Source organism: Mirounga angustirostris, unplaced genomic scaffold (genome assembly GCF_029215605.1).
Source record: "Mirounga angustirostris isolate CCGP_5_RB_7025 unplaced genomic scaffold, mMirAng1.0.hap1 SCAF_6, whole genome shotgun sequence".
In the NCBI taxonomy this organism is placed as follows: domain Eukaryota; kingdom Metazoa; phylum Chordata; class Mammalia; order Carnivora; family Phocidae; genus Mirounga; species Mirounga angustirostris.
Window position 1 is genome coordinate 9,515,376 of NW_026991714.1, and position 143,125 is coordinate 9,658,500.

The 143,125-nt window shown below is 46.9% G+C and overlaps 1 protein-coding gene across 1 annotated transcript; it reads left to right on the forward strand.

Moving 5' to 3' along the window:
* The first annotated feature begins 19,284 nt into the window (after positions 1 to 19,284).
* UCK2 (uridine-cytidine kinase 2) lies at positions 19,285 to 93,181 on the forward strand. Its single transcript, XM_045876829.3, has 7 exons — positions 19,285 to 19,662; positions 73,454 to 73,613; positions 74,634 to 74,730; positions 79,592 to 79,734; positions 85,676 to 85,773; positions 87,851 to 87,899; positions 89,401 to 93,181. Exons 1-7 carry the CDS (start codon positions 19,564 to 19,566, stop codon positions 89,538 to 89,540), a joined length of 786 nt encoding a protein of 261 aa, XP_045732785.1. The 5' UTR covers positions 19,285 to 19,563; the 3' UTR covers positions 89,541 to 93,181.
* The last annotated feature ends 49,944 nt before the right edge of the window (positions 93,182 to 143,125 follow it).

A 143,125-nucleotide genomic window follows, 5' to 3' on the forward strand; every position in this document is an offset into this window, starting at 1 on the left:
GGGGGAGTGGGAGAGGGAGAAGCCGGCTCCCCGCTGAGCAGGAGCCCGATGCGAGGCTCTATCCCAGAAACCTGGGATCATGACCTAAGCTGGAGGCAGATGCTCAACGCCTGAGCCACCCAGGCGCCCCAGGATAGATACATTTTTGAGAGAGATTGCAGTCAGAGAAACCCAACTATCAGGCCATCACCATGATGCAGTTTTCAAGTAAAGGGAGACTTGAACTAAAGTATCAGCAGAAACTGGGAAAGAGCTAAACTAAGAACTTTTTGTAGGATGAAATAGTAATTCTTAGAATTAAATAAGATGAAGTAGGGGCACCTGGGTGGCTCAGTCAGTTAAGCGTCTACCTTTGGCTCAGGTCATGTTCTTGGGTCCTGGGATTGAGCCCTGTGTCGGGCTCCCTGCTTGGCGGGGAGTCTACTTCTCCCTCACCTTCTCCCTGTGTGTGCTCACTCGCTTGCTTGCTCTCTCAAATCTCCAAAAAAAAAAAAAAAAAAGATGAAGTAAATAAGAATACTTAAATAATTCTAAGGTTTCTACCAGAAGTATTTCTAAGTTTTATGTGACCCAAAGCTTATACAATTCTAGGGACTCCTTTAAGAAAAATGGTATGGCAAAATCAAAATAGGATCAAGATTAGATACAAAAGTGGGGCGCCTGGGTGGCTCAGTTGGTTAAGCAACTGCCTTCGGCTCAGGTCATGATCCTGGAGTCCCGGGATCGAGTCCCACATCGGGCTCCCTGCTTGGCGAGGAGCCTGCTTCTCCCTCTAACCCTGCCCCCTCTCATGTACTCTCTCATTCTCGCTCTCTCAAATGAATAAATAAATCTTTAAAAAAAAATTAGATACAAAAGTGAATACTTCTTTGAAAGGGCCTAGTGCAAGTGAGGATTCCAGAAACTTAATTTCATTAACGTCTTGGCAAATCTGTCTCTGGATTTTAACCTGTATGGGGACAAACCTGACACAGAGTGGCTGGAAGGGCAGCCTTTTAAGAGAGGAAAATATAAAAACTTCAGTCTTGGCAATAAACTTCTGTAATATTAGTTAGAAGGGGCATTTGAAAAAAAATACCAAAACAGATCCACATTCCTTTTCCCAAGTGCAAATCTGGCCCATCTTAATAGAAGCCTAAAATCTGAGGTGACTTTCCCCATTACAAATACACAACTGTCGTGCTTACTCAGTATTCCTCTATCATTGGCCAATAATTCACTTTTACTCACTGTTTAGACTCTTACCCTTCACCTTAGTGGTTCACTTTGCTGCCAAAAAGACGTTGATTTCATTCACAGAGAAACATAAATAGCATAAGTAATTCTGTTGACTGCCCATAGCTTCATTTCCCCAGCTTCAGTCCTTTTTAGGAGCTCAGTCTCCAATTGACCTATATATCTGGCACAGGGCTGCTTAGTGGATACTTTTTTTTTTTTTTAAGATTTTATTTATTTATTACAGACAGAACAAGAGGGAACACAAGCAGAGGGAGTGGGAGAGGGAGAAGCAGGCTTCCCGCTGAGCAGGGAGCCCGATTCAGGGCTCAATCCCAGGACCCTGGGATCATGACCTGAGCCAAAGGCAGACACTTAACGACTGAGCCACCCAGGCGCCCCGTGGATACCTTTTTTTAAAGAATTTATTTGTTGGAGAGAGAGGGAGCACAAGGAGGGGAAGAGGCAGGCAGAGGGAAAAGCAGTCTCCCCACTGAGCAAGGAGCCTGACGCGGGACTCAATCCCAGGACCCTGGGATCATGACCCAAGCTGAAGGCAGCCATTTAACCGACTGAGCCACCCAGGCATCCTGTATTAAAGTTATTTTAAAAATTTTCTTTAATTTTTTTTTTGACCATTGGTTCTTTAGTAGTATGTTGTTTAATCTCCACGTATTTGTGAATTTTCCAGTTTTCTTCTTGTAATTGATTGCTAGTTTCATACACTGTGGTCAGAAAAGATGCTAGACATAATATTAATTTCCTTAAATTTATTAAGGCTTATTTCATGGCCTAACATGATCTCTCCTAGACAATATTCCATGTGCACTTAAGAAGAATGTGCACTCTGCTGCTTTTGGATATAATGTGTTCTAAATGTCTTAATTCTACTTGGTGTAACATATCGTTTAAGTGCAGCACTTCCTTATGGATTTTCTGTCCCTATTATCTATCCATTGTTGAAAGTAGGTTATTGAAGTCCCCTACTATTACTATATTGCTGTTTCTCCCTTCAGGTCTGTTAATATTTGCTGTATATATTTAGATGCTTCTATGCTGGGTGCATAAATATTTACAAATGTTGACCCTCTTTTGGGTACATTATATAATGACCTTTTTTTGTTTCTTATTACAGTCTGTCTTAAAGTCTATTTTATCTGATTTTAAGTATAGCTACTCCTACTTTGTTTTGATTTCCATTTGCAAGGAATACCTTTTTCTATCCTTTCAGTCCACATATATTTTTTTAAGATTTTATTTATTTATTTGAGAGAGAGAGAACTAGGGCGAGAGAGCATGAGTGGGGTGAGGGGCAGAGGGAGAAGGAGAAGCAGACTCCCTGCTGAGCAGGGAGCCGGACACGGGGCTGGATACCTGGACTCCAGGATCATGACCTGAGCTGAAGACGATGCTTAATCGATTGAGCTACTCAGGTGCCCCAGTCCACATGTATTCTTAAAGCTCAGCTGAGTCTCTTGTAGGTAGCATATAGTTGTTGTTGTTGTTTTTAATCCATTTAGATACTTTATGTCTTTTCCTTGGAGAATTTAGTCCATTTACATTTAAAGTAATTATTGATAGGTATGAACTTATTATTGTCATTTTGTTCATTATTTTCTGGCTATTTCATGAGTCCTTTAATCCTTCTTCTCTTGTTCTCTTTGTGATTTGATGATTTTCTGTAGTGGTATGCTTAGAGTCCTTTGTCATTAACTTTTGTATATGTGCTTATAGATTTTTGATTACCATGAGGCTTATATAAAAGAGAAAGATATTTTGCTTTTGAATCCTTTTCCATCCAAATAATTTTCTTGTGAAATGTCTGTTTATACCACTCCCTCTGTTGGTTTTTCCTTTTCCTATTATTAACTCCTGTACTTCCACAACATCCTTATATTTGTCAGTAGCTTTGCTTATAATTATAGAGGTTCTCCACTATTATTTTCCATGACTTTATGAAAGTCCTACATCTTTTAAAAGAGATTTGCAATTTCACTTTGCAAACACTTTGGACTGAATTTGCAAATAAACTAATGGAGCAGAAAGATATGTTAAACGAGGAGGGATATTTGATGATTCATTTTTATAAATGATTGGTTCATTGGTAAATATATGATAGGGAAACTTTTGCTTCCTAGTGCAATCTATTAACTGTGAGGACCTAGGTAATGAAACCCTGACTATTAAGGATCCCCTGCAGGCATTTAGTGGGGTTCCAGTAAGTCTCCTAAGAGACAATGGATGTGAAGTGCTTAGCATTTGTTCCTGGCACAAGTAGAGTTGATTACTTAATTCTTTGTGTTGCCAAGGTATACTATAATATCCCATCACACAGTATTATCATTGCCTAATTGTTTATGTTTCTTGATAGTCTGTGACTCCTAGAAGGTAGAAATGGTTTCTAATTCATCTTTATGCTCTTGATACTCAATAAGTGCCTCATACATGGTGAACATTCAAAACATGTTGAATGAGTAAGTAAAGGAATGAATGAATAGATATCTTCCTTGTCTTTTCTTGTTATGATAACCTATCTCAGATTATCTATTAGTCTTCCACAAAAGTAATTCCTTTAGGCCATGAAGCTATTTTGTTTTTTGCCTTTAATTAAAAAATTTTTTAACAAGGCAAATCCCTTTGTACTGATACGGAATGTTCTCCAAGATACAATGATAAAAACAAAATGCAGAACGATTTGTAGCATATGCTACTTTTTTTTAATAAAGATTTTATTTATTTGACAGAGAGAGAGTGTGCGCACAATCAGGGGAAGCAGCAGCAGAGGGAGAGGGAGAAGCAGGCTCCCCACTGAGCAGGGAGCCCGATGTGGGGCTCCATCCCAGAACCCTGAGATCACGACCTGAGCCGAAGGCAGACGCTTAACCAACTGAGCCACCCAGGCACCCCTGTGCATAGCCCATCTTAAGCATATGTGAGAAACCAGTAAGAGTGACTGCTTTTGGGTAGTAACACTGGGAATACCCATGGTAAAGATTTACTTTATTACTGTATACTCTTTCAAATTGCTTATTTTTTTTTACCTTGTGCCTATATTACCTATTCTATATAGGTATAGATATATAAATTTTATTTTACAAAGTTTTTACCATTTGTGAAACCTAAAATAACTGGTGAAAAGAAAGACTGAGATGATGTTGGGATATTACTAATTCAGGTTAGAAAAGTACGTAAAAATGCATATATACAAGTATGTAAGATTTTTAAAATATTTTTCCTTTGTCTTCATCTACCTGAAGGCTTATATATTGCATATTTCAAGTTGGCCTAAAGGTCACAAATACATAAAAATTGGATGGAATTTAAGTTATTTTTTTTTTAAGATTTTATTTATTTATTAGAGAGAGAATGAGAGAGAGCACATGAGAGGAGGTAGGGTCAGAGGGAGAAGCAGACTCCCCGCCGAACAGGGAGCCCGACGCGGGACTCGATCCAGGGACTCCAGGATCATGACCTGAGCCGAAGGCAGTCGCTTAACCAACTGAGCCACCCAGGCGCCCGGAATTTAACAGTTATACTTAAATTGTTTTTCTAAGTGATTTCCACACTCTTTGTCGTATAATTTGGTTTTTCTGTGAGAACCTTTCACCTCTAGCCATACTAAGTTTTGTTTCTGTGACTTTCATTCAGTATGGGGGTTTTGTGTGTGTGTGTTTGAAGGTTTTATTTTTAAGTAATCTCTACATCCAACATGGGGCTCGAACTCATAACCCTGAGATAAAGAGTCCCACACGGCACTGACTAAACCAGCCAGGTGCCCTTCATTCATCGTGGGTTTTATGGTTACTCTTGCACATACAACCTAAAATATGCCCAAATATCCCAAATTAAATGATCTATATACAGTTTCTCCCTAAAGCATAATAGATTCTGCCAGTATTCTGCCCACCCTTGGGTCTAACCTGTTGTGTTCACTCCACCAACTTCCAGCTGCCTGATGTTTTCTGGCATCAGGAGCCTCTGCCTTTCAAGCCTAAATGGGTTTAAACTTTAATAGTAATTTATCAGTGTATCAAAAGCCTTAAAGGGGTGCGTGCTTTTTGATCCAACAATAGGAAAAAAATCAGAGGATGGGCCGATAAGCATTTTTAAGGATGTTCTCACAGCCTTCAATTTAAAAATTTTTAAAAAGCAGAATATCTAAATGCTAAAAAAGAGGATTGTTTAATACAGTACAACAAATGTATGCAATGGAATACTGCTCAGTATTTAAAATTATATAAATGTATATTGATTTCACTGCACGTTCACAATATATTATGTGACTATATCAGTTCATTGGTAAGTATGTATTAGGGCAAATTTAGCTTTTTAGTGCAATCTCCTAACTATGGGGACTTGGCTAATAAGATCTTAGCTAAGGGGCACCTTCACTAAGTACCATATGAAAGTTATTTAAATTAAATGGATTTACATACATACATGGCTCAGTCGGTTAAGCATCAGCCTTTGGTTCAGGTCACAATCCTAGTGTCCTGGGATTGAGCTTGTGTCGGGCTTCCTGCTCAGTGGGGAGCCTGCTTCTCCCTCTCCCTCTGCCCCTCCCCCTGCTCCTGCAGCAGTCTCTTCCTCTCTCTTGCTCTATCTCAAATAAGTAAAATCTTTAAAAAAATAAAAGTATTCAACAATAACAGCAAAAGTGAAGCCTTACTCTCTTAAATACACAAAACACTATTGTCTGTATTGGCCAATTAGGTTCCTTTGTAGCAAATGCAGTACACTGGTTTGTGGGGTATTCCATGTAGAATACAACTGAAACATTTCTGTGAACAATGGATAAGTTATATTGGATTTGATTCATTTTACCTGTGTCAGGCCACTTTTGCACAACACTTGGGGAAAATGCTTTATTGTTTACTCCTACCATATGAAAGGAAGGAAGCAGTTCCCAGCTGTTAGGAAATATAAAGCCATTTGGGAAATCTCCTGGGTTGTAAGGTATTACTGATACAGAGATGCTGAACCACAGCTACTTTTCTAGGGAAAGGAGAATTTGTAAATGTTATTACTTAGTTAAATTACTTTATCTTAAAGTAGAACTACAGATATAACTTATTTAAATTTTCCCAGTTTCAAATAGTGAAGCCAAAGATTATTTTCACAAATTAAAGTTGCTCTGGGACCTGGTTAGATGTCTCTGCTGTACATTTCCTTAGTACTTTCCTTAGCATCACATTTTTTGTCATGGCTTATTCGAGGATGTTTTTCTTTTCTTTCTGGATTGTAAGCTCAGTAGGAGTAGGAATGATATCTGTCTTACTAGCACATAATAGGAACTCAGCATTTAATGAAAGAATGTATAAAGAAGGGATGGATACAGTTCCAACTTAGAGCTAGGACATAAAGAGCATAGGCTTTAAATGCACAATGGAGACATTCCTTACACATTGATAGAGAAGTGCATGTTACATTTAAGGTACATTTGCATTTAAGGTGAAATATTTATGTTAGTAGTTGACACTCACCAATTCTAGTAAGTAAAATGCCAAGATAGGAATATTCTACTATGAGTCCCTGTGAGGAGTAAGAATATAGAGAAAGTGACAGATAGGCTACAATGTCACAATTATATAAATTCATCATTTAATAGATGAATAAGTTGAAATCCATACAATTTAAATAACTTACAAGGTTTCATAGTTCATTATTGATCATTCCAGGCTGTGAGCCAGGTCTCCTGATTTGCTGGTCTAGTTCTCTCTCCATCAAACTTAAAGGATTGACTATCACCTAAGTTCAGGAAAGGAAGAACAGAGATAATCTTCTTGTTCTTCAAACATGCTGGTCCAGGGGCGCCTGGGTGGCTCATTCTGTTAACCGTCTGTCTGCCTTCGGCTCAGGTCATGATCTCAGGGTCCTGGGATGGAGTCCTGAATCTGGCTCCTTGCTCAGTAGGGAGTCTGCTTCTCCCTCTTCTTCTGCCTGCCCTTCTGCCTGCTTGTGCTCTCTCTCTGTCTCTGTCAAATAAAGTCTTTAACCGCCCCCCCCAAAAACACACACACAAAAAAACAACAGAAAAAACCATGCTGGTCCAGATTTCTTCCTCAGCCACAAAGATCAGCAAAAAGGGAGGGAGGGTCATACATACCCCACAAACCAATGTACCAGTGTACAAAACAAGATTTCACATCTGGAATACTCTCTGTAACTCTGTGTCCATACCACAGGAAAAATACACTAGCCAGAGAAGAAGAACCGCAGGAGGTAGTGAAATTGACCTGACAGAAGGATTGAGAACAGGCTAAAGACATTGTGGTGTTTCAGACTGAGCTGTTACAAGAAAATACAACTCTTGGCACTACACCTGAAACTTTTAAGTTGTCAGCTAGAGGGACGTGAGATCCTTCCACAAAATAGCCATGGATGCTATTGTCAAGACGGTCTGTCGTGAATTAAATGATCCATGAGACTGATCCGGTGTGTTCATTCATATGGTTTTACTTAAAAAACTCTATTTCTTGTCATTTTAAACCCCACTTAATCCCTAAAAACACCACCAGTGGAGAGGGGAACACGAATGCCTAATTGTTTTCTTCTCTGGTGACAAACCGTGGGGCTTCAGGTAATAGAATGACACACTTGGAGGCCCCTCCTCTGTTGATCTTCATTTCATTTCAAGTCCTGTGTTGTTATGGATGAGAGATCCCTCCCCTGCAGTTATAACTATCAACTACCCATCTTTTCTATTCATTTCCTCTTTTGGGGCCTGTGAATATCTTCCTGTGTAAGCACGTCTTGATTTCTAATACCCATAGTGGAAACTGTTTTTTTGTGATACTGTCAGAGCACTCAAAAGATAAATATTTTGAGGATCCTAAAATAAACAAATTATCCGTTTGTTTCACATCTGTGTTGTGTCCTGTTTCCTTTTTTTTTTTTTTTAAGATTTTATTTATTTGCGAGAGAGAATGAGAGACAGCATGAGAGGGAGGAGGGTCAGAGGGAGAAGCAGACTCCCTGCTGAGCAGGGAGCCCGATGTGGGACTCGATCCAGGGACTCCAGGATCATGACCTGAGCCGAAGGCAGTCGCCCAACCAACTGAGCCACCCAGGCGCCCCTTGTGTCCTGTTTCTTGTTGGAAGTTATCAGATGTCAGTCTTCAGCCTTCTTCAGGGTTTGTTTCTTCTTTAATCTTCTCTTTTGTATTTAACTTTTAATATTCTCCTGTCCCACATATTTTTCAAAGTTCTAATATTTATTTCATATTTATTTGAAAGTTTAAGTGATTTTATAATATTAATGTATGCATTTTTCAGTAGATAGCGAAAACTGAGCAACTCTTCTGTAGGTGAGCAGTATTCTAAAAACTTCGCATATGTGAATATTCAAAACTGAATAATACTACTAAACTGCTGTTAATGATTAGCTCTTAGGGAGGGAATTAGAGAGGATGTTCACATTCTATAAAAAATTTCTGCATTGTGGGACGCCTGGGTGGCTCAGTTGGTTAAGCGTCTGCCTTTGGCTCAGGTCATGATCCCAGGGTCCTGGGATCGAGTCCTTCATCGGGCTCCCTGCTCCACGGGGAGCCTGCTTCTCCCTCTGCCCCTGTCTCTGTCTCTCATGAATAAATAAAAAAAATAAAATCTTTAAAAAAAAAATTTCTGCATTGTTTTGCATTTTTATACTAAGTACAACTTTTTAAGCCAGAAAACAATTATAATAAATTATTAACAACTGTATATTAAACATGAGACATTATCTAATATAAAGCTAAAGTCAATAAATATCCTTCTCCGTGTAAATAGGTCTCTTAGGACCTCCTCCAAGGTAGCAAAATACTGTTTATTTCCTTGTAAAAGATAATTTGTTGTTTTGACACTTGGTTACTATAGAGAAGCCTTTCCTAGGATGACTTCCACCATACACTGGTTCTGCTCCTTAGTAATAGGCAAATCAGAAAAAAAGGATTCTCTGGTTTGGTAACTTTGGTTAAAATACTGGTTTAAACAAACATAGGTAAGTTTCTTAACTGCAGTATTTCCCAGGGTGGTAAGTGTGCTGATGGACATTGGGACTCTCCAAGAAGTTAAGTGAGAACACAGTAGTGCACAGGTTTTTCTAAACTTACGTGTTCCTGGTATCTTTTTTCCCCAGAACCACTGTTTCAAGGCATATATTTTGCTAAACACTGCTTTAAGGTGTTCAAGAAAGAGTTATTTTCATAGTGAGGGATATGAAGGGCCCTATCCCTTCTTACTTATCCTAGGATTTATCCATATCTAAAGATACAGTGATCAGGGCACCTGGGTGGCTCAGTTGGTGAAGCTTCTGCCTTGGGCTCAGGTCATGATCTCAAGGTCCTGGGATCCAGCTCCGCATGGGGCTCCCTGCTCAGTGGGGAGTCTGCTTCTCCCTCTCCCTCTGCCCCTGCTCCTCCTCCTCCCCCACTCATGCTCTCTTCCTCCCTCCCTCTCTCTCTCAAATAAAATCTTAAAAAAAAAAAAGAATGATCATTGCACATTGTTTTTGAGCCAGACCCAGATTATTTTAAGTATAGATTTTTCAAATATTAAACTGACCTTACAGTTTTTTAAATAAATAAAACTGGGTTGTGATGTATTATTAGATTTGGTTTGTTAAAATTGTGTTCAGGATTTTTACATGTTCTCATAAGAGACTCTGGCCTTTAATTTTCCATTTTTGTAATATGTTGTCAGATGTTGGTGTTAAAGCTATGCTGGTCTCATAAAATGAGTTGTGAAGTGTACCATCGTTTTCTTCTCTCTGTGTAATCTTGGTATTAACTCTCCCATGAATGTTTACTGGTAGAGTTCACTGGTGAAGGTATCAGAGCCTGGAGTCTCATTTTGTTGTGTTTTATTTCACTGGGAAGTTTTCAGTTTTGCGAGAGGTGTCAGAGTCTGTTCGGTGTAGGGAGCAAAGTCCCAGAGCCTTGCCAGCAATGAGCAGCGGACTTACTTAGGCACAAATTAGGGGCAATCCTTCAAGCAGTTCCACCAGACTGAAGATGAGGGTCTGCTTCAGAACAAGAGATGAAGCCGGTAGTAGGGGGAATCCTGGAAGTGAGAGAGACACAGAATGGCTGAGATAAACTCACACGTTCTTGGCTGACTAGGATATTACACATGAGTGAGGAGACCCAGGAGAGCCCAGGGAAAAGCAAAAGACAGCCTTTCAACCAGAACTGCCACCTTCCAGCAATTTGCCCAAAAGACCAATACAAAGGGAAAGAGGAGAGGTACCTGCTACCTGTTCTCTTGGCCTTTTAGAAAACATGGAGTTGTTCCTTTGGCCACATACATGGGAATTTACAAGAAAGGTGATATTGTGGACGTCAAGGGAATGGGCACTGTTCAAAAAGGAACGCTCCACAAACGTTACCGAGGCAAAACTGGAAGGGTCCACAGTGTTACCCAGCATGCTGTTGGCATTGCTGTAAACAAACAAGTGAAGGGCAAGATTCTTGCCACGAGAATTAAGGTACGTATGGAGCATATTAAGCACTCAAAGAGCCGAGCTAGCTTCCTGAAGTGGGTGAAGGAAAATGATCAGAGGGGCTCTTGGATGGCTCAGTCGTTAAGCGTCTTGCCTTCGGCTCAGGTCATGATCCCAGGGTCCTGGGATCGAGTCCCACATCGGGCTCCCTGCTCCGAGGGAAGCCTGCTTCTCCCTCTCCCACTCCCCCTGCTTGTGTTCCCTATCTCGCTGTGTCTCTCTGTGTCAAAAAAAAAGAAAAAAAAAAATCAGAAAAAGAAGGAAGCCCAAGACAAAGGTACTTGGGTTCAACTGAAACACTAGCCTGCCCCACCCAGAGTACTTGTGAGAGCCAATGGGAAGGAGCCTGAGCTGCTGGAACCCAATCCCTATGAATTCATGGCATGATAAATGTAACAAACAAATGAGCGCCTGGGTGGCTTAGTGGGTTAAGCATCTGACTCTTGATCTTAGCTCAGGTCTTGATCTCAGGGTTGTGAGTTCAAGCCCGGAGCTGGCCTCCACCCTAGGCATGGAGCCTACTTTAAAAAAAAAAAAAGGAGGGGAGGAGACTTGAGAGCTGGCTGGATCTATGAATGCATTCTCCAAGAGATAAACAATTTTAGTTGGATATTTCAGTACTTCACCATCAGTTATGTGATGGCCAGAAGTACCTCAAAGACCTCTACCTACAAAGAACATCGACCAAGAGCCCCAGCTGATGTGCTCTGAAATACATAGCTGCATTTGCTCCCTGGCCATGCTTCCCCTAGGCTGGACACAGCCAAGGATGCTGTGTCGTTGGACTACTAAGGTGGGTCCATTCCTAGGAGATAGGAGGTTCTTCTGATTGCTAATGTGTCGTTGGACTACTAAGGCCCGTCCATTCCTAGGAGATAGGTTCTTCTGATTGCTAACAACTTTGACTTAAGGACTCACAACAGCTTGGCTGAACCTTCTTAGTCTTCATCTAGTCTAGAATGCTTCTGCCCACGCTTGTCGCTGTGCCTCTCCCATTCTCAGGGTCAAGCCCGTCCTGTGGTCTGAAGGACCTCTCTCCCAGGCTTTTCCGGCGCCTTCCTATTTCCTCTCCCAGCCACTTCTCCCCTGTCTTTAATCCTATTGCCATGGGCTTTTTAGGGGGCCCATATTAGCACAAGTGATATGAAGAGTGGTCCAAGAAAATGGGTGGTCAGATGGGGATTCGGGACTGGCTCATCTGCTACCCAGCAGGTAAGGACAGTGCTGTCGTGGTTGGGACATGGCACAAGGTGGTGACTCAGCTGGTAGATTCCCCTAGTGGTGAGCTGGGAAGATGTCCTGGTAGAGGAGAAAGCTTGTGGCAGGTGCAATGGTTCAGGCCTTTGAAATATATGGGGGACCTGAGGCGCCTGGGCGTCTCAGTCAGTGAAGCATCTGCCTTTGGCTCAGGTCATGATCCCAGGGTCCTGGGATTGAGCCCCGCATCGGGCTCGCTGCTCTGCGGGAAGCCTGCTTCTCCTTCTCCCTGCTGCTCCCCCTGCTTGTGCTCTCTCTCTGTCAAATAAATAAATAAAAATATATGGAGGACCAAAGCCTACAAAGACAGTGGAGTTGGCTTGTAGTTACCAAGTTGTCGTGGTACTCTACTGTTAGCAAGCAGTTCATGGTTAAGTGAGAGAACACTTCTGGTAGCTTCCAAAGAGGCCCTGATCTCTTGCAGTAGAAGGGTAGGCACATTTGAGGCTGAAAAACTAATTGTTAGAGCCTTAGAGCTCCATAGTTGTTTGCATTGGTCAGCCAAGGCAAGGAAGGTTAGGAGAATGTTAGAGCCTTCATGACAAAAATCGAGGCTCCTGAAATATGGGACATCCGGATGGATGCCTTTGAGCATATAGCCTGTGCAACAACCATGGCCCTGGACCCTCTGGGCTTACAGAGGTGGCCCATATTCCCTAAGAAGGGCTAACATTCCTGAGATGCTCTCCTCTGAAGCTGCCCTCACCCCTACTTCTTCTCCTGACTACCAGACTGATAACTGGGGTGATGTAGGGTCTGAGTAAGTTACACTCAAAATTCTACTTGTGTGCATGCATGGGCACGTGTTTTCCTGGGGAATCTGTTGCTTTTGTTAGTTTTTTTTAGTCTGCGACTAAAAATATTTCTGAAACACTAGCTTTCCTCCCTTAGGCCTCCTTCCCACCAGGAACAGCTGTAATTTCATTACAAAGCAGAATTGAACTAATTTTCCCTCCTAATGACCTGGGGGAGAGTTCACTTTGGCACACCCAAATAACTTTACAGAAAAATACCACTTAAAGAAAGAAAAAAAAAAAAGAAAGCAAGAAAAATACCAGTTGAACCCTAAGCACAGACTAGTCTGCTGGATCTGCTCATCTCCTTTGGCCTCCAACACCAGTTGGCGCTTCAGCACATCATCTTCAGGACAGTCAAACCTGCCATCCTGGGCCACCAGTCTAAATCCAAGCCACTAGATAAGATTTAACTACTCTTCTGAGGCAGTTGCCTTCAGCTGCACCATTCTCCGCTTCACTTGTGGACAATCACCACGGCTGGGACTGGGGTGAAGCAAGGAGGGTGCTTAGAGCCAACCCATTAAGAGGGGCTCGTTTTCAAGACTCCCCCTACGCTGGCCCCTTGCTCCATCTGAAAGAGCTTCCTTGCGTTTTGCACCCTTGGGGGTCTCCCTTGTCAGACCCTCGTCCCATGACCCTGTCCATCACCAATTCTAGTGCATCACTTACGGTACGATGGAAAGAGCATTAGTGCCACGGTCGTGGAGGAGGGGGGAGTAGGTCATATACAGAGAAGGTGACCTGGGAGCTCACTGGGGGAGGTAAAAGAAGTCAGTGCAGAAGAGTGGGAGAGCAAGGGTTTAGTCTGGAGACAGGAAAAGAAACGAAGGGTCAGATCCCTGTCTGGGAGAAGCCCCATGAACAGGCAGAGTGAACGCAATGGGGTTGCCAGGAGCTTGCTCTTACTGGGTGCTGGTAGTGTCTGGGTGAGACTACTACTAAACTCCTGATGATGTCCCGGTCTTACTTTCATAGCATCTTGTTAGAAAATACATCCTGGTATGGGGATGGGAGACAAAATCGGAAAATCTCCATGGAACGAAAATCTGTATGTTAACATTTTCTAAGTCTGGGAAGCCTTCTTAGGGCATATGGGATTTCTGAAGTTGGGCCAACTAAAATGTAAAGGCCCATGGGGTGCCTGGGTGACTCAGTCGGTTAAGGGTCTGACTCTTGATTTCGGCTCAGGTCATGATCTCAGGGTCATGATACTGAGCCCCACATCGGACTCCACCCTGGGCGTGGAGCCTGCTTAAGATTCTTTCTCCCTCTTCCTTTGCCCCTCCCCCCCTAAAAAAAATAAAGGCCCTCATATGACTATTATCTTTGCAGGGGAAAGCTGTATGCACAAAAATCAATGTGTTGAATTTAATGAAATTAACAAAACTTGCGTTTATGTAACATTCTATAGGTTATAAAGTCTTCTGACGCTGCCTTTTTAATTTTCAGTCTCTCTGTGCCTTTGCTTGTTTCTGCCCCAATTCCTAAAAATCTCTTTCCTCTTCTAGCCTGCTGGTTGCAACCTATTCTTTTTTTTTTTTTTTTTAAAGATTTTATTTATTTATTTGAGAGAGAGAATGAGAGACAGCACAAGAGGGAAGAGGGTCAGAGGGAGAAGCAGACCCCCTGCTGAGCAGGGAGCCAGATGTGGGACTCGATCCTGGGACTCCGGGATCATGACCTGAGCTGAAGGCAGTCGCTTAACCAACTGAGCCACCCAGGTGCCCTGCAACCTATTCTTTAAACAGCTTTATTGAGATATAATTCACATACCACATAATTCATCAATATAAATTGTACAATTCAGTGGTTCTTACGATAATCAAAGTCGTGCAACCATCAAGATAGTCAATTTTAGAACATTTACCTAAAAAGAGGGGGGTACTTGGGTGGCTCAGTCGGTTAAGCATCTGACTCTTGATTTTAGCTCAGGTCATGAGCTCAGGGTCGTGGGATCAAGCCCCACCCACATTGGGATCCGTGCTGAGCATGGAATCTGCTTAAGCTTCTCTCTCTCCCCCTCTCCCTCTGCCCCACCCCCCTGCTTGTGCTCTGTCTCTCTAAAAGAAATTTAAAAAAAATAAAAATAAAAAGAGGGGTGTCCGGGTAGCTCAGTGGGGTTGTATGCAGACTCTTGATTTCGGCTTGGGTCATGATCTCAGGGTTGCGAGATCGAGCACCACGTTGGGCTTTGCACTCAGCAGGGAGCTTGCTTGAGATTCTGCCCCCCCCCCCTTCATCTGCTCTTCCTCACTCTCTCTAAAATAATAAGTAAATAAATCTTAAAAAAATAAATTAAAAAATTAAAAGAAATCCTGGGGGCACCTGGCTGACTCAGTCAGTAGAACACTGTTGATCTCAAGGTCATGAGTTCAAGCCCCACTTTGGGCGTGGAGGCTATTTAAATAAATAAATAAAAAGAAATCCTGGACTCATTTAGCAGCCATGCCCCATTTCCTTCCTAACCTCCCTAGCTGTAGGCAACCACCAATCTACTTTCTATCTCTGTAGATTTGCATGTTCTGGATATAACCTTTTTTACCTTAAAGTGACCTTGGGGATTAGGAATTCCTATCTTTGAAGCTCCTAATCCCGAAATGGTGGGGCTTCTATGGGAAGAGCTGTGATCTGTGATCCAATAGAAGGGGAGAGAAATGGCATTTGACAACTGCTATGTACCAATATATAGTCTTTATTTTCACAACCACCTTACAAGGCACCTTATCATTTAACATTTGAAGAAACTGAATTCCATAGAAATTAAGTAACTTGCCAAAGGTTACAAAGTAGTAACAAAGCAAGGGTGTAAAACTTGCTTTCCCAACTAGAGCTCATTGTCTTCTTTCCACTAGATCAGTGATTCTCAAACTTGGCTGGGTGCTAAGAGGTACCTGGAGGGCTTATCAAACAGGTTGCTGGGCTCCACACACAGAGTTTTGGATTCTTTAGCTGTGTGGGGATGGGGTCCCAGCTTTTGTATTCCCAGCTGCTCCCACTGCTGGGGTTTGAGACAGCTCTATCATGCTGCCCACAGTATCTGAGAATGTACCTAAGATCACAGAGCCAGATGTAAGCAGCTCTTCAATATCATCTGGTCATCTCTTCAGAACAGTATTTATGATCTGTCCAAGCAATTACTGATTGATAAAAGGCAATACACCAACTACAATGTTTCGGAGAGAAACTAAAGTTTGATAACCTTTCTTTTTTCCGGTTTGTAAATGGGATAAGCAATTAGAGAATTAACCATGGTTTGTGAAGCACCCAGAGGTAGAACTTTTCCGATGGAGACAAAATGTAGTGTTCCTTGCCTCGTTCGGACCTACAGCCACTTAGAGGGAGGGCAGGCAGACGAGGACCATAGCAGAAATGTCTCTTGTTCTTTGGCTATAGCTGCACACTCATGCTGACTTCATCCCCGTATGTTAACTAGGCCAGAACTTGATCAGACGGAAATCTGTATATAAACGAAAATGATCACAGATACCGAGAAAATAGTATTTGCTTGAATCTGTTCTAACTCTGGATTTTATTGAACATGTTTGATTCTTTTTTTTCCTGGTGGCAGGGGAAGGAGGACAGGTAGAGATCCTTTAATTCAGAATCTGCAGTGTAATTGCTATAGGAGACTCAAACGTGATTTGAACATCCCCAGCTATGGGATTTGGTGACCAGGCTCCTGAGTGAGGATGACACAGCACAGGGAATAGCACAGACAGCCTGGCTGGCTTTATAGAGAACAGAGATACAAAAGTCCTTGTCGAGGTCACCAGTGCTCAGAATACTCTTAAACGGACTTGGGTAACTTCCTTACCTGTAGGTAAGGCAGCCCTAGGGACAGAAGAGAGTGAAAACAGGGAGTGCAGAGTGCAGCGGGATGTTCTTGCTAACTAGGCCTTACCTTTGTATAGACAGCTTTTTTTTTTTTTTTTTTTTCAGGACACTTTTATGTATATTAACTTACGCACAGAGGTCAAAATTATTAAACAAGGTACAGAAAGGGTGCCTGGCTGACTCAGTACAGAATGTGACTCTTTATCTTGGTTGGGGTTGTGAGTTCAAGCCCCACATTGGGGGTAGAGATTACAAAAAAAAAAAAAAAGATAAAATTTTAAACAAGGTACAGATAAGTTTAACGGGTTAGCTCAGTTAATGAGTTGGTCCAACTAGTTAATAGATGTACATACAAGACTAGCTGTACACAGTCACTTGGAACGCCAGGAACACAAAACATTTGGAAATAAGAGTAGTAACCATGTAAATACCATGTAGGGAATACCACCTTTCATTCCAAAATGGTGGCAGTGAAGTTTACTTGTTGGTACTTTTTGACCTTTTCCATATTCTTCATTTGTTCATTCAATACAGTGAACATGTATTGAATGTTTCCTACCTGCTGTCATTCTACTCAGTTGGCCCTGGGAATGTAAAATTGAGACATGGCGTTGCTTCATTTGTTCAACAAATATTTGTGAAGGCCCTACCAGTGCCAGAAACTGTTTTAGATGCTGGGAATATAGTAATTAAAAAAACAACAACAAACAAACACCAAGAAATGTATAAACCAGTTTGGAGTAAGCCACTTCAGACTAACCAGGTAAAGGCAAATAAATACTCCAATAAAAATGTTGGGCCGGATAGAGGGATGGGTCGATGACTAGTGTGATAAGTATGGTACAATGTTCATGGTAGAATCCAGATGGTTATATCAGTGTTTACTGTAAAATATTTCAATGTTTGAAAATTTTTATGATGAAATATCATGGAAAAAAAGCTATAGAAAGAAGGAAGGTGGGGATTTGGGAAAAGTTCATAGAGGATGTGGCATTCTCATATCCTCCTCTTCTTTCTCTAGCTACCTGATATCCCCTTAGGTCTGGGTCCATCGAATTGTCCAAGTTCCAACAGGCTTTATCTTGGGCTCTAAAGAGCTCTGCAAAAATCTTTGAAGACTTAGGGCGCCTGGGTGGCTCAGTTGGTTAAGCGACTGCCTTCGGCTCAGGTCATGATCCTGGAGTCCCTGGATCGAGTCCCGCATTGGGCTCCCTGCTGGGGGCCGGGGGGAGTCTGCTTCTCCCTCTGGCCCTCCCCCCTCTCATGTGTTCTCTCTCATTCTCTCTCTCTCAAATAAATAAAATCTTTAAAAAAAAAAAAGTCTTTGAAGACTTAGATCTCTTTAGTGGAGAAAAGACCTTGGGGAGAAGAGGCAGCCTCCTGAATCAGCTACAACCCACCCACCCAACAGCCCTGTGGTAAGGCACCCTCCTTCTAGCTGACCTCTCCCAACCAGGTAGCCACTCTCTCTATCTTAGCCTCCTGTCTGAGCTTCTGTGGAGTGATTTTCGATGGGGACACGAAATATGTCAGAAGTGAAAAGAACATTGTGCTTTCTAATATTCTTAATTTTCTTTAGCAATTTTTTTTTCAAAAGAATTCTGAATTTAAGATAACTAAGTTTGAAAAGAATGCTATTGACTTCAACTCTCTTTTAGCCTGTAGGAGCCAGTCAGCTCATCAGTTCCAGATTCACAGGGGCAGAGACTGGAAGCTACTGATCTAATCCTACCTCTCCCCCCCTGTACCCCAACAAAATTTCCCTTTGGGGTCCCAGCCTTGTAGGGGCCTCTTCCCTTCCAACTCTTACATAGGGCCTGGACTATGCCAGCAGCTATTCTAAGAACTTTAATATAACAATTCATTTAATGCAACAATCCTAGGATGGAGTGGCCATTATTCCCATGTAACAGATGAGAACACCGAGGCACAGGGAGATTATGTAACTTGCTCGTGGAACTGCGTGTGAATAGAGAAATCTGCCTTCAGAGGTGGGGGCTGCTGAGTCACCAGCGGATCCTGCCTTTCTAATCAAGTGACTAATTGCCCATCTCTGAATGAAAAACCAGTTCACTTAAAGGTCTTAATGGGTCAAAATGGCATTATTATTTTAATGTTTCCACAAATCCTAATTCAACAGGAACCTCAGTATTTGTGATTTCAAACTATGGTTTGAAACGGCCTTGCTTTTTGGAGAGCGTGTGCCCTTTAGATACCGCCCCCCCCCCCCCGCCCCCCCAGTACCCTTCTCTGGGGACAAGGACTCTAGGCAGTCGCCTGCTAAGGAGGATGGTGTTTCCAAGAGAGGAAATATTGAAAGCCAGCGTCTGACATATTTTGGCAAACGGAAGGGGGAAATTTTTTCATTTGGGGAAAACGCAAGTTTTTAGCCTGAATAATGGGCAAATGACATTAACTCTTTGCTTCGTCTTAACCTTCCCTGCTTGTTCGAATTTTGCTTCCCAAACCTGGGGCGCTGGCATTCTGCCCTGGTAGCTTCGTATCCCCTTTGAAAGAGGGGGTAGCACACCCAGTTAAAGCGCCGAGCGCGTGTTTGCCTTCCGTCGGGCCGCCGGAGGTCGCCGAGGAAAGGGTTAACCGGGCGGGTGACGGGGGAGGAGGGCCGGGCTCACACCTCTCCGGGAGACCTCGGGTGGCGGCGGCGGGGCCCGGGAGGGGCGGGGGCTGGGGCCGGCCGCCTCGCCGCCTCCGCCTCGGCGAATAGCAGCGCGCTGCCCGCCCGGATTGGAGCATTAGCATCACGCTGACCTCCGCCTGGGCTGTAAGCCGAGCCGGCCGCTGCGGGCAAGAGGCAGGCTCTCGGCGCCCCCGGGAAAGGCAGCCCCACGGCCGAGCTCCGGGCGGCTCGCAGGGACCCGGGCAGCGCCCTGCGGCGGCTGCGGGCAGCGGGGGAGCCCGACGCGGGCGCGGGCGGGGAACGTGCGTCCGCCGGCAGCAGCGGGAGGAGGGGCGGCGCCAGCCATGGCCGGGGACAGCGAGCAGACCCTGCAGAACCACCAGCAGCCCAACGGCGGCGAGCCCTTCCTGATCGGCGTCAGCGGGGGCACGGCCAGCGGCAAGGTACGGCGGGGGTCGCGGCGCCGCGCTCCCGGGCCCGGGGCCGGGCGGCGGCGCGTGTGGCGCGGCCGCGGGCCGTGTCAGTTGCTGCAGCCACCGCGTGGCCCGCGCGCCTCCGCCGCTGGCCGCGCTGCAGCGCCCAGTCTTCCCCGCGCTGACTGCGGGCCGGCCGGCCGGGCGGGGATTCCGGTCATCGGGGCCCCAGGGGGCCGCCGACCCCCGGTCGCGGGGCTGGCGCGCTCCCGCTCGCTCTTTTTCTCCGCTGCGGTAACTCGTGGCCCGGCTCCTGTGGGCGACCAGCTGGGAAAGCGGATGCTTATTGTTGTGCGGGTCCGACGGTGGGGGAGAGGGTTTCAGGCAGGGCCGCCGGCGAGCCCCTGATGCGCCCCAGCCCCGCTTGGAGGTCCCCGGTACCCAGGGCGGGGCAAGCCGGGGAGCGGGACCTGGAGGGCTGCGAGAACGCGCGAGGCGGCGTCCCGGGGACGGGAGTCCGTCTTGGGCTGGGGATTGCAGGGCTTTCCGGGGACAGTCCTGAGCGCCAACTAGGTGCGGTGACATCAACGAAATGTTAATAGCAGGGGCTTCTGATTTTTATGGTTATAAGCGGAAACGTGGCCGGCTTCAAGGAGAAAGTTGTACTGGCTGCGTGCTCCTCGGTGTCCGGGGCTTGCGCGTCTTGGGTCCACCGAAAGGGGTCATCGTCCGGGTGTCCGACCCTCCTACGTGCCTCTCTTTGTTTTATCAGCAAGGCAAGGAGAAACTAGGGAAATGCTCTCTTAGCTCCATCCCGGGCTTTTTCTGCAGGTGGGGAAGGGCGGAGTCCTGCCAGATGTTTCTTTCTCGGTCCCCCCTTGCTGCCTTTAAGGTGTGGGTACTTGTTCCTTGGGCGTTTAGCAGCCTCGGCTCGCGGTGGGAGCACGGGCTCCTTCCTGAGGGGAGCCTGCGAGCTGGGGCCGTGCGCGCCGCGTCTGGCGACGTGGGATGCTGCCTCCCAGGGCCCGGGAGCGCCGAGCAGGAAGGCTGCTTGGCGCCATGAGGAGCGAGCCACGAGGTTCTCGCGCCCGAGCCGACTCCTCCCGAGCCCCTCCTCCATCTTGGCCTCGCAGTTTCCCCTCCAGGTCCCGACTACCTGGGCGCGTGGGGCTCAGACCCGGCGGCTGGCGCTCTGAAACTTCTTTCTGGATCAAGTTAATCTCGTCTCTCTAGCTCCCGGGGCTAGGAATCTGGCAGCTTCAGGTCCCAGAAGCTGATGTGGCATTTGCTGAATGCAGTCCCCCCCCGCCCCCCCTTGTTCTGTGTTCTCTGCTCGTGCTGTTACTCGTAATTAAAAACAAACCCACGATGTCAGCTCTTAGGAAGTTTTCCCTGCTTTTAGGATTATCCTTGCCCCCCCTCTTTCCATTGCATATGAATGTTGCATGGGACGTTTTTGTTGTTCATGGCTGTATTCCCAACACTCCTAGCATGATGTGTGACACACAGTTGGTCCCAAATATTTACCTGAGGTTCGGTCCTCCTGGGGGGAGGGAGACTTAAACTGGCAGATGAGTGTGGCATTTAGAATGTCCTCGGCGATCACAAATGATAAAGTCACTGCGGAGGGGGAAACTGAGACCCTAAAAGGGGAAATGAGGCCATTCTCTTTATTTTTGTGGCCTTGAGTCATCACCTGGTCTCAACTGATACTCATTGTAAGTCCTAAGTGTTAACTTCTGTAATGTGTCACATGGGAGCTACTGGTGAGCCATGATGGGAGTGGTAAGCGTTGTCCCTGGGGTTCTCATCAAGGAGGAAGATTATAGAAACTCTCAAGACAGGGTCTGTCTTCAAAACCAGGTTCTTGTATTTCCTCCAAAAGGACTTGTAGCGAGAGCAAGAAGTCAGCTGGAAGAGAAGAAAAGCAACAGCATAAAGCATGTTGTACACTTTGGGCACTGATAAATACTAGGCATTGTTTAAGATTATTTTAATCTTTTTGTTGTTGTTATTAAAAAAGGTCCAAAGGAGCATTGGACTTCTGTAATTCCATATGGTAGTCCATTTGCTGCAATTCTATCTTGGTTCTCTTATTCCAGTCCTTAGTGCCTTAACTGCAAGGAATTCAAACATTCAAAATTGTTTTTTTTTTTTTTTAGAGGATGATCAGCATCAACAGGCTGGACCTCCTTTGGAAGTCTGAGCATAGTAGGGCAAGAGGATCTGGAAGCAAGATTGATCCTCTGCTCCCTGGGTTTTTATTATGCGCCTGTTAAAAGAGAATTTGGAAGAAACCAAAGGATCTAAGAACATCATCAAAAATGACAATTTTAAACCTAGAAGGCACCTCAGAGTCTCTGGAGTCCAACACTTAGGCTCATCACTTATAGATGAGAAAAATAATGTATCCAGGTCATATATTTAGTGGCGGAGCCAGTTTCTAGTTTTCTAGACTGGTGCTGTTCGTTCCCTGCTGTTGCCTTGTTGAGGAAGAATTGATTAATAAGGAAAAATAAGACTAAGGTGCCGAGGGGCAGGGAGGGACATATGTTTACAACCTTCACTTTGGAAAGGGGCTGCTTGGCAGTGGCTGTGGAATGATTTCAGAAGTACTTGATCCAAAGGGAAATGGAAATGCAGATTGCTTTGTACCCTGGGCCCAGCCCTGTAGATCTTGATTGTTCTCCCCCTCCCCCATCCCTCCTTTATAAGAAAAAACAACTCCCTGTTCAGCTTCTCTTGAGGGCTCTAATTTGTCTCAATGTTGTGGCTGCCCTAAGTACAAGTATTGTCTCAGACTAAATTATTTTGGTTGTGCAAGGCAAAAATAGTGATTGCAGCTCTGTAGATCACATTTTTAAAGTTTGTTTTATAAGTGAAGATGAATTAGAACTTGAGAGTAAGCTTTGCCAGGCTGACGTGGCAAGTCATGGTTAAAAACTCATCTCAAAACTGTAGTAGGTTGAGAAAGTTGTTCTGATCTGTGTTAAAAACCAGGTTCTCGTGTTTCCTCAGAAAGGACGGGTCTGGAGAGAGCAGGAAGTCACTGGAAGAGGGGAAAAAGTAAACTTTTCTGCCAGCGTCTATGTCCATGACAGTGGGGGCCGTTCCCTCTCCTTCTTGCTGTGACTTCTTCCCCAGACGAAGAAAATAGCTTCTCATTCTGCTTCTTCGCACTGCCGTCAGAGTGGGCTTCCTTAGCTGTAGTTCTGACTGTGTCACTCTCCTTTCTGGAAACCTTGGGCCACTCTCCAGCACCCAGACTGCTGGTCAAATGTTTCAGCACACAGTGCACATCCCCTTGACCCCCAAATGTGGTCCCAGACTGTTTATTCCCCGCCCCCCAACCCGAATGCACACAGACACATCTTTGGAACTGCTTTCACTTACTTTTGCTTTGGGTCTTCTCCAGAATGACCTATAATCCTTTTAAGCCTTCAGTTCTGCAAATACTTCCTCCAGGGAACTCTGTTATTCATTTCCTTAGTCAGAATTGTTTTGTGTGTCTAATGCTTCCCTAGTTTTACCGCAGTTTGCTGTGCAGTGTGGCTACCCCTTGACTACTTCCCGCAGCCTAATGGAAGTTCTATAGGAGCATCTCACGTATTTATTTGAGCCTTATTTGGGTGTTTGGTGTGCGTTGAACTGAGTTAGGCCAAAATTTGTAATTACTCTTCTATTATTTAATTCATAAGACTATTTGAATTAGGATTTGAGGCTACAGTGGAAACCCTGTTTAACTCTGTTACTCATGTTGCAATGACCCAAATATAAAAAGCTCCCCAAACGCTAATAATACATTGGTATTGCTTATTCAGAGCCTGGTATTTATTTAATATGTACTAAGCAGGTACTTGTTGAATGAATGTCATTGTGCAAAATACTGTATTAAGTGTTTAAAAAAAAAGATTTTATTTATTTGAGAGAGAGCCCACGTGCGTTGAGGGGGGGGTGGAGTGGCAGAGGGAGAAGCAGACTCTCCGCTGAGCCAGGGAGCCCAATGCGGGGCTCGATCCCAGGACCCTGGGACCATGACCTGAGCCGAGGGCAGATGCTTCACCGACTGAGTGATTCAGGCGCCCTGTATTAAGTGCTTTTGAGGAGAAGTCGGGATACGAGGATACCTGAGAGAAAGTTCTCTGTTAGTATTATAGTTAAAACTTGCTTAAACCACTTTCACCACCAAGCCAGTTTATCTTTTTTTTTTTTTAAAAGATTTTATTTATTTATTCATGAGAGACAGAGAGAGAGAGAGAGGCAGAGGGAGAAGCAGGCTCCCAAGGAGCAGGGAGCCCGATGTGGGACTCGATCCCAGGACCCTGGGATCATGACCTGAGCTGAAGGCAGACGCTTAACCATCTGAGCCACCCAGGCGCCCTCTTTTTTTTTTTTTTTTTTAAAGATTTTATTTATTTATTTGACAGAGAGAGAGACAGCGAGAGAGGGAACACAAGCAGGGGGAGTGGGAGAGGGGGAAGCAGGCTCCCCGCAGAGCAGGGAGCCAGATGCAGGGCTCGATCCCAGGACCCTGGGACCATGACCTGAGCCGAAGGCAGTCGCTTAACCAACTGAGCCACCCAGGCGCCCTTTTTTTTTTTTTTTAAAGATTTTCTCTTTCTCCTTTTTTTTTTTGAAGTAATCTCTACTCCCAACGTTGGGCTCGAACCTACAACCCTGAGATCAGCATGCTCCACTGACTGAGCCAGCCAGGTGCCCCTAAGCCAGTTTACCTAAATCGTTGGATTATCTCTTCCCTTGGAAGTCAGGCAGGTGTGTTCCGCATTGATGGATAGCAGTGGAAGATGAGGTTAGAGTTTTTGACTTGCCTGACCTCACGTGGCTGGTAAGTGATACGACTTGGATTCGAATCCAGATTTTTCCTTTCCTCAATCTGTGTCTGTTCTGAGCTGTCTTCGCAGGCAGCAACCAGTCCTCTGAGGTATTCTGGGGGAGGTCGGTCTGACTGTGTATCAGTAAGGCAGACCAAGAGAGGAAAGCTGCGGTCCCCTCAGAGGTGTGGGCTGTCACCTCAGCTCTGCTTGGCCGTGACTCAGCATCTGCTTTGGAGCAAGCACTCTGGAATATGCTGTGGGCCGTCGTCTCCTTGGCTCCATCACCCTGTTCCTGAGACCTCAGCAGCCATCCCCGTCTGGCCAGCTTGTTGACTCCACACCCTCCTTCTGTAGGTGCTTCCAGAACCGCGGGACTGGTTTGGTCCTGCTGTTTTTCTCAGAGACCACCCCGAACTTCTGCCATGGCCATCAAGGCCTTGTGTGATCTGGCCCTGCTGACCTCTTGCCCCTCTCCCCCTTGCTCTCTCTGCTGCAGCCATATTGGCTGCCCAGCATGCCTGGCTTTCCCTCTGCCCCAGGAATCCTGCTGGCTCTGCAGGAAATTCTCCTATTCCTTGTGCCAGTGCCTAGCACCGTGCCTGGGAGAGGGAAGTAGCAGCAGCCTGTCTTGAGGTATCCGGTTGGTTCCTCTTCTGCTGCTTGTCTTCCCCCAGTCGTGCCTGTGGTCAGCTGCCTTCTCTTTCATTCCTTGCTTGTGTGTCTTTGAAGTGTGGCTTCTGATCTCGCTCTCTGTGCTCACCTAACTCCAGCTCGCTCTGTAGCATTTGCTGAGATCTTCTGCCTGATGTCCTCACTTTGTTGAGTCTTGCTTTTATGAAGTTCTGGGCTGGGGACAGATTGTATTGGGGAGTTTCACTGTTGAGGGCCTGAGGTTTCTTGCTAGAGGGCTCTGAGATGGTGCTGTTGGACTATTCAATCTGTGAGGTCTTTCAGATGTGTGTCTTAGTGTTTGAAACAGTGAGAAAGCTTGGAGGATGTACTCCTGTGTCTGTGTGCGTGTGCACGCTTTCTTGTCCATCAAGCCTGTTTTTTTTTTTTTAAGATTTTATTTATTTATTTTTTAGAGAGCGAGCAAGAGAGAAACAGCATGAGAGGGGAGAGGGTCAGAGGGAGAAGCAGGCTCTCCGCTGAGCCGGGAGCCCGATGTGGGACTCGATCCCAGGACCCTGGGATCATGACCTGAGCCGAAGGCAGACGCTTAACCATCTGAGCCACCCAGGCGCCCCATGCCATTTTTATCATTAAGCCAACTTACTAAAGGATTTGATCATCTCTTTATCATATATCGTGTATAAGTAAGTATATATGAATTGCATAAGTATAGTCTCTATAACTGTAAAACACAATAGGAATTATAAAACTGAGGAAAAAGAAACGCTTAAATGGTGGTTTCTTTCATGGTATAAAGCCTTTTTTTTTTTTTTTTAAGATTTCATTTGTTTATTTGACAGAGAGAGAGAGAGAGAGAGAGAGGGAACACAAGCAGGGGGAGCGGGAGAGGGAGAAGCAGGCTTCCCGCGGAGCAGGGAGCCCGATGCAGGGCTCGATCCCAGGACCCTGGGATCATGACCTGAGCTGAAGGCAGATGCTTAATGACTGAGCCACCCAGGTGCCCCTAGTCCTTTGAATCCAGATTTAAAGATCATCATCTTTGAAAAAGTTAACTCCTTAAAAAATCCAGGAACAAGAAACTCCCCGTTTGCAGCGTTTACCAAATCACAATAGTTCCATCCCCCAAACCCAGAATTTCGTCCATCAGTTGTTTTTGCAAATCAAGGTGCTCCATTTAAAGGTTTTTAACTAGTGGACCGAGTCCTTATTTGGAATATTTTACAGGTTTTAACAAGTTTCTGTTTACAAGTTTTATAGGTGCACACATAGTTTTTGGCGACAGAGTTGCTTAACAATGGAAACGTTTTCAAATCTCTAACAGAAAATTTGGTCATCTAACTTTAATAAATGTATTTGTTTTCTTTCACTCCTGTGTAAAACCAGAAAGTCAAAACTTTACTTATTTTCTTTAAAGATTTTATTTATTTAAGAGAGAGAGAGCACAAGCCGGGGGAGTGGCAGAGGGAGAGGGAGAAGCAGACTCTCCGCTGAGCCAGGGAGCCCGTTGGGGGCTCGATCCCAGGACCCTGGGATCATGACCTGAGCCGAAGGCAGATGCTTAACCGACTGAGCCACCCAGGCACCCCTCAAACCTTTATTTTTAAAAGAGAAGTATTTCTAAATGAACAAATAACTGCAAAGTTTACATGAAAATAAAAAGGGAAAGACAGGAGTGTCTAGCTTTTTTCTTTTTTTTTTTTTGACAGAGAGAGAGAGAGCACAAGCAGGGGGAGCGGGAGAGGGAGAAGCGGGCTCTCCGCTGGGCAGGGAGCCTGATGCGGGGCTCAATCCCAGGACGCTGGGATCATGACTTGGGCTGAAGGCAGATGCTTAACCCTCTGAGCCACCGAGGTGCCCCAAAGACAGGAGTTTCTAAAAGACAAAATAAAAGGTGTAACAGTTGTTAGGTTTTTTTTTTTTTTTTGAGATTATTTATTTATTGGACACAGAGAGAGAGAGAGCACAAGTAGGCAGAGCGGCAGGCGGAGGGAGCAGGAGAAGTAGGCCCCCCGCTGAGCAGGGAGCAGGATGTGGGACTTGATCCCAGGACCCTCAGATCACGACCCTCGGATCACGACCGAAGGCAGAAGCCCAGCTGACTGAGCCACCCAGGTGCCCCAGTTGTCAGGTGTTGACAAAAAATACTAATCTGTGTTTAGGTCGCATGCTTACAGAAGTTCAGTGAACATGAAAGTTCACACAGAGAAAGCCAAAGTACTTACAATCATAAAATTGCCATCAGTAGACTACTTAACATAATAACGGAAAAGTCTAAAGAATCCTAGAAAGCACTGAACCTTCAGGCCTCTCCTGAGCAGTAATTTGATGACATATGGGGGCATTGGTTCTAAAGTGGATCACGTGTGCTTTGAGAATTTTGAATGATGATGGGAGAAAGTGATAATTTTTTAAAAATCAGGGTTGCTCTGTTATCTGGCTACTAAAAATGGTCTTTCCATAGTATAGGGAAAAAGCAGTTATTTCCATATGGTTACAAGCTCTGAAACTGCAGGAGAAGTAATTAGGAGTGTCTCTGAACCTCCCATACTTCCTGTAGTAACCTTGACTCCTCTACATGGTAACCTTGAGTACCTTATGGAGCAGGTGGTCAGCAGTTTCATTCCTGCCCTGTGTGGTCCCCCACATCATTTGTGGTAAGGTATTCCTTTTCACAGGAGTAGTGATGGAAGGTTCTGCCACATGCCCTTTGTGTGACTTGTGGAAACATGGGAGGACTTCTGTAGGACACGGTAGATCCGTAAGAGTTTTGTGTGTGCAGGTGAAGTGGGGTTGTGCTTCTTCATTGCTTTAATCAGTCCATAAGTGTGCTGTCTTTTCTGAAATTTTGACCTTTCTTTTCCCCTTAGCTGAAGGGCCATTCTGTCATATCCCGACACACATCTGCCGTTGGCCTGTCCTCTAGGAAGCCCCAAGTTTTGCAGATGTCTCTAGCATGGCCTCCTTCCCCATAGTGGAGGGTGAGTGCTGTCTCTGCCCTGTCCAGGTTGGTAAGTCTCAGGCTATGGAGAGAGAGCCTGTAGAAGAATGGCAGGCTAAGAGTCCTGACCTGTGATTTGCACTCTGGTCTTCAAACATGTTTGCATCCTCTAACAGCTAAAAGAAGTTTTGGAGAATTCTTTATTCCATTGCATACTTTCGCCATAAGTGTTTTTCACCCTGATTAAAGACTTGCAAAGGATATATTTCTGATATATTGTAAATACTGACACTCTGAAATAATAATTGTTTCATTCTTTTAAGTGTATCTAGTGGGCTCTGAATACTGTAATAATTTGGCCTATTGTTATCCATTAAAAAAATACACGAATAAGCTCTTATTTGAGCCAGAAACCTTCATTTTTTTCCCCTCCATGAAATCACACTTCCATTTTCCCTGCAAAATACTAACTTAATCTCATCTATTTTTATGCTTGAAAATCTTTTATTGATCATTCTATCATCCTTATGCTACAAAAATATATGTGTACATTGGAATGATTTTATTTCCTATTACAAGTCTTTTCAGTGTTAAGTTCTTTCAGATTATATTATTATGGTTTTTGCCGTAAGTTAATCAGAACATGTAGATAAACATTTTGATAAATTCTTAAAACATAAAAGGTAGACTTTGATTGGAAAGCAACTTGATGAGAGCGATGGAGCTCCCCCACCCAAGTATGTCATGTATAGGTGGGTTATTACCACTTAATGCTAGAAAAGATTTGTCTCTTCTATAGGTAGAAACTTCGAGAAGCCCTGTTGACGTAAGTAGGTGGGAATGGGAGGGCTTTCATTATATCACGGTCACTCAGTTTTTACCTTTCAAAGTATGTGTCAGAACCCAGTATATTTTGGCAACTAGCTTGCCACCCACCTCCTGTAATTTTGTCAAAAGCAGAAAGCTGGAGACCTTCAGATTTGTAAAAGGGTTTTGTTACGTCATTAGCCATTCACTTTTTAGTATCAGTGCTCATATTTCACATTGCCCCTTCGTATGGCCACTCATATAGGGAACATGCGTTCCAGCCTAGCTTTGCCAGGTACTTACTAGCTATCTGTATATTCATCTCCAGGAGAGGCTCCTGTCATCCCTTAACATTTCTCAATTCTGTAGCTAGCCTCAAGTGTTCTCTTTGTTTTCTCACCGTTGGTCACACATACCAAGTACTTCTCCCGTCCGCACCTGCACAATGCAGTTGGCGTTCGTGATCTTGTGGTGGGGTCCTAAAAGGCTCTTACCCACTGCCACGTGCCAACATTCACTTCCGCTGGATATTAACTGGGTTTCTCGTAGATCTGGGGACCCTGTATCTCGCTGTCCTAGATGTTGCTGCTAGCATCCCTCCCTCTACCTACCTTCCTTTTCCTTACCCGGGTAACCCCTGCTTGTCTTTCTTTTTTTTTTTTTTTTAAATTGCTTTAAGTAATATTTTATCGAGTGTTTACTATTTATTTATTTATTTTTATTCTTATGTTAATCCCCATACATTATATCATTAGTTTTAGATGAAATGTTCCATGATTCATTGTTTGTGCACAACACCCAGTGCTCCATGCAGTACGTGCCCTCTTTAATACCCATCACCAGGCTAACCCATCCTCCCACCCCCCTCCCCTCTAGAACCCTCAGTTTGTTTTTCAGAGTCCATCGTCTCTCATGGTTCGTCTACCCCTCTGATTTCCCCCGCTTCATTCTTCCCCTCCCGCTACCTTCTTCTTCTTCTTCTTTTCTGCTCGTCTTTCTCTATGTGTTCTCTCTTGGCCTCTCTTGGGAAGTCCTCCCGGGCATGCTTGGGTGTCCCTCTTCGGCGTGGCTGAAGCATCCCAACAGACCTCAGTCATAGGATTTCCCCCAGCCCGTGTTGCCCTTGCTTGTTGAGTCTGTCTTCCTCTCTTGAGACCGAGTCTCTGCCTCAGAGACTTGTTTCTCCTCACTGTTCCCTGAGGCTAACACGTGGGCTAAAAAGTCTAGGTAGGTCCTCAATAAATATTTGTTGAGTGGCCAGATATTAAGGACCTCTTTCTGAAACTCCTTGCCATTTTCTCTTGGGATCCCCATGGGAATCTCTGTATGGCCAATATTTAACTCCTGATCTTATCCTCACATGTGTTCACCCTGCTCCCTTCCCCATCTCGGCTGCTAACAGCTTCAGCCTTCCGGTTGCTCAGACCTCAGCCTTGGAGTCATTCTTGACTACTCTCTTCCACTGGTTTCTAGTGCATTAAGAGAGTTTGTTGGTTCTACCATCACAGCACGTCCTCAGTCTGTCCCTTTTCGCCTCCACTGCTTACCCCCTCGGTCCAAGCCACCAACATCTCAGAGTTGGGTCATTGCAGTAGATCCTGGCTCTTCTCCCCCTCCTGCCTCTGTCCTTGTACATTCTGCTCTCCTTACAGTGGCCAGAGTGATCCTGCTCAAGTGAAGGTTGGATAATAATTTCCCTGCTCTGCTTAAAACCCTGCCATAGCTTCCCATTTTACTCCCAACAGAGAACCCAAAGTCCTTGCAAAGACCGACAGGGTCCTCAAGATGGCTTCGCACTGGCTGTTCCTTCTGCCAGGATAGCACCTCCCTCAGATAGCAGTATGGTTGGCTCTGTCACCTCCTCATGGTCACCGTGTTTAAAATTGCAAGAGTGCCTGGGTCGCTCAGGCGGTGGAGTGTCCAACTCATGGTTTGGGCTCAGGTCCTGATGTCGTGGTCCTGGGATTGAGCCCTGCATCGGGCTCTGCGTTCAGTGTGGAGTCCGCTTCAGATTCTCTCTCCCTCTCCCTCCCGCTTGTGCGTATGCGTGCGTGCGCTCTCTCTCAAATAAGTAAATAAATAAAATCTTTAAAAAAAATTGCACACGGTAGGCACTCAATTACTTGTTGAATAAATGGTTGAAGAATGTATTCCTTCTTTGCTCAGTTATCTCTTCTAATATTAGTTTTCAGCATTTAAACCTGGTTGCTTTGGCTGTTGCTGGGAGATGTGGATAGTTGTCCCTTGGCTGTTCATATTTGTACTTCTTGGGGTCCCTTTACATGGATAGGATTACTGGCACATTGTCAATCACAGAGCTCAGTGTAGGTATACATGCTAGATGGCTAAGGTGCCTGTTTAATGGTGCATTTGTAAAAATAGAAATCAACTGGAGGGTAACCATATCTTATCAAATTCTTATTACAGATGCTACCTATTTTGTTTGATTAGGTGCTTGTTAATATGAACTGGATCTTTAACTCAAGAAATGCTAGAAGAGTAGACTTTTTTTTTTAATATTTTATTTGAAATATTTCACATATTTATTTGAGAGAGAGAAGCAGAGATAGAACATGAGCGGGGAGGAGAAGGAGAAGCAGGCTCCCCGCTGAGCAGGAAGCCTGACACGGGGCTCGATCCCAGGACCCTGGGATCGATCATGACCTGAGCCGAAGGCAGATGCTTAACCGACCGAGCCACCCAGGCACCCCTAGCAGGATAGATCTTTTAAGCCAAAACGATCATCTTCCCTATCTTAGGGGAATACAGATCTATCATCTCTGGAATAAAGCTATCTCTACTTTGGGGCAGCTCGCCTTCGTCTGAGTACTAGGCCTTCTGTAGCTAGGATTGGAGCTGGGAAAGGGCTGAGCAGAGCTACGGGTGGGGGCATGGTCGCTTTTTAGCTTCTGAGTTTAGTGTGGCTTGTAGGGAATAGCATATATATCCTTGTTGAGTTGTAGAGTTTTTTTTTTTTTTAAAGGTTTTATTTATTTGACAGAGAGAAAGACAGCCAGAGAGGGAACACAAGCAGGGGGGGTGGGAGAGGGAGAAGCAGGCTTCCTGTGGAGCGGGGAGCCTGATGCGGGGCTCGATCCCAGCACCCTGGGATCATGACCTGAGCCGAAGGCAGACGCTTAACGACTGAGCCACCCAGGTGCCCCGAGTTGTAGAGATTTGACATGACAAAGACATTTTCCAAAGCTATCATCCCATTGGGATTATTAGTGTTCTTCCGTTCAGCAACACAGATAAGTAATTACATGTATTCTAAACTTTCAGTTTCTGCTGTAAAACAGCAGTTTTAAGATCTGGGATGCTGCCATTTAAAACATTTTTTTTTTTTTTTAATTTATTTGAGACAGAATGAGAGAGAGAGAGCACACGAGAGGGGGGAGGGTCAGAGGCAGAAGCAGGCTCCCCGCTGAGCAGGGAGACCGATGCAGGACTTGATCCAGGGACTCCAGGATCATGACCTGAGCCGAAGGCAGTCGCTTAACCAACTGAGCCACCCAGGCGCCCTAAAACATTTTCTTTTCTTTTTTTTTTTTTTTTTGACAAAAGAAATGCAAACACAGTAAACTGGAGTCATTATGGTCTTTACTGTTCAAGTCAATTTATGAGAGGATTGGTAATAAGAAGTACTTCTGACTGAGCAGGAATAGAACTCAGAACCCAGGGAATATACCCAGGGGCCAGGGGTGGCCTGCCCCATCTGTGTGGCTCATGGGTTGGCATCTCCACCAACAGGTGCCTTGGAATCATTGGACATTTATCAAAGCAGCTGTGGCATGACTGCCCTTTGTCTCTGTGGGGGCTTCTGAGGGTGTGTTTCTCTTGGGTGGCATATTGGTTGTCTAAGAGAACTTTCTCCATGCATTGAGTTTGCTGAGGAGATGGGCCAAGAGCCTTTAGGGTGAGGCCTATCTCCTGAGGACCTATTGATTTTTCTACTGAGGCAAAACATGCTGTTTTGACAAGTTAGTGGCCTTATTTTTCTCCACTTCATGGTAGAGAGAGTAAATATTTGAAACCAGACAGGACAGAATAGTATTTGACACATAGTATTGAACACAGAGTGTTTGAACAAGAGAGGCAGTGAATATTCCTCTGGAAGGAAATGCAAGCATTAGTGCTCTGCTTGGCTCACGATGAAGGACACAAGCCTGAGTGCGTGCTGGGCCGTTTGGTTTCTGGAGGCCGTGATCAGGAGAGGTCACGCTTGATGTGCGGAAGCGGGTTTAAGGTCTGTATGGTGTGATAGAATCGAGGCTTGATGAGGTCTCTTCTGGCAAATGCTTTCTTGCCGTAAGTCCAGACAGTTTGTTGTGGTCAAACAGACATGGGCTTTGGAGTCAGCCACGCTTGTGTCAACATCCCAGCTCCACCACTTTTAATCTCTTTCTCCTGAACCCGTTCCTGCATCTGTGAAGAGCAGATAACTGTCTGATTTGGAGAGTCGCTGGGAGGACGCAATGAGAAAAGGCATGCAGAAGTTTCTCCACTGTGCCCTTTCTGCGGGGGGACCATGGTTTGTGCTCCAGGCAGGTGTGTGGCCCTCTTGCTCTCTGTCCGCCTCTAACCAGCCCAGCTTCCTGGACACGTGAGCCAGATGTGTCCAGGTGTGGTGTCACTGATAGTGGTGAGGACCTGTTAGGACAGTTTGATTTCCACTTACGAACGTGATGTAACTTGCTGGAGGCGGTGGCCCTTTGCTGATAAAGTGCCCAGCGAGTCAGAGACTGGTCACTCCCTTCCGGGGGCCAGGGCGTCTCGTCTCTTCTCTCATTACCAGCTTGCTGGAGGCCTTAGCAGTCCTTTTCTGCACTTGTCAAGTTGGATCTTTTCTTGAAAAACTAGCGGACTTGTTTTCTGATGGTGGTTAGGGGAAGAAAGAGCAGCATACTCACACTTCTTTTTAAAAACCCTTCTGCTTAATAGAACCTGTGCAAAGTGTACAGATTTTAAGTGTATGGTTCAGTGAATTATCCCAGCGTGAACGCACCTGGGGAGGTACTCGCCAAGTCGAGGAATAGAGTGCGCCCAGCACCACAGGTAGCCCGTTGTTATCACTGCCCTCACTGCCCCTTCCGTCAGCGAATTGAAGAGATGGTAGAGACGAGGCCTCTTTTATGGCTGTGGGGTCACCGGGACTTACTTGTGTGACTCTAGGAACTTGGTCTTGTATAGAACATACACTAGAAAACATTCAGTCGCCATGTGCCTAGCAAAATCCTGCTGCACCTCAAATCCAGGTCACGAATGTCTCCTACTACAGTTTTTACCCTCGGGGGTGCCTGGGTGGCTCAGTGGATTGAGCATCTGGCTCTTGGTTTTGGCTCAGGTCATGATCTCAGGGTGCTGGGATCGAGCCCTGCGTCGGGCTCTGTGCTCAGTATGGAGTCCGCTTGAGGATTCTCTCTGCCCTTGCCCCTGCTTGCGCTCTCTCTCTCTCTAAAATAAATAAATTTTTTTTAGTCAAACAGGTTTATTGGACATATGCCTTATAATCTTCAGAGAAAATCACGTGCAGCATTTTACAAAATGTATTTGACAGCTAACCTTTCTGCAAATAAGCACATTAACATCTCTAAGTGAAATACAATTTGGAAGATACTGACTTAATACATTTACTATGGAGCTAGATTTATCAAAACATTCAAATTTTTAATATTTCCCATTTTTATCAATTCCTAGAAAAATACACTATATATTAGTGTAGTAACACTTTTATTTATGCAGCACTTAATTTTGTCATAAAATAGTAGTGTGTATCTTTTTATTTTATAAAATAAATAAATCTTAAAAAAAAGAAAAAGCTTTTACCCTTGTCCGCCCCTGAAAGAATAGGTCACGTCTTCCATTCATTTATTCATCCAGTAAATGCTCACTGATTGCTTAGGAAGCACCAGGCACTGTTAGATGCTGGGAATACGGCAATGCAGTAGATAAAGCCCGTGACCTCATGGAGCTTACATGTCTGGGTCTGACTCATCTCTGCTCACCTAGGGCCCAGCATAGTACCTGACCACATGGCGGGTATTTAATAAATGTCTGCCAAACCCAACTGAACAGCTTCGCCTCACTCTCCCGGTAGCATTCATCCTCTTATGTTGTGGTCGGCTGGCAGATCTGTGACTCTGGATTCTAGGGTCTGGATGGCAGGCTATCCATCTTTGTATCCTTAGCCTTGTGCACAGACCTTTCTTATGGAAGGCGTGACAAGGGCCCCGTAAGTCGTGTAGTCAGTCAGTCAGCGCTGTCAGAGATCTAGAGGAGTGGGAACGTGTTAATGGCTGTGGTAAAGCTTCCCCAGTAGTCCCCTAGTCCCCTAGTCCCCAAGTCCTGTTAAAGCTGTTGATAAGGAGCTCACTTTCTGTAACATTTGACAATGACCATTTCCTCCAGGGAACTTTGTTTTTATGTCCCTGCTCTTGGCTGGTTTTCTGCCTCTCTCCCTGTTCCTTTCTCAGCCATCTCTCTGGGTTCTTGTCTGCCTGTGACTGCGTCATGTTTCAGGACCCCCTGCTCGGGTCAGTGGTTTTCTCCTGCTCCATCTCTGGATCCTCCATCTGTCGATGACTCCCACGTTACTGCCTGTCCCGAGTCCTTTCCCATTCATCCAGCGGTCATGTGTCACCTTACCTGGTACCATGCACAGACCTGCGCCGTCTGTGTTTTCTCTCCACACAAAGGCAAGTCACAGAAACCTGGGGTCCAGCCAGTGCTCCTGCATCTTCCCTCATCCACAGCCCCCCCCTCCGCCCCGGAGTCTGGTCAGTTCTGCGTTCTCCTGAAATTCACCTCTCTTCCCTGCATCCATCATTTCTTGCCCAGATCACTCTGCAGTGGCCGATTCCCAGCTGCCAACCTGGACCTTTTTCAAAACATTCTCCACATTGCTGTTGGAGCAGAGCAGCCTTTTTGAAAAAATGCAGCTGTGATCAAGCCTGTCACTCCCCTAAAATTCTTTGGAGGGGGGTTCTCCTTCACCTTCAGTCTTGCTGTCAGCACTGCCTGCGCACCCCCCCGTCCCCCCGCTCTCCCCAGGCTTCTAGCTTAATCTCTCCAGCCTTCCTGCCACCCTCCCTCCCTATGTCATTCTGTCCTTTTGCAAAACTCATTGTCAGCTCCTTCCTGTTCCCAGATCTCAGAGCGCTCACCTCTGGACATGTTGCTGCCTCGGCCTTATATGCTGTCCCTTCCTCTTCTGTCTGGTCACTTCAAAGCCCGAGGAAGTGTCTGTCAGTCCCCTGCAATCTGAGGTGAGGTTCCTATCCTGTGTTCCCCCCTGCTGGCAGCCACGACTGTTGCTGTCCACTGTTTGTCTTTCCAGAAGACTGTGACTTTTAAGAGCAGCGTCTTTTTTTATTTTTTAAAGGTTTTATTTATTTTAGGGGCACCTGGGTGGCTCAGTCGTTAAGCGTCTGCCTTCGGCTCAGGTCGTGATCCCAGGGTCCTGGGATCGAGCCCCATATTGGGCTCCCTGCTCAGCGGGAAGCCTGCCTCTCCCTCTCCCACTCCCCCTGCTTGTGCTCCCTCTCTCACTGTCTCTCTCTGTCAAATACATAAATAAAATCTTAAAAAAAAAAAAAGATTTTATTTATTTTATTTGAAAGAGAGCATGAGCAGGGGAGGGGGAGAAGCAGACTCCCTTGTTGAGCAGAGAGCCCGACGTGGGGCTTGATCCCAGGACCCTGGGATCATGACCTGAGCCGGAGGCAGTCACTGAACCGACTGAGCCACCCAGGCGCCCCAAGAGCAGCGTTTTTGTCTCCACCCACCGTGCTTAGAATATCATAGGTGCTCAGAAATACTTGAGGGAGTGTAAGGAGGTGTTGTTTTTGTTTTGTTTTATTTTTGCCACGAGCGTGGGATGGGGTCACATACGGAGTTCATCTGGCTTATTTTGTTTTTTTGTTGTTGTTGTTGGTGGTGTTTTTTTGTTTCTTGTTTTTGCTTTTATTTCGTTTGTCTCAGGCTTTTCATCTGATTTTGAGATCTGAAAAGTTAATCTTACATCTGTAGTTCTTGGTCGATAAAGCTCCTCATCGTCACGGTTGTTGCTCTCCACAGAGCTGAACATTAGGCTAGCATGGGTGAGAAGTGTTCTTGCAGGAGGCCCCCTTGTTTCTGTTGGGAACAGTCTGCCCTCTGCCTTGCCTGTCTTGTGAGTTGGGCCCCGTGAGTATGTAGGTGTGTGGAGGGTGAGGGGGGTAGGCATGGGCGGAGGGATGGCAGACGGACTGTCACTGTTGCGTTGGAACACAGGACTGGTGCAGAAGACCTTGACCTTGTGAGATTAAAAACTATTAGTTCATGTGAAGAGTTCTTGTATTTCAGTGTGGACAACTCAGCTTTAAGTGAGCCCTGCACTTGCAGCAAAAACCATAGCTATTGGGCTCTTAGGCAGATGTTTGAGTTTCAGGTTTGAATTGAGGTATTTTGAGGGGTGGCGCAGATTTTTAATTTATTGGAAATAACTTTGATCATGTCTTGCCAGTTTTCTTTCTCAATCAAAAGTGATACATGCTTTTGCAAAACACTGACATATTACTAGCGGGGCACCTCTGCATTCCACTGCCTTATTTTATTTTCCTAATTTAATGCCATCTGAAATTATTTATATGTGTGTTTATTATCTGTTTCCTTTCAAAATCCGTCTGCTGGTAAAAGCTCACTTGTGAGCACCGACTGTGTGCTAGGTGCCAGTCTAAGTGTTCAACACATTCTAGCTCCTTTAATTCCTCAAGAGCCCCAGGGGCTAAATGACTATGATTGTCCCCAATTTCCAGATGAGCAGATGGCAGCCCAGAGAAGTGAAGTGACTACCTAGTGCAGGCAGCACTAAGTGGTGGGACTGGGATTTAGAGGGTAGCCGCCTCGCTGGAGTCCACTCTGCTGTACTGAGTCTGTGCGTACCCTCGCATCACAGATCCTCCAGTCTGGTTGTTTTCCCCAACACAAGAGCTCTTTCTTCTCAGTTACAAACATACGCTTATACACAGGTACAGTCTTTTTTACATAAATGTTGACCCTCTTGGGAAACATATTTTTTCCTCCATGACTCCCTGGGGACCCCGTCCCTAGAGGTGTGACAGCACCTTAACTCTGCAACAATTAACAGGATCTGAGGTCAATTTATGTTACCTAAATTTGTCAGTCTCCTTGAGATTTGGGCAACATTTTAGCCTCATCAGCAGTATCCTGGGGAGAGGGATGCTCTTGCAGATGGTTGCTGCCATATCTTGCTATTGATTTTTGCTGGTAGATGTCATCCCTGTAAAGAAAGTCAGTGTCACTGAACTCTTAAGCGTATACCTTATTTGGAGTTTTGAGCATCCTGGGTACTGTCGGTGATCTTTTCTAGGTTCTTATAATTGGGCTGATAAGAAAAAAGACCGCTTAAAAATTTTTGTATTATTTTATAGTAATATTTGGAAGGTGGTTAAGTCTTGTCTTTCCTTTTCTTCCCCTCCAGCGGGAGCACAGGGTTGTCCTGTAGGGGAGGGGTTCTTAGATTAGCCTGGGTTCCGTGGATGGGCTTCAGAAGGGCTGTCAATCTCTTGAAACTTGCGTGCAGAATTTTGTCAAGTGTGCACATTTTGCTGGGGCAGCATTCCATCCCAGAACTGTGAGGACCGCCAGGAGCCATCTTTGATATGAGCATTAACATACTCTCAGTCTCTGCTGCAAGAATCCTGGAAACTGACTTGATTTAAAGATTAGAAATCTTTTCTAGTCCCCGAAAATAAGGTGGTAGTGTGACTAAAACTCAGGAGAGGATAGTTTGGACTTTTCTCACTAATTGGGTGGATACGTGGGCTCAGCCTGTTATAGGGGGGCACCTATTCAAATTAAATAATCACATTTTGGTGTGACAGCACCGTTAACGCTTGCTTTGTCCGCATCTCAGCCTTCTCTCGTGGAGACTGGAAATAGCTCACACCCTCATGTGTAACTGCTGTTCTTATGTCCACATGCTACTGTTTGTGTGCAAGTACATGATTAAAAATTAACCTGGGGGGGCACCTGGGTGACTCAGTGGGTTAGGCATCCGACTCTTGAATTTGGCTCAGGTCATGATCTCAGGGTTGTGAAATCGAGCCCTGCGTCAGAGCCTGCTTGAGATTCTCTCTCTCTCCTTCTGTCCCTCCCTCTCTCTTAAAGAAAAAAAAAGATATAACCTGTATATTACTACTTTGGTAGGCATTTAAAAAAGTATATGGTGGGGTGCCTGGGTGGCTCAGTAGGTTAAGTGTCTGCCTTCTGCTCAGTTCATGATCTCAGGGTCCTGGGATCGAGCCCCATGTTGGGCTCCTTCCCTGCTCAGCACAGAGTCTGCTTCTCCCTCTCCCACTGCTCCTCCCCCTGCTCATGCTCCATCTCTCTCTCTCTCAAATAAATAAATAAAATCTTCAAAAATAAAAAAAAGTATATAGTATAAAAAGATAGTATTGACTCAGCTCTGCTACTTCCTAGTGCAGTGATCTTGGGCACGTGACTTGCTGTGTGCCTCATTTTCCTCATCTGTAAGATGGGTACAGAATAGTGCCTGCCTCTCAAAGGTTGGAAGGATTATATGAAATAATAGAAATGTTTGGTAAATGGGAAGCAGCCAGTTAGTGTTAGTTCTTAGGAAGATGTTGACGACAGTCAGGATCGCTACTCCCCCCACCCTGCTGTGAGGCCAGAAACCAGTCGGCCCTCCTCCTCCACCCCATCCCATTTTCCCACTTTCCAGAGACCACCACTTTCAGCTCTTTTGTTCTTTCCTCCTTTTATTTGTCTCCATATCACATTCACATGGTGTTATTCTGATTTCCCCCTCTCAATACCAAGCATGCATTATTGACTTCCTGTGGTAGACGATTAGGTTTTAAGTGACAACTTTCCCCTCCCCCGCACGTCTCTTCTTCTTCTGTGATTATATCAAGTCCAGTTAGAGCGACACGTAGTGTTTTACATTATGATCACATAAACATTGTTCACAGCTGAGTAATGGAATCACGTGTGGGGATGTTATCGAACATTTGAACTGCGGCTCTGAGTTGAAGAAAACCAGAATGGGGAATTGTTGATTTGCCCTTAATGACGAGTGAAGTTAAAGTTGGCCATGTGGTTGCTGTCTCTTTAGGTTTATTTTGTGACGTGCTCGATTTTCTCCTCCAGTGTTCAGTCTCAACTCATTCGTTTGTATAACCGTTCTAGAATCTTAGGAAGAACTGGTAGAAGTTAATCTTCTAGAAGAAATGCGGCAGTTAAGATAGACTGGGAGTTTGGAGTAGCAATGGACGATCCTTAGGTCTGCGTCAACTTTCGGGACTGGCTGCCCTTCACGTTCTTACCCTTAGGCTGATTTCATCTGTGGATAGAAAGCCTTAGCTCCACGGGGGGTGGGGGGGTGTCACAGGAAGGCACAGAGATGGGACTGCCTCAGTGGACATGGAACAAAATAAGCCCAATGTGGGAAAAGGCAGATGAATGTGGTGATGGAAAAGTAAGTAAGAATGATAACGGGGAAGAGCAGAGTCTTAGAAGTGCCCTCGATGGAAGGACTAGGCAGATTCTCATCGTTGGAATGTCAATATCGATTTACTTGGTCCAGGTTACCAGGGTGGGGGGGTGGGCCGGGGATAAGGAAAAAGGTGGAGTTGTAGTTCTGTGGTTCTCTCGTGTTTACCAGTGAACCCGATGGAGGAGGTCAGGTGTCCTGCTCTGAGAATCACAACAGGAGGCAAAGCCTTGTGTTCTGGATCCGGGAAGGAGTGGGGGGAAGCCCAGAACAAGGCAGAGTTTCTCTCTGAAGCCAGACTAACGGCACTAATGTGGGTGGTGGTCCTCGAGTGAACTTGGTTCTGGGACTTCCAGGCCTCTGAGATTCCGAGGGAAGGGGGCAGGGCAGGGTGGTCGAGGAGGTGGTGCAGAAGCAAGAGGAGAAAGCCAGTGCTTGGGTACTAGGTATAGTTTGAAACAAAATTACGAGATCCAACATTGGCAGGAAAATGAGATGAACTTCTGCGTCAAACAGTTCCTTCCCCATCTTTGGCTCTGAAGTTTTTGTGTCGGGAGTTAGAGGCCAGTTTTATAGGGTGATGGTAGTGAGGGAATCTGGAGTATCTGTAAAAACTGGAAAAGCTAGTTTTCAACAGCAAAACCTGTCCCTTGGAGTGAGTCATAGGGAGTTTTCTTGTTCGAGGTAGTTTTTCTTCTCTTCCTGTTCTCGGTGTGGTGCCTCAACTCCATACTTTTCACCCAGCCTCTGCTGGGTTTTGCTGAATAGCTACGAGCAAGTCATTAGCTTCTGCAACTTTGTCATCTTCTGTATAAAGTAAGTGTGATTCACAGCACCATGACTCAGGGAGATTGGCTTAACAGGTAAGAGATTCGATGAGGGGGACCCAGAAAAGGCAGGAATGGCCGAGAACCTGAGATCTCGCCATGTCCCAGAACAGTCGCCCAGTGTTTACGAGATTTAGGTACCAGTGATGTCACGGAACCTCTTCATTTTCCTCTCCACAACCTAACTGTGTCTCCCTTCTTGAGTATTCCGCAACTCGGGACAAATGAGTTATCTCCTTGGGAGCTCTTCACTGACATACAAGCTCAAGGCTCTGGCTACACAGGGCTTTTGGAATGTCTGTTTTGAGAGCAGTTGGAACTGAGTTAACGTGAATGTGAAGATTTCATCTTGTCAAGTGTCTTCCTTAACAGTTCCAGCGTGTGGGGTCCTGAGCTGCCTCCAGCCTGCTCAGCTGGAGCTGTGTGTGCAGTCAGAATGCCGTGCTCTCTGGGCGGTGTGAACGTTAAGGCCCCTGTCCCGGTTGCCTTCCCTTTGGCCCTGAGGGAGAGGCCGGAAGCAGTGAAGCGGTGGTTTCTGGAATGGTTTTGCCCAGGGACCTTGGAGCGCCTTGGAGGCTTGAGAATGAATCCCTGTGCTGTCTCCCAAGCCTGGGCTTGGCCTCTGAACCAGCCCCTGCAGTAAGGGATGTCGGGTCCTGGGATAGTCATTAACTTCATTCAGGTGATTCCGTGCACGCCGTGGGAAGGTGAACTGTGGTTTCTTTCTAGGACCTGATCACTCTAATAATGCGGAGAACTGACAGGCAGTGTAAGTCCCTATTACTAACCTGACCAGTGCATTGCTGTGTCTGTGGCCTTCTCAGTGAAGTGTATCCCCGCCCTCAGGCCCTAACTCCCTCTCTCAGAGTTCAGGGCTAACTCGGTATTTTATTTTATTTTGTTTTGTTTCGTTGTGTTTTATTATTTTGAGAAAGGGAGAGAGTGCAGTGGGGAGGGGCAGAGGGAGATGGAGAAAGAGAATCCCAAGCAGGCCCCATGCCCAGCGTGGAGCTCTTCGAGGGGCTGGATCTCAGGACTCTGACATTATGACCTGATCAAGAGTCAGATGCTCAACTGACTGAGCCACCCAGGCGCCCCTTGATCTTTTGCTTTTTAAAAGATTTTATTTTTAAGGTACTTGGGAGTGAAGCCTGCTTAAGATTCTCTCCCTCTCACCCACCCTCCCTTGCTCTCTCTAAAAAAAAAAGATTTTGTTTTATTTATTTATTTATTTATTTATTTATTTATTTATTTAAAAGATTTTATTTATTTATTCATGAGAGACAGAGAGAAAGAGAGGCAGAGGGAGAAGCAGGCTCCCAAGGAGCAGAGAGCCCGATGCAGGACTCGATCCCAGGACCCTGGGATCATGACCTGAGCCGAAGGCAGACGCTTAACCATCTGAGCCACCCAGGCGCCCAAAAGGATTTTATTTTTAAGTGATCTCTACACCCAATGTGGGGCTCAACCCTATAACCCCGAGCTCAAGGGTCGCACGCTTTACTGACTGAGCCAGCCAGGCACCCCAGTCTTTTTTTTTCTTAAGCGTAATTTTTGAATCTCTTTAGATTAAAAAAATCTGTCTTTTCCTATATTTATGTCGATTTTTGTTCTTTCACTCTGAAGCAGCTCTCTGCTAGCCTTTACTACACCACATCTTTTTTTTTTTTTAAATATTTTATTTATTTGACAGAGCGAGAGACACAGTGAGAGAGGGAACACAAGCAGGGGGAGTGGGAGAGGGAGAAGCAGGCTTCCCCGCGGAGCAGGGAGCCTGATGCGGGGCTCGATCCCAGGACCCCGGGATCATGACCTGAGCTGAAGGCAGACGCTTAATGACTGAGCCTCCCCGGTGCCCCTACACCACATCTTTTCTAGTCCATAGATACCTTTCTTTACTCCAGTTCTCAAACTTTTTCCTTTGGGCTTCTGTTTTTCTTAGAGATCCCCAAAATTTATTACACCCCACTTTCAGAGCACCTAATTGAGAAGATTTTAACTGGGTTTGAAAAGTTATCTTCTGAAGATGTGTTAAAGAATAAGAATTCAACCAAGTGAATTTGAAGATCTCATTGGCTTTATTACATGATTCATAAATCGGGCAGCATCCCATCTAGCGAGTCGAGGGGAGTTTGGAGGAGTTGTACAAAATGGAAGGTTTTTATAGGAAGGAGTGAGGGCGAGGAAGTTTAGCAAGAGAAAAGATTGTTCCAGGCAATGTGGCCTTCCCTTAGGGGAAGGACTGGGGGTCTTACTAGGTGGATGACCGCAGCTTCCCCCAGGGCCCATGAGACCCATTCCCTCATTGGTGCTCAGCAAAAAATTACTGACAGGTTAAGACTACATTTCTGGGGAAGGTGGAAACCACAGTTAGGTTAGGCCTTAAGCCCTGGTTTGATGACCCGGCCTGTCCCAAGTGATGCCATTTTGGGCCTGTGGTTTTCTTTTTTAACAGGTGTTTCTAATAATTTGCTAAATACCTTGAACACATGGACACTGAAGAGAGAAGGGACAGAATCTGTCAAGTATCTCACTGGGGGAAATGAGGATTGCCATTTTTTTCAGCCTTGAACAGTAAGTAGTGCAGAATGTTTGGCAGCCTCTGTTGTTTTCCTTGTTTTGAACTGGTCTCCATTGGTTGGATGGACACTTGTAAAATAAATACATGAAAAGGACACTCTTTATTTCTGGAATGACATAGATTGTAATTGGCAGGGTCCAGCTAGCTCTCTTTAGGACTTCTTTCCAGAAGTAGCAGACCTGAGTATGTGAAGGTTAGTACCAACGAGTCAGGCTTCCTGAATTCATCCTCATTTAATGCCTATTTCCAGTCCCTGTCTAAATCTCCATTTATTTTGCAGCAAAGATGTCCCAAAATAAGGCGCTTATATATAGCAACAGATCCTACAGCCTTGCCATCTTATTTCAGAAGAGCTTACCGTTCACACATTTTAGCAGGCACAGAATTCACCATGGTAGGAAGTGAAACCATCTTTGCATAATTCGGACCTTTCCCAGTTCCTGCATCTTCCATCTCCAGCTTCTTCTGTCCTGTCTAACAGGGACCCACATAGCCTCTGTTGGCTGAACTTTCTGTTGCTGTTACACGTATGCAGGGCAGTAGAATATGTACTTTTTTTTTTTTAAGATCTTATTTATTTATTTGACAGAGAAATAGAGCCAGCGAGCACAAGGGGGGGTGGGGGGAATGGCAGAGGGAGAAGGAGAAGCAGGCTTCCGCTGAGCAGGGAGCCCGAGAGATGACCTGAGCCGACCTGAGCTGGAGGCAGACTCTTCACTGACTGAGCCACCCAGGCGTCCCAGAATATGTACTTTTTTTTTTTTTAAGATTTTATTTTTAAATTTATTTGACAGAGAGACACAGCGAGAGAGGGAACACAAGTAGGGGGAGTGGGAGAGGGAGAAGCAGGCTCCACGCAGAGCAGGGAGCCCGATGTGGGGCTTGATCCCAGGACCCTGGGACCATGACCTGAGCTGAAGGCAGATGCTTAACGACTGAGCCACCCAGGTGCCCCGAATATGTACTTTTTGAACCTTGCTCCAGGTGGCGTGCTGGGAGTCACCGCGTGTGACACTGTGGTGTGCAGAAAGCAGGGGCCAAGTGTGAGGTACAGCATGGAGGTTCCAGGACAGCTGGTGGGTGCAAGGGTGAGGATGGTGAGTCTGTGCAGCATCCCCGAGCTGCCCTGGGCGGGGAAGACCTGGAACTCCGTTTCCTGGCCCTGGCCGGCATGGGGCAGGGGTGAGAGTCGCCGAGTAGAGCAGTCAGAATACTGTGACTCTGCCCCTGCTCAGCCCCTGGGTGTGCCCTGGTGCAAGCCAGCTAACCTCCACAATTTTCGATCCTCTCTGTAAATGCAAGGTGTCCCTGGCACTGTGGTGTTGAGAGAATAAAATGTGAAAAGAGGTATGAAAATGTGTGACTCATAAAGAACTCTCCCTTGGCAAAGTGGTGTGTGTCTTCCCGTGCAGAAGATATTGCGTATTATATGTTCTAAACAATATGTTACATATTATATAAATTGTATAATCATCCTCACCTATAATAGGTGATAAAATGAAGATTTCAGAAGTGTCTTACCCTGCCCACACAGCTAGTCTGTGGCATAGCCAGTCCTGCATCTTCGAAGCCTGGTTTCTACTAAGCTAATCAGGGTCCCTTGAAGTAGTAGGCAACTTACCGTTAACGCATTAATTTTTTCAGCAAACATTAAGTGCCTCTTGTATCCCTAATACCTGACATTTGAGGTCAAGTTTTTTTTTTATATTTTTTTCCCTTAAGTAACTTGTAATGAGCTTTAAAGGCTCTAAAAAAAAAAAAAAATCTTCGGGCGCCTGGGTGGCTCAGTTGGTTGAGCGACTGCCTTCGGCTCAGGTCATGATCCTGGAGTCCCTGGATCGAGTCCTGCATCGGGCTCCCTGCTCGGCAGGGAGTCTGCTTCTCCCTCTGACCCTCCTCCCTCTCATGCTCTCTGTCTCTCATTCTCTCTGTCTCAAATAAATAAATAAAATCTTAAAAAAAAAAAAATCTTCCTCTTTGTAACCACTCCACCCGTGTTTCTTAGTCTTAATTTCTTAGTTGACATTCTTGTGTATATTTATTTATCTTGCAGCTGGCCAGGGGGGTGTCTCTTAGGAAAAGAGACTTGGAATGACTTCAGTGAGCAGACGAGGAGTTGTGACATGTGTCACAACTTGCTTGTGTTCCGGTCGGCCAGGTGGTGATTTAACTGTTGGCCTTCCTGGCTCCAGCTTTGGGCTCATCCAGTGGGAGTGGGAAGGCTTTAATAGATGCATTAATTGGAAAACACTGTCAAATGTCATTCCTTCAGCAGCTGCACCTGTCGACAGGGACCCGTATTAGAGCCTGAGAATTAAGGCTGTATACATTAAATACAGCCCTCTGGGAGATCTGAGGCTCGGGGGCTTTCTTTTTCACGTTTGGTCACGTGTTGACGCGGATGAGACTCAGAAGCAGTCTGACCTGTGCCGTGGCTTCATTCTCTGCAGACAGAACCTTTGGGGTCTTGGGGCGCCTGGGTGGCTCAGTCGTTAAGCGTTTGCCTTCGGCTCAGGTCATGATCTCAACATCCTGGGATCAAGCCCCGCATCGGGCTCCCTGCTCCGCGGGAAGCCTGCTTCTCCCTCATCCACTCCCCCTGCTTGTGTTCCCTCTCTCGCTGTGTCTCTCTCTGTCAAATAAATAAATAAAATCTTAAAAAAAAAAAAAGAACCTTTTGGGGGCTTGAGAAAACATTTGGACTCGGAGAGCACTAGCAGCTATGGCCTTCTCACACCTGCTTTCTTTAGTGATCCTGAGGCCAGAAACAGTCATGTGAAGTAGATGGCCTTATTCCTCTTCCTTCCTTTAATGTGTGGTAAAACTGAGGTGTGCAAGTAAAAGTGTCTTCTTTACGCACACATAGCTGGCACTTGCTACTTGACCCCTGTTCTCTCTGAGTCCCCGGGGCTAGAAGCCGACCAGGCGCCTTTGATAGGCAAGCTGCGGCCCTGAGTATCACCCCGGGTCCCTAGTGTATTCGGCAGAGCCAGAGTGCCTGTTGTATCCCTCATCCAGCGATGAGGACAGGGATCGGATAGAGGCGGTGGCCGTGCATCCATCTGGTGACTTGGTTCCATCTGGTGACTTGGTGTGACACGCAGCGCGGTGTATGCCGGGAGAGCCCAGAGGGAGGCAGGCGACTGAGGTGATGTCCGAGCGGGAGTAGGAGGGATGAGCAAGCAGTGTGTGCTCCCACCTGGTCCACAGCAGGGGTGAGAGGCGGGAACAGCAGTGCCAGCCCCGCTGGACAGGCCTATGTGCCAAGCCACGGTGTTTGAATGGTGTCCTTGACATGTCCTTCACCTGCTGCTCTGGCTGCCCTCTGACGTCATTCCGCATACCCACCCTCCTACCCCCCAGCTCTCTTTGTCCCTTTTACCTCTCAGCTCTTGTCTTAGGCTGTCAGTGGTGGCCTCGCGTATTAAAGGGTTAGTACTGGGGATGCCCGGGTGGCTCAGTTGGTTGAGCATCCAACTCTTAATTTCAGCTCAGGTCATGATCTCGGGGTCCTGGGATTGAGCCTGCTCCTCCCTCTCCCTCTGCCACTCCCCCGGCTCGTGCTCTCTCTCTCTCTAAAATAAATAAATCTTAAAAAAAAAACCTTAAAGGGTTAGATGCTGTCACCAGGCCAGCCCTGTCGTCTGGGAACAGCTTCCCTTACGTCTGTTTCTGCTGGAGGGACTGAGAGAGTGGTCCGGAGGAGTTCCGAGGATCCTGGCCTCTAGAATTAGCACTCTGAGGAAGTGAGGGAGTTGAGCGTGGTTGGAGGACTGGAGAAAAGTGGTGGGTTCTTCCAGACCATTATAAAAAAATCTCGATCGAGGCAATATCTAGGTTTGTGCGGGAGGTAGGCGTATAAGGTACCACCAGCATTACTGAGTGTTGGAGCTGCTTCTGCCAGATGCACATACAGATTAAAAGGTGCCCATTTGGGGCGCCTGGGTGGCTCTGTTGGTTGAGTGTCTGCCTTGAGCTCAGGTCATGATCTCGGGGTCCTGGGATCGAGCCCCGTGTTGGGCTCCCTGCTCAGCGGGGAGCCTGCTTCTCCCTCTCCCTCTCCCTCTCCCTGCCGCTCAGCCTGCTTGTGCTCCCCCGCCCCGGGTCAAATACATAAATAAATAAATCTGAAAAAGAAAAGGTGCCCATTTACTTCTGTCTGAGGTGTAGGCATGGGTCTTCTCTTTCAGGGGAGGGAGTGGAGGCTCAGAGAAGTTTTAGGTAACCTGCTCAAGGTGGCTCAGCCAGTGAGGGGTGGAACCAGGCATCGACGTGTGGGTCTGTCCAGTTCCTCCTGCGTACCTTCCGCACCTCGTGCATGTGTCATTGTTCTGTCGGCACTGCCCTGTGTGTCAAGCAGTGACTGACTGTGGTTCCCTGTCCACCCCCTTGGCAGTCTGGCGCATGAGGCTCAGTGTTGTAGACAGACGAACAAGCAGGCCGCCGGCTGCTCTGCCAGGCCTGGGAACTTGTCGCTGGGGAGCCCGGCCAAGTCCAAGAAGGTTTTGTCAGGCTTCGCCGCGGAAGCGTCTGGGCATGCCGCAGGATCTGCTGGGTCAGCAGTACCTGTTTCATCAGCCGTTCTGCAGCTGTGCAGGTGGTTCCTGTGCTGACTCCCTGCCTGGTGCGCCTCCCTCAGCCCAGGAGAGGACCACCGGTGGGAGGGAGAGTTTCAGACTTTGCACCTCTGCCAGAAGAACGTTCCCTCCTTACCTCCGAGAAGGTGTCCACAGAGGCCAAGACAGGCAAGAACAGATGAGTGGCTGATGGGCCGAGGGTGACCTAGGCATTCCAGCTCTGTTCAAAGCAACAGAAGTTGACCATGGGAGCTGGTGCTGGATTCTGGACTCCTCTATCTGAGGCCCTCAGGGTGAGCAAGGCCCGTCCGGTTAGCAAAGTGAGCGTGTCGAAAGGGGCTGAGTGAACTGTGAATCCGGGTTGGCCTCTGCTGGATAACTTCTGCTGGGGTTGCTTTTGGTTGCTACGATGTGTTTACTAACCATATGAGGGATGAGCGAGGTAAGATCGTTTGCTGAGTTCTGACACAGGGAACGAAGGACTATAATGAATGAGGTCTAGCCCAGCGTGGGGCCCAGTGTGGGGCTGGAACTCACGACCCTGAGATCAAGACCTGAGCTGAGATGAAGAGTCGGACACTAAACCGACTGAGCCACCCGGTAGCCCTAAGGCTTTGTTCTTCACGTGCACATCCTGGGACAGGTGTTCAAGCCTTAAGGAGGCTGCCGGTGGAGGCTACTGGTGATTGGAGAGTGGAGCATGACACCAGTGGCTGCCCCTGAATTTGTGGGATGTCTGTCTAGGGAGAGGCTCATAGCTGTCACCTTCCTCCATTTGTTGGAGACTCTTGGCCTCCATCCTTAGCTGCTGTCGGAATTGGTCGACCTCCACTGCCCTCTGCTGCCGCCTGTTACGTGCTCTCCTGGTTACGTGTTAACGTGGTCAGGCAAGTGTCATCTGTCCTCTGGGTCCCATCTCTGAACCTTCCCCTGCATTTCAGACCTCAGTTAAAAGGGTCAACTGGATCGAAAGCGAAAGACCCATCCCCCAAACGATTTGTATCAACAACAAGCAATAATGGGATTAGCTATGGTTTATTGACCACTTAGGACGTGCCTGTAAGGTAGGTGTCCCCTACCTGGCCATCTTAGGAGAAACTTAGGCGGAAGGAGGTTAACCGCTTGGCTCAAGGTCACCCAGCCGCATCTGGATGCAAACACAGATCTGTGGAACTCCAGCCTAATTTCTCTTCATCATGCTATCCAGTCTCCAGGGAAATAATACCAATTTCATGATACCACTTTTATCATTTCAGTAAATTATGTTACATTTTTGGTAAACTGATAATTATCGGGTGGCCCGTGGGAATAGAAAGAGCTGGGCTGGAGATCCCCATCATTTTTATTCTGTAATGACTCCCACTTGAAGGTCGTTGCTCATTGGAAGGAAAGTCCTAAGTCCTCCCATCAGCCTTGTCAGAGATCCTCACTAAACACCTGAATGAAACATGAGAGTCCCCTGCTCTGTGCTCCCAGCAGTCTCTGCTCATGTTCAGTCTCTTACTCTCCATCTTCGCTTCCTTCCGAGTGGTCTCAGAGAGAAAAGTCCCGGAAGCTAAGCCCTGTACCTGTGCTCTATAGTGTGTCTTCTTGCTGCATCCCAAACACTTTTGCCCTTGATAAGGCAGCCCCGGGCCAGGACCGCACATGTCCCCAGGCTGTCTTCTGGCCACACCTCCACTGCTCCGAAGTCCTTGGGGGGAAAACCCCCATCAGCCCTGAACCTCAAGGCCATCGTGTTTCAGATACGCCTCTTTCAAGTCCTGACACCTTGGAAGACTTAGTTGTAAAGAGAAATGATTGAAAAGGATTCTAAGCACCTTTGTTTCCGTAAGGAGCAGTTAGTGAATGGAACAGCTACAGTCTGAGACTTAAGTCAGCTTTTTTTTTGACTGCCTTAATCGTCCAGTCAGGTGGTTGCTGGCTGCTGGCCACGACTCAGCCTCTGCTGACTTCAGCACTGGCCAGGTGGGGCCTAGTTTCAGCGCCCAGGTCTGACTGTCATTGCTGAGTGGCCTTGACAAGACGCTTAAACCTTAAACCTTCAATGAGAATAAAATGGTGTCCTACAGAGACACTCAACAATTGTTTCCTTCCCTTTCATTTGAAATCTGGAAGAGCAGCTTGTTAGAGTTATGTGTAAAAATAATGCATAAATAACCTCTAATTGAGGATCTCCCGGGGTAGGAAAAAAAAAATACAGCAAAGCTTTATTTAGATTAGGGACCTTGGTAGGCATTTGGCTGTTTAGCGATGATTTTTTTTTTTTTTTTACTCTCTGGTTCTCAGCTGCCCCAGCCAGATCTGGAACCTAGGAAACATGTAATTCCGTGTAAGCCTCTGGGCGCCAAGAAAAGAGATGCACAGGTTCAGGGATGTCCGTTCAGAGGGCACTGCCTTTTCCTGTGCCTGGAGCCAGCTATGCTAGAGGTCTGCTTTGCACGTTGACCCTAAGAGGTGTGATGCACTTGAGGGTGTCCCTCTGGGGGGATGCACAGAAAAGTGGCAGGGCAGAGAAGCACGGAGGAGAGCAATCTAGAGGGAGGTGGGCTGGTTTTGTGTTGAACAAGCCACGTCAGAAAAACGCTTCAGAAACAGAAGTCTTTCTATATCCTCAAGCACCAGCATTTACTCGTACAGATTCTCTTTTTTCCTTAAATTTGACAATTGCAGCAGCATTGTTTTCTCTATTTTGTAGACAGATTGTCAGTATTTTGTCAGCAGTATGGGTCAAGTTGACATCAGAAGCTATGCTGGGAACCTAATCCTTACTCATTTGTACAGAAAATGTGTTCCTGCCTTTGCACAGCCCGTGAACTTTCGGATGGCAGTGTGCTTGTAAGTTGGGGGCTATTTGTAGGGTATTTTGTAAAGAAGGAAAACTTTTCAAGCCAAGGCCTTCCATGGGTTATAGGGGAGTTGTCATTGGGACCCAATGCTAAAAAAGCATACTTGAAATTATTTTGGTTTTGTTTGGTTTTTAAGTAGGTGCCACACCCAACGTGGAGCCCCCAACTTGGGGCTTGAACTCATGACCCTAGGATCAAGACCTGAGCTGAAATCAAGAGTTGAACACTTAACCGACTGAGCCACCCAGCCGCCCCTAAATTAGTTTTAGAATTGACCTTGATAGGGCAGAGCCTGAATAACCTTAAACAGGATGTTCTAGAAATGATGAATGTTGGGGGCATAGAAATCATCTGGTCTTCCTAACTGCTGGATTGCAGACTGGTTTTGTCATTGATAAAGATTAGGTTCTCCAAAATGTCTATAGAAAGCACATTTGAGGGGAGGCTGGGTGGCTCAGTCGGCTAAGCATCTGACTTCGGCTCAGGTCATGATCTCAGGGTCCTGGGATCGAGCCCCCACATAGGGCTCCCTGCTCAGTGGGGAGACTGCTTGTCCCTCTGCCCCTCCCCCTGCTAGTGCTCATGCACATTCTCTCTCTCTCTCTCTCAAATAAATAAATCTCAAAAAAAAAAAGGATAGCATTTATGATGTATGTCAGTTACATTATGTATTTGTTAAACATGGCAGTCACCTTGCATGTGTTATAAAAAATCACGTCATTTATTTTTTAATAGTTCCTGCCTTGATTTTTCCAGTTACCGGGTAAGTGGCCCCACGTATCACGGTTCTGGATCTGCCACCTGTTTTTGTGCATTCTTTGGCTTTTGTAGTGGTCAGACTCAGGGTGCCAAATGAGAGTAGGAAACCACAGACATCTACCCAAGCACCATGTATCCTAATGATAATGGATGGTAAACTTCCCCAGAGAGCATGGCTTTTCCTCTTAGCGGTCATTTTTAAGCATTGTAAACAGCCTGATTTTTAAAATAACATTTCAGACACAAATGTCATTTTATGATTTGCATGAGTATCGGCATCTCACATGTGGGATTTTGGGTTGGACCTCTTGCTGCCTGAGCCATGTCATTTGGTGTATAAAAAATTAATTAGAATAGTATAAAGAAGAAAAAAGTGACTTCTGCTTCCTTCACCCAGACCTAATCTTTGTTGAAACTGTTACTATTTCTTTCTGAACTTTAATATATATACATCCATGAAACTTACTTTGTCTTTGGATGATACTGAGAAAAAAATAGTTTTGTATCATAATTTTTTAAACTTCATGTCTCTTGAGTATTTTTCCATATTACCAAATATTCTTTTTTAAAAAAAGATTTATTTATTTGAGAGAAAGAGAGTGCATGCGCCAGCTGGGTGGGGAGGGGAATGGGCAGAGGGAGAGAGAGAATCCCAAGCCGAGTCCTGAGAGCACAGAGCCCGTCCTGGGGCTTGATCCCAGGACCCTGATATCATGACCCGAGCCGAAGTCAGACGCTTAACCAACTGAGCCACCCAGGCGCCCCCCATATTACCAAATATTCTATGCAAACGTGACTCAGTGGCCAAGACTTATTGAACAAATCCCACCCCCTCATTGTTTGACTGGGTAGGTTGTCATCAAGTGTTTTGCAGTGATGGACATTTGGTTCCTCTTTTTTAAAAAAAATTTTATTGTTATGTTAATCCCCTTACATTACATCATTAGTTTTAGATGTAGTGTTCCATGATTCATTGTTTGTGCATAACACCCAGTGCTCCATGCAGAATGTGCCCTCCTCAATACCTATCACCAGGCTAACCCATCCTCCCACCCCCCTCCCCTCTAGAACCCTCAGTTTGTTTTTCAGAGTCCATCGTCTCTCATGGTTCGTCTACCCCTCCGATTTCCCCCGCTTCATTCTTCCCCTCCTGCTACCTTCTTCTTTTTTTTTCCCTTAACATATATTGCATTATTTGTTTCAGAGGTACAGATCTGAGATTCAACAGTCTTGCACAATTCACAGCGCTTACCAGAGCACATACCCTCCCCAGTGTCTATCACCCAGTCACCCCCATCCCTCCCACCCCACCCCCCACTCCAGCAACCCTCAGTTTGTTTCCTGAGATTAAGAATTCCTCTCTCAGTGAGGTCATATGATACATGTCTTTCTCTGTTTGACTTATTTCGCTCAGCATAGTACCCTCCAGTTCCATCCACGTCGTTGCAAATGGCAAGATCTCATTCCTTTTGATGGCTGCATAATAATTCCATTGTATATATATACCACATCTTCTTTATCCATTCACCTGTCGATGGACATCTTGGCTCTTTCCACAGTTTGGCTATTGTGGACATTGCTGCTATAAACATCGGGGTGCACGTAGGCCTTTGGATCCCCACATTTGTATCTTTGGGGTAAATATCCAGTAGTGCAATTGCTGGATCATATGGTAGCTCTATTTTCAACTTTTTGAGGAACCTCCATACTGTTTTCCAGAGTGGTTGCACCAGCTTGCATTCCCACCAACAGTGTAGGAGGGTTCCCCTTTCTCCGCATCCCCGCCAACATCTGTCGTTTCCTGACTTGTTAATTTTAGCCATTCTGACTGGTGTGAGGTGGTATCTCATTGAGGTTTTGATTTGGATTTCCCTGATGCCGAGCGATGTTGAGCACTTTTTCATGTGTCTGTTGGCCATTTGGATGTCTTCTTTGGAAAAATGTCTGTTCATGTCTTCTGCCCATTTCTTGATTGGATTCTTTGTTCTTTGGGTGTTGAGTTTGATAAGTTCTTTATAGATTTTGGATACTAGCCCTTTATCTGATATGTCATTTGCAAATATCTTCTCCCATTCTGTCGGTTGTCTTTTGGTTTTGTTGACTGTTTCCTTTGCTTTGCAAAAGCTTTTTATCTTGATGAAGTCCCAATAGTTCATTTTTGCCCTTGCTTCCCTTGCCTTTGGTGATGTTTCTAGAAAGAAGTTGCTGCGGCTGAGGTCAAAGAGGTTGCTGCCTGTGTTCTCCTTTAGGATTTTGATGGACTCCTGTCTCACATTGAGGTCTTTCAACCATTTGGAGTCTATTTTTGTGTGTGGTGTAAGGAAATGGTCCAGTTTCATTCTTCTGCATGTGGCTATCCAATTTTCCCAACACCATTTGTTGAAGAGACTGTCTTTTTTCTATTGGACATTCTTTCCTGCTTTGTCAAAGATTAGTTGACCGTAGAGTTGAGGGTCCATTTCTGGGCTCTCTATTCTGTTCCATTGATCTATGTGCCTGTTTTTGTGCCAGTCATTTGGTTCCTCTTTAATTATTTCCTTAAGATCAATTCCTAAAAGTTGAATTATTGGTTAGAGGGATGAACGTTTTTCATACTGTTGCCTGGCGGGCAGAATTCTTGGTGCTTGCCATTGGCAGGGCTGTGAGCGGTTTCTCAGGACAGCTGGGTCCCAGATGCAGGGTGTTGCCAGGGGAGGGGGTCAAGGCGGTGAGCCTTCCCCAGCAGGCGTGGTGAGAGCCACTGGAGAAAACACTCAGAGAACTGTCATTCCTCACATTTTCTGTTCTTGCCCCGTCCCCCCTTTTTTTAAGATTTTATTTATGTGCCAGAGAGAGAGAGAGCAGAAGCAGGGGGAGCAGCAGGCAGAGGGAGAAGCAGGCTCCCTGCTGAGCAAGGAGGCGGATATGGGACTCGATCCTTGGACCCCAGGACCATGACCCGAGCCGAAGGCAGACGCTTAACCTACTGAGCCACCCAGGTGTCCCTGCTCTTGCTTTTTTTTTTTTTTTTTTTGCGGAGAAGGGGGCTTGGCGTTCTTTCTCACTCAGCTCCATTTATATATTCCTTACTTTTTTTCATGTAAAAAGATAGGCTTGTATCATATTGTCTCTCTAAACCTCTCCCACATAAAAAAGTGAGCCACTGGCTATGCATTCCATTTCAGTAGGAAGCTCTTCAAAGTGTGTACCGTGAGAGCATCATAAAGGTGATCTGAAATGAGCACACTCGTGATTGTCACCAGGGACCCCGTGCGAACACTTGGAGGAGGAAGAGGCATGGTTAACAAGGATAACCCCAGCTGTAACAACTAATTACAGAATACCCATAATCAGACTGGCTCCCATCAGTAGTGACAGAAGTCCTGCCAGGATTCTTGGTTCTAGGAAGGTGAGAGACCAACATTAATGCTTCTGCCTGCTTAGCAGAAAGCTCTAGTTCTCCTTCTTCTTCCACAGATAACTTGGTGTGTGGCTGGAAAGGGAGTGGTTGTCCGGTATGGGAATCAGGGAGAGGAAGAAAAGGACGAGGAGCAAAAGTACTTGTGGGGGCAATCCTTTAAATCTTCCGGGAAGAGGAAGTTATCTCTGGGAGATTGAAGTCTATGCTTGTGTTTTTCCCATACCAGGAAGTAAGTACCCCTTAAGAGCGTGGCCTGAAGTTGGTAACTAGTAATACAGGCTATTGATTTGTTTTAATTGTTTGTTTGTTTGTTTGTTTTAAAGATTTTATTTTATTTATTTGACAGAGAGAGAGCACAAGTAGGCAGAGAGGCAGGCAGAAGGAGAGGGAGAAGCAGGTTCCCCGCTGAGCAGGGAGCCCAACGCGGGACTCGATCCCAGGACCCTGGGATCATGACCTGAGCCGAAGGCAGAAGCTTAATGACTGAGCCACCCAGGCGCCCCTGTCTCTATGGATTTGACTACTTTCAGTACCTCATATAAGTGGAATTGAATAGTATTTGTCCTTCCGTGATTGGCTTGTTTCATTTGGCTTGCTTCTTTGGGAAATTCTCTCAAGGTTCATCCATGGTATAGCATGGGTCAGAATTTTCTTTCTTTAGGGTGAATAGGTATTTCTTTGTATATACCACATTTTGTTTATTTATTCATCTGTCAATAGACAGTTGGGTTGCTTCCATCTTTTTGCTATTGTGAATAATGCTGCTGTGAACACAAGTATACAAATATCTACTCCTGCTTTCAGTTCTTTTGGGTATATACCTACAAGTGGAATTGCTGGCTCTATGGTAATTCTATGTTTAATGTTTTGAGGAGTCGCCATATTGTTTTCCACCAGTAGTACACAGGGTTCCGGTTTCTCCATATCCTCACTAACCTTATTTTCCATGGTTGTTTTTTGTTTTTTGTTTTTTCTGATAGTAGCCATCCTAAATGGGTGCGAAGAGGTATCTCCTCCTAAATGGGTGTGAAGAGATAACTCATTGTAGTTTTGATTTGCATTTCCCTAATGATTAGTGATGTTGAGCATCTTTTCACATACTTACTGGCTGTCTGTATATATCCTTGGGCGAAGTGTCTGTTCAAGTCTTTTGTCAATTTTTTAAATGGTTTGTTGTTGTTGACTCATAGGAGTTCTTTATATATTGTGGATACTAATTCCTAAAGGGATATGAGAATTGCAAATATTTTCTCTCATTCCTTAGTTTGCTTTTTTACTCTGTTGATAGCATCTTTGATGCATAAAAGCTTTTAATTTTTCATGAAGTCCATCTTAATTATTTTTTCTTTTGTTGCCTGTGTTTTTGGCATCATATCCAAAAAATCATTGCCAAATCCAGTGCCATGACGCTTTTCTCCTGTGTTTTCTTCTAGGACTTTTATAGTTTCAGCTCTTATATTTAGGCCCTTGATCCATTTTGAGTTAATTTTTGTATATTGTGACAGGTGGGGTTCCAGCCTCATTTTGAGTATGTGTGTGTGTGTGTGTGTGTGTATCCAGTTTTCCTAATACGATTTTAAAGATAATTTTAATATGTGAAAGATGATGCTTAGCTGCTGCTCACAGGGGTTATTGAGCCAGTCTCTGGCAGGAGGGTTCTGTTTGAATGATGTAGGACGAAGAGATGCAAGCCTCTCACTCCATTCTGGAGAGTGAGCACACTATAGGACGCTTTCCCAAGGGAACTGTCTGAGTACTGTTTCCTGGAAATGTGCAGGAGTGATTTCAAGTGAGATGAGGAGGGGGGTGAGGATACCATTAAGGTAAGATTACAGACACTTGCTATGCAATGTGCTTCTTACTTTGCTGTCTTCAGTTATGGATATATCATTTATGGAAGGCTTGTCTGGACTGAAACTCCCCATGGGTCTGTAGTTTGTGGTGTTTTTTTTGGTGGGGTTGTGTGCTTATTTTAGCTATTTGCCTTGGTAGGGAGAAACAGGATTTCATACTCTTAACAGAATATCCTGCACGGGGTGGGAAAAATGCACCTTGTAAAGAAAGGTAACTTTACACTTCGTCTGTGATGTACTCCATACTTGCTGTGGATTCCCACTCTTACCGTGGGGCCACAGGCCTGATCCCTTAGCCTGTGTGCAGCTGTGGGCCTGAGGGTTGAACGTAGAGCCTGTGTCTCTTTCCGGAGGAATTCCAGAGGGACACAGCTGCAGGTTTTTCTATAACTGTTTGTATGTGCACAGGAAGTTCTTACAACCCACAGCGCTACATCTCATTTCCGTTCAGTTGCTTGCCGTCCGAGTCCCTGGCCATCTGGCTGGAAGCTCCTCATGCCATCTTGTGGTCCTCCCTTGACCCAGGCAGGATCTCAGGAGCCGAAGGCAAAGCAAGGGTGTGAGGGTCACGGAGGAGAAGACATCATAGGGCAATTTATTATAAGTTTTTGTGTAAGGAAGTCCTCTCTAACTGTAACAGGATAAAGAAGCATTAGAAAATGTATCAATTTACATAAATAAAATTTTTCTTCGGGAAACACCCCTTCAAAGTAAAAAGACAGTAAACTGGAAAAAATATTGGTGATAAAATGAGAAACAGCCCGTTTTCTTAGTATATAAAGAGCTTTTGTGAATCAGGAAGAAGAGAGCCATAAGTGAGCAGAAAAGTGAGGATAAGGTATCAACAGCGTGGTTTCAGAAAAACAGAAGGATTTTAGGCATATAAAAGATGTTTATTCTCACTTAAAACAGTGGTAAATTAGGTCGATAGCATGAAGTTAGATATTCCTCAAGAGTAGGAGGAAGTAGCTAAATGTGAATCATTGAAGGGGGCTATGGCCTATGTATGGAAATTTTTAAAAATGCAGATTCTTTGCTTTAGCAAATCCAGTACTAGAAATTTATCCTGTTTATATAAAGCTTGTTTTATTTTTTATTTTTATTTTTTAAATATTTTCTTTATTTGAGAGAGAGAGAGAGCTAGCACGAGTGGGGGAGGGACAAGGGGAGAGGGAGAAGCAGACTCACCGCTCAGCAAGGAGCCTTATGTGGGATTCGATCCCAGGACCCTGAGATGACTGAGCCGAAGGCAGACCTTAACCCACTGAGCCACCCAGGCATCCCCGATTCTCATTTTAAAGGCCCTGAAGCATATTGCCAGACCCAGAAGCAACTTCTTGGTCACCAGGCACACCGTAGATTAAGTTCAGTGCTGTGCAATTTTGCTTTTAAGTATAGTCGAAGTGTTCAAAAATGGGTTGAATCTTGTTGAGGATGCATGATAATGATTAACCAGGATATTTGAGGAAGTCGACACTCGATAATGCCAGTTAGCGGTAGTTTACCCTTAGAGCAAACAGAAACACCAGGAAGAATTCTGCAGGAAAACATTGTAAAGTGAAACGGTATGTCATTATGGCATATATCCTCTGGAAGAAGAAAAAAAAATTGTGTCCAGGAGTATATAAAAATAGAAGTTGAAGAAAGTGCTCACATCCTCTGATTAAAAAAAGAGCGAAATCGAGCCCACTAAAAAATGACAGGTGCATTCACTTCCTAGGGCTGCAGTAACAAATTGCCACGAATGTGGTGGCTTAAAACAAAACAAAATATTTTTATTCTCTTATAGTCCCAGAGGCCAGAAGCCCAAAATCTAGGGGTTTGGCGGTGTTGGTTTCTTCTGGAGGCTTTGAAGGCAAATCTGGTCTATGCTTCTCTCCTGGGTGCTGGTCGAGCTCCTTGGCTTACAGATTCTGGTCCCTACCCCTGTCTTTTTTTTTATTTTTATTTTTTTTTTTATTCATGAGAGACAGAGCGAGAGAGAAAGGCAGAGGGAGAAGCAGGCTCCCAAGGAGCAGGGAGCCCGATGCGGGACTCAATCCCAGGACCCTGAGATCATGACCTGAGCTGAAGGCAGACGCTTAACCATCTGAGCCACCCAGGCGCCCCCTACCCCTGTCTTGACATGGCATTCCCTGTATGTTTCTGTGTTGTCCTTTCCTGTTTCTTACAAAGACCCTTGTCATTGGGTTTAGTATCCATCCGAATCTGGGATGATCTTGAGATTTTTTTTTATTTGAAGATTTTTATTTATTTATTCATGACAGACAGAGAGAGAGAGAGAGGCAGAGAGAGAAGCAGGCTTCCAAGGAGGAGGGAGCCCGATGCGGGACTCGATCCCAGGACCCCGAGATCATGACCTGAGCTGAAGGCAGACGCTTAACCATCTGAGCCACCCAGGCGCCCAGATCTTGAGATTCTTAACCTTAGTTACATCTGCAAAGACCTTTATTCCAAATAAGGTCACATTCTGAGGTTCTGAAGGTTGGAACATAGTCCTGTGTTTTGGGGGGCCACAATTCAACTCACGATAGTCTATTCTTTTGTGCTCCTCCCCGCCAATTCCATGTCTGTCCCACATACAGAATACATTCACTCCATACCAATTAGTTATTTGGGGTTTGTGAGAAAAAAGAATTTTGAGAGGGGAGAGCCTGAATTTCTGGTATTAAAAAAAGACATTGCAGAAGATGGAGGGTCATTTAACTTTTTTTTTTGAGATCATTGTCAATTCACATACAGTTGTAAGAAGTAATACAGAGGGATCCCATGTACCTTTTCCATAGTTTCCCCATTGGTAATGGCTTACAAAACACAACCAGGGTATTGATATTGATATACAGTGAAGATACAGAACATTCTCATCACCCCTGCCTTCTCTGCACTACCATTCCCCCTTGTCCCTAATTCCTGCCAACCACTAACCTGCTCACTATTTCCATAGTTGTCATTTCTAAAATGTGATGTAAATGGAATCCTACAATATGTACCCTTTTGGGATTGCCTTTATTTTCCTTAGCAGAATTATCTGGAAATTTATACAGGTGGTAGTTTGTTCCTTTTCATTGCTAAGTAGTGTTCCATGGCATGGACATACCACAATTCGTTTAACCATTTATCCCTTGAAGAACATCTGAGTGGTCTCCAATTTTGGCTGTTATGAATAAAGCTTCTATGAACATTTGTGTACATGTTCTAGGGTGAACATGTGTTCATTTCTTTGGTATAAATGCCCAGGAGTACAATTTGCAGGGTCATATGGTAGTTGCATATTTTTTAAGAAAGTGCCAAATTGTTGGGGGCACCTGGCTCTGTCGGTAGAGTATATATATGTATATATGTATATATATGTATATATGTATATATGCATATATATGTATATATGTATATATATGACTCTTGATCTCGGGGTCATGAGTTCAAGCCCCACGTTGGGTGTAGAGATTACTTAAAAAAATGAATATATAAGAAAGAGCCAAATTGCTCTCCTGAATGGATGAACTGTTTGCATTTACACCAGCAGTGTATGACTGATCTTTTCTCCCTATTGTCACCAGCATTTGGTGTTGTCACTGTCTTTTCTTTTGGCTATTCTGATGGGTGTGTAGTGACATGTCGTCTTGATTTTAATTTACATTTCCCTAATGGCTAACGATGTTGAATATCTCTCCATGTGCTTATTTGCCAGCTGTGGATCCTCTTGGGTGAAATGTCTCTTCATGTCTTTTGCCCGTACTCTAATTGGGATTGATTATTTGTTTTTCTGCTGTTGAGTTTTGAGAATTCTTTATGTATTCTAGATACTAAACCTTTGTTGGACATGTGTGTTACAAGTATTTTTCCCCATCTGTAGCTTGTTTGTTCATTCTAAGAGAGAATGTTTCACTGAGCACATTTTATTTTTATTTTATTATGTTAATTAGCATACATTACATCATTAGTTTTTGATATAGTGTTCCACGATTCATTGTTTGTGTATAAAACCCAGTGCTCCATTCAGTACGTGCAAGCACATTTTATTTTTGATGAAATTCGTTTTTTATCAATTTCCCCTTTTATGGATAATGCTTTTGGTATCAAGCTTAAGAAAACTTTGCCAGTGGGGCGCCTGGGTGGCTCAGTCGTCAAGTGTCTGCCTTCAGCTCAGGTCATGATCCCAGGGTCCTGGGATTGAGCCGCATTGGGCTCCCTGCTCCCTGGGAAGCCTGCTTCTCCCTCTCCCACCCCCCTGCTTGTGTTCCCTCTCTCGCTGTGTCTCTGTCTGTCAAATAAATAAATAAAATCTTAAAAAAAAAAAAACAACGACTTTGCCAAGCACTAGATCCTGAAGACTTTCTCCCATGTTTTTTCCTTAATAAATCTGATAGATATTCTTTAAAGATTTTATTTAGAGAGAGAGAGGGAGCACGTGAAAGGGAGGAGGGGCAGGGGGAGAAGCAGACGCTCCACTGAGGGGGGAGCCCAATGGGGAGCTCGGTCCCAGGACCCTGAGATCATGACTTGAGCTGAAGTCAGACACTTAGGTGACTGAGCCATCCAGGTGCCCCAAATTTGATAGATTTTTGCCTGTGGTCCATTTTTAATTTAATTTAATTTAATTTAATTTAATTTAATTTTTTGTATTATTTTTTTAAAAAGATTTTATTTATTTATTTGAGCCAGAGAGAATGAGAGAGAGAGAGAGAGAGCACATGAGAGGGGGTAGGGTCAGAGGGAGAAGCAGGCTCCCTGCCGAGCAGGGAGCCCGATGCGGGACTCGATCCAGGGACTCCAGGATCATGACCTGAGCCGAAGGCAGTCGCTTAACCAACTGAGCCACCCAGGCGCCCTTATTTTATTTTATTTTATTTTATGTTTTTTAAGATTTTATTTATTTGTCAGAGAGAGCACAAGCAGGGGGAGTGGCAGGCAGAGGGAGAAGCAGGCCCCCCACGGAGCAAGGAGCCCAATGCGGACTCGATCCCAGGACCCTGGGACCATGACCCGAGCTGAAGGCAGCTGCTTAACTTCCTGAGCCACCTGGGCGCCCCTGGTCCATTTTTTTTTTTTTTTTTAAAGATTGATATATTTATTTGAGAGAGAGAGTGTGAGTGGGGGAGGGGGAAAGGGGGATTTTTTGAATCCCTTTCTTCAAGGCTATGAAGAATAAATACTAAGTTGAGTTTTCAAAGACACTAAAAGAGACTTTCAAAAAGGAAGGGAAGTGGGTGCTTGGCACAATGTTTTCAGTTTCCTTTCCCTGGTGCTCTGTATTTAGGCCTGGGTGCTGGAGGAGACCTAAAGAGGAAATTAAAAAAAAAAAATCTTTTGAGAACCTGCTAATTTGACTTCCGGTTTTCCACAGTGTGGATGAGGATTGCTGGGAAGGAAGAGTTAACGCACACAAAGCTGGTACAACAAAGCACCGTTGTGCTGCTGAGGCTTATTAAACGTTTACCCATGTGTGGCCTTCAATTTGGAAAGATTCAGCAGAGGATCCAACTGGCACACTGTGCTCTCCTTTATCCCATTTATTGTATTTTATTATTATTATTTTAAAGTGGGGGAGAAAGTCAACTGTCTTTTTGTGTCTCTCCCTCAGAAGGACTTTGAATCCTGGGCCACAATTTTCTGTTCTTGTCCAGTAAGCCAGACTGCAGCAGGTGGGCGGGTTTGGGTATGCCTTGTTCAAAGACATCCTTGTCTTTTCCTAGGACAAGGGGCTTGGTTTGCTGGGTCTTAACCCTCTCCACCAGCCTCCTGACCCTCAAGTAAAAAAAAGGGGAAGGAAATAGATCCAGCCTCACTTGGCAGCCACGAGGCAGTAAGAACTGACCCTCCAGCCGACTTCCTCTTCGTTCCCACCTTTCCAAGAGGGCTTCCTAAGCAGCGAAGTCATTGCAGCTTGCCATGATCCTAGATGCTTTTTTTTTTTTTTAAAGATTTATTTATTTGAGAGAGAGAGAATGAGAGAGCACATGAGAGGGGGGAGGGTCAGAGGGAGAAGCAGACTCCCTGCCGAGCAGGGAGCCCGATGCGGGACTCGATCCAGGACTTGATCCAGGGACACCAGGATCATGACCTGAGCCGAAGGCAGTCGCTTAACCAACTGAGCCACCCAGGCGCCCGATCCCAGATGCTTTAAAGAGTGTGTGTGTAAGGGGCGGGGTGCCTTTTGTGCTTATCCTGTGGGGGATACAAAGACATAGCCACAAATTGAGTATTCAGGCTCAGAATCAGCCAGAGGAGACTGGAATCAATCACTGTTCTGTACTGAGTCATTTTAATCCAGTTGTGAGGCCTCCTGGCTGCTTGGGGACAAGCACGGTCCTGTCTTGCCCGATGTTTGGCCTTTGGTGGCACCTGTTTACCAGGCTGTGGATGAAACGAGCATTTGGCTTTATAAGGAGGAGCATGGGCACCACCCCTCCGTCCACACCCGCCCACCTGCCCCAAAAGATGATGTCGAAGAACTACAGCAGTTTTCAGTTTTGACCGATTTGCCTTCCAGATTTCCCCCATGATGTTCACGTATATGTTACATGGTTACGGTCCTGGTGTGCACACCAGTCTGTATTCTGTTTCCCGCTTACACATTGACACATCATCTTCCTGTAATCCTCACTGATCCCACTGTAAGTCTGATACCTGGCCAGAGGGTAGGAATGTTAATGATCCTTTCTCCGTACTGCTTTCTGGAAGGGTTTCACCAGTTTGTAACATGCCAGCACGTGTGCATCTGTTTTAATGCGGCGAGGTTTTATTTTATTTTATTTTTAAGATTTTATTTAGAGAGAAAGCATGAGAGGGGAGAGGGTCAGAGGGAGAAGCAGACTTCCCGCTGAGCCAGGAGCCTGATGCGGGACTTGGTCCTGGGATCCGGGATCATGACCTGAGCTGAAGGCAGTCGCTTAACCAACTGAGCCACCCAGGCACCCACGCGGCGAGGTTTTAAAGCGTTTGCTTGTTTCTGCTCGAACACACCTGCAGGAGCTCACCTGTCTCTCAGAGCATCAGTCCAGCCTCCTTTTAAGTTGTACTTAAATACCATTTTCTCTCCAAAGAACGAATTGTAGGGGATCAGAAGTGATTTGTCTTGCCCTCTTCCTAGTAAATTACTTACCAGAAAAATTCACTTCGGGCGCCTGGGTGGCTCAGTCGTTAAGCGTCTGCCTTCGGCTCAGGTCATGATCCCAGGGTCCTGGGATCGAGTTCCGCATCAGGCTCCCCACTCCGCGGAAGCCTGCTTCTCCCTCCCCCACTCCCCCTGCGCTTGTGTTCCCTCTCTTGTGGTGTCTCTCTCTGTCAAATAAATAAAATCTTTTAAAAAAACTTAAAAAAAAAAAAAGAAAAATTAACTTCGAAGGAAACCTGTGTTTTGTGAAGCCCACAGGGAATAATACATTGCACAGCCAGAATGTTCTGCACCTGGCAGCCCCTGTGTATCTGTTGCTGGCACAGTACGTGTGTGTGTGTGTGTGTGTGTGTGTGTGTGTGTGTGTGTGTGTGTAGGGTCGTTCTGGCCCTTGGGAAGAGAAGAGGTCTCCACCTCTCGTGTGGCAAGGCAAGGCAGTATGCGCAGCGCTTAAGAGTGTGCGTTCTGAGCCCAGCCTGCCCAAGTTCGTTGGAAGAGCGGCTCAGCTGCTTCTGAGCTGTATGATCTTGGGCTAGTTGTGTGATCTGCCTCCCTCTGCCCATTTCCTGTTGTGTAAGTGGGGATGATGAGAACACCCACCTTCTAAGGGCTGGTTTGAGGATTAAATAAGGGAGTATCTGCAAAGTCCTGCGAATAGTTGCTGGCATTTGGCACGTTCTGTGTTGCTCTTTTTTGTTTTTTTAATTTAATTTTTAAAAAAGATTTGTTTACTTGAGAAAGAGAGAGAGGGAGCATACGAGCAGGAGGGAGCAGCAGAGGGAGAGGGAGAAGCAGACTCCCCGCTGAGCAGGGAGCCTGATGCGGGGCTGGATCCCAGGACCCTGAGATCATGACCTGAGCCACAGGCAGACGCTTAACCGACTGAGCCACCCAGACGCCCCTTCTGTGTAGCTCTTAAGTGTTAACTGTTGTTCATTATCCCCCAGTTGATTCTAAAGCAGTTTAAGTTGATGAGTAAGTGCTCCTTAATAGGGTTTTTCGGTAGGCACTCATGACTTAAAGAGAGCAGGGCCAAACATGTAATTTTATGAACCCAGAAGTACATTCTCGAAATGTCTTTCCTAGGAATGGAGCTTAATGAGATGGACAATTCACCGAAAAGTCCTGGGAGCATGTTTATGTTGGTGACTTGATCAATCAGGATTTTTCTCATGCAGTTGAATACCCGGGTTTTTCTAGGCTAAACCACCTTTGCATATGGATCGGGAATTAAAACTGAGAGCGTCTGTTGTGGGGAGTTTCTTATCTGGTATTGTGTATGTTCTGGGTTCCCCCCTCCTGGGTACTGCTTCCTCGGTGGAGCTTAGCCTGTAGCACAAGCAAGTACAGAAAGGTGGGGAGGATGTTGAATTCTGCTCTGACACCTCAGGGTAGATACATAGATGCTCGCAGGTGGCAGAGAGGTGCCCAGTGGTCCTCCTCACCCCACCTTTTAAAACTCGTGACATGGAAATGACTTGGCCGATGAGATATTCGTGGCTTCTGTGATAAGTAAGGCAGCCTCATGGCCCGGGACATGAGAATTACCCTAGCTTTCAAGAGAATATTTACACTGAGGCATACTGGGTATGTGAGGGTTGACCTCAGTATTAGGGTCATTTTGGTTGGAGAGGACAGAAAACCACAAGTGACAGAGTTTAAACAAGATGAGTCACCTCACTGTCCTTCCTCTCTCAGCTCTGTGATCAGTGGAGTCTGGGACTCCCTTCATTTAGCTGCTCCTTTAGTCACAGACCAAGGCTGCAAAGTGGCTACTTATGCTCCAGCTGTCCAGTCTGCATTCCAGCCAACCGGAAGGAAAGTTGACAAGGGACCCTGATGCTTTAAGGAGATTCCAGGAAGCTGCCACTCCACACTCCTGCTTATTAAATTGGAAGCAGCAAGGGAGGCTGGGAAGCAGGGCCAGGTGCCCAGCTAAAACTCTGGGGAGTGAGGTTGGGGTGCACAGCTAGGTGTCCCTGCCTTAGTGCTTTAGGATGACATGGAGGCTCATGCTAAGAATGAGGGCAGGGTACGCTTTTACAAATAACCAGGTCTGGGGGCTCCTGGGTGGCTCAGTAGGTTAAGCGTCTGCCTTCGGCTCAGGTCATGATCCCGGGGTCCTGGAATGAGCCCCATGTCAGGCTCTCCGCTCAGCAGGGAGTCTGCTTCTCCCTCTCCCTCTGTGCTCTCTCTCTCTCTCAGATGAATAACTAAAATCTTAAAAAAATACCAGCTCTGATTGAAAAAGAGGTCTGCTGGATGAAATCAGACATTTTCTGTGGTAATTGTGACATACATTTGAGCGAGCCCTCCAGGTGCCCAGTCCTGCCAAGCTCCAGGAGCGAATGCTGAGTCACAGTTGGTCTCTCTGCTCCAGGGGTTGTAGGTTATTGGATTGACCTGTGGCTGCTTTTTGGTACCTAAGACACTTTCATTACATAACAATTTAGTGAGTTTCTGACTTAGGTGTTTATATATGTGGGGTGGGGCAGGGGTGGTGGTAATTGTATCGTGGCCAGGAGAACCCATTTGCAATGCATGGGTTCTGGGGGATCTGGGCCCCCAAGACTGATGGCCTTACAGATATTACCGGAGCGCATTGAATACCACCTCCCGGTTGCTACCATGCGGTCAGTTTGATTGGGAATCCCGTCAGCATGTTTGAGCTTTATTTTACTTTATCCAGGGCAGATTACTGCTGCTTTAGTTTTCTCATGCCTGTAAATTAGAGCTTCAGAGCTGGGGGGTCAGGCAACCTCTGCCCCCAAAGGAGTGATGTAATGTCTGGGGGCCGTGCTGGACGCCGTATCAGTTAGTGGTGTGTTTCTTGCTTAATCTTAGTGACAGCGAAAGCTGCTGTCTAGAGTAATTGGGGTAACTTGCAAACAGTCCCAGAGGGAGGGAGCTAGATGGGGTGCCCCCTGCTTGAAGAGGCTGAGCATCTGGCCTTCTTGCCCTGTTAGCTAATGGTGGTGGCAAGTTCAGGGCAGGTGTTAAGGGACGTCCACAACCCATTCCTAAGGCCGGGGAGGACATGGTGAGTCAACGCACTTGACCTGGAGCTGGCTGGCTCTTTTCAGCCCTGGGTTGGGTGGTTGCTAGGCTTTTCTCTGTCTCAGCAGCCCTCTGCCAGATCCTGAAGCAGCTTACCGAGGGTGGGATAGGCACCTCGATGGGATTCCTAAATGTTGGTCAGCATGGCCCTTCATCTGTGTTCTTCTATAAGGCAGCTCTTAAATACTAGCCCATTGCTCTAGGGACACACCCAGCCTGAAGGCCTCCTGGGCTCTCTGCTGGCCTCCATCGAGCTTCTCAGCAGCTAAGTGTTGAGGGTGGAGGGCTCTTAACAAAGAAGCCACCCAGAGCTCTGTTGCCCTGTTTGTTTTACTCTGTCAGCAATATTGGAACTGGACAGAGGACCTGAAGGATTAGATATGTGTGTGTGGAACGGACACACACCAGCAATAGCACAGTTAGATGGTGTCCAGGCCATCCGAGCCACCTCCTACATGAGAATCACTTTAGAGAAATCATACTTCCTATGGCAGGACAGGAACCTGTGGCCCCTCAGCTGCCCTCTTGGAAGGGCCAGCTGAAGTGTCTGTTGACTGCTTGCTCCTGGGGCTTCCCGAATAGGAAGTGTCTCTCTCTGAGAAACGAGGCTAGTACATTGTTCAGCACATCTGAGGGACTGGCCTGATCATCGAGTCGAGTGCTGAAATGTTCTCAGAACTACAGAGCCTTTGGGCTCCCGGTTACTGGCTTCTAACAGCTAGATTCTTTTGAACAGACTCCAAATTTAGGTTCCAGATATCTTGAACAGTGTGTGTGTGTGTGTGTGTGTGTGTGTGTGTGCTTTCAGCTTCTTTTTGGTAACACAAATCCCTTGGCCTGCCTTTAGTTCTCTGAAATTCTATGACATTTACCATTATGTTGAGTCTCATGATGCCGTGGGACAGAGCTGTGTTATATTCCTAACCACTTGCCTCCGTGTCTCCTTTCTTTTCCCCCATCGTTGATCTCTGGAAATAGAGTCTGTTTATGGAGAATATCGGGGCTTTGGTTCTGGAATAGTGAAAAGAATTGGGCATTTGAAGTTAGAAGAGCTATGGTTTTGAGATTCAGCTCTGGGACCTTGAACTAGGCATTTAACTGATGGACTCTAAGCTTCAGGCTCCTCATTAGATAAAAAAAGAGATAAAATAGTAACATCTTGTTGTAATGGAATTAAAGGAGATGGTGTCTTCAAATGCCATACAAGTGAAGAAATTGTAAATCCCCTTCACTGATTATTCCATACATATATGTGTGTCTGTGCGTGCGTGTGTATATACATATATATACTCCCCCTTTTCTAAAATTAACCTCATGTTGACCTGGACTTCATATTCAGACAGCAACCCACAGTCCTAGCTGCCTTATTTTCCACCTCCCCACCTCTAGAAAAATGTGCTAGAAGTGTCAGGAACAGAATATACTCTGGATACGTTGCACTGAATGTGGAGATGCCACGTAAAACTAAGCTCAGCCCTAGCTCCAGTGGGCAATAGCTGTTTGCCTGTGGGGTGCAGCCAGTGAGGGGGTGAGCTCTGGGGTTTGGACCACTTGGGTTGAGTCCTGGCCCTACCACCCATGCCCTGTGCAAGTCATTTAACCTGTCTTCATCTCAGTCTTGCCGTCAGTGGAGTGGGTATGATAATCCTTTCTATCACAGAGGGTTGTCATAAATAAGTGAGATCATTTTAAAATACCGAGCCGAGTACCATCTAGGAAGAAACTGCCCATTTTGCTCTTGTTACAATAATAATGTTTGCTTTTAATTGTAATCCACATGTTTGGTAACATTCACCACCTTAGCCATAGTTAGGAGTACAGTTCTGTAGTATTTTTTTTTTTTTTTAAAGATTTTATTTGACAGAGACACAGCGAGAGAGGGAACACAAGCAGGGAGAGTGGGAGAGGGAGAAGCAGGCTCCCAGATGAGCAGGGAAGCTGACGCGGGGCTCAATCCCAGGACCCTGGGATCATGACCCGAGCCGAAGGCAGCCGCTCAACCGACTGAGCCACCCAGGTGCCCCAGGAGTACAGTTCTGTAGTATTAAGTACAGTCACATCGTTGGGCAACCAATCTCCTAAATTTTGTCATCATGTAAAAGTGAAACTATATCCATTGAATACCTCCCCACTTCCTCCCCTCCCCCAGCCCCCGGCAACCTCTATTCTACTATGTTTCTGAGAATTTGACTATTCTAGATACCTTCTTTAACTGGAATCCTACAGCTTTTGTCTTCCTGTGACATAATTATTTTAAATCTTAGCCCACCACACCGATTGCACCCTTGCCCACCCTTGGCGTTTTCTGTAAGCTCACAACTGTCTGTCTTCTCCAACCCTAGTCATTAATGCCTTATCTCTTCTCTTTTTTTTTTTTTTTTAAGATTTTATTTATTTATTTGACAGAGAGAGAATGAGAGAGAAAGCACATGAGGGGGGAGGGTCAGAGGGAGAAGCAGACTCCCTGCCGAGCAGGGAGCCCAATGCGGGATTCATCCAGGGACTCCAGGATCATGACCTGAGCCGAAGGCAGTCACTTAACCAACTGAGCCACCCAGGCACCCTGCCTTATTTCTTTTCTTGAGCGAAGGAGACACCTTGGAGTTCCAGTTCATCCTTTTGAAGAGGGCGAGATTAGGGGAAAGGGAAATTAACATGAAAGAGACCTAAGAAGAGGACATTAAATAAGGCAAAGACCATTTGGTTATGGCACCGGGAAGTCTCTGTAGGGCTCCTTCCTCCCGATCTTGTGAAAATTCAAACCTCTCCTCAAGTAGAGGAATAGTATAATGAACTCCTGTGTACCCGTTGCCCCCAATACCACAGCTGTCTAGATTTTTTAGAGGCCATTTTTGACAAGTTCCAGGAGGAAGAAAAGTCTAGACTAACCTGGAGATAGGCGTTTCTTTGCTTGTTCACGCAGTGGTGTTTATCTTTATGATAAAGGACTTCTGCCTTGGGACTTCTGACTACCTTATAGGTTGAGGACGAAAGGAAGCAGGATTGTAGGCAAGTCATTTCACCCGGTTTCCACATCTGGGAAGGACAGCACTTGCGACTTATAAGGGTGGTGTCGTGGAGCACTTAGCCTAGGGCCTGACTTTAATAAAATTTGTTCTAGGTGATGGTGGCGTGTTTGTAGAAAGTAGGATCACCGAACAGGCCCATGAAAACATGGAACCGAGACATACAGCTGTGGACCAGCAAAACAGCCCAAAGACTTTATCTTTGATAAGAAATGGTGATGAACACTGGCTTTCTAAATGTGCTCATTAACCCGGTTTTATTGGCCATTATATCCATTTGTCCTAGGTTGTACCTGAGTGAAGGGAAATGATTGTTTACCTGCAAAATTAGGTAATGTAACTTCGTTATATACACGTTTTTGGGTAGTAGCGAGATTGCTACTCATTTTTTCTAAAGAACATTTAATGGGTTTTAACTACAAGTAAAAAATACCACGATTTGAATAATCAAGTAGATTAAATACATTTGGCTCCATGAAGCCCTCTTCATTTTTGTTGTCTTCTAATAAAAGCTACAGGTGTAGACTTTACCCTGCATAGCCTTAGGATGTAAGAAACAGATGTAAGTTAGGAAAAGGAAATGATGAGCTTGCACCTGTTTAAAAATGTATTATTTATAATTGTTTAGAGGATTTGATTCTGTTGTGGTATTTTCATTTTTGAAACTAGCTTAAGTCATGTGCAAGTTTTACCTTTCTATGATTTTCTGTGATTTTCTGTGATCTTTTCCCGGAATAGGTGCTATTCCAAAAATCCTGTTTTAAATTCTTCTCTGTTAATGTGTGAAAATGTCAGAAAAGTAAAATAGTTTTCTTTTTTTTTAAAGATTTTATTTATTTATTTGACAGAGAGAGCACAAGCACAAGCAGAGGGAGAAGTAGGCTCCCCGCTGAGCAGGGAGCCCGACGTGGGGCTCGATCCCAGGACCCTGGGATCATGACCTGAGCTGGAGGCAGACGCTTAACCAACTGAGCCACCCAGGTGTCCCAGTAATTTTCAAAATAATTAGCAATTGAGTCAAAATATTGTTCCTCCAAAGATCCTTATTTGGTTGTGTGTCACAATTTGTGCAACAGGAAATACTGTGCAAAATAGTTTGATGTGGATTGACTAGGGCAACAGGAATGTCCAGTTTTCCTTACGCTTGGACAAATCAAATTCGGAGCTTATGAGAAATGGAACTTTATAAAGTGTCCTGGTTTTTCCTTATTAAAACCAGTTGGTAACGTTAAGTTCGATAGTGAAGCAAGCTCCCAAGACTGAGCCCAAGAAATCTGTAACTATGCCACTCTTTTCATCTCTTGTAATTAGGTCAGCCAGCTCCATAAGGAGGCTTGGCTATGGCTTGTAGGGTTTTTGTAATGTAGGCATTCTTATTTTTAAATTAATCTGTATACAGTGAAAAAAAGGAACGAGTTCATTTGGTAACTACTGTCCTTCACTCTCTCACTCTTTTGAGTGCACTGAGGTAGATTTTAGGTTCTGTACCCAATTGCAATTCCAGTGTGTGTGTGTGTGTGGGGGGGCTTCCACACATCAACAAGCATTTCTCAGACACGAGCAGAATTCACCCCAATAATTCTGACACTACCTGGAGATAGGCTCAGGCCGCACAGGTAGGGCTCAGTCCCGCGAGAGCACCCCCCAGCCCCTCTGCCCTGCCATCAGGTGTCCTCAAAAGCACCTGTCGTCACCTGTGCTCCTGGCTGACTGGCCAGAGATTGAAGGTTCCAGCTGCCCCTTCCTTGGGTTTGGTTGATTTGCTAGAGCAGCTCACAGAACTCAAGACGTTTTACTTACAAGGTTAATGGTCGATTATAAAAGGATATAAGGCAGGACTGGCCAGGTGGAAGAGATGCCCTGTAGGGCCAGGTGTGAAGAGGAGTGGAGTTACCGTGCTCTCCGAGCGGGCCACTGTCCCCACATTTCCATGCATCCACCAACCAGAAGGCTCACCAAACCTCATCCGCTTGGGTTTGTGTGGACGCTTTATGACATACGAATTTCTGGTTATATCATCGTTGTTGGCCCCTGACTCAGCCTCCCCCCTCCTCCCCTCTGTCTCCCCTCCCTGGAGGTCAGGATGGTAGGATGGAAAGTTCTAACCTGCTCCTCACCAGGCTGGTTCCCCTGGCAACCAGCCCCTATCCTTAGGTGCTTTTCAGAAGCCGCCTCCTCAGCATAGCAAAGACCGGTGCACTGCTCCCCTCACTTAGGAAATTCAAGGGCTTTAAGAACTCTGTGCCAGAAATGCAAGGAGGACTAAATACGGTATTTCCGATTTTCACAGCATCACAGGTAGATACGTGTATTGCTGACAACACGACACAAAGCGTGTAGGTTTGAGTTCATCTGGAACCAGCTGTCCCCTTCACGGCAGGGATACCCCGTGTTGGTTTAGGGGTTGGTCGTGTTTTGTGTCCCATGTGACTCCAGCTCATAAGTGGTGGTGCGTATTCGTGAAGCGGCCACGAGGCTTACCGTGAGTGTGAGTGTGAACAAGTCCATGGCGAGGCACTAGAGCAAAAGTAAGCCACGGAAGTAGGACGAAAGCCATGACCTTGGCCTTCTAGCTAACTGGCCGAGTTCTCTGGCCTGGGTTTTTGATTCCACGTGTGTGCTCTGTCACTTCGTGACCCAGAGGCCCTGGCCCTTTGAGCCATCAGCAACATCATCAGTGTGTCTTCTTTTCCACTTTCTGCTGTTTTGTGAGTGTCTATACTGGGGCAGAAGCAGGGATAAATAAATTCGTGTTGCTTTGTATGAGTAGCTTTAGGAGAGACTTTACGGAAGAGGAGGTAGAAGTTACTGTCCTCCTCACCCCTGTGGCCCCTGCAGATACCTGCGAGTAGTAAGCTGTGTTCAGGAAGGGAGGAAGAGGCTCTGGGACACTCCCCGCTCAGCGGACTTTCTCCTTCAGCCTTCTAATCCGTCATGCAAGATGGTAGCCTCCGGATTCTTCCTTCCAGAAGCCCCTAGTGCAGGGCGTGTGCATCCGGGAGCGACTCTGCACACCCCTTTAATCCTCGGTGTTCTCTTCTCTCCTACAGTCTTCCGTCTGTGCTAAGATTGTGCAGCTCCTGGGACAGAATGAGGTGGACTGTCGCCAGAAGCAGGTGGTCATCCTGAGCCAGGACAGCTTCTACCGCGTCCTTACGTCGGAGCAGAAGGCCAAAGCCCTGAAGGGCCAGTTCAATTTTGATCACCCGGGTGAGTCAGGAGTTGAGGGTGTGTGTGTGTGTGTGTGTGTGTGTGTGTGTGTGTGTTCACTGAGAAAATTGTTTGACCTCTTGGAATCTGTTTCTATCGATAAAATGGGGGATAAATAAATACCTTGCGGGGTTATGGTGGGGCCTCAAGAAAGAATTTTGAAACACTTTGCACAGTTGCGTGGCTCAGTAAATATGGATGGAATCTGCATCTGAACGAGGGCGACTCCTTGTGAGCCTGTTGCTTGAGATTGGCCAGACACAGGACAGCACAGAGCTGGTTCTTCTGCCTCTTCTGATCTGAAGCAGCCCGTGCCCCCTGCCCCCCATCCCACACATGTGTGCACAAGGCAGAGTGTGAAACTCACTGACTGGCGGAAAGGACCGTGGAGGGTCCAGGATGTCTGCCTGCGTGACGTTTACCTTGACAGTCCCAGATCAGCACATTGCCCTTTAGCTGGTTTTGGTTCTTTTTTTTAAAGATTTTATTTATTTGTCAGAGAGAGAGAGAGAGCACAAGGCGGGGGAGAGGCAGGCAGAGGGAGAAGCAGGCTCCCCGCTGAGCAGGGAGCCCCACGGGGGGCTCAATCCCAGGACTCCGGGATCTCATGACCTGAGCTGAAGGCAGACGCTTAACTGACTGAGCCACCCAGGCGCCCTAGGTTTTGGTTCTTAACAACTGTTGGAATCAAAACTTGGTGCCCCTAATGGCTCCCTGAGTCACGTGTATGCTTTCCGGGTTAACGTATTCCAGCTCCCAAGACAGCAGCTGAACTTGGGGGGAGAGAGGTGGCTGAGGCCAAGGGTGGATAGAAAGGTAGAAAAAAGAAGTGAGTTTCTTGGAATGCATTCATACGTTCTATTTTGAGATCCAGGGAGTTTACCTTCTGCTTTGGGTAGAGATCTGGGTTTTTTCAGTGGGGGCTCCAGGTGGGGTATACGTCCAGGAAATAGATGTGGATGATTATAGGAGAAATCATTTTAAAATTCAGCAGCATTTTAACAGTCTGATTTCCTTCAGATGCCTTTGACAATGAACTCATCTTCAAAACACTCAAAGAAATCACCGAAGGGAAGACGGTGCAGATTCCCGTGTATGACTTTGTCTCCCATTCCCGGTAAGTGAGCTCTTGGGGGCTGGGCGTTGCTCCTTGCAGCTCCCCGAGCAGTCCGGTTTCCCAGGCTGCAGGCTGTGTCCTCCCCTCCCCCGTGCCCACGGCTGTCTGTGTGAGAGGCAGCAGCGTGCGCCGCGGGTGTGCACGGCTTGGGGAGTTTACCTGGTGCTTCCTGGAACAGTCTGCTCATCACGTTTTGCTAACTCTGAAAGGACAAGTTCATGAACTGGGGCTCTGGTGAGGGACTCTACACTTGTCCTGATTCACAGCACTGAGCGGTTGTTCCTGGAATAAGATGTAAAGGGGCTGGGCAGAGGATACAGGAAGAACAACAAAGAAAACTGTTCTTTCTTCTCTCCTGGTTGGACCGGGCAGAGAGCTGTGAGGGCGCTGAGGTCACAGAGAGCAGCCGCTCAACTCCCAGGAGAGATTCTCAGTCGTGTCCTTTCTGCTGATCTGTGTTCGTGCTCCTGATTAGGTCTAGAGGAGGGGCTCATCTTCGTTCCCTCTGAGTGGTTGCCCGAGGCTCCTAGAGGACTTCACGCCTGCCGGCCAGGCTCCCAAAGTTCCCTCGAGCCTCCCAGGACTCTCTGCTTGCTCTGTCTCCTTGGGGACTTCCCAGGCAGACTCTAAACTTCTGAATGGCATTTAAAGCACGCGTAGCTGCTGCTTATTCTAGGCTAGTAATTGCTCAGTAAGTGTTGTTTTCAGCCCTGCGCTGTTTCGAAAGTTTCTCCCAGCTGCTTTCATTCTTCCCTCCCTTTCTTTCATTCTCTCGAGTGGAATTTTTTTTTTTTAAATGGGAAATTAGATTTCATGCATCTTTTACTACCAAATGCCTCTATAATTAAAAGCCCATCTTAATCTCCATGTGTGTTCCTTGAGTACACATCTCAGCCAGCCTTTGATGCGGGATTCCTCACATGTTCTGTGCCTTTCCCAGAACTTGAGGGTGTGGCAGAGATTGGTTGGAGGACGAAGAGAGTGAACACATTGTGCTGGAAAGCCAGGCTGCGTAGCGCCTCGCCTTCATCCCTCACCAGTATCTTCTGAAGCGTGTCCTACTATGGACCAGATGCTACTGTGCCAAAAACTCAAAGAACAAGATGCACTTCCAGCCTCAAAACACCACAGACCGTGCAGGAATAAAGGGGTTTAGTACAGGAATTGGAGCTTTTAAGAGTGTTGGGTGGGGCGCCTGCGTGGCTCAGATGGTTAAGCGGCTGCCTTCGGCTCAGGTCATGATCCCAGGGTCCTGGGATCGAGTCCCACATCGGGCTCCCTGCTCCTTGTGAGCCTGCTTCTCCCTCTTCTCTCTCTCTCTCTCTGTCTCTCATGAATAAATAAATAAAATCTTTAAAAAAAAAAAAAAGCGTATTGGGGGCTGGGGGTGCTGGGAGAGCTAAGATCCGGGAGGCTGTAGTCTAAGGGTCCAGGCAGGGTCCATGGCGAATCCAAGAAGCTGCCACATCTGAGCCCTAGCCTCCAAGGGAGGGGGCGACTTGCGGAGTAGCTGCAAAGTTGCCTTGTGTGGCTATTAAGGTCTCCTAAAAATTAGATGCGTTTTGTTTCATCTTCTACATTTCCCATTGGCAAAGCACCCTGGGACCCCAGAGGGAAAAGCATTCTGGGAATTGTAGTTTCTAGCCTTAGCAGGGAGTGGTGATGATGTCTTGTCCACAAGAGACACAAGGGAGCCCACCAGCTCTCAGGTCCAGGGCCGGGCACTACCTCAGAATTAAAATGCAGCTGACAACTAATGTAAGGGCCTATGGAGGAGTGTGAAGGAGGGAGGAAGGGCTGGAGTATTTAGAGCAGGTTGTATAGAGGAGGTGATCTTTAAGCTGTACGTTGGAAAGCCTAAGAAGTCGTTGGGGGAGGGGATTTTCAAGGTAACGGGTAGGGAAGCATTTCAGGGACAAGCTTGGTGGGGAATTGCAGCTGGTTAGGAGTGGCGGAATGGGGGTGAGTGTGCAGGAAGAGTGGCTAGGAGGCAGGCAGGCCCCAGAGAGGAGAGGCTGGGGACGCCAGGGCCAGAGCGCGAACATGTTGGCAGTAGGGAGTCACAGACGGCTGTTACGTGGGAGCAGATCATTCTGGTGGCAGGAAGAGAGGATCCACAATGCTATTTATGAAGCCCTTGGAGTCGTAGCCCAGGCGAGAGACTCCTGAGGGCCTGAGGTCAGGTGGTGGAAATCCGGGTGGTTGGCAGGAGGCAGGACCTGACCAGATGGAGGAGGTGGGGTAGGGGTAGCGTGTGCAGCATGAGGTTCATGGATTAACCATGAAACCCCAGCAGAATTCCCCATCCAGATGTGATTCACCCCCCCCCCCACCACCACCAATTCCTTCCCAAACCATATATTTTATAGCCTTATTCTTTAGTGGCCCACAGCCCATCTCTTGTGAAACTCTGCCTGACCACTTTTGGCCACAGCAGTCCCTCAACTCTCAAGGGCCACTCGTTAGGGACCCAGCTGTTAGAGTTTACTGCTGCCAACCCATCCACGGGCCTTTCACGGTGACGTACAAACAGATGTTGGACTAAGAGAAGACTCTTGTTTACTGTTAAATACCCTTCTCTGGCCTTGCCCCTCCTGATAAGCCAAACGAGAAGCTTGGATTCAGGTTATCTCAAATGCTCTAATCATCTCGGTATCTTATGTGGACTTCCCAGCCAGACTCTGAACTTCTCCACGGAATATTGCACCAAGTATGGCTCCTCTCGTGTTCTGGGCTGGTAGTTGCTCAATCGATGTTGTTTTTAGCTCTGGGCTGTTTTGAAGGGTTCTCCTCCCTAGATGTACATGCGTACTTGGGAAGGGGTCGATCCCAGCTTCTTGGGGCACCTACAACAGCATGGACAGCGTTCTCCTTGCTTTCTCAGGATTGAAGAGCATGTTTGTTGAGTTGGAAAACCACCTACCTGTTCCTTGTTCGTGCTTACCAGCTAGGCGTCCTGATCGTGGTGTGAGCGCACGTACACCTAGCACGGACAAGGTGCTCTCTGGTAGAGTGTTTCCCAGACGGAGCCCTGGGAGTTTCCCTTACCCCACACAAATGGAAACATTCTCTGTTTCCCAGCAGAGACTTTTCCACCCTCCTTCCTGTAGGGCAGTTGCCTACAGCGGCTCATTGTTTTATTCACTCACTGATCCTTTTTTCTAGCCCATTTCCCTTCTCAGCTCTGTCCAGTTGGGTTCTTTATCCTAAACCACAGTGGGCACCCTGTTTTCTGGTAGCTGACATTCCTCCAGACTGGTGCTCCTCACCCCTGGCCTCATGTTAGAAACACCTGGGGCGGTTTTCTAAAATACCAGGGCTCTGACTCTACCCCAGGCAAATGAAATCAGAGCCCTGAGGGGTAGGGCCCAACTATACATTTTTTTTTTCTTTTAAAGATTTTATTTATTTGACAGACAGCACACAAGCAGGGGGAGCAACAGAGGGAGAGGGAGAAGCAGGCTCCCGCTCAGCAGGGAGCCTGATGCGGGACTCGATCCCAGGACCCTGAGATCATGACCTGGGCCAAAGGCAGATGCTTAACTGACCGAGGCGCCCCAGGCATACATTTTTTTTTTTAAGATTTTATTTATTTGAGAGAGAGAGCATGCGCGCCTGTGTGCGGTGGGGAGGGGTGCAGAGGGAGAGGGAGAATCTTAAGCAGACTCCATGCTCAGCGCAGAGGCTCAGTCTCAGGACCCTGAGATATGACCTGAGCCAAAACCAAGTCTGAACCAACTGAGCCACCCAGATGCCCCCAGGCATACATATTTGTTCTGAAGCTCGCCAGATGGTTCTGTGTGCATCCAGAGTTCCATCATTGGCCTAGAGAGTCTCCTCCTCGTACTCACCCGGTCCTCTTCTGTTGTCTTTTATGCCTCATGTTCTGCCACTTTGGTAGTTGCTGCCACCTTAGAACTTAGACAGGAACCCGAGGGTCTGAGCTAATAAGGAATCAAAGAGTGTTTATGGGAGGGAAGTTCAGTGCATCCTCTTGCATGGGCAGCTGCTGGGGTCCCTGTGTTTGCACAGATAAACCCATTGTCTTAGATGTTTTATTTGGTTTTATTCCTCAGTGTCCGCCTGAGTAGTAAACCTTGCAGTGGAAACTGTTACCTTCCTTTCAGTGACTTGAGCAAGAGGCAGTAGAGGATGGTTAGGACAGAAGCAGATGGCAACCCTGTGGGGCAGATGGGGAGGTAGCGCGCACCCCTGCCTCACTGAGGAGGAGGAGGAGGGCCTCCAGGCCCGGACCCACAGCCACAGTGCTGCTAATGCCCGAGCCAGACCAGACGGACCTCGGGACGCTTTCCTTCCCTGTAGATGCTTCCTCTCCTCTCTCTCCTTCTCCGCAACTTCCTTTTTCTGCCTCCTCCTCTCCCATCCCTTCCTGCCTCCTTCAGTTGCCTCCGGACAAGGGGAGGGCGTGGGGCTGTTGGGAGAAGACTGTGAGTTTCTGTTTGTGAAAGTTCAGTGTTAGCTTCCATAAGTGCCGGGCCTGAGAGCATTCCTGGAGACGCCCCCAGAGAGAAGAAGAAATCACATCTGCTTCTGTCTGTCTCCATTGTGTGTTCAACAGCATGTTTGTTTTTTTCTTATCCCAAGGAGAGGGATGACTGCCTTCTCTTTTTATGGTGAGAGCTCAGAAGAGCTGGTCAGAGACCTTTGCCCCGGTCGTGATGGCCCTTTGGTCAGTCTTCAGTGGTGGTCCGAGGGCCCTGCAAGGCTGCGTTAGCTCCCCCTTCCGGTCCTGCTGTAGGTCTACAGGGAGGGGACCCCAGACTCCCAGACAGACACTGCTGTCCTCCTCCCTTTGCCCACCCTGCCTGGTTCGGCTCATCATCTGCTCTGTTCTTTGCAGGAAGGAGGAGACGGTTACTGTCTACCCCGCGGATGTGGTGCTCTTTGAAGGGATCCTGGCCTTCTACTCCCAGGAGGTGCGAGACCTTTTCCAGATGAAGCTTTTCGTGGACACAGATGCGGACACCCGGCTCTCCCGCAGAGGTGCGTTCTAAAAGCCTCCAGTGGCCCTGTTGGTGGCCCAGTCCAGCTGAGTCAGTTCAGCCCCAGGATGTCCTGCTTCTCAAACACTTGGTGACATCTGAGAAGGGGTTAGTCACTGTGTTGGGTAATGAAAGGCCTGTGAGGTCACGAGATGAAATCAGAAGTTTACATTGTGATTTTGCTGGAGAAAAGTTTGATTAAATGCCCAGTTCTTTATGGTTTTCCCACAGGCATCGTAATCAAGACAGGAACTAACTAGGATGTCTGGGGGTAGGAATCCTAGTGACTGCAGCACTGGGCAGCTTATCCCACCAGCCCACTTCTCTAGCCCTTTATTTTCCAGAAAGCTCTGTGGAGGTTTGGTGACTCTGTTTAGCCAGCTGCAGAGCAAAGTCGCTCGGTCATTCCCTCTGCAGGCCTTACTGAGGGTGTGCCTGTGCAGGTCCCCGTGCCTGGTGTCCTGAGGGACAGCTGCCCTTCGCTGGGGAGCAGAGCCCGTGAATTCAGCCCTGCAGGGATGGAGTGGAACCCTTCCTCCCCGCCGTGGGGATCAGGAGGCTTCACGGGGGATGGGGTAGGGTGATGACATAGACAACCCATGAAAATACACGGTGCAGATACAGACACACGGGGCTTGTCCCGGGAAGCAGGTGGCTGGAGTTCCTAGAGGGCTGTCCGAAGAAATGCTGGAAATTGCTTGAGGCAGATTACGGGGACGTGGCTTCCCATTTGGTCCCTGGTCCACGAAGGTGAGCTACCAAGGGGTTTTGAGCAGGGCAAGCAAAAGGGCCTCGGCTCTCTGTTGGGAGATGACTCTGATGGAGGGAGTAGAAGTGAAGACTGCAGGTAGGGCTGCTGTAGGAGGTGGCAGGGATGAGAAAGGTACCAGCAGAGTCAGAAAATGACAGCCCCCCCCCCCCCCGCCCCTGTGGAGGCCGTGGGGGTGAGGGTGAGGAAAAGAGCAACAGAAGGTGAGGAAAGTGAGCAAGGCTTCAAGTCCCCGTTGCGTGGAAGAGGAACGAGACCCCGGGAGTGACTCCTAGTCACAGAGCAAATCGTGGGCAGATTGGAATTTTATAAGTTCCAGCCCAGAGCCTTCTGACCTCAAATTCTGTGACGTTTTCTCTTCTCGGTTCATGAAACAGATTTGTGGTTTATCCACTTAAACGTCCTCTCTTTGCAAGAACTATAAATGGAACCAGCGGAATAAAGAGAAATGAGTCCCTGGGTTTTGTCCTCCTAAGGAGTAGTGTCTGCATGCTATTAAGTGAATTGTTGTTACACTCTACTCCCAGGTGGGGTGTGGGGGGTAGAACTCCTCGATGGAAGAAAGGAGGGTGGGAGGCCCATATTCTAGTCCCAAAGCCTCCAGCTAGCTTTGTGACTTTGGTGGCTCTTGGGACTCGTGTGACCTCCCAGGCTTGGGTTTTTTTATGGGTAAGATGAAAGAAACAGGACTATTTTTAGGGTCATGACTTTGGCCAGGAAAGAGTTGCATGGTCTTTTTTAATAGATAATCAAGGCCGGAGGCTGATAGTCCCTCATGCATCTGCCCCAGGGCCTGGCTTATCACCTTAGTCCCCAGACCCAGGTCCTGCCGTGGTTGATCTACTCGATGTCCCCATTAGTCTGTTAAATCAGGGAGGCAGCATGATGCACCTGGGGAGAAATTGGAGTCAGATGAACTGGACTTAAATCCTGATTTCACCATTTAGTAGATGTGTGACCTTGAGCAGGTTATGTTGTTACCTCTTTGTACCTCATAAATAGGGATACTCGAGTTGGTTGATTACATATTGATCAGTACCCCTGGGTTGTGAGGGTGAGCTGTAATGCAGGTTAAATGCCTGGCGGTGCATTAGCTGGTGTGTTAGATCAGGACTCTGCTTTGCCTGAGATGGTAGATGTTCTGCCTGAGTTTTCCTTCAGGACTGGTCAGAGCCCCTGAGTCGTCATCGCATCCTCAGGAGCTGAGACACCGGCCTGATCCCATTGTTCGGTCAGCACATGGTACTGAAGCCCCGGGGGGTGCAGTTATGCTTGAGGGAGGAGCGCATGCGAGCCGTGGCCCAGGAAAATAGAACCAAGTTTGAGAAGTACAGAATTCAGAGTCCTTGGAAATCAGACGATCTTGGCCTCTGATTCAAACAGATCATCATGGCACCGATGACATGGAAAATTCTCCCTTGCTCTCTTATACTTGGATCATTGTGCGAAACGGGGGCGAGGGGGAGACAGGAGGTGATGGTGGCTTTCTGTGGGGTTTCTCCGGCCGCTTTCCCTCTCAGACCTCTGTCTTCTCCTGTCACCTGCTGGCGAGTCACTTTCTGGTGGACTTGTGGGACGTTTCCACATGCAGCTTCTACAAGTTCATTTCTCTGTCCAAGTAGGACAGAAAACATGCCTGGCATGCGCTTTGTGGGATGGGAGGGTGGGTTAGTCAGGAGCAGCTGCTGGGCCTCAGAACAGTCCTGGAGACTTGAGTTAGTGCCATGGTTTTACCGTTCCACTGTCACACTTCCTGGGCTTGTGACCCTCGCGGTCAGAGTTGACCATCATGTGGGACGGGGGATTTGCCTTTGAGCCATGCAGCCTTGGAAACACTTACCTCCATCATGGGAACCCCTCATACTTTGGGGGTTTTGGTTTCTTCCAGCTTTCACCTTCCCTCCATGTGTGTTATTTACTCTTAACCCACCCTTGAATTCGGGGACGGGGAAGAACTGAGACAGGGGACCAAGGAGGGCTGACACCTACTCTCTATACTGCTATAATTCTGTGTCCAGTTCCCATAGCTTCAGGGCTGCAGTGGACCTTGAGATAGTCTGTTCTGTTACTAGAGTAACACATTTCCTCAACTAATTTTTAAAGTGAATCAGCTGAACCATTGAGGAATTATATTTATTCTGGGTCCTTTTAAATTTCGTTCTTGGCTTTGGCTGACTAGAGGAGCCCTGGTGGCTTTGGAAGGGCGGCCGTGAGAGCCAAGCAGGGAAGGTAGGCAGACGGGTAGTTTCCTGCCCTTTCCCCCCTCTTCTGAAAGGGCCTTTCCTTTCCAAGCAAATGTGCTGGGTCAGAGTGATGATCAGGGAGCCGGTTTTGAGTCCCTGGAGTTTCCGGTTTGTGCCAGGACCTTGTTGTGACTCAGTCCTTGGCTTGGCCCTGTTTCCTAACTTCGCCTGAGAAGCAGGGCACTTCGGTGCAGTGAATGGGCTGGCCTTGTGTTGTCCTTGGCTTGAGGAGGGGTCTCGGGCTGTTTGAGGTGATAACTCAGTGGAAGGCTCTCGGGGAGCAGAGGTGGGCGATGCCTTTTGATTTTGCACATTCCCAGTGTTTGGGCAACATTCTCACCCGTTTCCTGTTTCCTTTTCCAGGGTAGAAACTGTAGGATGGCTCCTCCCTGTCTTCCCTGTTTCGCCCTCCCCACCGTGTCTTCCCACGTGTCTGTGCCCTGCTGTCCCTCCCGTACTGCACCCCCCACTCCCTGTTGTTCTGCGGGACCCTGCTCTCGGTGTGCTCTGCTCCCCTGTGCTCGCCTGAGCTCACAGATGCTGCCCTTCCAGGGGTCTGCTCTGTCAGGGAGCCATCCCTCTCCTGAAGCTTCCCAGGTTCTGTTACCATCATAATCCGTGGCAGAAACTCAGGTTTATTGAACACATACTATGCGCCAGCCACAGCGCTGAAGAGTTTCATGTCCATCCTCTTGTATCCTGAGGAGTAACGGCTTGATGAGAAAGTCTCTGTGTATCATGTCTCTGTTTTACAGTTAAGGAAAATGAGAGTCACAGAGGTCGAGTAACCTAAGGTCACAGAGGTAAGAGTGGGGTCAGGATTCCAACCCAGGTCACTTTTGCCTGCATTGCTCCCGATGGCGGGCCGAGGGGTAGCTCTGGGCCCTGGAGCAGCCTCAGTGTGACTCTCCTGCTCCCCACACTCTTCCCCCGGCACCTTCCTCATGCAGTGGCCTGGCGGGGGGAGCTGTCGGGAGGAGCTGACAGGTGATAAGGGGGCTGCAGGCTGGGTCCCAGGGCAGCGGGAGAGCGTGCAAAGCATGTCTTGTGAAACAAGCACATCAGGCTTTTGCAGGGCTTTTAAGTAAAGCTGCCCGAGTGCGGGCGTGTGTTTGTTTTTTCCCCCAGCTCTGATACCCTTTGCCCTGGCTTCCTTTTTTCTTTGTACTTTATCTGGGGACGTGAAGAAATTGGAGGCCACACTGGCTGTGTGTTCTGGCCCAGGGGAGCCCACTAGCTGGCGTGCCAGGGCTCCCGAGGCCTGTGGGGGTGAGCCACGTGGCGGCTCGTCGGTGGCCTCCTTGGCCCCGTCTCCCCGTCTCCCTGGCCCCCGGCGCCCGAATGCCCGAGAACACCGTTTCCCGGCTGGGGGAGGCACGTCTGGCAGCCCCGGGGCCGGGAGGGGCTGTGAGGCAAGTCCTGACAGCGCATTAAAGGCCAGGGTTCATGCGGAGAAGGCTCCTTGTAAATGGAGGGGCAGGCGGAGGAGTCAGGAGGTCTAGCAGCAGCACCTCACGCTCTGGAATGTGGTCTTCTAGTCATCTGATCCTCACAGAGTGCACACCAGCCCGAATCCTACCCGCGGCCCGTGCATGCGGGTGTGCGGACGCACGGAATTATCTAGAGACGTGGCTGTCCAGAAATTCACTCACAAGTGTCCCCTAGTTCATTTGCGGTGAGGTGCATCCCTCGCTCAGTCTAACCTGAGCAGTGGTTGAGAGAAGCCAAGAGGCCTTCACGAGGGCACCTGGGTGGCTCAGTTGGTTAAGCGACTCGACTGCCTTCGGCTCAGGTCATGATCCTGGAGTCCCGGGATCGAGTCCCGCATCAGGCTCCCTGCTCGGCAGGGAGCCTGCTTCTCCCTCTGACCCTCCCCCCTCTCGTGTGCTCTCTGTCTCTCTCATTCTCTCTGTCTCAAAAAAAAAAAAGGCCTTCACGAATGATCGTTGATGGACAGGGTACCCTTTCAAGGTGGGGCTGGAAGACTGAGCAGCCGTGGTACTAAGATTTACAACACCTGTTGGGAGGCGCTGTTTGGACAGAGCGAATCTCCTTCCAAACTCTCACTACCGAGTTCGGGGGGAAACTGAGGCTCAGGGATGTTAGTGCCGAGTGGCAGAGCCAGGATTCCAATCCCTTAGATGGTTGGACCCTTTTCTGTTTGTTTGTTTGTCTGACAAAAGACTCCGTTAAAATAATAAAGGTGTTGGATGAAAGTCCCTAAATGACACTGTCCCAGACAAGAAGGTAGAAGATGGTGAGTGTGGATCAATCTGGGTGGCTTTACACCTCCAGCCCACCATTTCCAAAACCATGGTATGGCCGTCTTTCACTAAGTGGTTTTCTGTTTGGCAAGCCTCCCTGCTTGAGGTTAGCAGGAATGGCTGACCACAGCTGGACCCTCTGCCTGCCCTCCACCCCTGTAGGGGCTGGAATGTGGGGGGAGCCAGGCATGATAAGGTGGCACATCAGCAATAGGTCAGTGGACTGCACACAGGTAAGTAAGTGCAAGGGGACAGCATCCAGGTGAGCAAGGGGCTCCTTTGCCAGGGAGCCCCACCACCTCTCTGGGCCCCGTCTACTCCCTGTTACGAGCTCCGCAGGACTGTCCTGCTTTTTATGTTGTTCACACTGCAGATTTATTTGGGTCAAATGCTGCTTGAAACCAGAAGACTGTTGGCTGAGGCTGGACAGCCTTTTGCTTCAGAGATCCTTATGTCATAGCCAAATTTGACTATAGCAATAAAAATGTAACTTGTTTTTCTTGAAGCTGCTGCTGACCTGCTCTTGGTCAAGTCTCTCAGGAATCCAGCTTGTGAATCATCCAGAGTAATTGTGGAGTCCATGTGAGCCTGGTCTGCCTCACGAAGGGTGGACATGTGTTGGCTCATGCACCATTTTCTTGATTCTTGTTTTTCCTTTTCTTATAGTATTAAGGGACATCAGCGAAAGAGGGAGGGACCTTGAGCAGATTTTATCTCAGTACATTACGTTCGTCAAGCCTGCCTTTGAGGAATTCTGCTTGCCAGTGAGTTGTGTTCTTGGTTTGTTTTTTGTTGAATTTAGAATTTAAAACTGAATCGTACACATAAAGGTATGTAAGTTGATGGAGCCCCCAGCCTGAATTTCATTCCTCTCTGAATGATCCTCTGTCTTCCCTCCAGTCCCAAGAAAGGGCAACCTTTGAGGCTTTGTGTTCTCTGGGAGCTGTAGGCCACCGTCTTCATCAGAATGGTCCTTCAGGGTCCTGCTGTCTGACTCCAGCAAGTTCTGCACTCCTTGCTTGGTGGGCTCAGGGTGTGAGGGTGTGCCATACCTAAGCATAGACTTGGCCATTTGGATCTTCAAAAGGTCTGTGATGGTTGCATATTGGTGCAGGGAGGGCTCAGCAATAGGGTATTTCCTTCTGAATCTCTTTTGCCACTGCATTGAGCCTCCCCGCCCCTTTGAGCTTGTCTTTGGCCCCTGGATACGTTCCCCTATGGGAAGTATCCTGCCATGCTGGAATAAGCTTCCATACTTCTGCCCTGGCTCAGGCTCATCAGTCCTCCTATGGCAGCTGGGAACTCTCTGGGGAGGTGGCTTTCAGAGAAGGAAGGTTGGGGATATGGGGAATTTTCAGCATTTAGTGAATCAGCCCTTGGCACAGGAAACACACTCGGTTTCATGGGGACAGACAGGTGAGTGTTGAGGGAGGGCCACCAGGGATAAGAGATGCAGGGTGGGGGTGGGGGTGGGGGGGGTGGTAGAGGAAGACGTAGGAGACGATGTTGTTTGAGACGCCTGCCCCTGTGTCGTGTGTCTGCACCAGGTTGGCCTCACCATGGTCTAACTCCCTAATGATTTATAATTAAGCTGTGAGAGTGGGGAGACATTGGGGCTTAGCCTGATCTTGGGTAATCTCTTTTGGGAGACTGGAATCTGAGGGCATCGAGAGTAGAGCGAGGCTGAGTGTGGGAATTTCTCTGTTTCTCGTAGTAATGAACTTGTCTTTCTCCTGGAAAAGTATGATCTCAAACTATCTGTTCCTTCAAGTCTATTAGAAGGTTCTGCATCAAACCAGACTATACTTTTGTTTCAGATTGGGGACAGGTGGACTTTCTGAGTCAGTCTGAGTAACGCTGATGCCCTAGTCATTCCCCTGGAGAGGATTGGGTCACAGGATTAGGTTTCTGGGCAGAGGGCAGAGGGAGTGGAGAAGCCAGGAAATTCTGTCTGTCCATCTATCTCTCTGAGGACTTCTCCTGCTCTTTTTACCTTAATAATAGAGCAAGGTAAACTTATTGGACATAAATTAGAGTTAACTGCCAATTTTCTGCTGTTTCACTTAGTTGTAATGGAGCTTAAAATTCTGCACGTTTTCTGGGTGGTTTCTGCTTGTTCCCACTGTCCAGCCACTCTTTGCTCAGGGAAAGCCAGGTGCTTGGATCTGATAAATTGTCTGCCTAGTTCAGGTTGGGTTTGGGCCTGACACAGGTTTTCCATTTGAACGGTTCTAGTACAGAAGATGCCCACGCGCTGAAGGCATTTTTGTGGTCTTATCCTAAACTTGGGTCATACACCAGAACACAGTTATTTGTAAAGTGGTCCACAAAATCCCAGTAAAATAAGAAAACAAAAAAGGGAATGTATCTAGTTGTGGCTTTACTTTGTTTTGTTTAGGTGTGATAACAGAGCCAATGAAAATGGTCATGGGGGGGAATTATTTTTCTTGGGTTTACCCTTGCGTTAGGATCAATGGTGTCACCTTTCAGACTGTGTGTAGAAGTCCAGGTGAACCACTTCCCTTTTTGATTTGGGTTTTTCTAATTCATATCTTTCTTGATAGGGAGGAGGCAGTTACAAGTTTGGTTTCAAAGACCACGTTTTCTGTACAGGTCATAAGCTTAAACAGTGTTAAACCATTAATAATGAGAAATCAAGAGAGCTGATATATTGTAATTGAGATAAAGGGGATAGAAAATACTATGTTCGTAGCCTCAAGCTGCCACCCTCTGGGGTCAGTGGTAGAGAGGCTGACCCTTCCCTCATGGCCCCTCAAGAGGGGCTTGGGCCAGTTTCTCTGGAACTCCTCTTTAATGCATTGTGAATATCTTTCTCCACAGACAAAGAAATATGCTGATGTGATCATTCCTAGAGGTGCAGATAATCTAGGTGAGTCCTGGTCAGGTCGGGGGGTGGAGGGTTATCCCCTGGGGCATAACTTCTACCCTGTGTCAGTCCTACTTTGGGACAGGATGTGGTTACCAAGCAAGGCTCCATGGATGTGGCTGAACCACTGCTCTTCTTTTGGGATCCAGAAAGGAATTTTTGCCTACACGTTTGGCCTTGGGAACAGGCCCCTGTGCATACGTGTGTATGGGCCTGGTGACAAAACAGGAATTGGTGCTTCTCTAGCAGAAAGCAGAGGGCTGGAGACTCTCCTCTGCTGTCCCTCCCAGCGATGACACTTTGGGGCCTTGCATCCAAGGCCACCTTTTAGCAAAAGCACATTTTCTTCTTAATTTAGAATGGCCTGCCATCAAGGTAGCCTTTCCAAAAGGGAGTTGTTTGCATTTATTTATTTATTGGTTTTGGCGTGTCTGAGAAGTAGGGGTACCTCTGGACTGAGGCAGGCTGGGGCATGATCTGTGAGAAGTCTCTATCTTCTCATTCTCTTATTTATTTTTTTTAAAAAGATTTTATTGATTTAATTTGACAGAGACACAGTGAGAGGGAACACAAGCAGGGGGAGTGGGAGAGGGAGGAGAAGCAGGCTTCCCGCTGAGCAGGGAGCCTGATGCGGGGCTCGATCCCAGGACCCTGGGACTGTGACCTGATCCAAAGGCAGACGCTTAACAACTGAGCCACCCAGGAGCCCCTCATTCTCTTTTTAAATTAATTTTAACTTTCCTGCATTTAAACAGTTAAATTTTTTTTTTTTGCTGAGCCATTTGAGAGCCCATCATAGCGATGAATATTTCACTGTGTATTTCTTTCTTTTTTTTTTTTTTTAAGATTTAGTTAATTTATTTTAGAGAGAGAGAGAAAGGGGGAAGGGCAGAGGGAGAAGAAGAGAGAAAATTTCAGAAAGACTCCCCACTGAGTGTGGAGGCTGACGAGGGGCTCGACCTCATGAGCCCGGGATCATGACCTGAGCCGAAACCAAGAGTCGGATGCCCAACCAACTGAGCCCCCCAGGCACCCCTCACTGTGTATTTCTTAAAGAGAAGGGCATTTTCATTCATAGCCATGGAACAGCCATGCCATTCAGGGAGGTGAAGATGGATAGTCTCCTTTGACAGATTTGAGTACAGGCCCGTTGTTTTGTAAAATGGCCCTCAATTTGGATTCATCTTTGTTTCCTCATGATTGGATTCAGTTTATACAAGCTGGGGAGGATACCATAGGAGAGATGTGTTGCATGTTCTTCACAGCATCTCAGGGCGCACTTGATGTTTATTCCGTGTCTGGTGATGTTAACATCAATCACTTGGTTGAGATGTATCATTTATTTCTAATGCTAGGAACAGAGAGTCCCATATTACATTTCCTTTAGAGGGAAGAGCCTTCTGTGGGGATCAGGCTACTTGGGACGGGGCGCGGGTGGGTTCCCTGGTAGAAGGCTTGTCTCCTCCCCGCACTGTCCCTGACGCGGCCACTCTTTGCCTCACAGTGGCCATCAACCTCATTGTGCAGCACATTCAGGACATCCTGAACGGAGGGCTCTCCAAACGGCAGACCAATGGCTATCTCAACGGCTACATCCCTTCACGCAAGAGGCAGTCGTCTGAGTCCAGCAGCCGGCCCCATTGACCCCTGTCTCCTTCAGGCCTGGCCCCTATCTTCAGGAGACAGGAGGAGGGATCAGGAGGCACTGTTCATCCGTACATGTGCTTTCCTAGGACACTGCTGTATTTAAGAACACACCATGGAGATGACATGCCTTTGTTTTTCCTTTTTTTGTTTTGTTTTTTGTGCTTTGGAGTGGCGAAATGAAACCGAATTTGACCCTGAGCTTAAATGACAAACTGTGCCAACTACTACTGGTGATGCCTAATTATGAATCCAACGTGTAACCAGTTATAAATACACATATATATATATAAAAGGATCTATTTTTGTGTAAATGTACAAATACTGTAAAGCTGTTTGCTGTCACTTGAGTGTTCGGGACTCGAGAGCTGGAGTCTCACCGAGGGGCCACGGCCGCTGTTTCCGGGGCGGTGGGGGGTTGGGGGGCAGGAGAAGGGAGGCTCCCGGCTCATGATTCTCGGGCCCGTGTGGCTCGAGGACGATGGAGTTGGGAGCCTTAGATTGCCCCTGCCCTGCCAGATGCCACATACTTGGAGCTGGAGCTTAATGATGTGTCGACAAGAGATACTCTTTTCTTTCTTTCTTTTTTTTTTGAGTTGAAATTAGGCAAGACCTCAGCTCAAAAATCAAACTCAGGGAAGACGCCCACTGAGGAGAACAAGTCTTCTGTGTTTTCTTCTTGCCCAATGCCCCACCTCTGGCTGCCCGGGTAGCTCAGCCACTCCTTCCTGACCCACCTGTTTCTCAGTCTCAGTCTCTCCAAAAGCCAAAGCTGCCCCTCTCTCCTTCCCTGACAGGGATTTGACAGGCTCTCTTCTGGTAAGATGGGGAAGGAGAGAGTAGAACGGTACCTGGTGTGGGGTCTGAGGAAACGCTGGCTCCCTGTGCCTCCCAGGGAAGTCTGCGATCAGACTCCTTGGGCCTTTTCCCAGAGGGTAGCATGCACGGTGGCCTCTGGAGTCTGGGCTTTGGTTGAGGACTTCTGCTGGCAGAAGGACAGCTGACAGCCCTTTGCAGGGTGGCATGGGGAGTGAGTGGTCGTTTCTGCTCACTGAGACGCAGGGCCTGGCGACGGGGCGAGGACAGCATACACCTTTCAGCAGGAATGCTCTCTAGCAGCATGCCAGCCAAGCGGATGGCCATGGTTACCGGGGAGAGACTCCCACCTCTCCTGAGGGCTCCCTCTTTGAGAGGAGTACAGATCCCTGAAGATTCTTGGTGGAGGGGTGGAGGAAGTGGGGGGATCAAGTGAGACCCAGGAGGGATGATGCTTGGGTCCTAAAGCCTCCACTGTTAACTGCAGACGAGCCAGAGCCTTCCATTTCTCTCTTGATGGTCTCAGTGCTTGGCAGGCCATGCCCGCAGCCTTTCCACCGCCTGAAACGTTTTGGGGGAACTTCTGTCCCCCGCCCCCCACCCTGGCTTTCCTAGCCTGCTGGAGCCATTCGGGTACATCTGACACGCACCGTGTCTCTCTAGTCACACCGAATTGTCCCTCAGACTCACCGCCATCCAGTTTTGATTCCCCCTTTCTGGACTCAATGTGACTCTCACTCTGGCCATTTCAAGAAGTCAGACCTCCTCCCCGGCAGAGCTTTGCCACCCCTGAGACATTGCAGAGACAGCTGCAGGCCCTGGGGGGGGGCTCGCTGGGGTTGGGGCAAGGGAAGGCTCCTGAGGTGCCTATGTCTGAGGCCGGTACTCACCGGGATGAATACGTTCTGGAGTGCTTCAGAATCAATATTGTCTTTCTGTCACGCCTTGCACGGTTCTGAGATGAAGGGTGGGTGGCAGGCCTGGGTTAGGATCCTGGGGACTCAAGGCCTCTGGCCTTGATGGGGCCTCTCTGTGCTCAGGGGCAGCCCACCCCTGTCTCAGGGAGCCTTGGCCTTTCGGTGGGTAGCACATTCAACACTACTTGAAGCTCCCAGGTGCCAAACCATTTAGTGCCTTGGCTGTCTGTCCCACTGCCTTGGAAAATGGAGTCTTCTCGTCTCTGAGCCTTGACGTCCTTAGCTACTTCCTCATCTACCTGTGGTGTTGGGACCAAGCCTCCAGTGTCTGAGTAGCCCAGTCCTAGCTGGGAAACGGCTCTAGGCTGCCTTGCCTCCTGGTAAACACCGTCACCAATTCTTGGTGGCTTGGCTTGGGGCACTGGACCGAGCTCACTGGGCAACACTGACAACTCCCTTGGTTCTGTGACACACTGTGTGGGGCAAGGAAGGGATGAGAAGTTCCGCCCCTGCGTGGCCCCCTCAGCATTTAGCCAACTATCTGAACTTGAGCTTTCTATACGACAAATCTGGACTTGGTATTTTGAGAGTCATTAGATCTCTGATTCTACTGGAGAGTCAGCAGTAGGATAACTAGGCCAGAAACCATGACCCGAGTCCTCTGGGTCCTCTCTGTGGTCCAGGGGGGTAGGTACCAACAAGCAGGGTGGGGTAATGTTGATCATGTGTGCACGGGAGTCCTGGGTCTTCAGAGCTGCCCAATGGTGCTTGCTTCCCCCCGCCCCCCCACCAGGTATTACCCATACACCAAGTGTTTAAGGAACAAGCATCCAAGCTTTGTGTCATGGGAAGACCTCACACTCCTTCATGCTAATGGAACTTGTGCTGACCCAGGTTTTTTTCTTGGGCACCTGAGGCCAGTAGGGGCAGAGAGATTGGATTCTGTAGGAGGAGCTCACAAGTGTTTAGAACTTCGGAGTAGATAGGGTAGGGCCTCGAAGAGGCAGTGGTTAGACAAGGGGATCCCTGAAGAACAGACCAGGGGAGGGTGGTAGGGGAAGGACTCCAGTTCATCCTTCAGAGCCCATCATTCCTCCAAGAACCTGCTCTGTTCTTGGCTGCCCAGTGGTCATGTGGATGCCGCCGTCCTGCCTGTCCTTGGATCGGCACTGGACACTTGTCTCCGTGCCCAGGGCAGACTGCCAGTCTCTCATGAGACCACTAGGTCAGGCTGAAGGCTCGCGTGCTCCTCAAAGCGGTTGGGAAGCAGGAGGGCCTGGAGCCGTCGGTTTGTGTATCACCCCTTTCACTGTCCTTGTTCAGCGCCCTTGATCTAGCAGCCTTGACCTGAGCTAGCACCTAAGGCCAGCGGAGGGAAGTAGTAGTCTCTGGCAGGGCGGTATTTTCTTCTGCTCTGGAGTCTCGCACCTGCCTGTCAATGATTCCAGCACCAAGGACCCGTGGTTGGTTAGTTAGGCTAGGGCAGGTCCTGGATTGCAGGGCTCTGCTTCTGGGGAGGACCCACTGGGCTTCCCTAACTGCCTTTTACCCTGTCTCAGGGTGGGGTGGGGGGACAGGCTTGGTGTCAGGTACAACGAGGCAGAGACAGGTTGGGAAAAGCACTGGGGTCAGTCTGGAGCTCAGAGTCCCCTTTGATCTTTTGTCTCTGGGCCCTGTGCTGCCCTCCTCAGGCCAGGTGGCTGGTGTTCAGATCAGCTTCCTTGCTGCTCTTAGAGGTGGTGACTGCCTCAGGAACAGGGTGAGTAGCTAAATAAAGACGTAGGCTTTTTTCTTTGTTTCAGATGCTTGCTCTTCCTCCTTTCTACCACCCTGCCTTTATTGTTAGTAGTTACAAAAATGACCACATACTATGTACTTTGCTGTAAATAAAGACTGGACAAAAAAAGAGCCAATTTGTCTCCTTTGTGGTGTTTGGGCAGGAGGAGTGTGACTGAGGCCAGCAGGCGTGAGGGCTCAGCGACTCAGTGGATGTTACTAGGAGGCTGAGTGCACACAGCCTGCTGTCGCTAAGCCTCGCGGTGTGGGGCTGGACCCCCCAGACCTCAGCTGTCCTGGAATGCTGGTGAGACGTGCACTTGCGCATTTCTCCTCTGTCCCCCAAAGCCAGGGCCAAGGTTTCTGGAAGGCTTCTGATCCCTGGGATGTTCTGGCTCCAACATCCTCACTGCTAGCCCTGGGCCATTCACCACCCCATCATTTCCCACATTGAAACCCCAAGCAACCGTCTAAAGGAAGAAAACTTTATGGGGGTGGGTGGAGGAAGTTTATAACAAGGTGAACAACTTCAAGAGAACTCGTGTGTGTGATTACTCTGAATATATCTATTGGTACATACCAATCAATGTAGATATTCCTACATCTCCCTGTTTCTTTTTTTTTTTTTTAAGATTTTATTTATTTATTTGTGAGAGAGAGAATGAGAGACAGAGAGCATGAGAGGCAGGAGGGTCAGAGGGAGAAGCAGACTCCCTGCCGAGCAGGGAGCCCGATGCGGGACTCGATCCTGGGACTCCAGGATCATGACCTGGGCCGAAGGCAGTTGCTTAACCAACTGAGCCACCCAGGCGCCCCCTTTTGTTTTTTTTTTAAGATTTTATTTGAGAGAGCGAGCGCGTCTGTGAGCCAGAGGAGGGGCATAGGGAGAGAGAATCTCCAGCAGACTCCCCACTGAGCACAGAGCCTGACTCTGGGCTTGATCCCAGGACCCAAGATCATGACTTGAGCCAAAACCGAGTCAGACGCTCTACTGACTGAGCCATCCAGGCACCCCACACATCTCCCTGTTTTTAAAAGACCTAGGTCACCCACCAAAGATTGTAAAATAATTGGCTTTTGTGCTCTTCTTAGCCGCCAGTCCCCCACCAACCCTGCGCCTTCTTGGCTTCCATCCTTAAACCACTGCCTTCCAATCACCCTCATTACCGTGCAGTGAAAATTAATGAAGGGAAACCTCGCTAAAATGGAGTCAGGAGGTCCGGCCGGGTGTTCTGGCACCCTACCCACGAACCACTCCTTGTCAACTGCAAATCCAGCAGGAAGAGAGGACCTCGCACAGGGATACTACTTGATTATCCCGAACGGAGGAAAAAAGGCTTACCTCCTCTCCCGCCAGCAACAGCCCAGCCAATGGGAGACCCGCACAGCTCAGCCAATGAGAGACCCGCATAGCTCAGCCAATGAGCGGCCATGATACTTCCCACCCCCCCAAGTTTCCTCCAATGGACTTGTTTGTAACAGCGTTCCCGACTTCCCTTTCCTCTATAAAAGCCGACACCTCTCCTTTGTTCCCATAGTTGGCTTATCCCAGCTTGAAAGTCTTTGCTGTTCCCGAATAAATCCATCTTTTGCTGGTAAAATAACTGGCGGTTTTATTTTTAAGGTTAACAGTGCAGAGCCACTCTGCTGTCTCCAGGCACTTGTTTCACGGATACATGGAAGCCCATCAAGGAATGTAGCAGATCCAAGGGAACTTTGATTTAAGGGGATCCACCCTCAGAAGGCTGCTATGTTTTTAAATAACACCTAGGTGCCTCCACAAGAGCTGGTATTATCGTCAGGCAGGACTGTCCTCTCCAGGCCGGTGAAGACATGATCAGTCACGGAGCAAGTGCCTTGCCTGGTGGCCCACAGGTAGTGCTTGTGCAAGCCGGTTCAGCTGTGTTTCCCCTCTGCCTTGCTCTCCACCTCCTCCGTTCTTGGCGGACCACCTCTGGGGCTGGGTGCTTTGCGTGGGACTCAGCTCGGTCCTCAGATTTCAGTTCTGCTCCCGTGTAAGTGGAGGGACAGTGGGGCAGGCCAGTGAGGCCCTTAGCAAAATTTGCTTTGCTTTGTCTCCCCACCCTTTGTCACAACATCCAACCTTCCGCTCCACAGCTTGGAGACGCCCGCTTGACTAGTGCTGATTTAGTCTAACCCTCCCTCGGTTCAGATGAAAACAAGCCTGTTCGAAGGTTCTACGGAAGGGGGAGGGGTGGAGAAGGGGACCTGGCAGGTGGGAAAGTTCACATTTCTATCATCATCTGGTGGTGGAAGATGTTTAGAATTTTTTGCCTTTTTTTTTTTTTAAATAGTGCGCAGGCGTGGTGGGAAAGCGCAGAGGGGGAGGGAGAGAGAATCTCAAGCAGAGTCCCCACTGAGTGTGGAGCCCTACGTGGGGCTCGATCTCACAACCCTGAGATCATGACCTTTGCTGAAATCAAGAGTCGGATGCTTAACTGACTGAGCCACCCAGGCGCCCCCATTTTGTTGTTGTTGCTGTTTTGTTTTTTAAGATTTCTGTTTTGGAAGATGAGTTTCAACAGATCACTTGCTTAGAATGAAGTTAATTCACTTGCTAAATCTTGGGCTATGCCTCAATTTATACTCAAGATATTTTTTCAATGCACTGCGAACCTAAAAAAACATAGCCAAATGAGTCCGCTTGAGTTAGGACTAAACCCAGACGTCGATCCATTCGCAGTGAAATGAGTGGAGGTGAGGGGCCGGAGAACATGAAACTGCCCGACACAAACTCACTGTCCTACAGTCCAGTTCCTGCTCAGCATTCATTCGCCTCTGATACTGAGGGTGTTTGGGGTAGATGAGCGCGTCCTCTGATGTGTTGCAGAATGACAATGGCCTGGGGTTCAGTGCAGTCTTTGTTGAATGCAGACCGCCCGCGGCCAGGGAAAACCAGCGTGGCCTCTGCCTTCAAATCTCACGTGTTTCCGTGGGTTTTATGCTGAAAGGTCCAGGATTCTCTCACGTAAGGTAGTAACACCTGTGGATGTTTCAAGATGCCTCTTTATCAGTGCCGTGTACTTTCTTTTCAGTTCGTGAAATTCCCGACTTTCATGGCAATACTCCCTTCGGACTTTTCCAGTCTTCTGTCCACCTCCACTGCGCTTCAGCCCTCCTGCAAGGTATGTAAGGAATGCGGTCCTGCTCGGGTTTCGCCGCGGAGGGGGCGGATTTAACCCCGAGCTGCTGGGAAGGAAGCACCCTGGCAGGTAAGGCTGTCTGGTGCGTGTCTGCCATCTAGTGGTGGGATTTGGATCGCAACAGGAGGGTGGCCTGGCGTGGCTGGGCTAATGTCCTTTGCTTGGCTTCTGTGGTTTTGAGTTGTCAGTCTCCCCACACTTCTGACTGCCGATGTGATTTCTGTTTTGTTCTTCCTTGGAGGGTCTTTATGAGAGCCTTCATTAGGGCCGATCGGAAATGACCCTCTTGGTATCTCTATTGCTGTAACCTATGGGAAGTGGTTCTGCGAGCTGGTCATCACAGTCAGTGGGGGGTTGTTGAAAAGATCACTGTGATCCATTCCTGGGAATTCTGATTCTGTAGGTCTGGGGAGAAGATCTTTTATAACAAACTGTGCAGGTGAATCAGATGCACAGGCAGGGCTGGAAAGGAGGGGCCTTGTGTATCTCATCATACAGACCGTTTGGATCCGTGGTGTTCATTGCACTGGGGGGCCCATTTCTCCCAGAAATATCTGTGCTGTAAGGCCCCTCTCTGCCTGTGCGGACCGGAAAGGTTTGATTTTGCTCTTAAGCCCATTCAAGGTCAGCACTGCCCTCTCATGTTGCAAGACCCCCACCCCGACCTCTACCCCAGGAGATGCTAAACTATGGCTTCCCGAGGAGAGTTCCTCAGGATGTCCTCAGGGGTGGGCAAGGAGTCATCTTCAAGCAGGTTTTAGTCAGAGTGCCCTTCGCGACATTTTATCGGAAGTCTCAATAGAGAAAACAGAAGTGTGGTTAAAATTGGCAAGAGGGCGTCTCGAGAATCACGCAGCCTCTCCCTTGGGAATTCTGAGTTTTCTTGGGATCCAGGAATCCAAGGCCTTCATTTTACAGATGAGGAAACCAGGGCCCAGAGGCAAAGTGACTGGGTCAAGATCCTAACACCTGGGCACTAGGTCTGCAGTGGACTTGATTAGGGCTTTAGAAAAAAAAAGAATTCCCTTCTCCTGGGCTTCTCAGGGGCAGGCATTGTTGGCAAAAGTTGGGATGGATCTCCGCTCTTGGACTGATTCTTTTTGCAGGAAGAAGGACCAAGTCCTACTCACTTGGTCGACAGAAGGCCGTAGAATGAGGAGAGAAAATTGAACGCCTTCTACTTAAAAAGATTAGGTTTAGAGAGTTGGTGTCAACTGAATTTTGTGAAAGGGGTTCCACCTGTGTTTAATGACTTCGGTGTCGTCCAGCTTCTGCTACAAGGAGAGACAGCCAGTGGGGGTAAATAACTCTGGAGTCAGCTGACCTAGCTTAAGGTGTGTGCTCTTTTGTCTAATAGCTGGGTGGGGTGTTGGGCAGGCTGTAACCGAGGGGCAAAGCCCCCTGCTTGGCCCAGAGTAGGGAATGAGAGTGTGTAGGCAGAGAGGCAGGACCTTGCGTGGTGTAAGTGCCCAGTGAGTGGTGGCTGTTTTTGTGCTCTTGGGAATTGGGCTGCATGGATGAGACTGAGTTCTGGGAAGGCCATTTCTTCTCTGGAGCTCAGGGAATCTGGGAGAAGCCGGCTGGCATGGGGAAAATCCCTAAACTAGAATTCTCGCAGCTGTTGCTAAAGCCCTGCCCAGAGGGTAGGCTCATCTATTGACAGAGGAGGATTTAACAAAACTAAAATAGGCTCTTTTGCTGTGGAGACATGCCCCAGGGCTCTGAGCCTCCCAGGCTGAGACTCGCCCCTTTCTGGGCGTCTCCTCAACTCTGATGCCCCTGTGATGTGGGAGGGATGGAGTAAGGAAAGGTATCTGTGTAGGTATTACCTAGTAATTTAAAATGGATCCGAAAACTTAATGGTGTGCTCTTTAAGACCTCAAAATAGTGAGTATCTTGGACAGTCCTGGCATCAAAATGAAGGGGTCGGATATCGTGTCCTCTGGTTCTGTAGCTGAAGAGTCTGTTGGGTGGACAAGCTGAGGGGGCACCGGGCATCTTCAGTGGGACAGCCTGTGTTGTGCCTGGCACGCCCTTCAGGACGGTGTCCCCCTCCCTCAGGATGTACCCGGGCTGATGAAAGCACCTCTCTTTTCTCAATTAGGGTTTTTAATTTCTTTTTGTCCCTAGGCCCCTCTAGCAGTGTGCCTTCTAAGGACCCCCTCTCAGGATACATGAAATAACACCCCAAAACATATGTATATAAAATTTTTTTCTTTATTTAATTTTTAAGATTGTATTTATTTGAGAGAGAGAGAGCACAAGCAAGGGGGCAGGCAGAGGGAGAGGGAGAAGCAGACTACCCACTGAGCAAGGAGCCTGATGCGGGCTCCATTCCAGGACCCTGGGATCATGACCTGAGCCGAAGGCAGATGCTTAACCGACTGAGCCACCCAGGTGCCCCTATATATATATATTTTAAAGATTTTTTATTTTATTTATTTATTTGAGAGAGAGAGCTCGTGCATGAACAAGGGGAGAGGCAGAGGGAGAGAGAGAATCTCACGCAGACCCTGTGCTGAGCATGGAGCCTGACATGGGGCCCCGTCCCAAGACCCCGAGATTATGACCCAAGCCAAAATCAAGAGTTGGACGCTCACCCGACCGAGCCACCCAGGCGCCCCAGGAAATGAATTATACTGAAACGCAGTTACTGAAATATAGAAACAAATGCTATGATAATGGTAATACATGTGCTTCTTTATTAACCCATCAAATAACAAGATTCTGTGTCAGGTCTAAGAACTACCATGATTATGTAGAATTAATGAACCTAAATGATATTTTGAAATTCTGTAACAACTATATAATGTTATGAAAATGACTGATTTCTACTGCTGATAAACAAGTATAAGTACAGCTAATATTCCTGTGGTTTGTTGCCTACATTCATAACGTAAGGAAATGCAAACATTTCAGAGGCTGGTGAAAATAAAGAGGTAAGTTTTAAATTCATACACCGCCTGAATTTTGCCCTTCTGTCATTCTGTCCTTAATCCTCAGACTAAGAACCCCTGGGTGAGATCCAAATCTTCTGAGTCAGCTGGTGACTAAAGTGGACAAAAGTGTCCCCTTTCAGTACATGTCATAAGCAGGCCAGGCCCCAGCCCTGGCCCGGGGCGGGCAGTGCAGGATGGGCACGGAGTCAGGCAGCCTCGCTGTGGTCTGAACTTGCCTGTGATGTTGGCAGGTGTATCACTCGTCCTGCCAGGCTCTCCGTCTGGGAAATGAGAGTGTCATCTCTGCCCTGCTCCACTTAATGGTTTAGTACATGATGGGAGAGTATATATAGAACCTGAATTAGAAACAGTAAAAACTATAATGTAAACATAAAGTGTGTTATTTATCTTCAGTGTAAAGTGTAACGAGGCCAAAGCGGTATTTAGAAATGATCAGCTTTGACTCAGGCTAAGTGCTGGCGAGGAAAATAAGATGTCTTTCATCCAGAAAGGAGAGTAGAACGGATGAAAACGGTGAAGTGAGTTCGTGGAGTCCAAGCCTGTAGCAGCCACTCAGAGACCGTGGCTTTGGGGCAGCATCTGTGACCCGGCCACAGGCACGAAGACAGTTCATTTCTCTACCTCTGGTCAAAGAGGTCTGTGATCCATTTTCTGTTAATTTTGGTTGATGGTGTGAGCTGTGGATGGAAGTTCATTATTTTGTGTGCAGTATCCATTTATTCCAGCACCATCGTTGTGAAGACTCTCATCTTTGAATTGCTTTTGCACCTTTCTAAAAAATCAGCTGTTTATATTTGTGGGTCTGTTTCTGGACAGTATTCCACTGATCTTTTTGTCTATTTTGGTGTCCACACTGTCTTGATTACTGCAGCTTCATAATAAGTCTTGAAAGCAGGTAGTGTTTGCCCTCTAACTTTGTTCTTCTTTTTCAAAATAGTTTTGGCTATTATAGGTCCTTTGCATTTCTGTATACATTTTAGAATCAGTTTGTCAGTTTCTACAAAATATCCTGCTGAGGCTCTAATTGGGATGGTGTTGAATCCATAGGTTAATTTGGGGACAATTGCTATCTTAACAATGTTGTGTCTTTTGACCCCTGAACAAAGTCTGTCTCTCCATTTTTTTTCATCTTCTTTGATTTGTCTCAGCAATGTTTTGTAGTTTTCAGTTTACAGGTATTTACATCTTTTATCAAATATGTTTTTACGTATTTTGTATTTTTTGATGCTATTGTAAATAGTATTTTTTTTTTTAAAGATTTTTATTTATTTATTTGAGAGAGAATGAGAGAGAGAGAGAGCACATGAGAGGGGGGAGGGTCAGAGGGAGAAGCAGACTCCCTGCTGAACAGGGAGCCCGATGCGGGACTTGATCCCGGGACTCCAGGATCATGACCTGAGCCGAAGGCAGTCGCCTAACCAACTGAGCCACCCAGGCGCCCCGTAAATAGTATTTTTTTTAAATTCCAAATTCTAATGTTGTTGCTAGCATATAGAAATACACAAGATTTTTGCATACTGGTCTTTCATCTTGCGGAACTCACTTATTTGTGTCAGTATTATCTTTAGAGTGTTTTCAGGAAGAAGCAGAGAGAGAACAGTGGTTAAATCTATTGTGTTTAACCAGAAGTTCTTGAGATTTCTATATTCACTTGTATCATCTCTACAGGCTTGGAAATTGCACATTATATTTTTCTTTTGTGATTATCTTTTAAAATTAATGTGCAAGCATTAGCATACTTGACAGAATCCCTAACCTCCTCCCAAACAACGTAGGAGCTTTAGAAAACCTTAACTCTGATCACACTGTCCGTCCTACACGTTCGTGTTGCTAAGTGTTTTAGTTCCACCTTGTTCTTTTGTATCCCGTAAGTTAGTTATCATTACTGTTTTTCAAAAATTGTTATTGCTGTCAGTGCTTGTTTATATTTACCCAGAATTTTGCTAAAATGCCTTTACTTGCAATGTCATTTTGCATTATTCTTTGTTCTGGATTAGATTTTCTTCCTAAAGTACATCCTGTAAGTGATCCCCTCACAGAGGGTGTTAGTGGTCTATGCTTTGTTGGAAAATGTCTTTATTTCACCTTCACTTAAAAAAAAATTCTTTTTTTAAAGATTTTATTTTTAGATAATCTCTACACCCAGTGCGGGGCTCAAACTTACAACCCCAATATCAAGAATTGTATGTTCTACTGGCCGAGCCAGCCAGGCGGCCCTTACCTTCACTTTTGAGTGAAAATTTAGCTGTGTATTTTTTCTCAACATTTTGAACGTATTTTCTACTTCCTCCTGTCTTTTTTTTTTTTTTTTTAAAGACTTCTCTTTGTTTTTGATGTTCTGCAATTTGTCATGAAGTGTTCAGGTATGGATTTATTTTTAATTATCCTACTTGTGCTTTCTAGTAGCAAGATCTCTGTTTCCTCTAGTCTAGAAAATCATAGCTGTTTCCTTTTCTCCTCTTGTCTACTCACCTTTCTCTGTTCTCTCCCTCTAGCTATGTGGTTACATAGATGTAGGACCCTTTATTCTTGCCTCTGAGTCTCGTTACTCTTTTTATTTTTCACGTTTTTAGCTTCTCAAGGCTACATTTTTGCAAAGTTTCTCAGATCTATTTCCAGTTTCCTTATTATTTCTTCAGCCATGTTTAGTCTGCCATCTAAAATGTAACCGTCGAGTTTTTAATTTCATTGACTTTATTTTTTAGCTTTCAGAAAAACTACTTCATCATGTTACAAGTCTGCTCATTGATTTTCTACAGTGTCTTATCCTTATGTTTCAATTCCTATTCTTGGCTCCTGTAAAATGTCTTCATTTTCTTGTTTGCTCCCCACTGCATTAAGCAGGGCTTTTTAATATTTTATCTAGAATTTCTAAGTATTTTGTAGCAAGAGGGTTTTCTGTTTATCTGAATCATCATAGTGAAAAAAAAAAAATAAAAGTATGCCATTCGTTTTCTCAGATTTTTTGCTCCAGAAAATCTTTGCTTTGTCTACTGGGTCAAATGTCACCTGGAATTTTCAAACTTCCGCTGCTCTAAGTACGTGAAGTGTGCTGGGATGTCGGTGCTGTGGAGTGTGATGACTCCAGATTAAACTGTAGGCTCTTTAAAATCAGGAACTGGAAGTGTGCTTTTCCTGTATTTTAATGTGCTCTGACATATACTTGTCCACAAAATCAATGCCTACCAGTTGGCCGATTTCCTTATTAGACTTTTCTTTTGGGACCACATACTGTGCTAGCATGAGATACACATATATTTTTATTTTTATTTTTTTAAGATTTTATTTATTTATTTTTGCGAGAGAGCGAGCACGATCGGGGGGGGGGGGGGCGTGCAGAAGGAGCAGCAGACTCCCCACTGAGCAGGGAGCTGGACACGGGGACTCGATCCCAGGACCCCAGGACCACGACCTGAGCAGAAAGCAGACGCCTAACCGACTGAGCCACCCAGGCCCCCGAGATACACATATATTTTTAAAGTGGGTCGTGGAAATCTGTGCGTGAGTCGTTCCTGATCAGAAGGGTGGACTGTAGCCTGGGGGTGGCCCTGCTGGCAGACTGGGGGTGGGAGTGGGGCGGGGGAAACGGCTCCATCTGTGCGCTGTTTCTTAGAACTGGCCACGAGATGGCAGCAGTGAGCCACAGTACGGTCAAGCCCTGCTTTCACCTTCAGATCGGATGGAGGACAGTCAGTTCACAAATACTGACCATTTACTGTGTGCCAGGCAGTGCGCCAAGCCCTCCCTGCCCTCAGGGACCTCACACATGGCCAGCAGCCACTCACGTGTAGACACAGCACTCGTATGGAGCAGAATGGAGCATCCACAAAGAGGGATGATTCCGGTTCCTGGAGATAGGAGAAACCATTGACACCTTCCCAGCGGAACCCACGCTGGTCAGTAAGAAGGAAACCTCCAGCACCTGTGCTCTGTCTCATCCAACCCCTATGTGGTTGTTCCGTGCAAGCAAGGCTTAGCATTCCCATTACTTTTCCGGCTAGAGGCCTCCTGGGCCTGGTTTTGCAAGTAACTAATTGTGTGACCCTGGATTAACTACTTCCTAAGCCCCAATTTCCTTATTTTTGGATGACAGGATTGGTCCTTGCTGCTTCACAGGGTTGAGTCATCTTTAAGTAATAAAGGTTCATGCTTTGAACATTCATTAGTGTCATACATTTATGAGGCATTAAGATAATTGTCCATATACATTTCCCTAAAATTTCTTCAGGGCCGGTTGGGACCATTGTGGGCATTTACTGAGCTGATTAGAACGTAAAGTCTTCCAAAAGAAGAGACCCATAACCAGCTGATGCATGCCAGGCTGGTTCCGACCAACCTCAGAGCGGAGAGAAGAGCCGTGTCCCTGACATGCTGGGATTGGTGTCAGGCACTGATGCTCCCCAGGAGGGATCTGGCCTGGCATTCAGGGGGCCGTGTGTCTCCCCCAGCAGGAGCTCCTGTGTCAGGCCCCCCAGGGAGGGGCCTGCCTTTCCTTCCCCTGAGGAAGAGGAGATGGGGGCAGTCGGGCTGTAAGGGTCCCTGAAACAAGCCCCAACAAGGAAAGTCACAGTCGCCTTTCAGGACCAATGTGACAAGGGCCGGCTGGCTAGTGGGGACTTTCCCGTCCCTGCTCGCTTGTGAGGGAGGGAGACTCCTTCTCCAGCTGATGGAGGTTTCGGGTCCCTGGGCGGAAGGGAGAAGAGGGCAGCCTGCGGAGGTCACCATGCTTACCTGCCACAGTGGAGAACATTCCGGTGAGACTGCTAGTCCTTCTGCCACCAGAGTGTCTTTTAAAAACAACCTGTCGATTCGATCAAAACCAGTGTTTTTAAAACTTCACTTAGAATGAGGTTTCCATGCAGACATTTGGTGTGAGTGTGTGTCGGGGACTGCTGGGGCGGGAGTGGGCACCTGTGTTAAAAGAGCATTTCCTCGGGGCGCCTGGGTGGCTCAGTTGGTTAAGCGACTGCCTTCGGCTCAGGTCATGATCCTGGAGTCCCGTGATCGAGTCCCGCATCGGGCTCCCTGCTCGGCAGGGAGTCTGCTTCTCTCTCTGACCCTCTTCCCTCTCATGCTCTCTGTCTCTCATTCTCTCTCTCTCAAATAAATAAAAATAAAATCTTTAAAAAAAAAAGAGCATTTCCTCTGAGACGGTTCTGATCAGCTTTATGTTAGAGATTTATTTGTTCTTGCAAGGATCACTCAGCAACAGCATCCTCCAGTTTGCTAACAGACATTCTGTAACGTGGCTTCTGGACACTCTCAGATGCGGAGACTTCTCTCTTGGCTGCATTTTGTGTGTGTGAGCCCCGGGAGAAGCGGTTAGCACATGGTTGCCTCTTTAGCATTAGGGAGGATCTGGCAGAGGGGTAGCTTCTGTGTGTGTGTGTGTGTGAGAGTGAGAGTGTGAGAGCGTGTGTGAGAGTGTGAGTAGGTAGGTGTGAATGTGTATTGTGTGTGCATATGTGTGTATGAGAGTGTATGTGCGTATGTGCGTGAGTGTGCATGTGTGAGTGTGTGTTGGCCACAACACACCCTGTAAGTTACGCCATCTCCTGAATGCTCCTTTCATTCTCCAATGTGTTAGGCTTCAAGACTCCACCAGGGGGCGAGACTGAACATTCTCCCAGTTCTTTCATTCATCAGCCATTTATCCAGCCGGCTCCTACTGTATATATGTCACTGAAATTCGTTAGTTTCAAATCTCACTTGACTTCTGTGAAGTGGATTATATTACCTCATTTCCTGTGAAAGGGACTGAGGTTTAGGAAAGGTTAAGTAAATTATATCAAGTCAGCAATGCATGGAGAAGCTGGGATTTGACCTGTGCTTTTCTGATTGCAAAGCTTAAACTCTACACCTCACTCCCTACCGCCGCCTCTGTGTCATGCTCTCTCAAAGACCACCCTCCTCCACCTGGATGTCCTTCCAGGGGCCCTGCCCGCACTAAGCTAGTCCCTCTTGGAGGCCCCTGTTCACCTTCCCAGCAGGTGATCATTCCCTCGAGTCTCCATGTAGCATCCCCACCTGGGACTGGAGCACTCGTATCTGCGATGTACGGGCCCTCATCGCAGACTTCTCCAACTCCGTCGTGGCTGAGCGCCGGGCCCCTTTGGGTGCTGCTCCTTGGACTCCCAGCAGTCTGTAGGGGAGGGGGTGTTACTCCTCAGACCGTTTCCAACGCACAGTACTCAGTCAGGTGAGGGGAGCAGGACCTCGATGGATGCTGCCTGAGAAAGTGAGGGGTTGATCTTGTCCTGAGTGGAAGGACACAGGAAAAATAAGGTTTGCCGAGAGGAGAGGGGTCAGCAAAGGCCAGGCCCAGGGCACTGTGTGTTGAGGGTTTGGCTGAGATGTGCCTGGGGGTGAAGGAAGCAGCAGATGGCTTAGGGCTTGCGTTGCTCAGGACTTCAGAAGAACCCAGGCTGATCATGTTCTCAGCAAAGTTTGTGCCTTTTTTTTTGACTTTGTACCAGAACACAGACCTGGGATTGGGGGTGTGTGAGGTGAGGGAGTCGGGGATGAGTCTTATTATCCAGTTGGGAAATTGGAATCTGTATTTTATTTTGCCATGACTGTAGAGTTTTCTTTACATCTCACAGGTTAAAACCCTTAGCTTTGAGAAGATGGTTACATCTATTCAAGGACACCGCTCAGGGCTATTGATTTACTCTCTCCAAAAGGACATATTTGTCATTAGATCACGTTTTCCTGAAGATGGAAAGTGGGGGAAACCTCACTGACCTGCAGTCTGCGCATAGCCGTGTCCCTGAGCACAGGAAGGGGCTTTTCTGGACAGGACGCAGGTGGCTTGCACATCGGTTTCCAGAACTCTCTTTAGAGGGGTCACCAGTCTGCCACTAGCCACCAGGGAGCCTGCAAGGAGCACCACCCAGATGGAGATGTGGTTGGGAAAACAATGCTGGCAGTGGTGTGAGACCTGACCAGACTGGGAAGTCTGTGCACTATTATCATGCCCACGAAAAATCCTGTTCTCTGGGTTCCCACAGACCTGGGTGCAAATCTCAACTCCAGAAACAAATCTATGGAGTCAGAAGTCAGGATAGATTAAAGGCTTAGCTTTGGGGAGGGGAGAAGGAGAGGGTTGGGGGGGAACAGGAGGGAGGTTCAGACTGGTAGGATTCTGTTTCTTGACCTGGGTTGTGGTTACTACATGTATCCTCTTTGTGAGAAGGCATCCAGCTCTACACTTAGGGTCTGTAATCTTTTCTGTGTGTGTTGTACGTAAGTAAAAACATTTATTAAAAAAAAAAAATCTCCATTTCTCCTCTTACTAGCTGTAGGGTCTGGGTCAAGTCACTTAAACTCTCTGAGCCTCAGTTTGCTCATCCTGCCTCCGGGTGTTGTGAGGACTCCAAGAGCAAATGCTTTCAAGTTCTTAGGGCCTGCCTGGCGCATCGCTCAGCAAATACGAGTTGTTTCTGTCGTAGCCGCAGTTGCTCAGGCTTCTCAGGGCTGCTCTGCATGTGCATGTTCACATCTCGTGCCTCTGTTCACATGTGGTCCTGCCCGATTGTCCCCTTCCTACCCACTGGCACCAAATCTTGTTCAGGGCACATACCGAAGACTTTTTCCTGGTCCCTTTCCCTGGTCCCTTTCCCTCCACCCTAGATTCATCCTTGCTCCTTCCCCTGGGGCCCTGCAACCCCTCTCCCACCACCAGACTGAGAACCCAGCACCCTGTAATGTACTACTTGGCCCCTCAGCAAGCACCTGGCAAGCAGGTGCTCTCAAGAACATGTATTGAAATGAAGCGTCATCAGCTCCTCAGTGGGACATAAGGCCTGGCTCCCTGGAAGCGCCTCCCCAGAGTTGTGCCTTTGTTCCACCATCTTGCATTAAAGTGGCATGCTGTGTTTTCACTGCTGGGGAAATGTCATCTGAAAAATACACAGCAAGTGTTAGATGGTGCATCTGGCCTGCCATCTTGAAAGGGAAGCCCAGGGCGGTTCTGTGGCTGGTGCTGGGCCTCCAGCTGGACAGTCAGTGTGATTCCAGGGTCTCCAAAGCAGAGGTCCCCGGCCAGGGCTGAGGGAGCCGCTTCCAGAGCAGGCTCAGCTCTCAGGACCGGTCACCCCACACACTGCACACTCATCTTCCCCTTCCTGCTCTGTGGCTCTGGGTTTCCTCTTTTGTTTCGGGGGATGAAACCCACCCCCCTGTCTTCACAGGCAGGTTGTTAGGATTACAATCCTGTTAACTATCCTGAACCCTTCACTTCTCAACATGCCCGCTTGCTTACCCTCTTGGCACAGGCCGCCCTGGTCTGGCAGATGCAACACTCCCGTGGCTTCGTCCCGGGACTGGGCTCCCTGCTCCCATTCTTGCCCTTTACAGCCTGTCCCTCCATAACAGCCGTCACCATATTTTAAGAATGTAAGTCAAGGGGCGCCTGGGGTGGCTCAGTGGGTTAAGCGTCTGCCTTCGGCTCAGGTCATGATCTCCGGGTCCTGGGATCAGCCTGATGTGAGCCCCATGGGAGCCCCACATTGGGCTCCCTGCTCAGCGGGGAGTCTGCTTCTCCCTCTCCCTCTGCCCTGCCCCTGCTCCTGCTCTCTCTCAAGTAAATAAATAAATAAAATATTTTTAAAAAAAGAGTATAAGTCCAATCAAGCCACTCATTCCATAATCCTTCAGCTCTCGACACACTTAAGAATAAAACCTCAAATGCATCCTGTGATCAACAAGGCTGAATATCCCTCGGCTCACCCCCGTGCCCCTCCCACCAGGCCCCAGCTCTAAGACCTCACCTCCTGCCGCTCACCTTCTTGCTGGTTTCCGGCCAGGTCTTACTTGCTTGTACTGGATCCCTGCATTGCTCCTTTCTTGGGAACTTTGCATTGGCTGTTCCCTCTGCCTGGAATGTTCTTCCCTGAGAGTCACGTTGTCTGACTTCTTTTGGGTCTCTGCTGGAGGTGATGCTCAGAGTAGCCATCCTTGACCGCTCTGCCTGTCTCCAGCCCTGGTCTCATCTTTAAACTGAGATTGTCTCTACGCGCAGGTCTCACTCCATCTGCCTACCTTTCCTTCTGTGTGGATAATTTCGTTGGGTCTGTCTCTTCACTCGCACGTAAGTTTGGCGCTCAAGGACTTGTAGGGTTTCCTGCTGTATCCTCTGAGGCGGGAAGATTGTCTGGCACACAGCCATGCTCAGTACATATTTCCTGAGCGGGTGAATGAAGGCGGGGAGACTGTGTGTGAAATCGTCCCGAAAAGTGAAGCATTACCCCTCGGTGGGGGTTGCTGTCTATGCCTCTGCTTCCAGGGCCAGTAAAGTCTCCTGTGGGTTGGGCCCTGGTTTCTCCGAAGCCAGCGCGGAAAGCATGGGCTGTGGACCCCGGCTCTGCAACTTGCTCGCTGTGTAAGCTTCGATAAGCTACCAGATCTTTGGGCCTTCGTCCCCCCCGTCAGTAACTCATGCCAGTCATGCCTGTCCCAGGGCTGGTCGGGGATGCTCGGAGACAGAAGCCGCATGTCCCCCTGCCACTCACAGATTCCTTCCACCTTCATGCCTCATTCAGGAGGGACAGAGGAGGGATATAGTAGGGCCCCCACTCTTGGCCATAAATTCAGTCCATATTCTCCAACTCAGCTCTTGCAATAAATCGGACTTAAAAACAAAACTATTTCATCTTTGTCTTTTTTTCTCATTAGTTCTGAGCTCAGGAGGGGCATTATTTACTTGCCCCCCAGTGCATGATCTTTCTTGGCCTTCCCAGCAACTCCGTGGGATAGGGAGGTATTACTTTCCTCCCCCTTTCTCAGGTGAGGACACGGAGGCTTAGGGATGGCGTGGCCTGAGTCAGGCCACACAGTTAACAAGTGGCAGAGCTGGGAGTCACACCTGAGCCAGCTAGCTCTGAGCCCTAGGCCCTTTCCATTTTGCCACGGGCACGTGTGGGTGACATGTGGTCATCCCATGCATCGGGGGAGGGCACAGCGGAGGACAGGTGCAGCAGGTCTGCTCTGCTGCTGGCTGGGGCCCAGTAGTCAAAGGCACTGGGTCTGAGACACAGAAATCCAGTTTGGGGAGGAGGTGGCCAGAGTTAGGGGGAGGGAGGCAACAGAAAGGGGCACTAGGGACGGCTCCCAGCCTTTCAGCCCGGGCTGGGGAAGGAGCCAGGGGAGCCCATTAGCTGGAGCCCCAGCTGAGGCTAAGCTGCCTGGCTGAAAAGGAACAAGCAGGGGGCCCTGAAGCCAGCCAGCCCTTCCCGCCACCGCCGGGAAAGAAATGAGAAGCAGCCTTAGTGGGAAGTCTTGTAGAAGAAACAGAAAAAGAGCACTTGGGGAGTCAAACACTTTGCTGGGTGTAGGAGAGGCCCTGCTTCTCTTACAAATATGTCCTCCTTTCCCCAGTGTGGCAATGTGAGGATGGCCATTAGGATGCCCGGTGACCCAGGAGGGCTGGCATTTCCAGCCACGGCCAGCTGTGAGGCCAAAACCGGCTTCAGCTGGTCAGTGAGGCTCCGGCAGGCTGCTGGGGCTGGGCGGGGGCCGGGGAGGGGGCCGCTCCAGAGAGCCAGCTGTCCTAGGCGGCCCTTTGGACCCTGTGAGCTCTCCCTGGATGCGGGCTGCGGTTCCTGGCAGAGAACACCTGCCTCCCTGCTTCTCTTCCTCTGGGTGCTTCAGCTCCACCCCACAGAATACAGCTTCAGTCTCGGAGCTAAAGTGAGTTTGGTGGTGGAGTTGGGGCAGCCTTGCATCTCTAGGCCTCCCCTCCCCCGTATCCGACATCTTCAGGCCTCCCCCCTATATCCTGCATCTCCAGCCCCCCATATCCTGCATCTCCAGGCCTCCCCTCCCCCATATCCTACATCTCCAGGCCACCCCCCTATATCCTGCATCTCCAGCCCTCCCATATCCTGCATCTCCAGGCCTCTCCCCCAATATCCTGCCTTTATTCCCCCTACATTTCTTACATGATGCTGCAAATTCTCACATTTGTTGTTTCCTTGGGTTCAGAAATGGTCTCCAGAAGATCTGTAGATGAGTTCTCTATGTTTACTGAGTCAATGTCACAAGGAGGGGCCACACCGGTAACGTGCATCCACTGACCCCAGCCCCGGGGATAGCTGATCCCACCTAGTTAGCTATTGACAGCAGGGAGGGGACAGAGAGAAAGACACAGGCTGAGTAAGCATTGAAAGATGTGGCTAGAAAGGCCTAGACCCTGGGAGAAGTCTTACCTTGGGAGAAAGAGTTACAGAGAAGCAGTATGGTGGGGCCAGGTAAAGCTCTGGAAGAGGAGTGGTGATGGATGACCAGAGGCAGACAAGGGCTGGGGTTGGCTTAGGGCTGTTGGCCCCATGAACTGAACCCATGGTGTTGGGCCTGCAGAGGCTGGGGAGCAATCTGCTATGTTGACCGGCCAGAAGCTCACAGCCATCTTCTAGAAGACTTCATCCAGAAAGGACTCTGGCTCTCAGAGGCCCTGGGGCAGCTCTGGGAGTCTGCTGCAGAGCCAGCCACTCAGCACCCGTTCCCAGAGTGCCCTGTGTCCCCAGAACCCAGCAGTGCCTAGCACAAAGCGGGGCCCACTCCATGTGATTGCACAGATGAACCAGACTTGGCCCTGCCCTCTAGGAGCTCTCGACAGGTCCCAGCAGGACCAGCCTTCCCACCCCGGCCAGCCTCACCTCCTGCCTTGGTCACACTTGTCTCTTGCAATGTACTGCTTGGGGGTAATGAAATAGTCCTAACGGAACCCTGAAATTTTTTTTAAATTAATTAATTTATTTGAGAGAGAATGAGAGAGAGCACATGAGAGGGGGGAGGGTCAGAGGGAGAAGCAGGCTCCTCGCTGAGCAGGGAGCCCGACGCGGGACTCGATCCAGGGACTCCAGGATCATGACCTGAGCTGAAGGCAGTCGCTTAACCAACTGAGCCACCCAGGCGCCCCAAGGAACCCTGAATATTTAAAGCTCAGAGAGCCACAGCCCTGTACCATATGGAGCTAAAGCTAAATCATCCCAGAGAAGGCCTCGCTGGGCTCCATTTTCTCTGCTTTAGCTGCCTTGCCTATTGGAGCTTTACTTTGTGAGTGGATTGGAGGCCATGTTTGATGGATCTCCTCGTGCCCCCATTCATTTTCCTTGGGTAAATTCAACAAAAAATCTCGAGGGCCTACCCTGGGCAGGAATTTTTGTCTGATTTGTTCATGGCTGTGGCATCAAGGTGGACAATGGGGCTGGCACACCATAGGGGGTCCATAACGTGTCACCTCAGATGCCAGTCCCCCCCGTGGCCCTGCGAAGTGTTCGTATCATTCTCAGTCACAGATTGTACACCAAGGTCACAGTGTGACCCACCCGGATGTTATCCTAAGTGGACCGCCAACTCTGTCGATTAGCTGAGTCCCTGCACATGTTTCTGACATTTAATGGTCCACTTGTGGGGAACAAAACTGGAGGGAGCAGTAAAATTGGGGGTAGACTGGCCTCCCAATACTTGGTTTGTAACCTGAGGTAAAGGACTGTCCTTAGTTTCTTTCAAAAGTGGATCTACCTAAGCATGAGGCCAGATAGATCAGGAATATTCTTCAAGATGGAGTTGACCCCCTCCACCCTTTTATGGTGAAGACACCAAAAGTGTCTTCACACATTGCCCAATGTCTCCTCTGAGGCAAAATTGTCCCTCTGAGAACGATGGGCCTAGACCATCCTTCTCAAAACGTGGCCAGTGGCCCAGTAGCCTAGTAGCATTGGCCTCGTCTAGGAACTTGGTAGAAACAAAGATGCTGGCCCCACCCCAAATATCCTGAATCAGAATCTGCCCTGAACAAGGTCCTCAGGTGACTCATCTGCAGTTAGAGATTGACACAATGACCTAAACCAACTGCCTCATTTTACAGATGGGGAGACGGCACTCTAAAGGGAATGACTTCCTCAAGGTCATGTCTCCAAGGTCATGTCTAGGTGCTCATTTTCTTTGGTTATTTCTGAAGTTAGGAGAACTGCCCACCTGGATCCTGAGGCCACAGTTTTTGGAGGCCCTGGGCACGGAGGGACCTCTAGCTGTGAGCCAGGCTTCTTCATGGCAGGGTCCATAGCGGCCGGTATGTACAGTGATTTTGAGATCTGATTTGATCTTTTGTAGACTGTCCCTCAGTTGGGATTTGTCTGATGTTTTTCTCATGATTAGACTGGGATATGGGTTTGGGGGGAAACCATAGAGGTAAAGAGTCACTTATCTCTAATCATGTCGGAGGGTAGATTTTACTTCTTTTTCCCAATAACTGTTTATATTTTCCAAAAAGCAAAATGCTCTGCCCACCCCCCGCCCCAGCTACCCACCAGCAGAGCAACTTTACTTTGCCTTGTTGGATGCAAAGCGAATCTTGTATAATAAAGTGTTTTTGCAGTGTTCCAGCACCTTCTGCCCAGAGCCTCCCGTGGCCAATGAAGGCAGCCAGGCACTGGTGGAGCTGCGACTTGACACAAAGTCCCACCTTTCATTCATTAATGGGGAGTGATGGGCACAGCCCTTCTGTAGTGAGCAGCCAGCCGCTTGCGATTTTCCTTTTACGGTTCCCGTTTCCAATCACTGCACCATCCTAATTAGGCAGGTTGACAGCAGGCTCCTGGAGAACAAAGGCGGCAGCGGCGGATTCCCATAGAAAGGCAGTGAGAGGACCAGAAAGCCCTGTGAAGGGTGAGGTCTCTGCATGGCACATTCTGGCCTGGTCTCCTTAGGCGCGTCCTGGGTGCCGTGTTAACCGCCCTGGGAAATTCTCTCCAGCAGAACAGACTGTTGCCATTCCGATGAATATCCAAGTATTCTTGGCCACTCCGACAGCCCCTCCTTACAACACTCTCCTGCTCACACCCACAAGACAGGCACCAGACACACACATCTCCCCTACTGGCCTGACAGATTTGACAAAAATTTCCTCTGTTGGAAGAAATGCCACTGAGTTAAGATAGTAAAGATTTCTGTTCAAGTTGCGAATGTTGTTTAAACTCAGTGTATCGGTTTTCTGTTGCTGCTGTAACAAATTTGTACACACCTAGTAGCTTAAAATTATGCAAATTTATTATCATTAGAGTCTGGAGGGCAGAAGTCTGAAATGGGGCTGATGGGGCCAAATCAGGGTGTCAGTGGGGCTTCGATCCTTCTGGTGGTTCGAAGAGAAGCAAATCCCTTGCCTTTTCAGTGTCTAGGGCTGCCTGCATTCTTTGGCTCATGGCCCCTTCCTCCACCTTCAAGGTACACTATTCCAGCCCCTGTTTCTACCAATACATCTCCTCCCTGACTTGGATATTTCTACCTCATTCTTGTAAGGACACTTGTGATTACCCTGGGCCCCCTCAACAAACCCAAGATAATCCCCCCATCCCAAGATACCTAATCACATATGCAAAGTCCTTTCTGCCAGGCAAGGTGGCAGATTCATATGTGCTGGGGATTGGGATGTGGGCATCTTTGATTGGGGCATTCTTTGGGCTATAACTCCTGATTTATTCTTCTGTTTAACAGCAATAATAATAATATCTATTATAAGTACTAAATTGTGAGTTCTTTCTTTTCTTCTTCTTTTTTTTTTTTTTAGAGAGAGAGGTGGTGGGGCAGAGGGAGAGAGAGAGAATCCCAAGCAGGCTCCACACCCAGCACGGAGCCTGACAGGGCTTGATCTCATGACCCTGAGGTCATGGCCTGAGCTGAAATCAAGAGTTGGACACTTAACTGACTGAGCCATTCAGTCAGTTCTAAATTGTGAGTTCTAAATTAGATCCTGTATGTCCTTTGTTTAGCACAGGTCCTGGCACATAGGAAGCCCTCAGTAACTGTTAACTAGTTATTATTGGAATATTGAGTTACTCTCTACCATTGACACATTGGTATTAGTTTTATCAGCCAGCCATTTGGAAAGGCCAGGTGGTGATCAGAAGTGGAATGGGTCTGGCTTATGTGGGAGAAGGACTAAGAAGGTTGGAAATATGGGCGTTGTCTAGGGCAAGACAGGTGGAAGTGGGGCATTGTTGAGAACAGGCACTGGGTGACGTGGGTGGGGAAAGCCGGTGTGCAGGGATGTGTAAGCAGTACCACGAGGAGGGGAGGGATGAGACAATTGGAAGAGAAGCACTCTAACATTTTTCTCAAGTCTCCCTGACTTCTGGTTGGTGATGGCCTATCCCAGATGCCCAATGCTGCAGCCCCTCACTCTTGCCACACCCCTGAAACCTCCTGAAATGTGGTCTTCCTTCAAGGTCTCGCTCAAGCATTGCTTCCTCCTCCAAGAAGCCTTTGCTAATCATTCAGTAAGCACACACGTCTCTTCTCCTCCTAATGTCAGGAATGCTCCACATCAAGCCACTGGCATGGCATACCCTCGTCTAGTTTTTAACAATTAGATCATAAAACATTTTGCTGCCCTTCTGGGTTGTCTGCACTGTCCAGCTTGGGGCTAGTTTGGCAACTGTCAATGTGCCCAACCCTGAGCTCCTCTCTGCTCCCCTCCGCAATTCAGCGTCAGCCTGTGGTTTCCTGTTCTGTGTTTAAAGCCCTCTTCTTTTCCAGTCCCCTAAGCATGAAACCTCAGTCACTTTTCAGCCTGCAATCTCTATCATCCATAACTCCATGGTAACAAAGTTTTGATGATTCTTCCTTCTTAACAAAAATGCTGGGTGATTTGTGTGCCACGTGGATTTGGGAGCATAGTGACTGGCAAGAGCAGTCCCAGGAGTCAGGACTCCAGGGTGCTGGTTGGTCCCATTTCCACCCTTAGGGAGCCACATGACCTTGGACAAGGGCCCTTCCACCCCTAGCCTCCACCTTCATTTTCCTGGTGCCTACAAGAAGAGCATTGGGCTGGATAGTCTCAAGGCCCCCTGTGGGCTCTTGAAGCTTTCCTTTCTGTGTGCCCAGCCCACGTCGTGCTGAGGCCCCATGCTCGGGGCTGTTGCCTGCCCCCCACCCTCCACCCTGTCCCTGGTGGAGGTGGGAGAGGACAGAGCTGGTTTTCAGACATCTTAAGATAGACCCAGTCTCCCTCCCTGCAGAGGATGAAGTTACTGATTAGGGAGCAATTTGTTCAGGAGACACTGAAGATAATTAGCAAGAGAGGAGGCAGTGCATCTGGAAAGGAGTTTTTCTAGTCCCTTAGGCATTGATCAGTCAATTCCATGAGCACTACACTGGCTGGTCAGGACTTCGATAGGGAAGTAAAGTCAGCAGCTTCGCAGGCACTAAATAGGATACTGCAAGGAGGCAGATGTTGGTGTTGTTTTCCTTCGGGGGGCTGCTGGATGTCCAAGAGAGACGGTGGACATGCTCGTTCGTTTTCCTTTCACTGAACATTTATTCGTTTGCGAGAACAGTTTTGAGGGCCTAGTCCATATGAGGTGATGTCACTAACGAAAGGGGCTCTACCACCTTCCCTAACTGGGAGAAACTTCTAACACAGTGAGAGATCAGACAGACGGCTCAGTAACTGCTCTGTGAAACGGGATGTGGAAGTGAGTAAGTGAGCAGCCCCCACGCCCACCCCAGAGTGCTGTGGAGGTTGGGTGGAGGTGAGCTCAGCTTGGTTGGTGTTAGCGCCGCCTCCAGAAGGATGGCCAGATGCGCAGTAGGCACAGTGAGTACCTGAGGGTACCTGAGGCGGAGGGGCTGACACAAGCAAAACTGCTCAGGAGGAATAATGAAGGGCAAGTTCAGAAAATGAACGATGTTTGATTTTGTCTGGATCACAACGCCCTCCACAACGTGAAATGCAATTAGAAAAATAGGTCAGGTTCAGCTTGTTTGAGACCTGAAAAGATGCTGGGTTGAATTTGCTGGCAATGGGGCGGCATTGAAGTTTCTTTTGGGCACGGAGTCGCATGATATATAGAGTTATACATTAATTAACAAGTGAGAAGGAGGGGCGCCTGGGTGGCTCAGATGGTTAAGCCTCTGCCTTCGGCTCAGGTCATGATCCCGGGGTCCTGGGATCGAGCCCCGCATCGGGCTCCCTGCTCCGCGGGAGGCCTGCTTCTCCCCCTCCTTCCTGCTCGAGCTCTCTCTCATGGTCTCTGTCTCTCTCAAATAAATAAATAAAATATTAAAAAAAAAACCAAACAAACAAGTGAGAAGGAATATGCTCCCTTCTTGTTCTGAGACGAAACCAAGAAGCTGTACAAAAGGAGAAGGATGGCAGCGTTTCACATTCCTCATAGTTCCATGAAAAGGAAGAGGTGGCCAAGCCAAGCTCCTTGCCACCATTTCTGAAACCCCTCATGATTCCCTGGGCTGCGGAGTGCAGAGAGGTGTGACGAGAAGCTGTTTCCCCCAATTCACTCAGCTGCCAGGTGCTCTGTGCATCTGGCTTAGGAAAAACAAGCACATGGAGAGCTGTTTGTTCCTGAGTTCCCTCTAGGTGGCCGGAAACAGCCCCTATAATGGTTAAATGAAAAAGAAAGAAAGAAAATTAGAGAAAGCATTCAAAAGTACTCAGCTGCTTAGCAGTGTTTGTGGCTGTTAGAAAAGATTTCTTCTGAGGGTGTTCAAGAAGAGAAATGCCCAGGGCGCCTGGGTGGCTCAGTTGGTTAAGCGACTGCCTTCGGCTCAGGTCATGATCCTGGAGTCCTGGGGTTGAGTCCCGCATCAGGCTCCCTGCTCGGCAGGGAGTCTGCTTCTCCCTCTGACCCTCCCCCCTCTCATGTGCTTTCTCTCATTCTCTCTCTCTCAAATAAATAAATAAAATCTTTAAAAAAAAAAAAAAAGAAGAGAAATGCCTGATCCCTTCAGTGCCTATCTGCCAAGGGTCTGGTGGGGATTCTGGGAAGTGGGAGTGAGTAACATTCACACCGATGAAAACCAAAACAAAATGACAACAAAACTAAACCCTGCTTAGCAAGGAATAGTCCTTGGGATTGCAGACGTGCTACCGTAGGACAACTCCCTCATTTTCCTCTTGTGTGCTACTTCTCACAAGGGAAGAAAGTCTGAGTCTGGGGTGCTCAGCATTGGGAGGGAAGAAAACCGGCCCCAGATGTCAGCCCTGGTCTGTGTGCTCTCTGCAATGCCTGGTCACTTCCCATCCTCTGGAGCTGTAGGTGAGCCGGCAGAGCTGGCTGACCTAGGGTGTCCTGGGCCGCCCAGGGAGTAACATGAGGTGCCTGGAGACTTGGTGGGGGGCACTGATGACTGGTGGTTCTAGGGTTCATTAACCCCAAACAATCATAGTGGGACAGTGAGTTAAAAGTTGCTCAAACCAAAAAAAGAGAAAGCCAGAATTCATTTAAGCTAGTGAGTTTTGATAGCTTGGGTGAGGGGAAGTGGTTATAATTCATCAGTTACCTGAAGGTTTTACAAAAAACTTTTTCTCATAGAAAAATGGAAACACCTACAGAATAAACAGGAGTGACATCATAAAAAATGACAGAATGGGGAACTCAAACATTGTTTCTTGACTAAAGCAATAGTTAAGCAGGCAAAAACTGTCAGGATCAATTTTTGCAGAACTATGGAACCCTAATAAAAAACTTACAATGACTAGGGGAGTGCTTAATGAAGAAAGAAGCTGCTGAATTTCAGGAAGAGAGCACTGCGTTGTGTTAAGTTAACCACTTCCCAACCCCCACTCCTCAACTGGGCTGCTGTACTAGAGGGAGCAATGCAGACCTTCTTTTCTTTCTTTAAAGATTTATTTATTTTAGAGAGAGAGAGAGAGAGTGCATGAGCAGGAGGGGCAGAGGGAGAGGGAGAGAGAATCTCAAGCAGGATCCCTGCTGAGTGCAGAGCCCAACACAGGGCTCAGTCTCACGATTCTGAGATCATGACCTGAGCTGAAAGTAAGAGTTGGACACTCAACCGACTGTGCCATCCGGGCGCCCCTGTGGACCTTATTTTCAAAGGGGTGCGGTGTGTGTTTTGACAGCTTCCTGAAGACAGGCTGAATGGCTTGCTTTTGCTTCTCCTTCTTTCAAGCTTTCTCAGGGCTGAAGCAGCTTCCCTGGATGGGTTTTTTTTAAGGCACTGAAAGGCAAATATACTAGCTGCAGCCACCTGCTGCAAGAGAGGACAGTGAGTACAGGCAGGGACAGACAGGAAATCCCAGAAAGGAAAAGGCTGGGAAGGAGATACAGAATAAGGGTTTTGAAAAGCTCCCATCTGCCAGGGCACCTAGAAGGCCACATGCATGCCCAGGGATGGACACATGCTCAGAAAAGACCTGAGAAGACCTAAGCTTCCACCTCTGGGTAAACTTTAGATTCCATCCTCTAGGAAGAGAAGGCTAAGGTAGAGTTGTAAACGCCTGGCTAAGTACAGAAGGAGTAACACACAGCCAAAATGCAAAAATCAGGATAATTTTTTAAAAATATGTATTTATTTATTTATTTATTTATTTATTTGAGAGAAAGGGTGAGCGTGCATACACACACATGAGTGGGAGGTGGTAGGAGCAGAGGGAGTGGGAGAGAATCTCAAGCAGACTCCGCATTGAGCACGGATCCCAATGTGGGGCTCAGTCTCAACGACTCTGAGATCATGACCTGAGGTGAAATCAAGAGCTGGACATTTAACTGACTGAGCCACTCAGATGCCCTGCAGACAATTTTTTTTTTTTTACTTTACTTTACTTTTTTGCCTCCAGGTGTTTAAGGACATCTCTGTCAAATCACTAGCTAAGTAAGCACTAAGCCAACAGAACAGACATCAGTGGCCACACATGACAGAAAATACAGTCTTGACATATACGCAGTAAACAAAATGGTATATGTGCCCAGCATCCAGTGTCCAAAATTATCAACATTTTGCCACCCTTGTTTCATCCATCCTTCTACCTACTCATCAACTTACACTCCATTTTATTATTCTTTTACAGTTACAACATTTTTATACATTAAAATGCATAAATTTTATTAGTTCAATTGTGACAGATCTATATGCCCCTGTAGCCCCCATCCTTATCGCAATATAGAACTTTCTATCTTCCCAGAAAGTCCCTCATGGCCTTCCTAGTAAACCCCCTCAGATTTTTCTTTTTATACTTCACAAGCTCCAATATCTTGCCTTGTCCCTGCCCCTCCCCCCCCCCCAAGCCTGGCAGTCACTGCCCAGAAGAGCCAGTGTTTCAGATGGGAATGTGGGAGGCTGCCTATGTATCTGCCTGACCCGTCCTTCCACTGTTCCATGTACAAGTAAATACTCATGAGAGCTTTGGGAGAAATGGCCAGAGGTAAGTGGTGTCCCTAATAGATTTGGCAGATGATGTCATTGTAGGGTGTGACTGGTGGTAGGGTAGTAGGAACACTGGCAGCCACAGCAAGGGGCTCCTGAATGGGGAACATTGGGAGCAATGTTTGGTAGGAGATTCTGGAATGGTTTAATTCTTCCAAGCCTTTTCATATACCATTCCTTTGTCCTGTATCACCACTTATCAGACTGCCTCTTATATATCTATCCCTCAAGACTTAGCTCAGCATTCCTGACTAGACCAGATAGCCTCCTTTTTACTCCTAACCTGCATCTCCATTATGATAACATATCCTATTAACACTGAATGTGTTGGTGTCCTGGAACAGACTTAAACTTTTTTTTTTAAAGAGCAGGGAGCTCGTTGTAGGGCTCGATCCCAGGACCCTGGAATCATGACCTGAGCTGAAGGCAGATGCTTAACCAACTGAGCCACCCAGACTTAAACTTTTTGAAGTCAGGATCTCGGTCTTATTTATCATGGTATTTTTTTAGCCTCTAGAGGGCTGGTATATAGTAAGCACAGAACACAGGTTTTAAAAATAGGTTCATATTGCAAATTGGCCTTCACCTTACTTCAGTCAATGGGCCATTTTGTGGACTAACTCTTCACCTTGTGTCTTGGACCATTGTATTGCAAGAGCATGCCATTTATCACAAGAGGAGCTTGATGAGACTATGGGTCTGAATCAGTTTTTTTTTTTTTTAAAGATTTTATTTATTTATTTGACAGAGAGAGACAGAGAGAGAGGGAACACAAGCAGGGGGAGTGGAAGAGGGAGAAGCAGGCTTCCCGCAGAGCAGGAAGCCCGATGCGGGGCTCGATCCCAGGACCCTGGGATCAGGACCTGAGCTGAAGGCAGATGCTTAACGACTGAGCCATCCAGGTGCCCCCTGAATCAGTTTTGATAAGGTTTAGGGGGTATATGCAAAGGATAGCTAATTTTGAAGTCTGATGCACTCTACTGAAATGGAAGCTCCTAAAAATCCGGAACAATCTTACTGTTGTATCTTCAGTAAAGGGCCAAACGTGTCATAAGCACCCACTAATGCAAGCACTGCTCCATCAGAGGCCAGCTGGGAAGTGGCTTCTCATGGTGCTCTAAATTGAAGGGAACCTTATAGCTTCTCTGCCTTCTCCCCCCCCCCCACACCATCATCCTCTCTGAGAACTTAAGATAGTGTATAAGTCATAAGCTAGCTTTCCTGGGTTGGGACAGAGGAGCCTGGCCTACCAGGCTGATAAAGGCTTTTACTCTATTTATTAGAGAGTAAACTTTCTTCACCTTCCATTGTGACTCCATTTAAAAAGTTCCTGGTTTCCTCTCCACCCTGTAGCAGGGAGCTGGCTCTGAGGCAAAGTCTGAAGCAGGCTTTGTGGAGACAGGCTGAACAGGGCAGCTAGGAGGTTGTCAGGAAGTTATTTTTGGTCATTTATGATTGAAAAGGATCTTGGCCTGAGTTCCCTAGGCTCAGGCTCTGGCCTGAGGCAAAACTTATGAGCTAATGCTCACAGGGGCACAGGAATGCAATGCCAGGGAAGTTAGAGTGAGGGGAAAGTGAAATAATGCAAGTAGGAAGGGAAAGCAAATATGGGGAGGAGTGTTAACAAACTGGCTGCAGTTTAACCAAGAAGGATTACTATTGATCCATCAAATGGGAGGCCCCTGGAGGCAACTCTGAGGTGCCTGAGTGGCTCAGTCAGTTGAGCATCTGACTCTGATTTTGGCTCAGGTCATGATCTCAGGGTCCTGGGATTGAGCCCCGTGTCAGGCTCTGTGCTCAGCGAGGAGCCTGCTTGTCCTCCTCCCTCCCCCTGCCCCTCCCCTTGCCTCTCTTAAATAAATAATAAATAAATAAATAAAATCTTGTAGTAATAATAATAATAATAATAAAGAAATACTGAGTCTGATAGTAGTCTGTTGGGAGGAGGAAAGGAGAAGAATCAATCCACTGTCTCCTTCTTATCTTCCTGCTCTGATAAGCCAAAGTCCCCCCATGAGGCCTTAATTCCTTTGTATTCTCAGGCTATGTTACCTGCCCCTGTGGGCAGCTGCTGGGGAAGCCAGAGCCCATGACATAAGTGGTTATGGTGTGAGCTAGCGGCACACCTTCCCTCCCTGCCTACCTATAGCAGAAGCCTGTGGGCCAGCCAGTGTGTATGCATAGCAGCTCAGTGAGACTGAGCGGGTTGGGGTGCATGAGGCATGGGACATGGCATGCGAGACATGAGTGACACTGCCCTACCAAGCCTGGAGCAACATGGGAGACCAGAAGCAGCTGCAGTGGTGGGCCCAATTGCCTGTGCTGATGAAGGGGGCATGCTGGTTGATGGGAGACAGAAAGAAGCAGGGACTGGGTCCCTCTGAGAGCAAAGGATACAACTATGGTATTGGCTCTCTGCCTCTTGCTTATGGTTTATTAGCTCCTGGAAAGCTGGGGCCATTTTCAGGTCCTGACCCCAAGTGCAGCATCTGACTCAGAGTAGTGTCTCTGCAAACAAAGTGAGGAGGAGACAAAGTGAATCCACCTAGGAAAAAGCCATCCACATCATATCATGCAGCACCTGAGCAGGGTAAATGACTCCAGTACAGATGGAGGTCTGCCATGGTTTCCAGAGCCAGGGAGAGAGGGCTTGTCCCAGTGCTGCTGGCTACCTGCACAGAGTTATGATTTACAGGATTTTGTAGCCCTGTTTTCAGATGTTCACTCATCGTTTACTGCTCTGCTGCTAATAAATATCTTGTCATAAATGATAAACAGGGCAGCTTGAGGGGGATGTGGGAGCCATGTTTAAAGAGACTTTTTCTGCAGAATAACCAACGTGCCTGTGGATTAGGTGGCCCCAAATTTATTTTTTAAAGTCTGTCTTTATTGTTTATGTGACTGGACTCCAAGAGAAGGAAACTGCCTAGCTTTGATGGAAATCTGAAAGGGATGGGCTGCATGGCGGCAGGGAGCTGTCCGAGGTACTGGATGGGGTGGGAAGGAGCTGCTCAGGCGCTGCGGGCCTTCCTTCCAGGGTGCCCAGCAAGATTTGTTTAGGAGGAAATGGGAGCCCTCCTTGAGGGCAGATTTCCTTAGGTTCCAGGAGGGTGAAGTACCACATTCTTCAGTGCTCAGCGGCTTGGTTGGAATATGAATGGAGGCAACTGGCAACAGCTTGGCCCTCATGGTACAGCAACAGGTGCTTTAGGCTACAACAGAGAACCTTCTACAACCTGTGCTTCTAAGATACAGCTGGTGCCATGTGCCACCACCCTGTGGATTCAGAGCCTTCTGTTGGTGTCCTCTTGGCCCTTCTCCAGATACTCCTCCTCTCCCTCCCCATGCCCTATCTGTGCCTCCCATCTCCTTTTTACCATATCCAAGTTTCACACCTGCTACATGCTGGAGGGCTGAAATGGAAGAAGGGCCAAGCAGCTGCCTGCAGGTGGGTATTGTGTTGTTCAGGGTGGGAGGAAAGAAAACATCCAAAAGAAATTGAAAAGCTTCAAAGTGACTGGCACTGGGAAGAGGCCTGTTTGGGCTGCCAACTTTGGATTCAGGCAGATAGGAGGCAGCTGGTGGAATGCCTGTTGCCCCTGACACTGGCATTTCATGAGAAATGAGGAAAATGTAGAGCTGCCAGTCCATTCAATAGGCCTCACTTCCTTAATTTGAGGTTTTCATTTGAAAATGGCAAGAGATATACTTTACTCTGATGCCATCAGAAACGGAAAGAGAAAGTTCTGTGGTCCTGGCAGGAACTTGGAGCTTTGGGCAGCAGAGTTCCTTGGTTTAGGACAACTCTTAGCATCCCTGGGTGTTGGGTTGAGCCTCTGCAGGGTCTGAAGAGACCAATCAGGTTGTGCAGTCATAGCTCAAGGGCCTGGGCTCTTTCTTCGAGTCACCTTATGCAGCAACGTGTGACTTCTGGGCAGGGTTGGCACACTTCCAAAGATGGGGGCCAAGATTATACCCTCTTCTAGTGTAGAAGGGAAGTGACTTTGGCAGCCACATGGAGGAGGCAATAGAAACTACAAAGACCCCAGAGACCTACCTCCTCCCCCCCGCCCCCCCATTACAATATTGTTCACACAACTCAACCGATTATAGATTCATCGGGGTAAAAAAATGTTCTTCCTTTAAAATTTAAATATTTCCTGGAAGGGCCAAGACTCACACTTAAATGAAGTTCCTCAGCATTATTTATACTGAACAGCTGAAGTTCTGGGGCCCCTTCCCAGTTGGAATGGCCCATGGGTTGCAGGGAAGGAAGCAACTGCCAGCTATATCGTCTTCTTCTGGCACGAGAGTTTCTGAGATGCTGGGGGTCTCTAGCTCCTACCTTGATCCTGCGGGTGAACTGAAATTTCCACAGCTCTGGGGCCACAGGACAGAGAAAGTGCTGACAGCTTCTGGTTTTATCTTTTTATGTCTTGGCAACATGGTGTAAGAACACAGACCTCGTAATCACAGACCTTGTAATCACAGACCTCTTAATCACAGACTTATGTTCAGATCTCAGTTTCCCTGCTTAATAGTGAGGAAGACTACTTATCTTTACCTACATGAAGAAAGATGTCACCCCTAACGTGTTGTGGGAGTCAGAGAGGTCGCATATCAGAAGCACCTGGACACAGGCTTCTGTCAAGGGTTAGATTCTCAGCAGGAGAATAAATACACTATCAATAATGATGAATTTCTTCTTTTCAAATGGATGCTTTTTATTTTTCTTTGATGTCTTATTTAATTGTCTAGAACTTTATGAACAAAATAATAAACTGTAATGAAAATGGTGGGCATCTTTGTTTAGGGCTTCTGGTATTTTATACACAACAGTTATGTTAGTTGGAAATAGGATCTTTTTATCCTATTGAGAAACAACACATCTAGTCTCACATCTTAAAATGTTTATTTTGAATGCATTCAAGTTTTATCAAATGCCCTTTTCATACCTTTTGTCATATATAACTGGTGATATGATATATTCATAGGTGTCTTAATGTTTGACTATCCTTATGTTTATGGGATAAACTTTGCTTTATTATTGAGGATTATTTTTAATGTACTAAATCCCCTTTGTAATATTTTAATTTGTCCTCCTGCCTCTACTCTTGAGATCCAAACTGCACAAAACAGCCAGAATTATCTTTCTATAGCATAAGTCACATCATGTCTCTCTCCTGCTTAAACACTTCTAGCATTCCATTGTAATGGGAATAAAATAAAACTCTTTGTCTTGACCTGTAAGACTATTTATTGTTTAACTCCCCCCTAACTCTCCATGTTCCCCCTTGTTCCCTAGTTCAGCAGCGTTTTTTTTGTTTTGTTTTGTTTTTGTTTTTGTTTTTAAGAGGGAGGGAGAGAGAGAGAGAGCACAAACATGGGGAGAGGCAGAGTGAGAGGGAGAAGCAGACTCCCCACTGAGCAGGGAGCCTGATATGGGGCTCAATCCAGGAACGCTGAGATCATGACCAGAGCCGAAGGCAGATGCTTAACCGGTTGAGCTACCCAGGCACCCAAGCAGCATTGGTTTTAAACTTTTCCTCTGTCCTGGACCATATTCTCTCCCAAGTCTTTTTTGAGCTACCTCTTTCTCATCGGTCATAACCCAACTCAAATGTCACCTTCTTAGAGAATGGATTCCTGAGCTTTCTGGTTAGGCTGCTTCTCAATGCCTCTATATCATTCTGTTTTATTTTCTTCTTGGGATTTAGTGGTGCCTGAAATTACTTTATTGCATTTGTTTGTTTGTTTATGTGCTGATTGTCTATCTCCTCCCACTAAAATGCATGTGACTTGATGGTGAATATTTCTGGTCTGTACTGGTCATTGCTCCTAAGAACTGCTGACTGGTAAATGATGAGTGCTCAGTAAATAGATTCACAGGTGCAATTGGCTTTTTACATTCTTGACCTTTTCTTTTTTGGTCCTTTGTCATCTTCCAATAACTGCAAAATCTTGATTTGTTTTCTTGTCATCTTTTTCTTTGACTGGGATCACCTTACATAATACAGGACTCTCAGAGTGTAACAGGACCTTATAGATTATTTAATCCTTGGACTTGTTCAGTGCAGGAAGCGTCCTGTCCCATCCTGGAAGATGACCATTCAACCTTTGCAGATCTTTCTAGGAGCTGACAAGAGTATGAAATTGCTCTACTTCCATTCTTGCTTTTCAGGGGGAAAATTATTGCAATGAGGAGACCTGAGGACTTTTTGAGACTAATGGTAGGAAGACATGAGTTAAGCCGTAGGGTCTCTTGTCAAATAAGGGAGGTAGATGTCTGACCTGAGTTATGTTTTATATGCCATAAATGTTTTTGAGCTGTGGCAGGACCCCCTGGTTATTGTAGCCAATTCTCCCAGGGCCTGAGTGGCTGTGACTAGTGCCCTCTTATATCCTCTAAGCTTAGTTTGGGGATTCCTGTGCTCACACATAGGTATAGAATTCCCTTTTCTCTTTTTTCTTTCCTGCATTTATTATGACTTTCTTCCTTTATCTCAGAAACATTTTATTATTTATCCATCACCCTTATGGTGCTTTAGGATCTTGAGGACATTGGAAAAGAAGCAAACTAAAAAAAGTCATCCAGGTGACTACCCACCTGTGTGAAGGAATCTCCCACCTGGTGGTACAATTACTCTATTACTCTTGATGTCTTTGTTTTAATTTTTCCTCTAGACTGTGAGCCCTTGGGAGAGGGATGGTGTCTTATTTGTCTTTGGATGCTCAGGGCCATTTTAGTGTCTGTCACAGAACAGAGACTAGATTTGTGTTGGTTAAGGAGACCCACATTGTTAGACCACCATGACAACATGATATGTGTGTGGCACCCCAGAAAATCCTTATGTTCCCCCTTTGGTCAGACTAAGGTTTGAATCTTTAAGCTGCTACCTACTGCTCATGTGATCTTGGGCATGTTGCTTTAGTGTTTTCTGGGCTTTCATTTTTTTTCCCATGTAAAATGGGAATCACAAAGCCTATACCTCGTGGGGTTGTAGGGAGGATTAACCAAAAAAAGATATGTAAAATGCCTGTGCTTAGTAGGTGCTCCATGACCAGCAGCTACTACTATTAATATTTTATGCTCTCCCAGACTTCTGAGCAGGGCTCAGTTTATTTATCCTGACTAATTATCCTCGGCAAGGAGGCTTCCCAACACCCTCATCAGTCGTAATTACCCCAGTGAAGTCATCCGCAGGGTGCAGAGCTACCATCTGCTTGGAGGCCTCCTGGGCTGGGCTCCTCTCCCCCTTCTGGAGCCTGGGAGCAGATGTGGGAGGCTGAGCAGACAAGACTTCCGCTGCTGCTGTTAGCAGCTGAATTTCTGGAATTCTTGCTAATAGCTCAAATCAGAAAGTGAGAGCTGCTGTATATTTCCTTGGGGTCTGCCAGGGCTTTGTACATGCAGGATGCCCCTTTTTCATTCTTCCCCACTCCCTACCAACTTTCTTTCCTTTTTGCGTTACTGGAATTTTCTGTCAACGATGATAGTATAGGAAAGGAGATTGCTGTGGGCATGTGAACTTTTGTAGGATGAGGACACCCAGGGCAGGGGGAGAAAGAGATAGGGATGGTGGTGCAAGGTGGGCCCTAGCAAAATGGCCTTTGGGGCCTTCAGTCTCAGTCTCCAGGAGATGCATGGTATAGGAAGAGCAGTAAATGAGGTCAGGAGATCTCGAACGGGGAATTCACATTCTTGTTAATGGATCTGGGACTGTGGACAAGTTCCTTCACATCCATGGGACTCAGCATCCTCATATACATGATGAGAGGTTGACCTAAAGGACTTCTAAGGTCAACTGTCCTCTTTGAGGTCTAAAGGCTAATGATTCTCTTTCCATATTTTTAGGTCTCTCTCCCCATTATCCCAACAATGGGATAGTGGGCCTAATCCTATGCCCCATTTCCTAGGTTTGCTTCTGGCTACAAATCTTCTATTAGATATTAGGCGATGAAGGCTTACCTTGTCACATAAACTTATTTTCATTTCCTTGGGGCCTTTCTTGGACAGATATAATATTTCCAAACATAAAAGATAGAATTTCTAGTGTTGGAATTTCAGACACTATACAGGGAGTGGGGGTGACTAGCATGTGTGTGTGTGTGTGTGTGTGTGTGAGAGAGAGAGAGAGAGAGAGAGAGAGTGAGAGAGAGTGTGAGTGAGCACCAGGGCTGGAGGGGCTTAGTGAGAAGGCAGAGGTCTTACTGATCATCCCTTAGATCCCACCATGGCCACTAGGTTAGGGCACCTGTGTGTCTACATGTGGCCTGACGGAGGCTACCTTGTAACAACAATGGTTGTCACTTGTCACTTGAGTACCTGTTGTGTACTAGGCATTGCCCAGACTCGTCTCTGATCCTCACAAGAACCCTGCAAGGTGAGAATTACAATATTTATTATTTACAGTTTCAGCAATTCTGGAGAAACCTGGAGGTCCACAGTATGTGGCAATCTGTGGTGTTGCCAAGGCGGAGTCTGTGAGGCTGGGTGCAGACGGAGTTACTCAGCCAGTGAGGGAGGCTTTCTCACTGCTCTGTGCCTACACCTCAACCCATCAAGAAGTCATAACTCATTAAATGATAATAGCTTACTGTCTTGATGAAAAATGGTCTCTTTGAAAGAAAGCAACAACTAGTACTGAGGATGGAGGCAAAAGTGAAGGTTACGACAGTGGGCCAAAAAGTAGAAATTTGAGATAAAGACTGTAAGGTTGAATTTAGTAGCTGCTTAGATTTATAATGTGACTGAGAGAGCTCACCATGTTTTCTATATAGACACACGAACACTGGTTTAGGGAGTGTTTCAGCCTGTACAAAAGATGTGGAAGGCACTCAAAGTGTGGGTTACATGGAGTGTGGGTCCCAAAGATCAATGAGACCCAAAGCCCTGTTCTCAAGGAGTTCATAGTCTAGCAGGAACACAGTCAACAAATAGCCAAACATTTTAGAAAACTCCATAAGATAAATACCCATGAATGGGACACTGAAGGGGTTATTGGAATCCACAGGAGGACTCATTTCTAACTCAGGTCATCCAGGAGGGCCTCTTGAAGAGGGAGTTGCTATGTGGATTTTATAAGCTGGTAGGATTGAGATGGGAAGATGGCATTTCAGGCAAGGGGATGAGCATGAGAAATGGCCTGCTTGTCAGATGCTGCTGGATATGTTTGGAGCATGGTAAATAGACCAGTTTGGCTGGAGTGTAGGATTCATGTAAGTATTGTGAAAGAAAAGCCTGTATAGGTAAGTGCTCTGATACACGGGGAGGCCTTCGATGCCAACCTAAGGAATTTGGATGGACTGCACTCTGCTGTAGGGACAAAAAGATTAAAATCGTCAAGACTTTGAATCAACAAAGCTTCATTTTAACTCATGCTACAAATCCATCTCAAGTCAGCAGGGAATCTGCTCCCTGTCCTCCTCACTCTGGCTCATGATAATGATGGAGCTCCCACCATTTACAATCTTGTCATTTGTAAGAGGGAAGGGACACGGAAATTTACACATCAGTGTTTAAAGGCTTCCACTCAAAAGTAACATGTCACTTCCACTCACATTTTATTGATCCAAGGAAGTCATATGGTCATGGGGAGGGCAGGGAAGGACAGTGCCACTGTGGACGTGGAAAGAAGAGAACAGGGATATTGGTGAAGAGAATCTTGATTGCTACAGTTAGGGAGGACATGGGATATGCTGGTAAGCTTTTGGACAGGAGAGTGGCATGACCCCCTGAACTGCCTGGGTGCCCAAAGTTCACATGCCCATTGTTGCCCATATTACACTGAATGGTCTGCTCCATGTTGGTTTCCAGGTCTTATTCATCTTGTCCCTCAATGGTCCACAGATTGGATGCTCAAATGAGATTTGTTAGGTAGACAAGTTTATTTTTTGAAGGATAGATTAGAGAGAAGGTAGATTGAACCCTGGGGAGGTGAGTTACTGTACTTGTCCCATTTAACTTTAAAGAAAGGAAGACACTCTCCTTAGAGTTGATTCTGCCTTTTTATTGGGAAGTATTTTGTCACTTCTTTTTTTTTTTTTTTAAGATTTTATTCATTTATTTGACAGAGAGAGAACAAGTAGGCAGAGAGGCAGGCAGAGGGAGAGAGAGAAGCAGGCTTCCCGCTGAGCGGGGAGCCCGATGCGGGGCTCGATCCCAGGACCCCAGGATCATGACCTGAGCCGAAGGCAGCGGCTTAACTGACTGAGCCACCCAGGCGCTCCCTATTTTGTCATTTCTAGTGTACATGGCCATCAGTGTTAATAATTAGAAATCAAGCAAAATAGTAATTTCCTGGAGGCAGAAGAGAGCTGCTTGCTCCTCTCATCAGGCGCTTCCCTAAGGGGCCTATGCCCAATTTCATCATCTGGGGACTGTTCCCATCTGGTCTGGTGTGTCTGGAATGCTGGCCTTCTTTCTTACCAGTCCCTGGTCTAATGGGTACATGAGTCTGGTAGCTTCTGGCTCCAGAGAGATTGATTCGGGCAGCTCTGGTAGGGACAGCTCAGGAGATCAAAGTGTCCTTTGAAAGCTGCATTGTTGCCGACAGCCCCAAGCCTGATTAGACTGTGACTGGATTTTTTCTTTTTTAAAGATTTTATTTATTTATTTGAGAGAGAGAGAATGAGAGAGAGAAAGCACATGAGAGGGGGGAGGGGCAGAGGGAGAAGCGGACTCCCCGCGGAGCAGGGAGCCCGATGCGGGACTCGATCCAGGGACTCCAGGATCATGACCTGAGCCGAAGGCAGTGGCTTAACCAACTGAGCCACCCAGGCGCCCTAGACTGTGACTGGATTAAAGGGCCCTGATGCAATTAGTGGCTTCTCTTCCTTCCCCACCCAGGGCAGGCAGAGGCTGCCGTGCAGGGCCAGGTGGAGACAGGGGTATAAATCCCCTTTCTGCCTCCCAGGAAGGTAATTTGGTTTCAGTCAAGGCAGTTGTCCTGCTTGGGTTGCTCATGTCACTGTCCTTGTCACTGTCCATGTCACTATCCATTGTCACTGTCTGCTTCTTGGCAGCCCGAGCAGGATCCCAGCTGTTCTGCCTGGTCACAGAGCAGCTCTGGTTAAGGACTCAGCAGAACAACAACCCCCATGTAGCAGTGTTTTATTCTCCAACAGTCACTGAGCATGGATACACAAATATGTTTATTCACTCAGCTCTCAGCTAATATTTTTCCAGGACGTACTGTGTGCCGGGCACTCTGCTAGGCATTGGGTCTGACTGGACAAGGCAGTTCCGGTTCCTGCCCTTCTGGGAGCTTCCATTTTAGTAGAGGAGGCAGATAATAAGGGAGTAAATGGCAAAATAAACAAAATTCTTAGAGATTGTTATAACTACCACAAAGAAGATAAGTGGAGGGCTGTGATATAGAGGAAAAGGAAACTTTCCCCCCCAACTACCTGTAGCTTCTTTCTCCTCACCCCCAGGTGATCATGGAGCCTCATGCCATACTGAGAAAATAGGCGCCATCAGATTTAAACTCCTTCATCTTCCCGCCGTTAAATCTCAAAACGTAAACACATTTTCTCCCCCTGAGTTAGCAATAGAACATGCATCTATTTCCCATTAAGAGCCAATCTCTCCACTGTTCTCTGGATCTCCTCTCAGTTCCCTCAAGGATCACACCTGTCTGATTGGTTTCTCTCCAGCATTGCACCATCAACCACTGTCTCTCTGTTGAATCGTCCCTAGACTATACAGGGACATTCTGACAGCTCTCAATCTAACAAATCTTCTATGGACCTCACTTTGCTATCTAGGTACTATTACAATTCTCTGCTTCATTTCATACCCAGCCTTTATGAACAGGTCTCCGATATTTCCCTGCTTCCTCCCCTCCCCTTCAATTCTACCACTCACCATTTCTCTAAATTAACTCTTGTCAGGGTTGTACTTGATTCTGTCCCCATCGTACTTGACCTCCCAACACAGTGAAATCATTCTTGAAACACTCTCCCCTTTTGGATCTGCTGATACCACTCTCTCCCCTTTTCCTCTTCCCTTATTTGTTCCCCACCTGCCTATTTGCTGGCTCTTCCTCCTCTACTTGACCTCTAGAGGCCAGTGAACTTTAGGACTTGCCTTGGGTCATTTTCCAACTTTCTTTAAATTCTTTCCCTAAAAAATTTTATCTGGTTCCATAAATTTAAAAAGACATCTTGGGGCACCTGGGAGGCTCAGTTGGTTGTGTCCGACTCTTGATTTTGGCTCAGGTAGTGATCTCATGGTTGTGAGATTGAGCCCCATGTCGGGCTCCACGCTGAGCGTGGAACATGCTTAAGATTCTCTCTCTTGGGGCGCCTGGGTGGCTCAGTCATTAAGCGTCTGCCTTCGGCTCAGGTCATGATCCCAGGGTCCTGGGATCGAGCCCCACATCGGGCTCCCTGCTCCGCAGGAAGCCTGCTTCTCCCTCTCCCACTCCCCCTGCTTGTGTTCCCTCTCTCGCTGTGTCTCTGTCTGTCAAATAAATAAATAAAATCTTAAAAAAAAAAAGGATTCTCTCTCTCCCTCTCCCCTGCTCACATGCTCTTTCACTCTCTTTCTCAAAAAAATAAAAAAATAAAAAGATATCTCTATGCTAATGATGACCAAATTGACCTCCCCTGTTCAGAATTCTACTTAAAACTACAAAATTGCCCATTACCTACTTTCTTGATCATCTCACAGACTTCTTTAACCATGTCTGAGGGGGACACTTGACTTCCTCTCCCTCACCCACCCTACTGACCCCAGGTTCTCCATCTTGCTCAGCACCACCATCTACCCATTGACTCATTGCAAAACCTACAAGTTATCCTTGGGTCCTCCCATTCCTTTTCTCTTAAAAATAAATCTTGAAACTGTTTCTTTTCATCTTCACTGTCACATCTTAGTCCAGGAAACCCTTATTTCGCTCCCGGGCCTCTGCAACCACCTCTTCCTATGTCTCCCCTCTTCAGTTTTGCCAGTCTTGCATCATTAAAACAAATTAAACAGCATCTTGACCCCAGTTTCCAAATATTCTAAGGATTTCATAACCCTTTATTTCTAACCTTTGCCCATCAACTTATATATTATTATTGTTCATGCTTTTAGTTATAACCTTTTTAACCCCACAAATTAGACATGATTATTATTTTACTTAGTATTTGTTTTAATTTGTCTATGTTTATTGTTTTCTTTGCTGTCCATTCTTTTTTGCATTTTAAGTGTTCCTTCCTTTCTTTTTCTGAAGAATGTCCTTTAGTTTCTTAGTAGTAAACTCTCCCAGTTTTTGTTTCTCTGTAAATGTTATTCTTTTTTTTTAAAGATTTTATTTATTTATTTGACAGAGAGAGAGAGAGCACACAAGCAGAGGGAGAAGCAGGCAGAGGGAGAGGGAGAAGCAGACTCCCCACTGAGCAGGGAGCCCCATGCGGGGCTCAATCCCAGGACCCTGGGATCATGACCTGAGCCAAAGGCAGATGCTTAACTGACTGAGCCACCCAGGTGCCCCTATAAATGTTATTCTTTTACTCTCTTTCTTTAAAGATAATTTTGCTGGGTGTATACCTTTTTTTTTTTTTTTTAAGAGAGAAAGAGCATGAGTGGGAGGGCGGTGAGGGGAAGAGGGAGAGGGAGAGAGAGCATGGAGCCTTACACAGGGCTAGATCTCACAATCCTGAGATCATGACCTGAGCCAAAATCAAGAGTCAGACACATAATTGACTGAGCCACCCAGGTGCCCCTGGGTATATACTTTTAATTGTCAGCTGTTTCCTCTCAACCTCTTTAAGTTGTAACTGCACTGTTTCTCATTTCTGTTGTTGCCATGGAGAGGTCAGCTTTCTAATGACCACTTCCTTGTAAGTAATCTGTCATTGTCAGGCTGCTTTCAAGATGTTGTCTTTGTCTTTTGTGTTACGCAGTTTTACTACTATGCTCGGTGTGGATTTCCTTTTCTTGATCATATCTGGGATGTTTTACTTCCTGAATTTTTGGATCAGTACTTGTCATTAGCTCTTTCAAGTTTGTGGAGCCATCATCATGTTAAATATTGCCTCTCCTCCATTCTCTCCTTCTGGGATTCCAGTTGTACACACGTTAGCCTTTCTCATTCTATTTTCAATTCCTCTGAGGCCCTCTTTTATATTTCCTTCCTCTTCATTTATCTTCACTATATTCTGACATTTCTCTGGATACCTTCCACTTCACTAATTCTCTCCCAAATTGCATCTAAACTGCTGTTATTGTCAGTCTTTTGAGATTTTGATTTTTGTATTTTTAAAAAAGATTTTATTTATTTATTGAACAGGAAGGGGGAGAGAGAGAGAGAGAGCAAGCACAAGCAGGGGGAGCAGCAGAGGGAGAGGGAGAAGCAGGCTCCCTGCTGAGCAGGGAGCCCAATGTGGGGCTCAATCCCAGGACCCTGGGACCATGACCCAAGCTGAAGGCAGACGCCCAACCAGCTGAGCCACCCAGGCACCCCTTTATGTATTTTTAAAAATTTTTAAATGATTCCATTTGTTTTTCCCCCTAAAGTTGGTTCTCCTTTCCTAATAGTTTCTTTTCTTTTCTTTTTTTTTAAGGTTTTATTTATTTATTTATTTTAGAGAGAGAAAGCTCAGGGAGGAGTAGAGGGATAGGTACAAGCAGATGCTGCACTGAGCATGGAACCTGATGCAGGGTTTGATCCCATGACTTTGAGATCATGACCTGAGCTGAAATCAAGGGTCGGATGCTTAACTGAATGAGCCACCCAGGTGCCCCTTTATGTAATTTAAAAAATTTTTAAATGGTTCTATCTGTTTTTTCCCCCTAAAGTTGTTTCTTCTTTCCTAATAGTTTCTTACTGAATGCTCATCTTTGTAATTGTATCTTTTATTTCTTTAACATAACATAAAAATGTAACTTAAAAAATACATTCTCATATCTTTGGGGTTCTGGGTATCTAAATCTAATAATTCTTGTTTCAATACTGATTCTCACTCAGAGTGGCTTTTCCGGTACTTAAGGCTTTTTAAAAATGTAGCTCATTGCTTGATCTTAGTTTGTAGAAGTTCTCTAGGCCCAACGTGGGAAACTTACTGCAGAGATGGTTTGCTTTTGCTTTTCTTAGACAGTGGACAGGGGCTGCCTGGAAACAGGACCATTTAAGCATACCTAGAAGGTTTGGCTCAGAGCAAGAATCTTGATCTCAGCTTTCCCACCTAAATTTATTTCCTAAATATCAAAATCCCCTCAATAATCTTAACAGAAATCAGGTAAACTTTCATATTCTGAATTACTTTTTTTTTTTTTAAGATTTTATTTATTTATTTGACAGAGAGAGACACAGCGAGAGAGGGAACATAAGCAGGGGGAGTGGGAGAGGGAGAAGCAGGCTTCCCGCCGAGCAGGGAGCCCGATGTGGGACTCGATCCCAGAATCCTGGGATCATGACCTGAGCCGAAGGCAGATACTTAACGACTGAGCCACCCAGGCGCCCCCATATTCTGAATTCCTAACAGTCTAGGCTAGCTCCTTACCACCCACCGAAGCCCTCCCACTCTGAATCCTTACCTCTTAAGCCCTGGCCTCCCACCTCTGTGACCTGAATTTTCAGACATTCCAGACTAAGCTCACATTCATATGTATATATCTGGGGGGAGGCATCATTTGTGGAGACCTTCTCTTTCTTCTGTGAGATCTCTGATGACAGAGAATGTGTCCTCATGTTTTGGTCTGGTTGTGGGAGCAGGGAGGTCTTCAGAGCTCCTTGTCAGCTAGGCTTCAGTCACAATGTGCACTGTATGTACTTGTTGTACATGATCAGCTCATGGGGCTCCTTGCTCATAGCCTTTCAGCAGCTTCCCGTCACACCTCAAGTCAGTCCATGCTTCTCACTGTGGCTCACAAGGCCCCAGGGGATTTTTCCTTGTTGTCTCTTCAACTTTATTATTCATGACTCTTCTCCTTTGCCTATACCTCCAGTCACACTGGTCCTTTTTAGTTCCTAACTACCAAGCTCTTCCTGCCTGTGGGGCTTTGTGCATGGTCTTCCTTTTACTTAGAACAGTCTCTCTCCTGCTCTTCACATGGTCCTTCCAATCTCATCTTAAACATCGCCATTCTGAAAGGCCTTCCTTCATCACCTCCTATACCTTATGCTTTCATTTATTACTCTCCATCTCAGCCTCTTGCTGGTGGGTAACTTTTGTTGTATAGATATTCTAAATTATATTTTAGATTTTTTTGGCTTTTATGATCCATGATTTTATGTGTTATTTAAGAAACGTTTTCTTATCTCAGTATCATGAAGATGTCATGCTTATTTTCTCCTATAGTAATTTTTTTTTTAAGATTTTATTTATTTATTTGAGAGAGAGAGAGAGAACGCACATGAGAGGGGGGAGGGTCGGGAGGGCCAGAGGGAGAAGCAGACTCCCTGCCGAGCAGGGACCCCGATGCGGGACTCGATCCCAGGACTCCAGGATCATGACCTGAGCTGAAGGCAGTCGCTTAACCAACTGAGCCACCCAGGCGCCCCTCTCCTATAGTAATTCTAATTTGATTTTCTTCCACATGAAAAACCAGTTGTCTTACCAATATTTGTTTAATTTCCTGTCATTTCATGCTGATGTGTAATTTTTTTTTCCAAAGAGAAACAGAGTGTTATGTGTGACCAAATAGGCTTAGGTCAGTTACCAATAGTCATATGAGGTTTGGGATGCTCTATTTGGATATTCAATGGGAGATGTCTAGTAGTCAGATGAGTCTGAAGTTTAACGAAGATGTAGAGCAAGAGATACATAAATCAGTACTACATCGTTTTTTGTTTTTTTTTTTTTAAAGATTTTATTTATTTATTTGACAGAGACACAGCGAGAGAGGGAACACAAGCAGGGGGAGTGGGAGAGGGAGAAGCAGGCTTCCTGTGGAGCAGGGAGCCCGATGTGGGACTCGATCCCAGGACCCTGGGATCATGACCTGAGCCGAAGGCAGACGCTTAACGACTAAGCCACCCAGGTGCCCAATACCACATTGTTTTTAAAAACATGGGACAGGATGGGATCATTTAGGGAATGTATGTAGATAAGGCAGACAAGGGGTCTAAGAACTGATCCTTGAGGCTCTGCAACATGCACAAGTAGGGAGGTGAGGAGTAGAAAATGAGGCTAAAAGGTCACTAAGAAGAGGTGATTAGTGATGGAGGAGGAAAGCCAAGAGATTGGTATCCCAAAAGTGAAGTGAGAAAAGTTTCAGGAAGGAGGGAGTAATCAACTATATTGAGTGCTGCTGGTGGGTCTTGTCAGCTAAGACTGAGAGGTGGCATTGCTTTTGACAACATGAAGGTCTTTAGTGATTTTGATTAGCACAGTTTTGGTGTAATGTTGGGTATTAGCTCAATCAGAATGGGTTGAAAATAAGAGGATGAAAAGAAGTAGAGACCATGAGTATAGACAAACCAAGACCAAGTCTTTGCGATGACAATATAGCTGGAAGGAGACATGGGGTCAAGGGAGGATTTTCTTTTTTAAATATTGGAGGTAATACAGTGCTTTTGTATAATGATGAAAATGATCCAGTAAAGAGAAAAATAAAATGATACGGGAGAGAATAAGGAAAATTGCTAGAGTGATGTCCTTCCATAAGTGACAGGGAATAGGATCCACTGTATAAAGGAAGGCTTGGCCTTAGATTAGGAGCACAAATAGACTTATTATTGGCAACCGTTGGTTCATGTGCAGACTAGGATTAAGGAGGAGCTCTGGGCTTAGGACCATCCAAAAACCTTTGACCCAAAAAAAGTACTCATGTTCTGCATGACACCTATCATAATTGTCCTCTAACTCTCTGACTGCCCCTAAGACTAGAAAGACCTTAGGCTGGTTACTAATTTTTTAACAACCCAAGGAGGAGTTTATCCACATGGATTGAGGAGAAGATACCAGTGAGATGCTAGGGTGTGGCTTTAACTTCGGGTAGCTAGACACATAGAGAGTGTGTATACCTACTTAAAGAGAAAATCTAGAGAGAATACCTTGCATTGTTGACCAGCAAGACCCTTATCAAGTTCTCCTAGTGGAGGGCGCCTGGGTGGCTCAGTTGGTTAAGCGACTGCCTTCAGCTCAGGTCATGATCCCAGGGTCCTGGGATCGAGTCCCGCATCGGGCTCCCTGCTCTGCGGGGAGCCTGCTTCTCCCGCTCCCACTCCCCCTGCTTGTGTTCCCTCTCTCGCTGTGTCTCTCTCTGTCAAATAAATAAATAAAAAATCTTAAAAAAAAAAAAAGTTCTCCTAGTGGAATGAGAAGTTTAAATTTAATTCTTAAGCATGGCTCTTGAGAATTTTGCTTCAGGATGTGATATCCTTTATTGAAAATTAATTGGGGGCACCTGGGTGGCTCAGTTGGTTAAGTGACTGCCTTCGGCTCAGGTCATGATCCTGGAGTCCCTGGATCGAGTCCCGCATCGCTCTCCCTGCTCAGCAGGGAGTCTGCTTTGTCCTCTGACCCTATCCCCTCTCATGTGTTCTCTCTCTCTCTCAAATAAATAAATAAATAAAATCTTTAAAAAAAAATTGGGCACCAGCTCTATGCCAGGTCCTGGGGATATATCATGGGTGAGCATTGTCCTTGCCCCTTCAGAATTCAGACCCTGGTGGGGAGACAGATACCTAGTCCATGAAGCAGACTGAGAGAAGCTTGCCAGTATAGATGTGAGCAAAGAGCTACAGGAATCTTGGGGAAGTGGCTGCAGGACTGGGAGCTAACTGTAGAGGGGTGACACCTTCTGCTGATTAATGGGGAGGAGAATGAAGCAGGCATGGCCTCTGCTGGCTTGGCAGGGAGAATGCCCAGGCCAGCAGCTTCAAGGCTAATTAAGTGAAAAATAATGCGATTGATTTTTTGCTTCCAGCTGAATAGAACTTGATCTGCATGGAAAACCAGTGAGTTTAAAATTTCTCCACTCTGAGCCCACAAGATGATATAATTTAAATATTTCAAAATGCATCACTGCAGCTGCATGAGTGGACCGCACCTACCCACAGCAGAGTATGATGGTTACCCTTGGGTGTGTGGAAGTAAAAGGGGAGGTGGGGATGTTTAAGGGATGGTAGGAAATGACATGATTGGATCTATTTATGCAGATCATTCTGGTGTGCTGAGGGGGATGAACTGGAATGGGTAAGACAAGAGGCCAGAGGCCCAGGAGGAGCACATTGCAATTCTTCAGTCAAGAGCTGAGGAAGGTGGTGGCAAAGGGAAGGAACAACTATTTCTCAGGAGGTGATAGGACCCAGGATCTTATTTCATCCTTGGCAAATTCACCACAGAAAAATTAGATGCCTGCTGTTTCATTATGAGGGTCAGATCTTGAACTCAAGCAGTTTACTAAATTTGCTGAATTTGAACAGTTTATTACTAAATATTGCTTTTTAAATTTAATTACAACAATTTTTAAAATGGCAATAAGGTGCTAAACCCCAAGTTACAAAGAGGAAGACTACATAGGCCTGTGGCTGTGGATCTTCAGTCTCACCTGGTTGGGGAGGGACAGACACATGAACTACGCTCACAGTAGTGCAGGAGCTTGCTAAATGGGCAAGAGGAGCAGAAGAGACGTTTAGACAGAACAACATGGACAAAGGCACAGACGTGTGGCAGCATCTAACAGGCTCAGAGACATATGGTGTGCTGGTTAAGGGTGCAGAATCTGAAGTTAGACAGCTCAAGACACTTAACTTTCTGTGCCTCAGTTTCCTCATGTCAAATGTAGTTATTAATAATACATTTCTCATAGAGTTGTTATGAGGATTATTGATACTTGTAGGTTACTTATAACAGTGCCTGGCACATGGTAAATCCTCAGCAAATGCTAGCAGTTATCATTTGACCGAATATTTAGGAATTAAAGAAAGAAGGATGGGGGAAAATGGGAGGCACAGCTATTTTTGCTTTTCCTTAAGAATATTCATGGGTGTCAAATAATATAGGGGCGAGGGTCCTAGGACCAGGTGAAGATTTAGTAAAAAATAGCTGTTAAATTATTGCTATGGACTAAATTGTGCCCCCCACCCCTGAATTCCTATGCTGAAGCCCTAACCCCCAAAATGATGGTATTGGGAGATGGGGCCTGTGGGAGGTAATTAAGATCAGACAAGGTCATAAGGATGGGGCCCTCATGATGGGATTAATTGCTTTATAAGAAGAGGAAGAGAGGAGGAGATATCACTCTACCATGTGAGGACACAGCAAGAAGGTGATCATCTACAAGCCAGGAAGAGGGCTTTCACCAGGAACTGAAATGGCCAACATCTTGATCTTGGACCTCCAGTATCCAGGACTATGAGAAGTAAATGTCTGCTATTTAAACCACCTGGTCTGTGGTATTTTGTTATAGCAACCCTAGCTGACTAGTATAGATTTTGGTACCAAAAAGAGGGGTGCTTTTGTAACAAATACCTAAACATGTGGAAGCAGCTTTGGAATGGGGTAGCAGGTAGAGGCTGGAAGAGTTTCGAGGCATGCTATAGAAATGTTTTTTTTTTAATTGATTTTATTTATTTATTTGAGAGAGAGAATGCACACAGGCAGGGGGAGGGGCAGAGGGAGAGGGAGAAGCAGACTCCCCACAGAGCATGGAACCGGATATGAGGCTTGATGTGGATATGAGGCTTGATGCAGGGCTTGATCCCAGGACCCTGAGATTAGGGCCTGAGCCGAAGTCAGACACTTAACCACTGTGCCACCCAGGCACCCCAGAGATGTGCTATAGAAATGTTAAAGGTGATTCTGGTGAGCTCTCGGAGAGAAAAGAGGAACATGTTGGAAATTAGAGGAGAAGCAATCCTTGTTATGAAGTGGCAAAGAACTTGGCTGAATGATGTTCTAGTGTTTTGTGGAAGGTAGAACTAGGGAGCAATGGAATTGGGTATTTAGCAGAGGAGGTTCCTATGCAAAGTGCTCAAGAAGCAGCTTTGTTCCTTCTGAATGCTTAGAGTGAAAGGGGGAAGGAAAGAGGTGAATTGAAGAAGGAACTTTTCAGCAAAAGGGAACCAGCACTTGGAGATTTGGAAAATTCTCAGCCTATCCATATTGCAGAAAGTGAGAAAGTTTGTGAAGAGAACACTGTGGCTGCACAACCATTTGATAAACAAACCATGGGTGTGACTCATGGACTTAATCAGCCATTTCAACAGAAGCCAGGAATAGAGCTGGGATTATGCCAGCAAAGACACAGCCAGTTTGAACTAAAGGGAAAGAAGAAATGAGACAACAGGAAAGCGGACTGTCAGCCTTCTTAGATCATGTGGGACAGGACCATAGCCAGTCAGTGGGGAACATTGGTTACTCTTCAGGAAATGGGAAGGACTTTGAAGGTGATGGTCAGAGATGATAGGGAACCACCGCATGTGGCAAATCAACAGCCACTTTGTGGAGGTTTGTGGCATTTTGTTACAGCAGCTCGAATAGGCTAATACAATCATTTACAACTTGGGAGAGGGAAGGTGAACTCCATACAGCTGGTGGATCCTGGACTTCCATCCCAGGCATTTTCAGTGTATTCTCTAGAGCAAATCAACTAATTATTCACAAACTGCCACATTTCAACAGCTGGATTCAAACAGTATATTCCCCTGCTTAGTCATTCCTCACTCTTACTGAATTTCAGGCCAAGGCTTGTCTCATAAACTAGAGGAAAATAACAAAACGTGGGCCCCCGATGTGGACTGTATGTGAGCAGAGGACAGCACATGGGGTTTCACTGAGCTGACCTTTCAATTGATACAAACTAATTGCACCCTTTTAATCCCCAAGTCCTGTCTAATGACCATGATGCTGGGAAATGCTGGCCTAGCTGAGACCCTGAGGCCTCCAGTAATGGAAAAGATGGACATGCTGAGATTACTATTTCACTTGTATAATAGTGTGTCTGTTGGGCCTCCTGTTGGTTAACTTGCTGAACTGATCATTTCTGCTTTTGGGGGCGGGGGATGAGAGGATGACCATTTTAGGATTTTTCTGTGTCTGTCCTTGGACTAAGAGGTGTCTATGACTAGTGAGAGCTTCCCTCTTTCCTTCCCACCACCCCCACCTTCCCATTCTGGACCCATCAATGTTGGCTGAATCTCACTAGAGTAATGTTGTTGGGGAGGGGCATTCACCACACTCTCTCTACTGAGTCTGGAGCCTGAAGCACAGCAATGGACCAGAGAAGCAGAATTACACACCTACTGTGCTCTCCTCCGTGCAAGGCACTGTGAGGAATAATAGCCATCAATTTATTGAGTGTTTGTGTGTATATGCATATGTGCATGCCAGACTCTAAGCACTTAAATTAATTAATTACATGCATATTCTCATTTAATTTTCACAATTCTGTGGAATAGGAATGTTATGCCCAATTTACTGATGAGGAAGCTGAAGCTCAGAGATTTTAAATAATGTATTCTAGGTCATTCAGCTAGGAAGAGGCAGTATTGGGACTTGAATGCAAGTCTTTCTGACTCCAGAGACTTCTCCCTTGACCACTTTGATGTCCTGCCTCCCTGATACTAAAGTAGTACAAGCCTTGGTCCTTGCCCACAGAGAGAGACACTGTGCTACAGGCCTACTTCTCAGAGAGGGGCTGTGACCTGGCCAGATGCCCTACAAGTTGGCTACTGAAGAGGAAACCAAAGTACCGGGGTGCTCAGGTAGCAGTTGTACTTCCTCTGGACAAAGGCTCAAATTTAGAAAAGAGGAGTCAGGGAGTTCTGGAAGGTTCTTAGTGATCACTCAGTATGACACTTCCCGTTTTACAACTGACGGAATGCTGGCTCAGAGGAGGTGACCTCTGAAAAGTCACACAGCACGTGTTTGGGAAGCGGCCAAACAGGGTAAGACGCTTGAGAAGGGGCCACACTGAGCCAGGACTTCAACCCCAGGACCGTCCTCAGATGAGCAGCAGGGAGGTGCGGGAACCAGTCTCTTGAAAGACAGCCCTTTGGTTAGACATCTTCACCAAACTCTTCTCACCCTCCAGAGACAAGCCGGGGCGGGGACAGCTGTTTCTCCACCCACGGACGAGTGTCTATGGTGTATAAGCCACTCCCTGGTCACCTGCAAGCAGTCTCAAACATCACTTTGAGGTGGAGGGTTGATGATGGTGATGGTGATGGTGTGTGTGTGTGTGTGTGTGTGTGTGTTTGTGTATAGGGGGTAAGGATTCAGGCTGTGGAGGAGGCAGCGTAGCATAGAGAAGTGGCTAACAGAATCAGTTCTGGAAGTGGAGAGGTGTATGTTCAAACCTGGGTCTTGCCACATGCTGTTACATAACCTCACCAAGTCTAGGCTTCTTCATCTGTAAACCTGGAGTGCCACTAGTGACTTCTCACAGTTCTCATGAAGGTTGACCTGAGATTATAAAGCACAGTACCTAAGTGTTCAGTGAGCAGTCTTGCAGAAATATCAGCTCAGTTCTCACAGGAGAGTTTATAAGCTGCCATCCTAATCCCAGCCACCACTGCACTGGGTTGGGAGGGACCTCCCTGCCAAGGGTTACAGCCAGTCATAGCAGAACACTGATCTACACATGCTTGCCCTGAAACAAAGAATTCAAATAGTACAAAAACACGAAGAGTGGAAGGTACGCCTCTCTCTTACACTACAGCCGTGAGCAAACTCTGTATCCTCCTAGACATCTCTGCAGGTGACATGTTTGCCTTTGGAATCTCCCTACATTATTATAGTATTTTTTAGGGTATGAGTAGAGGATATTCCCTGAGACTTTTGGCACCAGGTCTGGTGCCTCCTCTCTGAAGAGCCCATGTCCCTAG

Coding starts and splice junctions, on each gene's coding strand:
- UCK2 (XM_045876829.3), top strand. CDS start 19,564: ATGGCCGGGGACAGCGAGCAGACCCTGCAGAACCACCAGCAGCCCAAC. Junction 85,774..87,850: donor TTGAGGAATTCTGCTTGCCA/GTGAGTTGTGTT, acceptor CTTTCTCCACAG/ACAAAGAAATATGCTGATGT. Junction 87,900..89,400: donor TAGAGGTGCAGATAATCTAG/GTGAGTCCTGGT, acceptor TTTGCCTCACAG/TGGCCATCAACCTCATTGTG.